The 141270-nt window shown below is 46.2% G+C and overlaps 4 protein-coding genes across 10 annotated transcripts; 2 read left to right on the forward strand and 2 right to left on the reverse strand.

Annotated features, from left to right (window-relative positions):
• The first annotated feature begins 12501 nt into the window (after positions 1-12501).
• Positions 12502-55753, forward strand: NHSL3 (NHS like 3). Of its 3 annotated transcripts, none has more exons than XM_020983484.2 (7): positions 12502-12963; positions 47354-47491; positions 48190-48245; positions 48565-48688; positions 48794-48910; positions 49256-52009; positions 53131-55753. In XM_020983484.2, exons 1-7 carry the CDS (start codon positions 12714-12716, stop codon positions 53151-53153), a joined length of 3462 nt encoding a protein of 1153 aa, XP_020839143.1. In that variant the 5' UTR covers positions 12502-12713; the 3' UTR covers positions 53154-55753. The 3 variants fall into 3 exon arrangements, with proteins under 3 accessions (XP_020839143.1, XP_020839144.1, XP_020839145.1); XM_020983485.2 differs by lacking the exon at positions 12502-12963 and adding an exon at positions 24401-24519; XM_020983486.2 differs by lacking the exon at positions 12502-12963 and adding an exon at positions 42990-43148.
• A 422-nt stretch (positions 55754-56175) lies between these two features.
• On the reverse strand, positions 56176-75798 carry YARS1 (tyrosyl-tRNA synthetase 1). Its single transcript, XM_020983479.2, has 13 exons — positions 75625-75798; positions 74760-74906; positions 74427-74602; positions 73764-73893; positions 66738-66818; positions 64085-64177; positions 63424-63559; positions 62687-62772; positions 60394-60529; positions 59694-59791; positions 58183-58376; positions 57603-57744; positions 56176-57017 (listed from the first exon to the last, which is right to left on the reverse strand). Exons 1-13 carry the CDS (start codon positions 75679-75681, stop codon positions 56907-56909), a joined length of 1587 nt encoding a protein of 528 aa, XP_020839138.1. The 5' UTR covers positions 75682-75798; the 3' UTR covers positions 56176-56906.
• Positions 75799-75883: 85 nt separating this feature from the next.
• On the forward strand, positions 75884-102290 carry S100PBP (S100P binding protein). 5 transcript variants are annotated; one of them, XM_020983481.2, is made up of 9 exons: positions 76103-76290; positions 78046-78127; positions 80279-80373; positions 81087-81210; positions 81406-82286; positions 82563-82651; positions 84178-84281; positions 97009-97108; positions 101504-102290. In XM_020983481.2, the coding sequence occupies exons 5-9, from the start codon at positions 81408-81410 to the stop codon at positions 101652-101654; spliced, it is 1323 nt and encodes a 440-aa protein (XP_020839140.1). In that variant the 5' UTR covers positions 76103-76290; positions 78046-78127; positions 80279-80373; positions 81087-81210; positions 81406-81407; the 3' UTR covers positions 101655-102290. The 5 variants fall into 5 exon arrangements, 4 of the variants coding, with proteins under 4 accessions (XP_020839141.1, XP_020839142.1, XP_020839140.1 ...); XM_020983482.2 differs by lacking the exons at positions 76103-76290; positions 78046-78127 and adding an exon at positions 75884-75971; XR_002323857.1 differs by lacking the exons at positions 78046-78127; positions 101504-102290 and adding an exon at positions 89738-90058 and having other exon boundaries at positions 76095-76290; positions 97009-97095.
• A 15420-nt stretch (positions 102291-117710) lies between these two features.
• On the reverse strand, positions 117711-126586 carry FNDC5 (fibronectin type III domain containing 5). The gene is made up of 7 exons (XM_020983477.2): positions 126506-126586; positions 126103-126401; positions 123151-123266; positions 122357-122555; positions 121423-121515; positions 120360-120490; positions 117711-119992 (listed from the first exon to the last, which is right to left on the reverse strand). The coding sequence occupies exons 2-7, from the start codon at positions 126197-126199 to the stop codon at positions 119987-119989; spliced, it is 642 nt and encodes a 213-aa protein (XP_020839136.1). The 5' UTR covers positions 126200-126401; positions 126506-126586; the 3' UTR covers positions 117711-119986.
• Positions 126587-141270: the final 14684 nt, after the last annotated feature.

The following is a 141270-nucleotide window of genomic DNA, read 5'->3' on the forward strand; positions in this document are numbered from 1 at the left end:
CTCCCAGAAGCCTTCTCTGATCTTCCTACTCTCTTTCTTTCTAATATCTTGGACTTACTTGTCTGTGTTCAGGTTGTATTCCCTTCCTTCCCTCCTCCCCCCCTCCGTCCCCTGCCCCCATCTACATAATATAAGCTCCTTGAGGGGCAGGGACTTATTTGGTTTTTATCCTTGTATTCCAAGCCCTGAGTACAGGGACTGGCACATAATAACCACAGACAGTACTTACTGTGTGCCAGGCACTGTGCTAAGTGCTTTACAAATATTATCTCATTTGATCCCCACAACAACCCTGGGAGGTGGGTGCTATCATTATCTCCATTTTTAATAGGTGAGGAAACTGAGGCAAACAGGAGTTAGGTGACCTACCCAGGGTCACACAGCTAGAAAGTGTCTGAGGCTGGTGTGTGTTTAGTCATATTCAACTCTTTGTGACCTTGTGGACCATATTGTCTGTCTCTCTCTTTTTGGGGGGGCAGGGGGCTGGGCAATAGGGTTAAGTGACTTGCCCAGGGTCACACAGCTAGCAAGTGTTATTTGTCTGAGGCCAGATTTGAACTCAGGTCTTCCTGAATCCAGGGCTGGTGCTCTATCCACTGCGCCACCTAGCTGCACCCCATTCCCCCTTCCCCCCACCCTGGACCATATTGTCAATGAGGTTTTCTTGGCAAAGATACTGGAGTGGTTTGCCATTTCCTTCTCTGGTGGATTAAGGCAAACTGAGGTTAAGTGACTTGCCCAGGATCACATAGCTAATAAGTATCTGAGGTCACATTTGAACTCAGGTCTTCATGATTACAGGCCCAGTGCTCCATCCACTGAACCACCCAGCTGTCTCCATCTGAGGCCAATACTCATCTTAATCAGGCAAGTCCCTTCCCCTTTTTGGGTCTTGGTCGTTTCGCCATTAAACTAGATGATCTCTAAGGCCAGTTAATCAACAAGCTTTTGTTAAGCATGTCTGCGTTCGGGATACAAAGACACACGACAAACAAGCCCTGTAGTCAGGAAGCTTGGGCTCCTAGGGCCCAATTGTCTCCTCTGGCTCAAACATTCCAGGATTCTTTGTGTGCGCTTGTGTATAAACAATCACTATAATAACAGTGATGGGGAGTCCTAGCTAGGTCCTAGCTGTGAGATCCTGGCCAAGTCAAGCTTCTCCCTCCAGGCAATTCTGAGATGGTCCACAACAGAACAAGTGCTGATCGGCATTGGTAAAAGGAACTTCTTCCCACAGCCCACCCTGAGCTTCCAAGCCCAGTGGAACTAAAAACTTACTTTTCCATAGCCCTTAGGGTTACAAAGTTCATCCCTCACAACTGTGCCTGTCAGTAGGAAGTGCAAGTGTTATTATCCCCATTTTACAGAGAAGGAAACTGAGGCTTATGAAGGTGAAGTGATTTGCCTTGAATTGCTTAAATAGGAGCAGATGTCGGCTTACACTGGGTCTTTTCTACTATACCACACCACATCTGTCTATGTCTCTTGTTCCTCTGCGGAACATCCTGCCTCCATAAATCATTCAGCTCCTGGGACTCCTGTGGGTGACCCTGAGCTTCATCCTTGGTTCTGTGTAGGACTTTCCTATGCTGAAGTCCCTCCATCTGAACTCTGACAGCCTTCTGGACGATGGAGGAAACAGCACCACTTGTGTGGGAGTTTTCCTTCCAACTTAGAACACTAGGCATTGGGCCAGCTACAGTGCCAAGGGCCAGTAAAGTGGGTGTTTGCAAACACTCAGTGCAGGGGACCAGCCCCACCCAACAACCTTGAGTACACAAGGCCCTCCCTGGTGGTATCATAGGCTAGAAGGTCACCCCAGCCAGCTCCTAACCCCAAGCGTACCCCAGGGGTCTTTCCAAGCCTTGAAGGACTTCAAAGTCTGAGGTCCCACAGGGACTTCCTGACCAGAAGTCTATTTGAATTAGGATTAGGACTTGGTCTCTGTCCACTTGATCTGAGGACATTAGATAGGCAAGGAAAATATCACTGCCTTCACATATCTCAAGGGCTGTCATGTGGAAAAGGGATTAGATTTGCTCTGCTTGGTCCCAGAAGGCAGAAAGAGTAGAAGTGAGGGAAAGTTAAAAGAGGCAGATTTAGGCTCATGTAAGAGAAGATGCTAGCAATTAGAATTATCCAAAGCTGAAATGGAATGCCTCAAGCAGTGTGAGCTACCCGTCATGGGAAGTTTTCAAGCAGAGGCTGGCTGGCCATTTGGCAAGGATTCCCGGTATAGTTAAATTAGACATCCTCTCAGATCCCTCCCAAGTCAGAGATTCTGTGATGATTCAATGATATGGGGAAGAGGGATTTGGTCCCAAAAGGCAAGGATGTCTGAGTGGTGAACTGTCTCCTGTCAGAGAGTAAGACTAGGCAACGGGCAAGAGTGGTGTCATCTGGACCCCTCCCCAGGCAGCTAGAAGCATCTTTGGGGCACTGTCCCCACAGGGAACTGGAGGCTGATGAAATCACACAGCTGTCTCCCTGTTCCCCCTTCTCCATGTGTCCAAGTACCCAACACACTGCACATACCCTACAGTCAGCCCAGGAGAGAGCCTTCAGCATAAGATCATAGACTTAGAGGTGGAATGAGGCATTAGAAGTTCTGTAGTCTGCCTCATTTTACAGATGAGGAAACTGAAGCACAGAGAAGTTAAATGACTTGCCCAGGGTCACACAGCTTTTAAGTGTCTGAGGCCAGACTTGAACTCAGGTCTTCCTGACTTCAGGCCCTACCCACCTAGCCCTCCACACTGCCTCTTCAGCAGTTCCAAGTTGTGGAATGAGCACTGCTCTTGAAGGTGACATCATAATGAGAATGGCAGTTCATTACCATCCCCACTTTCCAGATGAGGAGACTGAGTCTCAGAGAGGTAAGAATTGGCTTGCTGGAGTCATCACAGCTAGTAAGTGTTAGAGCTAAACCAAGCGTATTCTTTCTTTCTCATGTAATGGTAATAATACTACCAACCTTACAGGGTTGTTGTGAGGAAGCATAGGAGGATAGGGAATAGTTTGAGCCCTTTGGTTTCACTCTCTACCAAGGCAGGTCAACATCTGCCTAGAGCACTGAGAGGTTGAGACTCCCCCAGGATCACACTATCCATATATGTCTAAGAAGCAGAAGTTGATTCCAGGTATTCCTGTCTGAGACCAGGCTCTCTCTTCACTCTGAGAGGGGTGTGTGTATGTGTGTGTGTGTGTGTGTGTGTGTGTGTGTGTGTGTGTGTGTTTTGAGGCAATCAGGGTTAAGTGACTTGTCCAGGGTCACACAGCTAGTAAGCAGCTGAGGCCAGTTTTGAACTCAGATCCTCCTGACTCCAGGTTTGGTGCTCTATCCGTTGTGCCACATAGCTGCCCCTGCATTTCTGTTTTGAACTGTGTGTCTATTTTGTATTGACTTATTTTGTGAATCTTTAAATGTCTGCCCCTCTTTATTTTTCTCTTAGGCCAGGAACTCTCACATATTTCCCCCCTTTACCTACCTACTAATTAGCATATTTGTTTTTTAAAGTTAAGCGTTTTGTACATTTCTTTTCAAAAAGTGCCGTATTTGTCAGTATTGCACGTAAATAATTGTGTCGATTCTTTTACTGTAGCATAGACTTTATTTACAAAATGTTTATAAAGTTTTATGGATTTTTACAGTGAAGCGTTTACAGCTGTTTAATAAAGAACTGTATGTTTTATTTTTGCATTTCTGTTTTGAGAAAAGCACTTTGTAAACCTGAAAGTTCTAATGTAAACATGCATGATTATCTTCCTCCAGTGGGATCATTTTTATCTTCTTCCTCTTTCCTTTTCTGGAGAGAACTCTGACTTGAGACCCCCAAATCTGGATTATCCTTCCTACTGTAGCTCTACCATGTATATGCCGTGTAACCCAACAGGTCCCTTAATCTCAGTGTCCATGTCTGGTTTTTGTGGGGTTTTTTGCTAGGCAATGGGGTTAAGTGACTTGCCCAGGGTCACACAGCTAGTAAGTGTTATGTGTCTGAGGCCGCATGTGAACTCAGGTCCTCCTGAATCCAGGGCTGGTGCTCTATCCACTACGCCACCTAGCTGCCCCCTCAGTGTCCATGTCTGAAAAATGGAGCTAACCAACTGTTATGCCTACCTCTCAGGGCTGATGTGAGGACCAAACAGACAGTGGATGGAAGGGTCTTTCTACGTAGACCCAGCTGCTTTACAAAGACCAGGTACGAGCCATCTCCACCCTCTTCCCCAGTAACCCAGGTACCGAAGAAGGGGTTGGGGGGTGTGTACAAAGATGGAGACACATCAGACAGAAGCATCTCTCCATTTCTAACTCTGGTGTGCAGATTATGGGAACGATATTGGCTCCTATTTCCATCCAGTTTCTTCATAACAGTCCTGGGATGGAGGCAGTGAAGGGTTATCCCCATTTCAGTCAATGATTTGAGGAAGAAAAAATGAAACATACTTCCTTCCTCTCTATTGAGAGGCAGGGGATTATGGGAGCAGAATGCTGTCTAGGGGTGGGGAGCCTTCAGCCCCAAGGCCACAGGTTCCCCACCCCTACAGTACATGGTAACTGTATCAGTCTTTTTTGCTTAACTTTTTTTGTTACAAAGGAAGGTTAAGGGGCTGCTAGGTGGCTCAGTGGATAGAGTGCCGGCCCTGAAGTCAGGAGGACCTGAATTCAAATCTGACCTCAGACACATAACATTTACTAGCTGTGTGACTCTGGGCAAGTCACTTAACCCCAATTGCCTCATAGAAGAAAAAAAAAGAGGAAAAAAAATTAACAAAGGGGGTTAAATCTGAAGGTGATTGGGATAGCTAGGTGGCGCAATGGATAGAGAATAGGCCTGGGAATCAGGAGGACCTCTACTCAAATCTGGCCTCAGACACTTACTAGCTGTATGACTGGGCAAGTCACTTAACCCTGATTGTCTCCAAATTTCTTTCGAAGGGGATTAAAGAGCCATTTCCAAAAATTGCTGAGTTAACCCAAGGCATCAATAAAACTTATTTTAAAAATATGATTACCCAGCGGCAGCTAGGTGGCGCAGTGGATAGAGCATTAGCCCTGGATTCAAGAGGACCTGAGTTCAAATTTGGCCTCAGACACATAACACTAGCTGTGTGACCCTAGGCAAGTCACTTAACCCCATTGCCTAGCCAAAAAAAAAATATGATTACCCTAGTAGTGAATAGAACCTGGGTCCTGTCTCTGACTACATCCTTATATGACTCTGAGGAGGAAGTAGATAAGCATTTATTAAGCACCTACAATGTGTCTAGACAACTCTCTAAGACTTTAAATTGAAGAGGTGTGGACCTACATTGAAAAAATTCCTCATTGGCAATCTCTTGTATCAGTGAAATCACAAGTCTACTCAATATCCCTAACCCTAACTGAATTCCCATTTTATAGAAAAGGAAACTGAGGCCCAGAAAGGGAAGGGACTTGTGCAAGGTCTCACAGTTGGTAAGTGGCAAAACCAGGATTTGAACCTAGATCTTTTGGGTCTGACTTCAATACCATTTCTACTACAGCAGGTTGACTCTCATGGGGAGGATCTGAGTGTACCCCTACCTTCCAATGACAGATCCACCAGGACAAGGATTTCCTTTGCTCTGGGCCATCAAAGCACTGATTCCTGTAAGTTCTTTGGACAGAAGATCTTCTTTCCTCCCTACCTTCTCACCTTCCACCCCCCAAAATCAAGGAGCCCTAGATTTCAGTTGGATGTAGGAGCCCAGGACCCTAGAGGTCTTCTAAGCTGTATGACTTTTGGTCAATCTCTGGCCTTCTCTGGGGCCTGGATGTATAAAAATGGAGAGACAAGCCCAATTATGATCTGCTGGGTGGAGTTGGAGGAGCCTCAAGTTAGATCCTGGTGAAGATTCAGAAGACCAGAGATTTAGAGCTAGAAAGGACCTCTTAGTCCAACGCCCTCATTTCACAGATGAAGGAACTGAGGCCCACAGAAGTTAAGTCAGTTACCTAAGGTCCCACAGATGCCAACGACAGAGGTGAGATTTGAAGCCAGGTCTACTGACTCAAAAATCACACTTGGCCTACAACCTCCAAGTCATCAGGATATGGGAAAGGATCCCCAAGCCTCATTTCTTCTTCTTCTTCTTCTTCTTCTTCTTCTTCTTCTTCTTCTTCTTCTTCTTCTTCTTCTTCTTCTTCTTCTTCTTCTTCTTCTCTCTCTCTCTGTGACCCTGGTTAAGACATTTAACCCATCTGCCTCAGTTTTCTCAACCACAAAATGGGGTGGTGGTGGTAAAAAGTACTTATCTCCCAGGGTTGTTGGGAGGATAAGATATTTGTAAAGAGCTTAGAAATGTAGTAGGCACTTAATGAATCCTTCCTTTCTTCTTTCCTTCCACTGGGAAGGGATTGAGAGTGGGAGAGTAGCTTGGGAGAAAGGGCCCCCTAGACCTTGTATTCACAGGATTTCAAGCTGGAAAGGAATGTTAGAAATCATCTAAAGGGAAGAGACTTGTGTGAGGTCATATAGTTAATAAATGTCAAAGGGAGAATTTGAACCCAAGTTCAAGCAAACAATGTGTATAAATATACAGGAGAAATAAGAAATAATTAAAAGAGGGAAGGCACTAGAGTTGAGGGATTGGGAAAGCCTTCCTGTAGAAGATGGAATTTTAGCTGGGATCTAAAGGAAGCCAGTAGTTAAAGATGAGGAAGGAAAGCTTTCTAGAAATGGGGGCTAGCCAGAGAAAATGCTCAGAGCAGAGAGATGGGGAGTCTTGTTTGTGGAACAGCCAGAAGGCCAGTGTCTTCTGAAGAGTGCAGGTTGGGGAGCAAGGTGTAAGAAGCCTGGAAAGGTAGGAGGGGGCTAGGTTATGAAGGGCTTTGAATGCCAAACAGCATTTTGGGTCCCGCACTTTTTCTATCAACAAGTAGACAGCTTTGCATGTGTTCTCCTCTCAAATGGGAGAGTAAGTGGGGTTGATTCTCCACTTTTCTCCGTATCAAGGCTTCACAGAATACAAAAGACTGCCCTAATCCTTTATTTTATGGAACAGGAAACTGAGGCTTAGAGACTTGCTCAAAGGTCACACAACTAGTGAGCAACAGGGTAGAGTTTAGTTTCCCAGAAGCAGAGACATAGACCCTCTCTCTGAGGAGGGATGGGGTGTGCTTATGGAATTTGGCTGCTCGATGATTACCCTTCCCTCTTTCCAACTTCTCTTCCTCTTCCTTCTCCCTTGGCCAAGGGCCCCATTTAGACCCTCCTTTGCCCCTGCTAGCTTCCTGACAGCCACCTGGCTCTGCAACCTCCCTGAGTCATCAGGATATGGGAAAGGATCCCCAGGCCTCATTTCCTCTCTCTGTCGTTCTCTCTTTTTAGTGGAGGGGGTTGTGGGCCAAGAAAGGATGAGGCTCAAGAGGCTGAACCTCTGGTGTCTGTTGATTTTTCTCTCTAGTCAGGTCAGTTAGCTGCCTAAACCCCAGTTTGGACTTTGGGCTCCACTTCAGGGGAGGGAGAGAGGGAAGGGAGTTCCTGATCTTGCACTGGTGTTATTCCCTTCTCCAGCGGCACTGAAATGGATCTCAGTAATCATTAATCCCAGAAGGCTGGAGCCAGGCGCCCAACAGCCCATTCAGTCCATCCGGGGCCTCTCTGCCTGCCAAGGCTGCCAACTAGCCTCTCCTAGCTCCTGACTGGAGGGGACAGGCAAAGTCAGTGAGCTCACAGGAATGAACCCACTGGAAGCCTCTGGTCTGAGGGGGAGACACAGCCTTGTCCTTGGGGAGCCCCAATGTGAAGGGAGACAAGGGCATGCTCCCAAAGAAATCTTCCACCCCAGTTTTTGGGGAAAGCCCTGTCTGGGGCAGGGGGGGAGGGCGCTGGCTCCTGCTGCAATGAAAAAATATGGCTCTGCCTTCAGGGAGTCCCCCCAATGGGGGATGGGGAAGGAAACACAGCTGTGCCTTAGACAAAGGGTTTCCTGAAGCTGTGGTGAGGAATGCCTCATGCAAACCCAATATAAGGAAAATAACAGGTGCTCTATTTGTCAAAAAACCATTTATTAAACAGAGGCAGCGTGGCCAAAGAACTGACCTACAAGCCAGGGAGAGTAGGGTTCACATCTTACCCCTGACAAGTTGTATGACCTTGGGCAAGTCACTGAACCATTCAGTGTTCTAGAGAATGCTCTAATTCTGTAAATTACAGAGAAGATGCCAACTTGCTTTGGTAGATTGAGTTCCCTCACCTGAGATTCCACATGCCAAGGAAGGTATAGATCTAGTCCTTATAGTCATGTGTTGGAGGCACTCTGCTAATTGCTGGGACAACAAAGATCCCACAGGGCTCACCAATAATCCCTCCCCTCAAGGACCTTACATTCTATGGGGGTGGGGGGGCGAGAGGAAGGAAAGGTGTTAAAGACATACACAGTTAAGTCAGTAAGGAATAAACACCTAGTCAGTCCAAAACCCTTTCATTTGGTCCTTACTGGAGTCAAGCTGAGTAACTCCATTTCACACTGAATAAATACAGGTCTCTGTATTTGTATTCCATATGTGCAATGAGGCTAAGAATATCTCCACCTAGAACAATTTATACAATGTCCACAACAATGTAAAGGATGTCAAAATGTTAAGGCCTCAAAGATGCCCATTGAGCTGGGAATAGTTAAACACATTGTTGTACCTGGGCTAATGGAATATTACTGAGCCATAAGAAATGATGAATGTCACAAATACAGAGATGCCCAGGAAGACGTATATGAACTGATGCAAAAGGAAGTAAGTAGAACCAGGAAAACAGCATGCATGACTACAGTAATGTAAATGGAAGGGACAATTATGAAAACAAAACAATTGAAATTGAATGTACAATTCCTTGTCCTTAAAGAAGAGTTCTGTCACTCTCCTTTGCAGAAGTGCAGGATTGTGTGTGTGGAATGCTGTCTATATTTTGACTTTTTCCAGGCTTGGTTAGTTTTGATGAATTGTTATCTATCCTCTGCTCCCCCCACCAGACTTTTAAATTCTTTGTTAGAAATGATTATTCTCTGGAAGAGAGAAAAAGGCCGGAGTAGACTGGGAAATACAGATGATGTAAAAGCAAACGATACCAATAAACATTTATTTTCAAAAAAGACTTTTAAATTCTGATTAAAGTGGTCAATCATAACTCCAGAGGACTTGATGGTGAAATATGCCTCCATCTTCTTCTAGGAAGAAAGGTGGTTGGGCAACAGTTGTAGACGTAGGTGTATATTTCCAGACAGGGACAATGTAGGGATCTGGTTTGCTTGAGTGTATTTATTTGTCACAAGGGAAGGGTTCTGTGTTGGTCATTTCAAAGTGTTAGTGACATTAAGAAAAAGCATCAATAAAAAATTAAAAAGAGGCAGAAAAATATCTCCCCTCCTGAAGGGGGCCCAGGGAGTGATAGACATTAACCAGATATCGTGTACAGGTGCTTCAGAAAGGCTGATGGCTGTTTGATAACTTATCAAACTCGTTGGAGGAGGCAGAGAAAGTTGGAGGTGGTCAGGCAGGTGTCCAACCCCATCCTTACTTGCCCAAGCCTTTTGTGGCCAAAAGATTTGGGGGAGAGCATCAAGCAGACTATACAGGGATGGTGTGGTGCAGAAGAAAGAACACAGGATGGAGGCTAAGAAGCCTGGGACTAGCTGAGCAACCCAGGGCAAGTCACTTCTGTTTAGGTTTTGCTTTTCTCTTCTCAGAAATGGGGATAATAATCCCTGCAGAAGATCTGTGAGGAAAGTACAACAGCAATTCAAATTTGTTATTACATCATATTTCATTGAGACCAGAGATCCATGGAAGGCCGGAAGCATTAATGGAGCTCCTTTCCCCAACTGCAGAGTCAAACTGAGCCACACCCTCTCATCCTGTGCATCTTGTTTTCCATGTCCTGCCATAAACCTTTAGTAATGGATTCACTCCACGTACTTACTGGCTGCGCTCCTCTAGGACTTTTATTAGTGTAGTATTCTGCCAGTCCATTTGTCATCCCCTAATCTCCAAACATGACCTGCTCACCTCCTTTCCGGACATGGTTCAGTTCCCCTGGTAGAGTATCAGCTCACTGGTCATTAGACAAGAGCTCACACTAGAGTACCGACAGCTAAAAAAAAAACCTGTTTACAGATGTTGACAAACTCTGATTCTTGGTACCTTCTGCCATCTTGCTGGCCAACCACTGTCATGGCAGAATCAGAAGGGAGATGAACCAGATGGAATGCACACTATTTGGTATTTTGTTTCATCAATTGCCATAACCTAAGACTTCATTGCTTATTGGCCAGCCTACTGATATGGACAATAACGGGGTGCAAAATGCAAATGGGCCAAGTTAGGCTTGGTGTTGGGAACAACTTCCTAACAAATAGTCATTATCCAAAGGTGGAATGGCTGGCTGGGCAGATAGTAAGTGGCCCTTCACTGAAGGTCTCCAGGCAGAGAGGCTTGATGACCAACCACTTGTGGAATATACCTTAGCCAGGTATGGGTGGATTAGATGGGCCCTTAGGTTGCTTTTGATTCTGCAACTGTGATATACCTCTCTTCATTAGTATAGTCCTCAGTAAACTAAGTCTGTGAGAAAATCTGTAGTTGACATTACCATGATGATGATGATTATGATGACCATGACAGGACCTGTGATTTCACAGGTATGGGAAACTACATCAAAGGAAATGATTGTGTATAGGGAATTATTTAGGAAGGTCCCTCTGCCAATGCAGATCTGCTCATAATAATAATCATCCTAGAGACTTGTCTATTGTACTCAGAAGTTGAATGACTTACTCAAGGTCAAATAGCCAGTAAGTGTCTGAGTTGGGACTTGAAACCAGGTCTTTCAGACTCTCAGGCCAGTTTTCTATTTTACTATGACAGGCTGCCTCTCATCTTTACTATTAAAAATAAATAAGGGACTTACCCAACGTTATAAAACCAGGAAAAAGCAGAGGGAGAACTAGAACCCAGGCACCTGGCTCTCAGTATAAGTCTCTTTCTACTGGGCCATACTGTCTATCTGCCCAATTCCTATAATACTTGTACCCTAGGAAGGTAGAACTGTCTTCTGGAAAAGGATTTGGCTTGATCTGGCTTAATCTAGAAGTAGAGTGTATACAGAAGTAGAGTTTAGACATCCTGCCCCTTCTCCCAGCCTTGGGAAAGAACGCAAAGGAGGTCACATGCCTCAAATTGGCCGCTGGTATTTTGGGGATCTAGAAATGAAACTGTTTCTCCGTTTCCTTACTCCCAAGTCATTCTCTGAACCTTCTTCCCTCGAGGATCTCAAAGCACCTTGTAAGCTGTAATTAATTAGGCTAACAGTGGTGGTTAGCCAACAGTAGGGGCCACGTGGACTAGCTGAGGTGCCCTGGGGCTTCACAGTCCAACCAAAGAGAAACTGAGGTTTAGAAACTTAATTAGGGAAAGAATTCCAGGAATCCTGAGACCCAGTCCCATCCTGGGGTGGGGGGGGAGAGGGAGAGAGGCAAGATCACTCCGCTTGGAACAAAAATGGACAGTGGTAGGGTTGGGGGTATGTATGCACGTACGTGGAAGCAGGATGAACAGAAAATGTATGTGTGGGGAAATGGGACAAGGGACTATAAGGGAACCAAAGATCCCTTTATATCTTTACACTAAGACTAATAGAACATTTATCCTTCAGAGAGTCTTTCCTACCGAGGGTCTCTGTGGGATGTCGGGCTAGTCTCATCCATATGCTTAAACTACAAGGCAGACCCTGACAAATCCATTTTCTCATCCTGAGGCAGAACCTCAGAGTTTACCTCCCAGCCGAGGATCGATCCCGAAAATTCAGATTACTCCTCATCCCAGCTTCCTGTTTAGGACCCTGGAATACTCTCCTCCCCTTCCCGAAGAGAACCCTGAAACACCTCAACGCTTTTTCAGTGAATCAGCTAAAGTCCCGATCGTCCTTCCTCAGCGAGACCCTGATCCCCAAAATACTTCGTCTCCTCCGCGTAATACCCCTTTTCCGTCCCCGAAGAGAACCCGGACCACGCTGTTCCCCTTCTCCCGGCATCGAACTTTACTTGGCATACCCTGGCACAGTCTGAGATGCAACCTGGATACCTTGCTTCCTTTCCCTATGGGATACCAGAATACTTCCCCTTTCCTGAGATTCTAGCCTGAAATCCAAGGGCTCCGGGGGGCAGACCCTACATCCGAACTCGGGGCTAAGCACACCTCGCCTTTCCAGCAGGCGGTCTGTCCAAGAGTCCCACTTACCTGGCCTTCCTTACCCCCACCCCCAACGACCCTGTGGGGAGAAGCCGCGGAGCAGTGCGCTCCCCTCTGCGGGTCCGGAGGGCGGGGAGAGGGGCAGGGCTGGGACGAGCCGGGCCGGGCCGGGCGGGCAGAGGAGAGAGGAGGGGGGTGCGGGGAGCGGGGAGCGGGTTGGGAGACAGTGCGCTCCCTCCTGTTCCCCACCTCCCGGCCCGCCTCTCCCTTCTCTCTGTGCTTCTCTCCGCCCCAGCCTAGCCCAGCCCAGCCCAGCCCAGCCCCGCCGGCCCCTCCTGCCCCGCTCCGCTCGGCCCCAGGGAGCCGCTCAAACTTTTCCTCGGCTCCTTGTTCTCCCTTCGCGCGGCGGCGCCGGCTGCCCAGGGAGGGAACCCCGGCGTCCAGCCCCGCATGGGTGCCGCGCCGCCCCCGGGGGCCTGAGGCTGCCCGCCCGCCCCGCACGCGGCCCATGGCGGCCCGCGCTGCCTCCGCCGCACCTGCGGCCGAGGACCAGAGCTGCCAGGGCCAGGGTCAGGGCCAGGGCCAGGCCGGTGTACCCCGCAAGAAGAAGTCCCGGGGCGGTCTGCGCCGCGCCTTCAGCTGGCTTCGGGGCAAGCGGAGAAAGAAGAAGGGGCCGCCGGGTGGGGAGGGCGCCGAGCCGCCCCCCAAGGGCAAAAAGTCCGAGGAAAAGGCCAGGAAGGGCAGAGGCAAGGGCAGAGGTAAGGCAGGCTGGCGCTCCGCTCACCTGAGCTGGGCAGGGCTGGGCAGCGCTGGGCCGCCAGCGGCGGGGGGGGGGTAAAGTGATAGGGAGACGCCCCATTTCCTGAGCCGTCGGGCAGTGCCCAGGGAGCGGCGAGGGTGACCCAGGCCGCGGAGCGGGGGTTGTACTCAGAATGGTTGGTAGGAAAGGTGGGGCAGAGCCAAGGAGCCCCTCTCAGGACTTCCGGGGCACTGCCTCAGCAAAGGGGGGCGGTCCCCCCTATCCGACCCCACCCACTACTAGGCAGGGGATCTCCAGGTTTGCAGAGGCTATGTAGTCTGACTTTGGTGGGAAGGTCTGGGAGGGGGCAACTCTTGTCCTCCCCCAGACTTCCCTGGATGCAAGGGGCCAGATCCTCTGTTTTGCTCCCTTGGGGCACAGCAAGCAGGTTGTGGGGGCTTTGCTGGGTCAACTGCAGCTGTAGGCACTTTGCTGAGTCAGGGGGCCATAGGAGCCTGAGGCCCAGCTCCCCTGGGCAGCCCCAGGGTAGAGAGACTTGTTCAGGCTCTGTTCTGCTTTGCCCTGCCCTGCCCGAACTAGGGCAGTAAGGGATTGGCAACCAAGTTTGTCATGGATCCTGGATGGCTCCTCTAAAAGGGGGAGCTGAACACCTATCTCTCCTGCTTCCTGACTTGGCCCTGTCCAGGGTGCCTCTTACTATGGGTGGTGGGGAAGAGAAGGTTCAAGAGGGCCTTTTTTGCTTGCTTTCTCTGTTTTTTTTTCCTTTCTAGTTTTGTCTGTCTCACTCATCACCCACTCACTCACCCACAACAATAGAAATGTTACTAGTGTCACAGGTGAGGCCCCCCTCCCTATTTCAGTAACAATTCACTTTCATCTTCCTCAGTGCTGTTGAGTTGGGGGTAAGGAAGCATGAACAGAGAGGTAGTGAACTTCCCAGGGGATACACAGCAGGGCTAGGTAGGTATGCTTCTTTGTGGGGGAGGGGGTAGGAAGGGAATTTGGCTTTGGGGATTTTATTTGGCAGCCTTCTCCTGGCTCATGAGATAATAATACCAGCTCCAATTTCTATGGAGTTTTAAGGTTAACGGGTGGTTTCCTCATAACAGCCCTGTGAGACAGGGGGTTCAAGAACAATCCCTTTTAGAGATGAGGAAGAGATCACAGAGGTTAAATAACTTGTCCAAGGTCATAGCTAGTGTGTTTCAGTGTCAGAACTTGAACTCATGGCTTCTAACTCAAAGTCCAGCACTGTTTCCACAACAACGTATTGCCTATAACTCTGAAGTGTCTTTATACCCTGCCCTGGTCTTGGGTGGCCCTGCTTGGTTGATTCTCTACCCAGGGTATTAGATCCTTATCCCATTTCTGCCTGTGTCACCTGAGTTGGGCCTGTTCCCTCAGCTCCCTTGCCCCTCCTACTCTTTTGCTTCCAGACCTGGAGGAAAAGGTGGTGGTGGTGGTGGTGGTGGGGTGCATCTCTCAGCTTTTCTTCCAAGCCTGGGAGGAGGCGGGGACCTTTTTAGGCCCCAGGGGCTCCCTGTCCCTGAGCATCTAACCACTAGCCTTCCCACAGCAGCCGCCTGCCCATGCTTCAGGAAATGGTGGGTGCTGTGTTTACCCACTGGAGTGTCCTTTAATCAGCTCTGGGAGGGAAGGAGGGTGGAGAGAATTAGAAGGAAGAGATTTGGGGGACAGGAAGATGAGGGCAGGGAAAGGAGAGAAAAAGCTTCTTGTGTGATTGTATCCGGCCTGGCTGTGGTCTGTTTGGATCACTGCCTTGGTTCTGCCTAAGCCTGCCCGAAGACATTCAGCTACAGCAATGAGGGACAAGGGCTGGAAGAGAGATTGGTGTCAAAATATACTGAACAGTACAAGCCTGCCCCCCCCCTTCCCGTGCAGGGTCTGCCCCAGTCATCTGTTCAATGCCAGCCTATTTGTTGTCACCTCCCCACTCATCCAAAGGGAAATGGGGAGGAAATCACAAGAGGATGGACTATGACTAGATCCTGAGAACTGACCACCCAGAATGGCAGGTCTTTGGGTACAGTGGTGTTGCTAGGGCATTTGGAGCTCAAAGGGCCTTAGAAATTCTCTAATCCAACCCCTTTACAAAGCAGCAAACTGCTGTCCAGAGGATAAAGGACTTGTCCAAGGTCACACTCAGTGGGCTGTCCTGGCCTGGATATAGTCATGGAATGGACAAATCTGGGCAAAGAAGCCCTGAGGCTGGGTGATAGACTAGTTGACCCCATTAGGATCTCAGTCCTGGCCAGTGGTTTGGCCACCCCCACTCTCTGCACCTGTTCATGTGCCTGAGGTGTTTAGGGTTCCAGCATGCAGGTGAGGTAAGGGCCCTCACCCACGTGTGGGCCTGTCTGCCCCAAGGCTTTGGTAGTGCCTGGGCGGAGATGGGAGGGAAAGTCACCCTCTTTCCCTCCAGCCTGTCATTATTCGAATTGTTTCTTTCACTCTTGTCCAGCCCTACTTCTCCTCCTCTTCTCTTTCTGAAAAGAAACCAAGAAATTGATCTGATTGCTTTAATCCCTGTTGGCAATGGCCAATGGAGAGGGGACCGTGAGCCCTAGGGAAAGAGGGAGGGTTAATTCTTTTTGGGAGACTAACCTGACAGAGAGAGAGAGAGAGAGACAGAGAGAGAGAGAGAGAGAGAGAGAGAGAGAGAGAGAGAGAGAGAATGAGTATGAGTGTGTGTGTGTGTAGCAGGGGTTCTGTAGAAGATGGAGGGGGAGGGGGTCATATTCCAGTCTGACCTATGAGTCATAGAATCACAGGATAGGATTAGGGGCTGGATCTGTGATTTCGTTGGTTTAGATCCTAGAGAACTCCCAGGTAGTGAAAAACTTCTCTGAAACTTACAGCCTTGAGAGAGTTGCCTCAAGTATGGAGAAACTGAGTGACTTGGCCAAGGTCACACAGTCAATATGTGTCAGATCCAGGACCTGAACCCAGGTCTTTTTGGCTTCAAGGGCAGTTCCTACCTACTAACACTATGCTGCCTCTCAGAGTGGTGGATTTATAAAATTTTCGAGGTGGAGGGAAATTAGAGATCATTAAGTTTAACCCTTTCATTTTACAGATGGGGAAAGTGAGGCCCAGAGAGGGCAAAGTCACAGTAAGTGTCAGGAACTTCACTTTAAGCCTTCTGATTCTTAATCAGTCTTGGGCTTTTTCCTCCTCCATAGGATGATGGGTCCCAAAGAGAATAAAATTTGCCCTTAGAAAGGGCCTTCTCATTCAACACCCTCATTTTACAGATGGAAAAACTAAGGTTCAGAAAATGGCAGTGACCTTGGGCCGAGGTCACCCTATTGGTGAGTGGCAAAGCTGAATAGGACTTAAATTTAGGTTTCTTGACCCTCCCCCAGTCTAGGGCACTTAGAATTATGGGCGGTCACAGATGATCTTAAAGATCCTTGAGCCCAACTACTTTATTTTATGGAGGGGAAGCAATTTACCCTAGGTGTTGTCTCAGTTGGGAGGGTGCTAAGATTTTCTGGTCCTGAGTGGGAGGCCACAATATTCATTGTTTAAAGAGCCCCGGAGCTTAGAGGCAGAAGACTAAGAGAAATGTTGAGTAAAGTGCTGGAGTCTGGAAGACCTGGATTCAAATCTCACCACTGATACTTACAAATTGTATTGTTTTGGGGCACTTCATCTTTCTTAGCCTCAGTTTCTTTTTCTGGAAAATGGGGGTGATGATACTTTTAAGTGGTACTGAGACACAGTGGAAAGTATTTGGAGTAAGCCTGAATTAAAATCCTGGCTCTTCTAGTTACAACTTGTATGACCTTGGACAAGTGACTTTACTTCTTTATCTCATTTATTTCATCTGTAAAAATGAAGGGGCTTTGTTTAGGTCAGGTCCAATCAACAAATATTTAAGTGCCTACTAAGTGCCTGGCACTGCTGATACAAAGAAAGGCCAGACACAGCCCAGACAATCAAGGAGCTCACAGTCTGAGGGAGGGAGATAACATGGAAACGAAACAACTGGGTACAAACAAGATGTTGTTCAGTCTTGTCCAAATCTTCGAGACCCCATTTATTTAGTGTGTTCTTAGCAAAGATACTGGACTGGTTTGCCATTTCCTTTTCCAGCTCATTTTACAGATGAGGAAACTGAGGCAAATGGGGTCAAGTGACTTGCCCAGGGTCTCATAGCTAGTAAGTTTCTGAAGTCGATTCGAACTCAGGTCTTCCTAACTCCAAGTCTGGCACTCTATCCATTGCACCACCTGGCAAACAAGATGTAGAAGGATAAATTGCAGATAATATGGGGGGGCAGGGGAAGGCATTAATGGGGGACTAGAAAAGACTTCTTATAGGAGGTGGGATTCCAGTTGAGACTTGAAGGAAGCCAGGAAATACAGAGATGAGAAGGGAGAGAATTCCAGGCTTAGGGGCAGCCAAATGAAAATGCCTGGAGTTGGGAGATGGAGTGTCTTGTGTTAGGAGCAGTAAGGGGACCAGTGAAGCTGTGTTGTAGTGGATGTGAAGGAGAGTAAGGTGTAAGAAGGGAGGAGGGGGCCAGGTTATGAAGGGCTTTAAATAGCAAACAGAGGATTTCATATTTGATACTGGGGGTGATAGGGAGCCACTGCAGGTTATTGAATAGGGTGGAGTGACATGGTCAGACTTGCACTTCAGGAAGATCAGTTTGACAACTTAGTGCAGGATGGACTAGAATAGGGAGAGAACTGAGTCAAGGAAGGAAAGCAGATGCTTCCTAAATCTCTGGTCCTACCCATAGTATGTATTTCATAGGACTGTAGTGAGGATCAAATGAAGTGGTATATTTCAAAATGATTTTTTTGGGGAAACTTTTAAGTGCTATAGAAATGTCAGATATCAAGCCTTAGGCACTGTTCCACTAGGAAACAACAGTATGACCTTGGGAAAGTCACTGATAATCTCTGGGACTCAGTTTCTCTGTAAGTTAGACAAGACCTCTAGCTATTTCTTGATGAAGGTATTAGCAGAGAGAGTCTCATGCTGCTGTCCTCCTGCTCAGGAGGCCTTGGAATGTCTTCACACCCACAGAGGTTCCTTCCAACTATAAGATTGAATGGTTCTTTGCTAAGACAGAGATAGGGACTGGACTTAAGATTTCACTGGAATAGGGAACTCCTTCCATTAATGCCAATATATACTTTCTTTGCAATTTAGAATCCTAGAGAATTGAGGAGAGAGCACTGAGGTTAAGTGACTTGTCCAGGGTCATGCAGACGACATGTCAGAGAACAGAACTTGAACCCAGGTCTTTCTGGTTCTCTATCTACTGCACTATGGTGTTCTTTGCTTAGTGAAGCAATTGAAATGAAAAGAAAAAGAAAACAAACAAAGAACAAAACAAAACAAAAACCAGAAAGTAACATGCTGTAGAAATGTAAGAGAAATGTAAGAAGCTTTTCCCCATCCCTAAATCCCAGTACCTTCCCTCGAGGATTATCTCAAATTTATCCTGTCCTGATCTTGTTTTTACTCAGTTGTTTGCCTGTTGTGTCCCATTTTAGATGGTTCCCACCCCGCCCACCCCACCCACCCCACTCCACCTTATTTGTATCCTCTAGGCTCAGCATTGTGTCTGGCATATAATATGTCCTTAATGCTTGTGGCTTGACTTAACATGTAACAATAGCAGAATCAACAATAATAGCTGATCTTTACATAATACTTTAAGGTTTTCCAAACACATAACTAACATTATTTCATTTTATACTTACCTCTACCATGTGAGGTAGGTCCCCAACTCCTGGCACAATTGACTGGCACATAGTAGGTGCTTACTAAATGTTTATCGAATTGAATGAATTGAATGATGCAGATAAGGAACCTGCCTAGGGTCACTCAGCTAGCAAGTGTCAGAAGTGGGATTTGAACCTTGGTAAAGTTGACTCCATGCCTACTCCACCCCACTATACCATTTGAACGATCACAACAATTTAGGTTTTAGCTGGGTGTAATATAATAATCTGTTTCGGAGATAGAAATCTCCTATCTGGCATACCCCAGAATTAGGATTCATTATCATTATTAAACATTAGCATGGTCTAATGGAAGAACCCTAGCCTTAGGGTCAGGAGATAAGGGTTTGAGTCTTAGCTTTGCTACTTCTAGCTGGGTAGCCTTTGGCAAGTCACTGCCCTTTGGGCCTCAGTTTCCCAATCTGTAATTTCACTCATTCATTCACTCATTTATTTATTTATTGTTGTGGAGTGAGACCTGATGCCTGCCCTGCTTGTTTTTATATCCTGGGGTAATGATTGTGGTTTTGCTGTGTTCTTGTAAAAATACTGAAGAAATTCCATGTGTAGAGTTAGGACCTAGAGTTAGCACAAGTGGACTTTAGTCATGGCTGTGTGCTTACTTACTGCTTGTATGACTCTCCTGAGTCTCAATTTCCTAATCTATAAAATGAACAGCTTGTATGATTTTTAAAAGTTCCCTCTAATTCTAAATACCTGGAGGTCAGTTATCCTATGAGGGCATTGACTCTGTCGTTGGCATCCTGAGGGGTCTCCTAGCCTGATGCCATGCTCACCTAGTTTATGGGTATAAGACAGAGACAAAGAAAGCTACATATTGTGATGACTTCCAGTTCTGTATGGAATGGGGGTGGTTAGGATGAAAAACAAGGCTAGAATCAGATGGGATGAGTCTGAGGGATGCTTCCTAGAGCTGGTGAGACTTGTGTTTGGGGGAGGGGAGGAGCCTAACTGCCCTGAGAGGGAGCATTTCCTTTAGTGGTGGAGAGTGCTTGTCTGGGCTACTCATGACTGAGCCCATTCTAGAGGGTTCCCCATCCTGTGATGGAAGGAGGCCAGTGACTTTCCCCCCTGACCCTCTACTCCCCTTAACTCCTGACTGAAGATATTGTCAGCTCAACCTCTTGAGTTCAAGGGTCCAGTCCCTTGAACACTGGGATTTCTGGCCTCTTTTCTACTGGAATGAGAGATAGGCTTCAAGCTTAGTGGGCAGAGGGACCAGGAGGAATGTAGAGCAATGGGAAGAACCCTTGACTTGGAGTAGGGAAGCTTGGGTTTTTGTTGAAGTTATTCTGTTCTTTATGAGGTGAGTGGCTGTGCTCAAATCACTTAACTCCCTGGAGACTCAATTTCCTTCTCTGTAAAATGGGGATACTACTCCCATTCCCTGCCTCATTGGGGATATTTTGGGGAAAACCGAAATTCTTTGATTCAAGAGGTGGAAGAGACTCAGAGGTCCTCTGGTGCAACTCCCTCATTTTACAGATGAGGAAACTGAGGCTCAAGGAGTCCGAGTCTCATGTTCAAGGTCACATTAGAGATAGGGTTTGAAACCAGAACTTTGGATTCCAGATTTAGTGCTTTGTATATTGTACTACACTGCCTCCAACCTTTGTAATCCTTTTCATTCTAATAAAGTGGCTTATTAGTATTATAATTTCCTTTAGTCTTGAGTGTGGGGGAAGGGGGAGAGGGACACAGAGAAATGTGTTTGCTTTGTGGCCGAGCTCTGGACCCACAGCTTTGGAAGCCCTTCGACCATGCCCATTCAAACATTTGTTAAGCCCCTGGTATGTGCCAGAAGACAAAGGCTTAGCCTTTGCCCTCAGGGAGTACTCAGTCTAGTTGGGGACAGGAGGATCTCATAAACATAAATGAACAGAATGTATATATTAGAACTTGAAGAAGATATCGGAAGAATGTAAAGTGTTATGAGATCAGAACAGGGTGAGGTGGTTCCCCAAAACAGCTGGAAGGAATCCTGAGCCAGATGTGTGTGTATGTGTTTGTTCATGAGTGTGCGCTGCATGTTTGTGGAGGTTAGGGTGGGTTAGTCCAGCTGGAGAGATCTTGGTGGGCAGTTGTTGCCCTGAAATGAAGGAAGGTTAAAATTAAGTCACAGGTCTGGAAAATGAGGAAGGGGGTGATTATTGTTCACATTGGGGGAGATGAGGTGTAATGGAAAGAGCTTTTAGGAACATGTAGGTCTGTGTTCTTTTTTGGGGGACATGTAATTAGCTATGTGGCCTTTCTGTGCCTCAGTTTCCCTATCTGAAAATGAAGTGGTTGGACCAGAGGTTTCTTTTAGCTCTAACATTCTGTAAGTCACTGCTCTAGAACACTGGGGATTAGGACTTGAAGCTCTGGAATCTGGGGAAAGGAAGGACTCTGAAACATGGGGTAGAAGGCAGTTATGGTTAGTAGCCCGGAAGTAACAACTCCAGAATATGGGTAGGAGATATTGGGGATCTGCTCTAGAATAGAGACAGTAGGGGAAGGTAAGAAGATGGAGGGGAGAGGACAATTACTGCTCTGGAGTGTGGGGTGGAAGCCCTGAGGGTTGGGGGGAATGTGTGTGGAAAGTGACAAACTTGGGCATTTCTGTCTTCTCTGTTACTATAAAGATCTCATCAAGACAACAAGCATTTATGAAGTACTTATGTGCCAGACACTGTGCTAAGGTAGAAATAAAAGCAGAAAGAGATAGCTCCTGCCCTCAAGGAGATTGCATTCTAATTCGGGAAGACTTCACATCTGAAGGAGCTAACTCTTTATCTCTTAAGAAGATGCTGTAGTTAAGGAGGAGTAGAATAGGGGCCAGGGGACTGGGGCTGCACACCTCTGATTGGGGTAAAGGATGGTAGTGGGCATGAAGCTGATTATGGCAGGCAAATGAAGGCTGGAGTCTGCTACCTTGGGTCCCCAACTCTTCCCTCTCCTCTGGGCCTGGGATAATGGCCACTGGCCAAACCAGTGCCTTATAGGAGTGGCCACCTATTATCTGGGGGTGGGAGGGGTTACCCAGGCAGTATCAGACTTCCTGTGTATACCTGGACTAGGTCTAGGGAGAGAGCCTCCCTAGAGGGCCCCCCATCCCAGTGTAAAGCCATCTCAGCTGCTCTGGTCACATGCTGAGTAAACCTCATGTGAAAGAGCATTGTACCCCTTGGGGGTGGGGGGGTGGAGGTGGGAAAGGCTGTGACACCCACATGGTATCTTGGCTCCAGTGGTTGCTGGCCCGGGAAAGTGATCATAGAAGGATGAGAATCCAGTGCAGATTGTATGTCTCACTCTGTGAACACACAGAGAGACCCCACTTTATAGAACTGATGGCCTCCTGAAAAGTTTTTGAATCCCCACCTCAGAGGTCATCTAATCCAAAACCCACCTGAATTCCCATTATCCCATATCCCATTATTCCACAGTATCCTCAATCACCTAGTCTCTGCTTATGCACATTCAATTCAGTGCCATGACTTGAGAGTGCTGGACCTGGGTTCCAGTCCCCTGTCCTGTTCCTTGGGTGATCTTGGGCAAGGTTTCAGCTTCCTTATCTGTAAAATGGGGGTTTTGGGCTAGGTGAGCTCTAAGGTCTCTTCGGGTCAGCTCTGACCACTGTGATGACTGATTCTTTTGGAGGCCTGTTCCACTCTGGACAGTCCTTTGGTTTCCCCTTATTTTGTGTGTTAGCTTTATTTCTGTAGAGGGAAGAATTGAAAAATGAGCTGTTTGTCAATCAGTGGATTTGTGCTGAGTGCCTTCTTGGTGCCCAGCCCTGTCCTGGGGAAGAGGGGAAAGGGATTGAGACACTCACTGCCTCTGCCCCCAGTGAAGTTTTTCTATTCCAGGAATTTCTTCTAGCCCATCCTGACACATACCCGCAGAGGCAGTAAAAGGGAGGGCTGAAGATTGATGTTGGGGAGGAGAAAAGCATCTGTGTCATTGGGGTTTTCATGTAGTAGGTTTGCTTAAAAGTGGAGTCCGCTAACACCCAGAGTCAGTCAATAAGCATTTATTAAGTACCTGCTGAGTACCAGGCTCTGTACCATTTGCTGGGGATACAAAAGAGGGAGAAGATATTTCCTGCCCTTAAGGAACTTACATTCTAATGGAGTAAAGGGTCTTTAGGCAGCAGAGTGGTCCTCTTCCCTGGTGTCTTCCAGGTCCTCAGCCTGACTAGGTGGCACCCATCACCAACAACCCTTGACTCTTTCCACAGGGATCTCCAAGAACCTTAGACCATTCCTTTTTCTTTTCTTAATTTTCTTTTTTTATTTTTCTTTTTAGGCAATTGGGGTTAAGTGACTTGCCCAGGGTCACACAGCTGTAAGTGTCAAGTGTTTGATCCCAAGCCAAATTTTGAACTCAGGTCCTCCTGACTCCAGGGCCTGGTGCTCTATCCACTGCAACACCTAGCTGCCCCTATCCAGTCCTCTTTTCTTGAGATAGATTGACTTGAGTATCTTCTTCCTTTGAACTGTTAACACTTTCCTCCTCCCAACTGTATTTCCTAGTTCTCTAGCTCCCTGTTCACATACAGAAACTGAGGCAGCACTCCCTTTCAGGGCCCTCATTGAGGTGCCATAGGATCATAGGATTTACAGTTGGAAAGAATCTTTAAGATCATTTAGCCCATCTGCCACTTTACAGATGGGGAAACTGAGGCCCATAGAAGGGAAGGAACTTGCCCAAAGTCACAAGCATGAATTGTTAGAACCTAGGATTTCTGACTCCAGGTCTATTGGGGAGTGGAGGGAGGGTGCTGAGAGAAGCTTTGAAGGTAGCTGGGCTTGGAGACAGTCTGGGGGTAGAGAACCTGGCTTCTCAGAGTCAGTCAAATCAACATACTTAATGGAAACAATGCTAGTGTTAGTCAGAAGACCTGTAGTTGAATCCTAGCTCTTTTCTTTAACACCCATGTGGACTCAGTATTTCTCTCTGTAAAATGGGGGCAGATTTGCTTGGTGATCATAGAAACAGAGAATGTTAGAGCCATTAAGAGGTCTTAGAGATCATATAACTTGACCCCCTCACTTTATATATGGGGAAGGTCATCTAGGCAGTAATAACAACAATAGTTTTAGCTCCCATGTCTGTGTCACTTAATAGCTTATATGGTACCTTCTTCATTAACACCATGGTGCAATGGAAGGAAGGCTGGGATTTAAAGTCAGAGGACTTGGGTTCAAAGACCTTACCACCTGTAAGGTCTCTTCCAGAGCTAAATCTGATTTATGGATTCCTGTGAAGAAGAGAGTGCACGTTATCCCCGTTTGACAGATGAGAAAACCAAGGACGTGCATACTGTCTATGTCTCATTTCCCCAACCCGGTAGGAGGGTGCTAGTTCCTGGGCTCTGCCTAGCACGGATCATCGCCGCCTCCTCTTCCCAGGAGGCTCCAGGCTTGCCTAGCTTTGGGAGGAGGGCCAGAGGTAGGCGTCCCAGTGGGGGCGGGGGAGAGCCCGCATACAGGAGCGCGCCCCGCCCCTCGCCTCCCCTCGGAGGCCCCGCCCCTCCCGGGCGTGCCCATTGGCTGCAGGGACGGTGGCGGCCGGAGCTGCCGGAGCGCGCGGGGGCCTGAGCGCGCGCCAGTCCCACGCCATGTAGCGCGCGCCCCCTCCCCCGCCCACTCCCATCCCCATCCCCGCCCCCGCCCCCCCAGGGCCCCTGCACGCCATGGGGAACTCCCACCACAAGAGGAAGCCCCCCAGCAGCCGGACCCGCAGCTTCTGGCATTTCGGGCGCCGCCGGGGGAGGCAGGGAACAGGTAGGCGGGGGCGAGGGGAGGGGGATGGGAAGGGGCCAGGGGCTGCCCCGCGCGGCCCGAGCCCCGGGGGAATGGTGGGGCCGTGCGTCCGGTGCCTTGGGGTCCCTCTCTACCCCCTGGCCATGCACACGGGGACCCAGCTGCATGCTCACTCATGAACCTTCACACATGCACACGGCTACATGCAAAGGACACATATGAATGCGCGTGTACGGTACATCTTCACACAGTTACATAGCCTTTGAGAAAGTTACCCAAACAGGGCAGCGATACATGCTTACACATTAGTGTGTGCACATGGACACATAATTACACAATATGCCCATATATGCTGCCATGGATAGCCACACATGGCCACAGTTACAAAAACAACAGGACAGGGATACATATTTACCCGTGGCTATGTACACAATGACACATAGTTATAAATCACACTCAGTCACACATGAGTTCTCCATAGGGACCCAGTTACACAAACAGGACCGAGAACATGCTTATTTTGTATGTCTTGTATAATTGTGTCCATCTACATCTGGGCCCAGAATTATGGAAGATTTGGATCTATATTTACACACACAGGCACATAGTTACACACCATATATATGCATGCTTGCACATGGATATGTATGAATGGACACATAGTTATCCAGATGTCCGCAATCATTCTTGTTATGGTTATACAGATGCCCGCATAGATTTGCAGATGTGGATGCAGACACATACTTACCTAGGCATAGTTCCCATCAGCAAACATTAATCACCCACTGTGTGCAGAGCCCTGATTCATGATTACATGTACTCACAATTACAGCCAGACAGTTACACAGACTTACATTGTCATATACAGACATCGAGTGATATACAGACACAGTCTAACACTGTTTTACACAGTGGCTGACATACACTCACACTTGTTCTTCTGTGCCACCCTGCAGACCCCAGAGGGCAGAAAGTTGACTGGAGGGAGGGAGAAAGAGAGAAAAGGAGGGAGCTAGAGGCTCAGGGCTGGCTCCATCTGACCACGTAGGCCATCTGACTGGTTCTCTGGGGTGCCCTCCCCCCACTGCCAAGGGTCTACACTCCTCCCTCATCTATCCCCCCCTTTTCAATTCAGTCACCCAGCTGGAACAGCCTGGGCCCCAGTCTGTGCTGGGATCTGCCTGAAAGGTTGTATTTCAACCCCAGGGGTGGGGGAGGGTCCCCTGAGGCTGGGCAACGGGATTCCTGGCTTCCCCCTCTAGTTCCCTCAGTGCTGGGACAACTGTAACATGAACTGGGATTGATATGTGTGTGTGTGTGTGTGTGTGTGTGTGTGTGGGAGAGGACATCAGAGAGAGAGATAGGGGGAGGAGGTACAGCCTCACCCTCTCCTCACATCCCCTCCCACTGGGGAGCTGCCTGGTCAGGTGGAAATCTCTGGGTTATTTCCTAGGTAGAGAACCTTATGGGGAGGATTTTGGGTGAGGGGGGCAGGGGAAGCTGTTGCCCATTTCTCCTGGTCCTTTCAGTTCATAAACTATCTAAATTCATAGACTCTCTGAACTTGAAAGGCTCTTTGAGACTATCAGGTTCCAGCCCCCTCTGTTTACAGATATGGAAACTGAGGCCTACAGCTGGAAAGGAACTTACCCAAGATTGTCTGTTCCAGTCTGGGTACAGGAAATTTGGTTTGCTGTACTTTCCTTGGAGAGAGAATGGGTACCTCCTAGAGGTCAGGTATCTGATTGTGACCCGGGGCAAGTCCCTTTTCCTTTCTGAGCCTCAGTTTTGGCATCTGTAAAATGATGAGGGCATTGGACTAGCTGGTTTCTAAGGTAAAAACTAACATTTCTCTGAGGGATGTGTCCCCCAGGAGAGTTGAATGCCTTCCTACCCCGAACTTTACCCAGGGAATCCTTGGGAAAGAGAATCCTGTGATTCTGGTCACTTCCGTCCAATATCCCAACTATTTCCTATTCACCCTCCCAGGCAGGGAAGAGGAATATAGCATGGAGAAATGGCTCTCCCCCCTTGTATTTATAATCCTGCTGACCTGGATGGGATAAGTGCTTGGAGATCCTCACTGCTGATGAACTTTTGTGTTTTTCCTGGGAGTGACTGGAGGGTATCAGAAAAGAAAACATAGTCTTTATCTTCAAGTTACTGACAGGTTAGTTGAAGAGATAAGACAGACGTGGTTGGAGAGATCATGTTTCCAGACGACATATTAAGGTGATATGGAAAAGTATCCCTTTAGTGTTCAAGCCCTAGTTAGACATGTGTGAGAAGGAATTCAGAAAGGTTAATGAGGGAAGGCTTCACAGAGATGAGTCTTGAAGTGGGCACTGAAGGAAATACGGGCCTTTATCTGTCATAGAGCAGCATACATGTACTACTGCAAAGAGAATGGATTTGGAGCAAGATGGCTTGTGTTGGAACACTGCTTCCATTGCTCACCACCAGGCTTACCTCTGGCAATTTTGTCTTATTTGGAACATCAGTTTCCTTATCTGTTAAGTAAGGGGGTTGGAATACATATCTCCAAAGTACTTTGAGGACTGATTATCCTTTGGGAAAACCAGGGGAGAGCATTCTAGGTGAGAGGAGAAGGCCGAACAAAGGCACAGAGGTGGGAAAGAGCCTGGTGTAATGGGGGAGGGGAAGACAAGGAAATAAGCCTGGTTGGGGCTGAGGATGCTTTTAAAGGAGGAGGGGATTAAGTGGAGTCATTTGAGGAGATCTCAAGGGGTGACCAAAGATGCTGGTATCATCACAAGATTTAGAGTTAGAAGAAGGTCATCTAGTTCATCTCCAAGGGAAAGTCACATCCAACTGTGTCAGCCTCAGTTTCCTTATGGCACAGAGATATCACATGACTATATGCATGTCAAGGCTGTTTTCATAGTTTTCTAACAGGGATTGGGTTGAGGAGTTTGGCCCTGATTTGTGCAGGCAGTCGGGAGTCATGATAGGTTGGGTTTTTTTCCTGTTTGATTGTTTGTTTTGTTTTTAGGTAAGGCAATGTTGGATCTGAGCTGATTTTAAAAAGAAAGATCACTCGACCATGTGCATGATGGAAAGGGAGAGACTGGACACTGGGAGACCTGTTAGAAGACTTTGAAAGTAGCCTTGAGAGAGCAGCTAGATGGTGCAGTGGGTAGGGCACCGGCCCTGAAGTCAGGAAGACCTGAATTCAAATCTGGCCTCAGACCAAATTCTTGACACTTACTAGCTGTGTGACCCTGGGCAAGTCACTTAACCCCGAATGCCTCAAAAGTAAAAAAAAAAAGTAGCCTTGACATGTATAAAGTCATGTGATATCTCTCACAGTGAAACTGAGGCAGATGCAATTGGTTGTGACTTCCCCTTGGAGATGGACTGGATCACCTTCTAACTCTAAATCTTGTGATGATACCTGCATCTTTGGTCACCCCTTGTTCAGAACTAAGATTTAGAACTGGCAGAGCTATTATAATAGTTCAGATAAGAGATGGTTGGGACTTGGGCTAAGGTAGGGATGGACTATGGGATTGGAAAGGAGAGAGATCAGATCACAGGGGGAGAAATTAACCAGCGACAGTAAAAAGAGATCATGTGGTATGGTGGAAAAAATGAAGGATTTCCAGGCAGATCATCTAGATTTGAATCTAGGCTTTACCACTTGTGTGACCTTCGGTAAGACATTTAACCTCTCTTTGCCTCAATTTCCTTATCTGAAAATGGTGTTGGACTGCTGATGTTGGACTAGATGGCCCCTGTGTTCCTTTCCAGGCTCTAAATCTGTGATCTTATATTTAGATAATGGGAGTGAGGGAGAGGAGGAGTTGAGGTGACTCCAGGTCTCTTGGTGGATGGTAATACCATTGACAGAAATGCCAAAGTCAGAAGCAGGTTTTGGGGGTAAAGAAGAGTTTGGTGGTTTTAGAAGAGTTGAGTTTGTGGTCCTGGGAGCACACGTACAGGGAGATGTCCTGGACTTTGCTGGAGGCATGGTTTTAGAGCTGGGAGGTATCCATATACCAAAGAGGTGATAATTTCTTGGCTAAGGACTAGTTCATCCTGAGACAAGGTAGATGGAGAGAAGAGGGCCCCAGGCTCAGTGGTGAGTGGAGTTTGGTGATGGGGCAGAGGAGGACAAGGTGGGAGAGACCTTCTGGAAGGAGGGATGCTCAAGTGTCATGATCGGTTGTAAGTTCCTCTAGAGCAGGGACAGTACCTCTAACATAACTCCTTTCTGTAGGTTTTAAACAAGGGACAACCTTGTGAGGTTGATATTTGTTGCCTCACTTTATATGTTGAAAGATTGAGTGGCTTGATCCCAATCCTGTAGCTAGTGAAAAAGGAAGAATTGGAATCCAGGTCTCCTGACTCCAGATTCAGTGATCTCTTCCTATACCATGCTGCCTCTTTTAATAGACTCCACTAGATGGGTGATCTCATTGAAGTAATGCTTCTTTACATAATAAGTGCTTAACAAGAATATTCATTTGAATTGAATCTCTGAGCCTCAATCTTTCTATTAGTTTGGGGGGGGTCTGCTGGATTAATGCTATATAAAGTTTCTTACAGCAATAAATCATATGACTTGGGGTAATATCCCACTGCAGAAATGTGTAGCTATATTGATCCTGGGCAAGCCACTTAAATCAGTTTCCTCATTTGTAAAATGGCCTTTGAAATTGAAAAGTGTGGGGAGCCCAGTCTAGATTTAATCTGGAAGACTTCCCAGGAAGTTTTCTGGACCAGTTTGTTTCTTCCTCCTTGGGCAGCTGGGCCAGGAGTAAAGGTAGAAAGCCTTGAGCCTCCTCTGAGACAGAACCTGGGGGTGGAAGTAACTGCGTGGGGGGCCTGGGCAGGTGTCTCTGTGGGAGAGAGATGGGATGGGATCTCCTTATGTTTGTTCTCAGCTCCATGGAAACACTGCTCAAACTGTAGCCTAGGAATTTGCATTTGGGCAGGTCTGGGTGGGGACTAGAGGGAAGGGAAAGGCTGTGACATCTCCCTCCCCCATCAGTGTATGTGTGTGTCTGAGTGTGTTGGGGGTGGGGAGAGGGAGGCTATGCCAGGGTTTTGGGGAGGAAGTCAAAGGTCCAGCTCCTACTTGGGGAAGCACGGGTTGCTCTGAGCAGGCTGGGAATTTTGTCCCCAAGGAGCAGGTGGGGTGGGGAGCATTGTAAGAGGTAGTGTATGTTGTTGGTCAGGTGCCGGGAAGAGACTCCCTGCACTACCCCTGGGCTTTCCATTCAGTGGGGCCTGTTTTAGGTTGGCTAATATTCCTAGTACATCTTGAAGATCACACAGGTGTAAAGCCTCCCTAACACTTCCTGGCTCCTTTGGGTAGGAAAAATTTTGTCAAGTGTTTTCATCTTTCCCCCATGGGAGATGGAATGGGGAGGGGACACCTTAACAGCTTATATCTATAGCATAAAGAACTTTAAAAGTGTTTCACTGATGTACTTTTTGGTTTTTTTTGCAAGGCAGTTGGGCTTAAGTGACTTACCCAGGGTCACACAGCTAGTTAAGTATTAAGTGTCTGAATCTGGATTTGAACTCAGGTCCTCCTCAATCCAGGGCCAGTACTCTATCCATTGTGCCACCTACCTACCCTACTGTTTTTTCTTTCTCTCTTTCTTTCTTTTTTTTTTTAAAGGCAATTGGGGTTAAGTGACTTGCCCAGGGGTCACATAGCTGAGTGTCAAGTGTTTGGTCTGAGGCCTACTGGTGTTCTTTTAAAAAAAAAAAAGACTGTCACTTCCCAGTGATACCCTGTACACCTCCACCCCCTGTCCTGCTCCACTCTCCAAGAGAGCTCCATCTTGTAACAAAAGCACACGTAAGCAGAACAAATCACCACAATGACAGTGTGTGCCTCATTCTGTACTTGCAGTCTTTCCCCTCTCCTGCCTCATGGTAAAGCACCCCGTGTAAGGCAGGCATTGTGAATTCTGATGAAGTGACTTGCTCAAGGTCACACATCTGGTAAACTGTGGAGCTGGGGCTCAAGATCCTCATTTTGCTTTGGGAAGTAGTGGTGGCTGCTGCCTGCTTGCTGTACACTCCTGATTCCCCTTGTCTTCCCTCTTTGCCCCCTCCCGCTTACCCACCCTCTCCCCAGTCCTACGATTCCTCTTCTTCTGACTCTAAATCCAGTGTTATTACTTACCACAGTAAGTCATCAGGCCCGTCTTCCAGTCATTCTACTGGGTGGGTGAAACCCAGAGACAGAGACTTGTGTGAGATTGGGGATACGGTGGGTGCCAGGCCCAGAATATAAGGATCCTGGCTCACATAAGCCAAAGTAGGTTTGCCCAGGGTGGGGGGTGTGAAATGCCTGGCCCTGTGAATCTGCTTTGGCTTTGCGACTTTGGTGGGGAATGGCCTGTGGGGCTGCTGCCTGGTTAGTCTTGTTCATTCATTCTCCATCTCCCTTCCCCCTTGGATCCTCGAAGATTCCTTCTTTTCCTTATCTGAGCTCCTGAGATAAGGAAGGGCCCTACCCTTCCCTTTACTGTTAGGCCTTTGGGGAGGAGGAAGCTCCTTGATGATATTAAACAGCCCCCAGTAAAGACCCAGAGGGTCTTCCCAATCAAGCCTCTGTGTTCAAGCACCCAGTTTTTCCTGGCCCCTGGTCCAGTTGGCAAGCATTTATTAAGTGTAGATTATGTGCCAGGGCATTGCGAGAATCCCAGCCTCTTCCTCATTCTCAGTGTACCTGAAGGATAGATCATGGGATTAAGTATTGACCTTTTCTATGGGAAGTTAGGATGGGCTGGAGAAAGACTTAGAAGATCTTCCGATTTCGAGCTGGAAGGAACCCTGGAAATCATCAATCCAATGACCAAGAAGCACTATCAGTGCTTGCTACGTGGCAGGCACCATGCTAAGTGCTAGGGATATGAAGAAAGGCAGACATTCCTTGTCATCAAGAAGCTTACATTCTGAGAGGAGAGACAATCTGTCAATAAGTAGGTACATACAATATATATATATATATATATATATATATATATATATATATATACACACACATATATACAGACACACGGAGTAAAGGGAAGGGAGCAGCTGGGCATCTAGGTGGTTCAGTGGATATGGTTTGGGTCCTAAAATCAGGAAGACTCGTCTTCCTGAGTTCAAATCTGGCCTCAGACACTTTCTAGCTGTGTGACCCTGGGCAAGTCACTTAACCCTGTTTGCCTCTGTTTCCTTATTTGTAAAATGAGCTGCAGAAAGAAATGGCAAAACACTCCAATATCTCTGCCAAGAAAACCCCAAATGGCGTTACGAAGAGTCAGACATGACTGAAAATGAATGAAAAACAAAAATATGAGAGGGAAGGGCATTAGCAGCTGGGGTCTGGCAAAGGCCTCCAGTAGAAGGTGGGAGTTCTGTTTGAGTCTTGAAGGAAGCCAGGGAAGCTGGGAGGCAGAGGTGAGCAGAGAGAGAGCATTCTGGGCACCAGCCAGTGGAAAAGGCACAGGGATCAGATTGTTCAAGGTATAGCAAATAGGTCAGTGTAGCTAGATCAGGGAGTGTAGGAAGGGGCCAGGTTCGAAAGAGCTTTAAAGAATGCTAACCGGAGAACTTTCTTGTTGATCTTGGAGGTGATAAGGAGCTGATGGAACTAATTAAGCAAGGGTGGCCCGTGCCATAATCAGATCTGTGCTTTAGAAACGTGACTTTGGGAGCTGAGTGGAGGATGAGTTGTAATGGGCACAGAAGTCACTTAGAAGACAATGCAGGTGTGGTGATGGGGCCCAGAATTAGGGTTGGGGCTAGAGAGAAGGAGGTGGATTGGAGAGATTTTTTAAAGGTAGAAAAAGATCCATGGGTACCTACCTGGGTACGTGGATGTGGGGGAGTGGGGACTCTGACAGTGAGGAGTTGGGTTTGACACAAGCTGTGAGCCAGCGACTGGAGGATGGTGGGTCACAAACTGTAAGAGAGAAGAGGCTGTGCTTTAAGGGAGATCATGGCTTTTGTTTTGGAAATGTTGGCTCTTAGATGTCTACAGGTTTATCTAGTCCAGTGGTTCTCAAAGTCTGCTTGGGGGACCCTCCCCTTTCATGGGGCCTGCAAGGTCAAAACTATCTTCATAATAATCCTAAGGTGTTTTATTTTATAATATGATAGAGATATTGATAGAGATAATCCTTGTGAGCAGAAGCTCTTTAGGGGAGTCCTCACTAATTTTTAAGAGTGAGACCAAAAAGTTTGAGAACTGCTGATCTAGTCTGACTCCTCTGTTTTGTGGGGTCAGATCTGGATCTGTGGTTCCATTGGGATAGGGAAGTGGGTAGTGACTGGGGGAAAGACCTGGGCCCCAGCACCATCTCATGCACAACTGGCTGAGTGACCCTAGAGAGGTCCCTAAACCTCTCCCAGTGCCCCAGACACAGTTCTGAGACTAGAATTGAGGGGTGGGGAGGGGAAAAGAATAAGCATTTATATAGCAACTACTGGGTGCCAGACACTGCTAAGTGCTTTACAAATATGATCTCATTTGATCCTCATAACAACCCTGCGACGTAGGTGCTATTATCCTACATTTTATTACCCCCATTTTACATTTGAGGAAACTGAGGCAAATAGTTTGTGACTTTCCCAGGGTTACTCTGAGATTGAATGTGAACTGAGGTCTTCTTGACTCTATCCAATGGGCCCCTTGGTTACCTCTAGAATTAGGGCTTCCTTATAGCAATGAAGTTGGTCCTCTCCTCAACCTCTTCCCAGGAACTCCCAAAGTGGAAACTCCCTCTTTCTGGGCAGATCAGTTATGGCTTTGCAGTTTATGATTTGAAGAGAGTTGCCTGTAGCATTGACAGGTTATATGTTATGCCTCTTACTGTTTGTTAATGGCCCCCCAAGTCCACCAAGGAGCTTGTGTCAAACTCAACTCCTCATTGTCGTTTTCCCCCTCTCCCACATTCACACATCCACAAGGCTTTTTCAACCTTTACAATATTTCTCCACTCCACTCCCTGCCCTATTCACATAGGCTGGTGTGTATGGCTGAGGGCGCAGCTCTGAAGCCTGTTCTCAATCTGCTACATTTAGGTGGCCTCCCTTTTAATTGATGGGAAAACTGAGATCCTGCTGGGGGGTGGGACTCACCTAAGTTTGCCCCCATGCTGTGTGAGGAGAGGAGGCTGGAATTCAAATCCAGGTCCTCCCACCCCAGGCATTTGGCTCTTTATTCTGTGATGGTCAGTATATTGGTGGGGAAGACTTGGGAGTCTGCTGGGTGACGGTGCTCAGCCTTTATCTTGACTGTTTGTGGCTCCACTTGAATTTTGGAGAGCAAAGAAAGAGGGATGGAGAAAAGAAACTTTGGCCTCTTGTTGGGGAAATCTTGCAAGCCTGGTAAGCAGGCTAACCCTCTGCAACCTTGAGCAGGCCATTTCTTTTCTGTAGACCTCAGTTTCCCCTTCTGTAAGAAGCACCTTCCCAGCTGGTTTGAAAAGTCAAAAAAGTGTGATACCAATAAGGAATTCTTACTTTATTTTTGTAATTTGGATGACTAAACCAGAGGCTCAATTAGGACAATAATTGATTATTGCTCTTTGTACTCTATTCTACTTAGCCTGAGGGGTCCTTCAGCAGAAAGGTTACTCTCTTCCTCCTGGGCCCTCCTAGTTCTTCCTTCCCCCCTCCCCCTTCCCCCCAACTAATATTTACCTTAAAACCTGCTGGTCCGCTTGGCTGGGGGTAGGGGGAAGGGCTGCTGTTGTTTCAGTGGGGCAGGGCTGGAAACGCCCCTGGCTTTCACTACACCGAATGGGGTGTTTCCCCTCTCCTTGGCTGCAAACCTTCCCTTCAGTCCCTTGGCTCAGTTGTCCAAAGGCCAATACTCCTCCTCCTTTGTCTGAGAACAGAGGGGGCCTCCTTGAGTCTGGAGGTGGGGGGGGTGTCTTTCTGAAGCACGGCTAGTTCTTTCTCCAACCCCTCTTGGCCAGCCTGGGAGTGACAGGTGAGGGAGTTAGGGGGATGGGTGGGAGAGGCATTCCTTTGTTTGGGCTGGAATGTGGGTTCAGGGACTCCCCTCTCACTCCATTCTCATGGGGCTTTACAAGGTACAGACATCACTAATGCATGCCCTCCATCACTCTCCCTGCCCCTTCTAGCCTTCTTCCCCCTTCCTTAGGGCAACTGGGGCACATAGCTGGGCTTGGGATCCCCAGCCCCATCTACTCCCCAGCTCCCTACTTCTCTTTTCTTATTCCCCCTAAGTAGACCTCCAGTCCTGGTGTGTGGAGAAAACTGGGCCCTGAGGCACTGAGGAGGTAGGCTGGGGAGGAGCTGGGGGTTGAATCCCTCCCCTTCAGGATACCCCTCCCCCCCTCATTCCTCTGCTCTGAGTCAGGCGGGTGCTTTGGGTGCTCCGTCCTGCCCCGCCCCTGCCCCCTGTACAGGAATTGGGCAGGTTGAGACATCACCCTCGAGGATGTTTCCCACATCATAGAATAGCAGAACTGGAAGGAACTGTGAAAAAGACAACATTGGAACATCCCGCACTGAATAGAAGCCCTGGAAAGGACCTTGGAGCATGAAATGCTCAGCCTGGGAAATGACCTTGCGGTCACCAATGCCCTTGTTTTATAGATGGGGAAAACTTTAGACCTCGAAGAAGGAAGTGTCTTGTGCAAGTTTACACAGCTCTTTATTGAGTGTCAGGACTTTAAACTTATGTCTTTGGAACTCCTTGTTCTGGACTCCTTGGCCATCCAGGCAGGGGGGAATAATGTATGGTGTTGGACCTGAAGTCAGGAAAATCTGGGTTCAGATCTTGCCTCTGACAATGAATAGTTTTGTGACTAGGAAGCAGTCACTTAACCTCACTCAGCATCAGTTTTCTCATCTGAAAAATGGGGATAATATGTGACAAATAATAGATGTTTGTCACAGACTTTAATGCTGTATGGATTTCACAGGGTTGTTATGAGATGTTTGTAAAGTGAGCGCTATATACATGTCAGTTATTATTATTACTACACCTTCTATTACATCAAGCTGCCTGAGTACAAGGTTTGATTGGGGTATGCTTTTCTTCTTTCCCTTCCTCAGCTAGGTAGGGGAGGAGCCCCCTGGGCTGGGTGGTGGTAGTATTGGACAGCTTTCTTAGGATTGTATGCTATACTGGGGTATGGGGTGTGGACAGGGTCCAGCTTGTGAATGGTCTGTGAATAAACTTTCTCCAGGGGTAGTTCCCTATTCCTACCCTCCAATCTTCTCCCTGGACCTAGGTCATTTGTAGATCTGCTTCCACCGGGACATGCTTACATGGAGGTAACTAGGAGGTGGCTGACTGGAAGTCGAGGAGGCCCTTCAGCTTCAGGTCTCAAGACTACAGGTGGGGGAGGGAGGTTGTCAGGACAACCAGATGTTATCAAAGCCCAGGCTTGGGGACTTGGCTCCAGTGATATGCAGCTGTCAACTTGCAGCTGTTGCGCACCTGGGACCCTCATTCCTAGGGGTACCCGATCTGCAGCCTTCTCTCTCTAGCCTGCTTTGGACAGCCCCTTCCCACCTCCTGCCTGTTTCCGCTGGACCTGGTGGTTGGCTGATTCTTCTGGGTTGGGGCTGGGAAAGAGATGGAACTCTTTTCTGTTCTAAAGGGGGTGAGGATCTGCCCAACTTCCCCACCAGTGTTTGGGTCTGGGTTCCCAGGGCCTCCACTTCATAGCAGATTTCTTTCTCCCCCTCATCCAGTAGAATCCTATTGTCCCTGAGGTAACCAAATGAATTTGAGATTTTGGCCTGGGGCCCAAGTTTTTTCCCGTTTTGAGGGAGGAGGCAGCCTCTGGTCTAAGGGGGGAAGGAGAGGAGGGACACATAGCTCACCTGGCCCCCTCCTTCTCCCCCCCCCCGGGGAGACAGGGACTTACACTGGGGGGGAGAAGGGGGGGAAGGAAGCCAGTGAAAGAAAACCAACAGAAGAATCCCATAAAGAAATCTAGCAGCAATGGGCACAGTGTTATCTGGCAGATGAAATCCATAGAGCCAGATTTCTTTCCCACACAATGAAGCACACCTAACTCTACTTCGTATCTGCAGGGAAGTTGATTCTGTCCTCAGGCTTCCTGGCCCCAACTCTCCTGGGGGCTGTGGCAAGAGGGGACTGGTCATTGAAGGTGGGGCTAATGGAAGGAAGCCAGAGGCCACATTAGGAATTGGTAAATAGGGGAATGGGAGCCCAGGAGCTGGGTTCCTGCAGGAGGGAGTAGGGCCAGGAAAGGGAGAAATTGGAGTCCTGAAGAAGCCCAGAAAAGGCTGGATGTGGAAATGAATAATTATAATCCTAGCTATATGTCTTCTCTACAAATGGAAGCTCATTTGAGGAAGGAAGGAGGAGAATGACTCTAATTCCACCCCCACCCCACCCTGCCTTGGGCTCTCTGCCAGTGCCAGAGATGCCATGTGTCTGTGGGCGGTGTTATGGGGGGTGTGTGTGTGTGTATGTGTGTGTGTGGCGTGTGGAAGTGTGTGTGGGAGTGCAGGTGTGTTCATGGGAAGTGTGTGATGAGTTTCTATGCTCCCAGCAATTAACCACTGGGGGGGGGGGATGGTTTCAAGAGAACATATCAGAAATGGTTCTGGGTTCCCAGGGCCTCTACTCCTCCCCCTCCATCCAATAGAATCCCATTGTCCCTGAGGACCCTGGTTACAGTCTTGGGTCTGTGGGTCATTACCTGTATGGCCTCAGGCAAATCCTATCTGTCCAGGTGTGTTTCTTCATCAGTAAAATCTTGGGGTAGGATCAGCCCTCTAAGGTCCCTTCTACCCATATACCTTTGATCCTATATGTGTGTGAGGAGTGTGCCTGGGTAGGGGTGGGGGAGTGGTTGGGATGTAGTTCGTGTGTGTGTGTGTGTGTGTGTGTGTGTGTGTGTGTGTGTGTGTGTGAGAGAGAGAGAGAGAGAGAGAGAGAGAGAGAGAGAGAGAGAGAGAGAGAGAGAAGAGAAAGAGAGAGCAGATAGGAAGAATATGGTGTATGAATGTCTGTATGTGTGTATGTACATGCCTATATATGAGAATGATGTTTGGTACATTTATGTGGCTGGATGTGTGGTTTGTGTGTAGGTATATGCATGTGTGGAAAGAATGTGAACTATGTGTATGGTAGAACACATACATAATGTGGTATGTGTATACATGTATGTATGTGTGTATGTATGTGTGTATATGCAGTATGAGGGGTATATATGTACCATATAGGGAGGGAAATTCTGTATTGTGTATGTTGAGGTTTGTGGGAGTATGTGAGAAAATGACATTTTTGGGAAAAAGAACTTAATTTGAAATCAGGGGGCCTGAGTTAATAACTGTGTGACCCTGAGCAAGTCACTTAACCACTCAGTGTCTCAGTTTCTTTCCTTTTTTTTTTTTTAAGGCAATTGGGGTTAAGTGACTTGCCCAGAGTCATACAGCTAGGAAGTATTATGTGTCTGAGGCTGAATTTGAACTCAGGTCTTCCTGACTCCAATGCTGATGCTCTATCCACTTGGCCACCTAGCTGCTTCTCAGTTTCTTTATCTATAAAATGAGACAGTTGGATTCTATGGCCTCTTCAGATCCCTTCCAGTTTACCCAGAACATTCTTAACTGCCTTTAACATCAATTCATTGGTTCACGTGTGCATGTCTGCATTCATTTATTCAACATGCATTTATTAAGGGTCTAGTGTGTGCCAGGCACTGGGGTTACAAACACAACAATTAAAAACAGCCCTTTCCAGGGACAGGTAGGTGGCGCAGTAGATAGAGCACCGGCCCTGCATTCAGGAGGACCTGAGTTCAAATCTGGCCTCAGACACTTACTAGCTGTGTGAACCTGGGCAAGTCATTTTACCTCTCTTTGGTGTAGTTTTCCAAATCTGTAAAATGGAGATCATAATAATGCCTATCTTACAGGGTTATTGTGAGGTTCAAATTAAATAATATTTGTAGAGCACTTATGGTGCCTGGCACATAGTGTACTCTATATAAATGCTAACTATTGTTATTATTATTATTATTATTGTTAAAGTAAATACAGAATATATACAAAATAAATATCAGATGATATGGGGGAGGGGTGTCCTTGACAGCTGGAGATATTGGGAAGGCCTCATGGAGAAGGTGGGACTTGAATTAACTGTTGAAGGAAGAGGTAGAATTAAGGCATGAGAGATAGTCTGCAAAGGCACAGAGGTGGAAGATAGGCTGTTCCTTACAAGGAGGAAGCATGATCCTGTGGAATGAATGCTGAGTTTGGAACCTTCAGACCCAAGTTCAAATCCAGCCTCTGTCACTCACTCGCTACCTGTGTGACCTTGGGCCATTTATTTAATCTCTCTGGGCTGCAGCTTCATCTGTAAATTGTCAAGCTCTTCCAGCTCTAATCTGCGGCCCTACTTAGGCTACTCTGGCTGGAACTTCAGAGTGTGCAAAGGGGGAGTATCGTGCAGTAAGCGTGCTCTGAAGAGCTTTCGATGCCAAATCAAAGATTTCCTCTTTTCTTTTGGAGGCAGCACATAATGATCAAAGCAAAGAAGTGAAGTGGTCAGGTCTGGGGATATCTGTTGGGTAGTTGTGTGGAGGGTGGATCGGAGAAGAGAGAGGCTGAGGCCAGGGAGGCCCATGAGGGGGCTTTCAGTAGGCCAGGCGAGAGGGGCTGAGGGCCAGAACCAGCTAGGATGGGGATCCTCAGGGTGGGTATGAGGGCCAAAGGGTAAAAAGAACATAAATGTATGGCTGGAATGGAGAGGCTACAGCCCAGCTCCCTCAGACTGGATGAGATAATACAGGTTTGTCAACCTTAACACACTTTATAAATGTGCGCTGTAGCTATTAGGTTATTATTTACTGTTGTGATTATTTTTACTTTCTGTCTTTCCAGGCTGGAGAGCTCCCTGAGGGCAGATACTGGGCTGGATGGCTCTCTACTCTCCTTTTACCTGCAGCTCCAACTCAGCAGTAGACAGTAGTAATATCTTGATTGATTGCTGGCTTTCTTCAGCCCCTAAAACCTTCCTCTGTGCCCTGCTGTCCACAAATCCCTTTTATACAGGCTGGGCAACCCTGCCCTGGATCAGAGGTCATCTTTTGTAGTGTGCTCAATAGGGTAATAATAATAAATTCCACTTCATAATTGGGATATTCTCACAACAGCCCTATGAGGTTGATGAAGATCTTGTTCTCATTTAAGATGCGAGGAAGCCAAGGCTCCAGAGAGGGTGACTGGTGCAGAGTCCTTTTGTTCATTTCTAGGCATTTTAGGAAGGGCATCGTCAAGCTGAAATATGGTCAAAGGATGATGAGACCATACCCTAACAAGACAAGTTGAAGGAACTGGGAATTTTTAGCCTGGAGAAAAGAAGGCTTGGGGAGGGGGAAGGAGGGAGGATGTTAGCTCTTTAAATATTTGAAGGTCAGTCCTATGGCAGAGGGATCAGAATTTCTCTCCTTGGCTCTTGAGGGGCCTGGAACCAATAGATAGATAGACATCGTAGAGAGGCAGATTTTGGAGATTCCTAACCATTAGAGCTATCCCAGAATGGAATTAACTGCTTGGATTCAACAGTAAATCAAAGGCTTAGACCAGGGGTAGGGAGCCTGAGGCCTGGAGGCCACATGTGGCCTTCTAGGTCCTTGGGTGCGGCCTTTTGACTGAGTCCAAGTTTTACAGAACAAATCCTTGTATTAAGCGGCCATATGTGGCCTCGAGGATGCAGGTTCCCCACCTCTGGTTTAGACCCTGTAGGGATACCCTGTATTTATTGAACAAACATTTATTAAGCGCCTACTAGGTACAGATACTGTGCTGGGTGTACACAGAAAAGGATCTGGGATTTTACCAGCTCAGGTAATTCCAGGTGTGGGAATGCCTTCTACCAGCTGATAACAAGCCATTTATGGCTGCAGTGCGACTGAGGAATTGCCTGAGGCGTGTGGAGGCTGGAATGGCTTACCCAGGATGGCAAAGCTAGCCAGTCAAAAGAGGCAAAACTTGAACCTTCCTGAATCCAAGCTCAGTGCTCTTGTTTTTTGTAGCAGCTGCTTCTGCGTGCTGGGGATTCCAATGGACCTGGGCATCCCATGGGGAGGGGAGAGGAGGGATAGAACATGTAAGAACAGATGGGGTACAATACCAGGTAATAGGAGGAGGGAAAGAACAATAGTAACTGGGGAGATGGGGAAAGCTTCAGAGAAGAGGTGGCTCCTGAATTGAGCCTTGAGGGAAGATGAAAGAAATCCTGTGCCGGAGTTGAAGTGAGTGCATAGTAAGCATGGAAGATAGCAGCTACTCTAATTTGACTGTCAGTCAGTAAACATTTGTTAGGCACCTACTATGTGCCAGGCACTGTGCAAGTGCTGGGGATACAAATAACAAACATGAAAGACAGTCCCTGCTCTCTAGGAGCTTACAATCGAATGTGGGAAGTCTGCACACAAGAGAAAGCTGAAAAGTGGGCTGGGCTATCCTGGGCCCCCTCCTTAAATGAGTTAGTGGCTTTTAGATGAGATGGAGGGTGGGGGGAGAGTGATGTAAGATAGGACTGGGAAGGTCAACTGGAAGCAGAATGTGGAAGGCCTTAAATAGGAGGCTGAATTTGTAATTTGTCCTAGAAATAATAGGGAGCCATTCAATTTGGAACTATGCCCAAAGGGCTATAAAACTGTGTAGTCTTTGATCTAGCAATACTATTAGAGTCTGTATTCCAAAAAGATCATGAAAAAGGGAAAAGGACCCACATGTATAAAAATATTTATAGCAGCTCTTTCTGTGGTGGCAAAGAATTGGAAATTGAGGGCATGCCCACCATTGGGGAATGGCTGAACAAGTTGTGGTATGTGAATGTAATGGAATACTATTGTTCTATAAGAAATGATGAGCAGGTAGACTTCAGAAAACCCTGGACTTACATGAACTGATGCTGAGTGAAGTGAACAGAACCAGGAGAACAATGTACACAGTAACAGCAGCATTGTGTGATGGTCAACTATGATAGACTTAGCTCTCCTCAGCAATAAAATGATTTAAGACAACTCCAAAAGACTCATGATGGAAAATGCTATCCATATCCAGAGAAAGAACTATGGAGTCTGAGTGCAGATTGAAGCATACTGTTTTCACTTTTTTTGTTTTTTCTTTCTCATGGTTTTTCCCTTTTGTTCTGACTTTTCTTTCACAACATGACTAATGTGGGAATACATTTAACATGATTGTACATGTGTAACCTGTATCAGATTGCTTGCAGTCTTGGGGAGGGAGAAGGGAGAGATAAAGAAAAATTTAGAACTCAAAATCTTCTAAAAATGAATGCTGAAAACTATATTTACCTGTAATTGGAAAAAATTATAGGGAGCCATTGAAGATTTTTGAGGAAGGGAGGGATGTAGTTCAGATCTGTGTTATAGAAAGATTATTTTGGCAGGTGTATGGAGGGTAGATTGGAAAGGAGAGACACTGAGGTAGGGAGGCCAGTTGTAGGGAGGCTGTTTCGAAAAAGGAAATGATGAAGGCCCTTGAGTTACAGGGAATGAGGTACAAGATGGTTTTGAAGTGGAATTGACAGGATTTGGCCGATGATTGGTTAGGGGAGGTAGAGAATGGCGGGGCTCTTTGAGGTAATGAAGCTGCTTGATTTGGGGGGTGCTGGTGCTTACAGCTGAAATAAAGACATAATTTAAGGTAGAGGGTCAAAGATCTAGATGGGACATCAGAGGTCATATAATCCAACTCCCCATTTTACAGATGAGGAAACTGAGGCTCACAGGGAAGTGACTTGCCCGAGGTCACACAGGCTTTTATCAGTGGCAGAATTTGAACCCAGAGCCAGGGCTCTTTCTACTTTACTATACCTCCAGGTTTTGGGTTTGACTTTTCACCAGAAGGAGGGATGACCCCCTTCTGGGGATTCCTGTTCAGATATGAGTTGGGCTAGCACCAGGAGACCTCTGTGGGTCTACAACTTTCTAAACTAGTGACCTTTGGGTAAGCCCTTTCTTCTTTCTGGGCTTCACTGCCTTTTTTTGTAAAACAAACCAAAACAGAACCCAAAGGAATGGAGTAAATGAGTTCTAAGCTCCCTTCCAACTCGAATATCCTGGGATTCTCTGACCTGGTTTAAATTCCATCTCTGTCATTCACTAGCTGTATGACCTTGGACATGTCCTTTGCCCTTTCTGGGCCTCAGTTTCCTCTTTTGTAAAAATGAGAGTTACTGTAGAGGATCCTTCTAAGTCTAAGTCCCCTTTCTTGTAAAATACTAGGGTCCCCCCCCCTTTTTTGGCCATAGGGGTGAACTGAGGGTACTCCAATCTGTCTCCCCCTCTGCTTCTGGGCATCCACTCCTGGGGGCTGGGAGGTTGGTGTCTGGACTGGCCTGGAGCGCCGAAGGGGACGAGGGGGCGGGAACCGGTGGTGCAGTGGCGGCCAGCCCGCCCCTCCCCCCGCCCCAGAGTCGCCGCCCTCCCTCCCTTCGGAGCTGGCGCAGTTTCAGTCTCCAGTCCTCGCCAAAGCCTGGACGGAGGCGGAGCGGCTCCAACAGGCAAGGGCGGCCGGAGAGCCTAGGGGGACGGGGGGGCTCGGGATCCCCTCGGCCGCCGCCATGGTTGTGTTTATGGGCCGGCACCTCCCCTCGCTCCTCGGGCTCTTTAAGAAAAGGGGTGAGTGGGGAGCAGGCTGCGTGGGGTGGGGTGAGCACTGAGTGGACTGGGTCCTCTAGCATCCCTGCCCCGCCCTGGGGAGCTCCAAGCGCTTGTACGAGCTCCAAGTTGATGGATCTCTCTGGAATTCCTACCCTTCCCATAGAAAGTGTAGGATCCCCTGAGCATTTGAATGGGGGTGGGGCTGTACAAAGCAGACAGGGTCTTTTAGCATCCTTGTCCCTCTCAGTGAGCCTGGGGGTCTCCAAAGGGGAGGTGAGGTGCCCCTCTGATTGTAACCCCTGGGGCAGAATCTGGAAATAGTGGCCAGAAGGGCAGGAGAAGGTGACTTGATTAGATGACGAGGGGATGTGGGGCCCACTGGCTTTCTCCCCCACTCCCCATTTTCTATAGGTGAAAACAGGAGGGACAGAGTTTTTCCCCTTCCTCCTGCATCAAGCCAGGGAGGGTTTCCTTTGTCCGGACACCGCCCTGTTGGGGGGCGGGGTGGGTGTGGGTTTGCAGATTGAGCTGTATGGGATTGTATCTATCTGTGTGTGATTATGTATGGGAATATGTATGTGTGTGTGTATGTTCAGGCACATCTGGGCATGGAAGGAGAGGAGCTGGGGAGTAGGAAACAGACTAGTCACTCTACCCCTCCCCCCAAGAAATCTTCTAACCCTCTGCCCTGCCCACCTCAGTATCCCCAAGGCTTCCCTGTCTGATCTCTGCCTGTTGGCCGTCCAGGGTTTATCTCCAGTTGCCAGTCCATTTTCTACAGGGTACCTGTCTGCAGGCGGGGGTCTTGGGTTTGGGTTCTGGTTCTCCCCTGAATTGGTTTTCCTAGCTTTGAGCAACAAGCCTTTGCAGGGTCTGAAGCTCAGATTTTAGGCCTCTGGGAAAAGGGGAGGGCTAACTTTGGTTGAATTTGAGTTAGGGAGGCAGGTGAAGTCCCTGAATTCTCAAAAAGATGTTTGGGGAGCTGGTGCAAAGAAAGAGCCCTGACTATAGAGTCAGGATGCCTGGGTTCTAATCCTGCCACTAACTTCTTCCTGTATGACCTTGGGAAAGGCCTTTCCCCTCTTTGGGCCTCAGTTTCTTCCTTAACTGTCAGGGTGGATAGGATTTGGCTTGGGATTAGAAAGACCTGGGTTCAAATCCTGCTACTTGACATGGTTGAAAGGATTTGGTGTCAGAGGACCTGGGTTTGAATCTCAGCTCTTTAACTTACCTATGTGACCCTGGGCAAAATAATTCTCCTCTCTAGGCTTCAGGTTCATCTTTTGTAAGATGAGAAAATTGCGTTAATTGATCTGTACCATCCCATTTATAATGCTATGACCTTGTGACCCTGGGCAAGTAACTTACCCTCTCTCTGTGTTCCTTATTGTCGTAGATATCATCTGTGATAAAGTTGTTTGAGGGAAGGTTAGGGGGTGATAGAAGGGAGGGAGTACTCATGTTACTCACGTCTGGGTCTCAGGTACCATCTTACCTGGTGACTCAGTGAGAATTGTGGGAAGCAGAATGGAGAACCTAGAGCTCCCCCTTACAGTTAAGGTGAGGTGGGGTGTGTGATATGAGTAAACTTCAAAAAAGTCTTGGAGAGTCAGGGTGGGAGCAGAGAAGCTATGAATCTCTACCTTTCCTTTGGAGAGTGTGGGAGTCTCTGAGCATTTTGATGGGGGTAGGTAGGGTTGTCCTAAATAGACCAGTCCTTTAGTATCCTTGTCCCTCCCAGTGAGCTTGGGGATCTCCAAGCACTTCAAATAGAGGGGTGGTCATCAGTGTCCTGCTTAGTGACCAGGTCTTCTTCCACAGGTTCAGAGGGGATCAGGTTCTTACATGGTAGCAGGGAGAGGGTGGTGGGGGGAACTCTTCCTCTTTAAATAGTCCTTTGTAAGGTTTAGCTAAAGTCATATGACCCATCTGCCCCTTGCTGCTTATGTTGTATATTCTATTTAAAGGGGCAGAGGCCACTTCCCTTGACCAAGTGGATTGTGTCAGCATTCGGCAGGCCCCTCCACCCCTCTTAGAGGAGGAGTCTGTGATAGGATGCCTTGTAAGGGAGGTAGCCTCACATCTGAGGCTTCTTGAGCCCAGGAGAGAGTGACAGTCTGGGTTGGGGTAAAGGAAAGTGGGGTTCCCAGCCCCCTCCCCAATAGCCATCTCCTTTCCTGCCCTCCTTTGCCACATAGGTTAATGAAGGACTGAAAGGAAACATTTAACAAGCTCCTGCTGTGTGTAGGGCTCTTTATGGAGCACCGTACTCCCAGTACCATGGAGATCACAGTCTAGTGGTGGTTAGGGCACAAATGAATACAGTTAGTTTAACGATCCACAGTATTACATGACTAAGTGCATTAGAGAAAGACAGCATAGAGTAGTAGAGAGCCATTCTCACACTTAGAAAGACCTGGGTCCGAGTGTGATGTATTGGCTGTGGAGACTGGGCAGGTCACTGAACCTTCCAGCAGCTCAGGCAACTCTCTGAGATTCTAAATGGTAGAGAAGGTGCCCACCTGAATTGGGAGAGGACATTCCTCATCAGGACTCCCCTCTACTAATGAGGTCACAGGTGTTTTTTTCTTAATGGAACTAGAAAGATACAAAACAAAGTGCAGTATGACACCTGAGGGGCCAGGCATCTTGGAGGCATTGGCACTTGCATTGGGTTGTGGAAGGAAGGAAACAGGCATTTATTAAGCACTTAATGTGTACCAGGAACTGTGCTTGCTCATCTGATCTTCACAACGACCCTTTGAGGTGGATACTTTTATTATCCTCATTTTACAGTTGAGGAAACTGAGGCAGATGGGTTAAGTAACTTGTCCAGGGTCACACAGCTAGTGTCTTAGGCTGAATTTGAATTCAGGTTGTCTTGATATCTGACTCCAAGTCCAGAGCTCGATCCACTGGGTCGCCTAAAGATAGGGAAGAATTTACTACTCCCGTTAGAATGGAAGCTCCAGGGGCAGCTAGGTGGCGCAGTGGATAGAGCACCAGCCCTGAAGTCAGGAGGACCTGAGTTCAAATGCAGCCTCAGACCAAACACTTGACATTTACTAGCTGTGTGACCCTGGGCAAGTCACTTAACCTCAATTGCCTAAAAAAACCCAACTAATTTAGAATGTAAGCTCCATGACAGCAGGAATCATTTGTCCTTTTCTTTCCTAACTTTAGCCTTAGCCTAGTGCCTGGCATGTACTAAGTGCTTAATAAATGTTTCCTTCCTTCTTTCCTTCCTGACTTCCTTAATAACTTAATAAATGTTTGTTGCCTGACTACCTGTCCTTTGGGAGGGAGGATATTCTAGGCCTAGGGAATAACAGGAGCAAAGTAGGGTGACAGAGGTGGAGGACAGAATCACAGATGCTTGGCCGTCCAGCAGAAAGGGAGCTTGGGAGAGACCCTTGGCAGAGGCCAACATGCAGACTTAAGGTAGTCTTTTCAGTCCTCCCTAGGAAGCCCCTGTTCCCTCCCTCAATCCACATACATGTAGGTGCTCCTGGGTGAGGGCAGGGAAGGGGAGGAAGCTTCTTTGTCAAAGGAGAGCTATGGAGGGGAACACTGAGATGAGACTAGAAAGGTAGAGGGGTAGCAGGTGTGGAAGGAAGCTGGCGCTCTGCAGCTTCCCCTGGAGCAGCTCTCTGTTCTGCTCCTGGCTGGAGGGGAGGCCTGGATCTGCCTGGGGACCAGTCAGGCAGTTAGGCAGCATTTATTAAGGGCTGCCTATGTTTGAGGCACTGTGCTAATCAGATGGAGATGCAAAGAAAGGCAAAAGATAGTCCCTGCTCTTTGCACCCAGTGAGGAGGGGTGGGGGGAGTTGTGTGCCCTCATGACTCAGCTTTCCACTTTACCACCTGGAGTCTAAGGACCCTCGTTCAAATTCCTGCTTTGCTACTTCTTACCCACACATCCTTAGGTAAGTCACTTAACACTTCTCTGTGCCTCATTTTCCTTGCCTGTAAAAAAAAGAGAGAAAACGGAGATATTCTATTTTAGAAATTGACCAGCCAGTGAGAGGAAGCGTCATCACACACTGCAAAGAAGTGATTTCTAGCTAGAGGATCTGGGTCTGAGTCCAGCCTCTGCCACTTGTCCTCTCCTTGGGCTTCAGTTTCCTCATCTGCAAAATGAGGGGAGTTGTACTAGATGACCGCTGAGGTCTCTCGCAGTTCAAGACCTCTGATCCTATGACCTCCTCTCCCCTTGTCCCCAGGCTCAAGCAAAGCAGACAACAAGCAGCCATCGTCGGATGACCATCAGGACAACGTCTTCTTTCCCAGCAGCCGCCCTCCTCACCTGGAGGAGCTGCACTTTCAGGCTCAAGAAGGACTTCGATCCCTGCAGCACCAAGGTACCAGACCCCCCCCCGATTCTCCCTCTGGGCTCTGAACCCCCTGTGCTCTCATGGCCCCATGCAGCTGAGTCTTTTCTTCTATCACAACCCCCTGGGTCACCAATGTTTAGCCTAGAAGGGAAGGAGACACCAATTCAGTCTTATGTGATAAGTGCGTGAGAAAGCTACTAAAGAAAGTGTGATGGAAAATCTGAGGGAGAGGCTCCTGGGAGGAGGTGGCATTTGAGTTGGACTGCAGAGGATGGCTAGGGGATGTGGCAGGATGTGGCCCATGTCCAAGGCCAGTTCCTCTGGACCTGTAAAAATGGGCAAGTTGGGGGGCAGCTAGGTGGCGCAGTGGATAGAGTGCTAGCCCTGGATTCAGGAGGACCTGAGTTCAAATGCGGCCTCAGACACATAACACTTATTAGCTGTGTCACCCTGGGCAAGTCGCTTAACCCCATTGCCTAGCCAAAACAAAACAAAACAAAACAAAACAAATGAGCAAGTTGGATCTCTCCGGCCTCTTCCATTCTAAGTTCTGTGGTCCCCTGGCTTTTTTTTGGGGGGGGGGAGGGGGACATCCCGGGGCAGGAGGCCCTGATGGTAGGATGGGAGGATGTTAGGGCTGCTACATCCTTTTGTCCACCTCAGATCAAAAGGTCCCTGAATTAAAGGCTGGAGTTTTGGATAGTTCTTCTTTTCCTGTCTTTCAGAAAAACAGAAACAGAACAAGGACTGCTGGGACCATGGAGACAGTCAGAGCCTCAAGGTGAGGGGGGAGAGGGAAGGGGTAGCCAGCCTGGCCTGGATTCCCTCCGTTCTCCCCAAACCTCCGCAGGGTCGCTCAGGGGCCAGGCCTTAGGGAGGAGCGGCTGGTCAGAATCAGAGATCCTGCGCTCACATTTAAACTCTGCTGTGGATCACCTGGGTCACCTTGGGCGAGTTTCTTCCTCCCTCTGGTCCTCTTTCCTAATCTTCAGAATAAAGGAGTGGAACTAACTTAGGTTCATTCTGGCCGCAACTGCTGTGAATCCTGAAGAAGCAGCGAGCTGCGGTGGGTCCTGATTCTGTTCTCTCTGCCCCCACAGTCATCCCAGATGGGCACCGAGGATGACAACGTTTCCTTCTGCAGCCAAAGCACCGCGTCTACCATGGAGAGCACAGCCACTGAGGATGCCCTGTCCGTCCGTTCGGAGATGATCCAGCGCAAAGGTGCCTGTCTGGGGATGGGCATGGGTCCCACCATCTGCCCCCTGTCTGTGTGTGATGGCATTTTCATCAACCCTTTCATGCCTCCATTAATTCCCTCACTCGCAGGTTCCACCTTCCGACCGCATGACTCCTTCCCCTCAAAACCGGGGAAATCAGGCCGGCGAAGGCGTGAAAGGCGGAGCACCGTGCTGGGGCTCCCACAGCATGTCCAGAAGGAGCTGGGTGAGCCATTGCTGGGTGGGCTGGGGAGGGCTGGGGGATGATGGAGGCTAGGGGGAAAAGGAAAGTGTGGCTCTTCTCTTTAGAATCTTTTAGGGTTTACAGAGTGCTTATTACAGGAGCCTTATGAAAGAGTTCAGGCTGGCGTTAGCTTTTAGAGGTGAGAGGGGCTCAGAGAGCGTAAAGTGACTCGTTCGTTAGTCACACAGCTAAGTTGTACTGGGGATAGATCTTGAACCCCGGTCTTCTGACCCCAAGTCTAGTGCTATTTTTGTTGCCCTACGCTAAGTCTGCAGGAGGAAAAGATCCATATCTCACTGACTGGCTCCTCTTTTTGTCTATTTTCAGGTCTAAGGAATGGGCATGATGTACCTGGTGTGCCCAGACCTCCTGCTCACCTCACCAATGGGCATGGTGCAGCAGAGGGAGTGGTCCACATCCCCACAGTGGATGGTCAGCTGGCGGTCCCTGGGAGTGGCGTTCCTGGGGTCCGCGTGTCACTGGTCGCACTAGAAGCAGGGTCTAGGGACGAGGCTGCCTTACAACGCCACATCGATCGTGTCTACCGTGATGACAGCCTTGTTGGCCGAAGGACAGGGGCCCGGTCGTCCCCCCTGGTCCGACCCAAGTCGCTAGCTGTACCGGGAATGACCGGTGGGGCAGGATCCCCAGAGCCCCTGAGCCCAGCCATGTCCATCTCACCCCAGGCCACCTACCTCTCCAAGATCATCCCGAACGCGGTCTTGCCACCAACCGTGGATGTGGTAGCGCTAAGCCGCTGCAGCCTCCGCACCCTGAGCCGCTGCAGCCTCATGTCAGCCAGCCCAGCCTCTGTCCGCTCCTTGGGGCGCTTCTCCTCCTCCTCTTCCTACCGACCCCGAAGCCGTCATGCCTCCTCCTCCAGTGACAACTGGAGCCACTCGCAGTCCACAGAAACAATTGTGTCCGACGGATCGACGCTGTCGTCACAAGGGGGCTCGGAAGACCGAGTCGATGGGCTACCGGCACGCGAGGAGGGGTGTGCCACCGGCCGAGAGAGTCCCCGCAGTACAGCAGGTAGTGGGGTTTCGACGGCCACAGGCAGTGGGCAGGCTTCACCCAGTGTAGCCAGCAGCAGGGCTGATGGGTCAGACACTGCCAGCATTCGGAGTGGACACTCGTCAGCCAGGAGCGTGTCTCTGCGGAAGCTTAAACGGGCACCAGCACCTCCCCGCCGGACCTACTCCCTTCACCAGCGGGGCTCAGCTGATGGTGCCCCCGGGCTGCCCCCCAAGCCAGAGCGAAAGCAGCCACAGCTCCCTGCTGCCAGAGAGCCTGAGGAGACGGCCCCTGGAGCCCAGGTCCCAGCTCCGTCTCCTAGCACCTCCCAGCGCCTAGTGGGCTCCCCTGAGCGTACCCTCTCACCCTCTAGTGGCTATTCCAGCCAAAGTGGCACCCCTACACTGCCTCCCAAGGGGCTGATGGTGCCCCCTGCCTCCCCAGGCAAGCCGTCACCGAGGCCTCTAAAGCCCGAGCGAGTATGCTCCCTGAGGTCCCCTGGGGCCTCCGTGTCTTCCTCACTCACCTCCCTCTGTTCCTCCGTTTCATCCTGTGACCCAGCTCTTGTAGATAAGGCTGTCCCTGTGCAGCCTCTGGATGCTACCTTGCCCCCAACCAATCCAGCTGACAGGTTTGTCATTCCCCCTCACCCTAAAGTTCCAGCCCCTTTCTCTCCACCACCCTCAAAACCTAAGACCCCAACTCCAACTGTACCTGTACCTGTACCTGCACCTACACCTACATCTACACCTACACCTACATCTACCCCTACACCTACTCCTAGCCCTGTTTCTAATTCTGCTCCTTCTCCTATCCAGGGGTCAGTGACCCCAGTGGAATCTAATCGGGAATCTTCTACACCACCCAAGGGGGGATCTCCTCCCCCTTCACCTCCCCCATCTTACCACCCACCCCCACCTCCTGCTAAGAAAGTGGAGGCAGTTGCCCAGGCCCCAGCCTCAGCACCCCTGAATTCTGATGGGGAGGCCCCCCAGGATCCCAGCTGGCCCCCTCCCCCTCCCCCTGCCCCAGAGGAACAAGACCTGTCTATGGCTGATTTCCCTCCACCAGATGAGGCCTTCTTCTCATCTGCTAGGCCAGAGTCCCCAGCTCCATCCCCCACCCCCGCTGAGCCTCTTGCTCCAGTCCAGGCCCCTCCTGTTCCTCTAGAATCTCCTCCTCAGTCTGTGGCCAAGCCTGAGGCTCAGACCACGAGCTCCTTCTTGGCCACCGTCTCCTCACGAAGCCAACCCCAGTCTGAGCCCCTGCCTGCACCTGGGTCCCCGCCGATCCCTCCACCCTTGCCAGCCCCAGGCCTTCAGTCTAGTTCTGGGAAGCCAGCAGAGCCATTCAGGGAGCCTTTGGGGCGCAGTAAGAGCATCCCTGTGCCCAAGGAAGATGCCAGTCTCCCTATCGTCACGCCCTCCTTGTTGCAGACGGTGCGGCTACGCTCTGTTGCTTCCCCAACTCTGCCGGCCTCCCAGATCCCAGCTTCCCCTGCCCCTGCCCCTGCCCCACAGAAACCACTGCGGAAGGCACTCTCCGTGCGAAGTGGCCAGGCACCCTGGCCTTCCACTGGGCTTCATGCTGCCATGCGCCTCAAGGTCTCCAGCCTGGCCTCCATCGAAGGCCCCCTTGGTCCTCGACCCAATGGCCCACCTGAGCCAGAGGCCACGTTACCACGGCCACAGTCCCCTGCCTCCACCGCCAGCTTCATCTTCTCCAAGGGTGCCAAGAAGCTGCAGCTGGAGCGGCCTGTCTCTCCTGAGGCCCAGGCTGACCTGCAGCGGAACCTGGTGGCAGAGCTTCGGACCTTCTCTGGGCAGCGGGGGCCACAGGCCCAGAGGAAGCCCAGCAAGTCTGCCCCGCCGGTGGCCCGGAAGCCTTCAGTGGGGGTCCCTCCATCTGGTTCTCCTGGCATCAAGCAGGCTGAGAGCCGCTCGGCCTCCCCTGCCAATGGGCATTCCCACTTTGAGGACAGGACTAAGCGAGAGCTAGCGGAGAATGGAGGCACTGTGCAGCTGGCGGGCCTGGAGCTGCAGCCTCTGAGTCCTGCTGCCTCAGGTACCTGGGGCGGGGGTGGGGGTGGGGTGTGGGGAAGTGGGCCTGGGGGCTGTGTCAAGAGCTCCCTCCCTGCTGACCCAGTACAACCTTATGCCCTAGTAACTGCAGTGCCTCTTTCATCCTGTAAGCACTTTGAGGATTAGCAGCGCCTTCTTCCCAACCGTCCAGCGAGGCCCGTAGTGCAGAGGGGGTCATCACTCATTTCCAGATGAGGACCTTGAGGCTCTGTTGTTAGCCGTTCGCCCCCAGTCGTCCAGCGCTTGTTGAACTCGGGTCTTGGGGAGTCCAGTGTTCTTTGCATTCAGTCAGGCCCTGGGCTTCCCTTGATGTTTTCAGGAGAGCCGGGGTCATGACAGAACTGACTTACACACCAAATGAACCCTTGAAGGGTCTGAGTTTTACTCCCAACTCCTCATGGTTCCAGAATGGGATAGAGGTGATGTGGAGCAGAGGATACATCATAGGCATCTTGGGGAGGGGGAAGGATAAAGATTGATGGCAGCTTGGAGCTAAGAAGGGACCCCAGAGGTCCTCTAGGCCTGAGCCAAATGTTCCTCCACAACATCTCTGACAATGCCATCTCTGACAAAGCCCTGGTGGTACCATTGGCAGCTGGGTGGGTCATGTAGATAAGAGTGCTAGGCCTAGAGTCAGAAAGACTCGTGTTCAAATGAGACCTCAGGCGTGTACTAGCACTGTGATCTGGGTGTAAGTCACTTAACTTATATCTGCCTCAGTTTTATCATCTGTAAAATGAGGATAATAACAGCACCTACTTCCCAGGTTGTGAGGGTCAAAGGAGATAATAGTTGTAAAGTGCTTAGCACAGTTCCTGGCACACAGCAGATACTTAATAAATTCCTGTTTCCTCCCTTCCTCCACTTGAAGACATTCAGGGGTGAGACCTCTCCACCTCTCAGAGTAGCCAGCCCCTTCCACCTGAGGGGGCCACTGAGTGTTAGCAATGGGCAATGGGGATGGGACAGTAGTGGGGGGGGGTCCTCCATAAATACAGGCCAGGGCCTTTCTTAACCATCCTCATTGTCTTGTGCATATAGCTGGGCTCTTCAGATCCTTGGACCTCCCCTCATCTAACAGGTCACTCCCTCTCCTTTTCACAGAAAAACAGAATGAGCTGGTCTGACCTGAGGGAACAGCGCTCTGGTACTACTGACCCATCCTAAGAACACAATCTCTCAGGGACCTGGGCAGGTCGAAGCATGAGAACATGGGGAGAACTGGAGAGACGCTTAACTTAATACAAAGGAAGAATTCAGCCTTAGCCTCCACGGCCTTTGATATTTATGCAAACCTGGTGAGGGCACCTTTCCTCACCAAGTTAGGCAGTTTTCTTTTGCCTTTTTACAGAAAAATGGACACTCCCACAGTCACCACATCTCCATCTCCAACCTTATCCTGGCTTAGCTGAGGAAGGACAGATGATGGGAAGGGGGAGTGAAGTTTGCTGGTCCCAAAGCCCTGGCCCTAAAGAGGCTAGAGCCTGGTCCAGAGCTCCCTGGGATTTTTGTTTTTGTTCTTTTCTGTTGAAAAAATTTTCTCTTCTTTCTCCTGTACCTTACCCTCCCACCCCATCCAATTTCTGGGATAATTAGTCCTGTAATCAAGCACATAATAATAGTTTCAAATCAAAGCACTTTTCAAAGACAGCTGCCCGTCCATCTTCCAGGGCAGGTGGCTGGCCTTCCATCCTGCCAGTCACCACCTCACCAGTGGACCTGCCCCTCGTGGCCTGCCTCCTTTCCACAAGGCTCCTGTTTACATGGCAGTGGTTCTCACTCTCTGGGTCTTTGGCTAGCCTTCTCACACTGGCATGGGGGTCTGGTGTGCCCCATTCTTTTGGGTCTTGAGGTTTCAGAAGGGGAACAGGTGGGCAGGGTAGTAGTCCCTGGCCTTTGGAGGCATGGACAAAGCACAAATGGGGAGGAGAGGGATGAACTCCTGTGCCCATCCTTTTCACAAGCCTCCCTATTATTTCCCAACTTGGCTGCTCCCAGCAGGTGCTTCCATCAATAGTGGGGGATAGTGCCAATGGGACCCTAGGCCAGGACGAAGGGACTTCTCCCCACTCCCTTTCAGGGCATCAGAAATTGACCGCCAGAATGAGTAGGACAAAAGTTGTACTTGGTAGTGGCTCTGGCTTTTCCAGATGCTGCTCTTCTCGGCTCCTTGAGGCCAAGATTCCTCGCCGCTCTCTGAGCTGATGGGCTTTTCTTTCCTTTGCTGGGGAAGGAGATTTAAGCTAGACACAGGGACTGGTTTTTTGTCTTCACCCCTTTCAGTTCACCCACTCACTACCTAGAGGCTGTGGAGGGCATAGAGGAGGGATGTCTTTTGCCACTGTACTTAGCCCTTATATGTACTCTCTTCTTTTCCACTTCCTCCTTCCCCCCATTCTGTGGGATTTCACCCTTTGGATCCACCTTGGCACCATTTATGCTCATTCAGGCAATGGCAGAGGCTGATTGGGAGGTCAGTCACACATGCCAGAAACATCCTTGGACTATTCTAAAAATACGAATACCTCTCTGGGCTTTCCCTTGGTCCAACTGGCCTGGGATTCACTTTTTTTTTTTTTGGGCAGCCACAATAGTGGGAGAATATGGGAATGATCTATGATTGCAGCCTCCAAAAGTTAGGAATGCCCTTCAGCAACCTTAGATTTCTCTTAAATAACCTGGTCTAAATCTCACTGACCACAGATTTGATCAAAACCCTCTTGAACCTGTTTTCAGGTTAGTAAATCTTTCAGAGTAACCTGCTATTTAGATAGATTTGAAACCATTTCAGAAGTGGCTGGGGATATGGCGAGGTAGAGCTGATTGCACTTTGGACAGGGAGTGGGAAGGGCTTTTCTCTACTGGAGGGATGGTCCCTGCGACTCTGCCTCACAGAGGCCTTGCTACTACCACCAGACACTAGGTAGCCATTGGCCACCTCTTTCCTCTCTTCTCCCCCGCCCCCCCCCACCCAGGGCTGTTATCATTTGGTCCTGGGTAGTGTTTGCTGAACTTGGCTAGGCTGGGGCCCAAGCCTCTTAAAGGGACGACTGGGGAGCCTGACTCCGTACCAATGCCCTTCTCTTCCTGTGGGTCATCTGACACCCAATCTCACTACTGGCCGTCACAAAGAATAAAGAGAGAAATCGATAACCACTGGACATACTGTGCCGAACTGTGCCCACATCCTTGATAGAATCGGATGTGAAAGTAAGCTTGAGGGGCCGTGTCCGAACCACTGAGGTTAGGGAGAGCTTCCTTTTGCCCGTTTGAAACTCACACGCTTGACCCTCCGTGCTTAGTTACTGGAGTCCTGTCCCTTCTTGTGAGGGCGCTTCTGAGAATGCTCAGCTCTCACCCACCCTGTCCTGGTTGGACAGAGAGCAGGGCAGTGGGGACCAAGAAGGGGGGGAAAGGAAGGGAAGGGGCAAGTCCCTGCCTTATCCCCTTGGGGAACCAAGCTGGACCTAGCACTGAGACCAAAAGCCTCTGATTTTTATTGTTCTATAGAAATGTTAGATATAGAGAAATATATATATTTCTTTAAACATTGACCTCACTTTGATTGTTGAAAAAGCCAAAAAAAAAAAAAAGAGAAAAAAAAACACAAACCCACCCCAATACCCCAGAAGACCTCAGCCCTCAACCTTGAAAAGTCTAAGTGAGATACAATGAAAAACTCTGTCTGTTTTGGTTAAAATATGTTAATTATATGATTAAAGCTGAATTGTTGTTGCTGCCTCTTCTTCCTTGATGGGGGCTAGATGACTTGGATCAGCTGAGGGGCCCTAGCTCCTGCTGCCCCCTTTAGAAGTTCGGGGAGAGTTGTCAGGGTATGGACTCCAATCTCAGCAGAAGCTGGCCTCTATGCCATCCCCTTCCGAGGCCAGTGTGCTGCCAACCTCAGTGGCTGTATCAACAGACTCGGTCCGCTCCCCCCCCCCCACCTTCCCTTTAGTCTCTGCTGGAGTTGGAAGCCATTAGCACGGCAGGAGGTGGCTCAGACACACCCGCCTGGGTAGGGTTCATGTCACTGGGGCTGGGGCTAGGCCATGCTAGGGAAGGGCTGCAGAACCTGGGGTAGGCAGATGGTGGCTCCCTGTAGCAACTATATTGCTTCCATCCCCCCAAAACACCACACTTGGGCGCTTTCAGTCAGACGCTTTATTTTGATTTACGATGATGATTCAGATTATGAAGTTACTTCCCACCCTCCTTAAAAAGGACCCCCCTCCCCCCATGGTGTGATGCTAATAATATACACACCTGGTTTAGGGTGTGGGGAGAGCTGGGCAGGATGAAGAGTTTCCCTGGCATCACTCAGGGAGTCTTGGTAGAAGACTGCAAAAGGGCCAGGCAGATAGGACAAAACCAGGTTCTTTGCTTCCGTCCTTTGGGGAGCCCTAACATTGAACGATATTTGCTTTCCCAAACCCCACAACTCCCTGAGAAGCTGTAATTAGCCCGTTCCTGGCACTGGGCTCCAGCCAGAGGCTCAGCCCCTGGAGCACAGCTGCCGGATCCACACTGGAAAGCTGAGGAACAGATCGTTTTCCAATCTGAACCATTACAGCATACTTCCCCCCTCCCCCAATTACACTGAAACTGGATTTTTTGGGAAAAGAGTTCCTAAGTCAGTCGCCACAGAGGAAGCCGGAGTTGTCGCCTCCTTCAGCCCCCCTCACTCAGTGTTCCTGCATCCTCAGCAGACATTGGGAGGCAGCCTCTCACAGCCTCCACATCTGCTCAGGGGCACATACTTAGCATTAGTCTGTTGGAGACAACCTTGGATGACCTGGTGGCCTGGAGATAGGCAGGCTCACCAAGACCGGGAGCAGCTTGGGAGAGGGGTGGGAGGGCGGAGGAGGACAACCCTGCAGTTAGCCGATGCTTCCTCCCTTCAGTGTTTTACAAGAGATGCAGCCCAGCTTGGTCATGAAGTTGGTCTGCTTCCATTGCGCAACGCACTCCGACGAGATTTTAAAGTCAGCCTGGGGACAATGCGAAACACCAGGATGATCCTACCAAGCAATGACTAACGAGTGTTTAGTGACTGGGTAAGGTGCTCGCAGTAGCTCTAATATCGATGGTTAGCTAGCATTTTGTGGCGCTTTACATGTTACTTCAAATCACAAGTCATTTGTTCCTCACAATGACTCAAGAGAATGAAGCAGACAGATGAGAGGTTAAGTGTCTTTCCCGGGGTCACACAGCTAGCGCATATCTGAGGCGAGGCTGGAAATGGGGTCTTCCTGACTCCAAGTTGCTGCCACTAGACTTGGCCTCAAGGAGCTTAGGCTCTCACTGGGGAGCCAAGGTATAAATAAATAGAAAGTGATGGTGAGATAATCAGCGAACAGGGAGCCTGGCTTTGCCTGTCTATGCCATCACTGACAAATGAAGGATGCCCAACGGAGAGAGATAAAGACGTGCCCTTACTACCCCAGGGCTTCCAGAAATGCTTCAGAGAGAGGTGGCCAGGAGCAGCAGGCCAGCCCTGGCCTCTGAGCTGGCCTGGGTCTATACAATGCAGGGACTGGATTGGCAGGTGGGGCAGGGGGCTCAGCTCTTCTTACCTGTAGCTTCTCAAAGACTTTCTTCTTGGGTTTGAGCTCCTCATCAGGCTGGCCCTTCTCATAGCCCTCCACAAACACTCGCTCCCCAGGGGCAGAGCCGGAAGGAGGGTCCAGGAGCTCCACCTGGCGCTTTGCCCCATCCCTGAAAAGACATACAACAGCACAAAGGATGAGGAGGCTCTACAGCCGCCCCAAGGCTCCCCCAGGAAAGTCTCATCAGTTGTGGGCGGCTACTTGGACTCAAATGGGGCTAGAGTCCTGCAGAGACTCGGGCCACTCATCATGCTCTGCTGCCATCAGGCTAGAAGTGGGAGAGGACAAGCTCACCCAAAGGGTCCATGCTACCTCAGAATGGCTCCACTTTGGAGGAGGGATGCAATTCATTACCAAGTCTAACTTTCAACCTCATGTGCCCCGAGTCTTCCAAATGTAGGTTTCACCATGCCTTGCCAACTAGTGCCCCATCTTCTGCTTGACTCACAATGTAATAAATCCATACAGGAAGAATGCATGCTCCTCATTCCCTGCCTCTACTCTTCTTGAGGGCATGGCCTTTGTCTTCCCAGGAACCCTCACTTACATGGACGCACAGAGAAGCATCCCTTGTGACTCCACTCCTCTCATTTTTTGGGGTTTCAAGTTGCACAGGACCACCACAAGTCTGTCCTGTAGTTCCTCCTTGGGAACAAACTGAACCAGGCCGCTCACCACTGTCCGCAGCTCCGGCTCCCCAACATCAATCTTCTCCAGGTACAGACTGTCTGCGTCCGGGTGCTAGGGAGGCAGAAGTTCAAGTGAATGAAGGCTCACAAGGGGTCCTTCTGGGGGTCTGACCCATCTCCAGGGTGGCCCAAGAAGAGCAAAGCGACACATTCACTAACTCTCAGCCCCCAAATTGTCCAAGGCTAGTCTAACCTCCAAGTCTCACCCTTTAGAAACAAGGCTGGAGTGTTTTTTTTTTTTGATAAGGCAATCAGGGTTAAGTGACTTGCCCAGGGTCACACAGTTAGTTAAGTGTCAAGTGTCTGGTCTGAGACCAGATTTGAACTCGGGTCCTCCTGACTCCAAGGCTGGAGCTCTATCCACTGCACCACCTAGCTGCCCCAAGGCTAGAGTTTGCATCCAGGCCTGGGTCCGAATCCCAGCTCTGCCCCTGTCCTGACCTCCCTGAACACCCACTGGGTCTCTCTGAATACCCAAGGGGAGACCCCAGTCTCTGCACTATGCTGCCTGCCTCCCGGAGTTGCAGGGCAGCCCCTAGCCACAGGCACTGTGATCATCATGGCCTGTTTTAAAAAGGAGACCTCGAGGAGGTGAAGGGTAGAAGTGCCAGAAGTCAGACTGGTGCCCTGCTCCAGCCCCACTGGTCATGGGAAGATCATTCTTTAGAGAATGATCTCTGGGCACACCCCCCCTCAAATATGATGAGGGCTGCTGGGGGAGATGAGCCCAGTGAAAGGGATGAGCTCAAGCCTCTTGGCCTAAAAGCTGCCTGAACCAAAGGCACCCAGATGCCCAGCTTGTCTAGGTTTGTGACTGTGGTTTTAAAAACCACGAGAGAGAGGCTCCACATAAAGTCCACTGGAGGGATACTGATCAATGCCAACTATGAATATGGACACTTGAGAACCAATGTGCCCTGCAGGAAACTGCTGGCTGTGGAGAAAAAACCCCAGAAACCAAAAGGCCCTAATTCCTCAGTTGTGCAATCCTCTCGATCTCCCTGGGAAATACGGTTTTCTCTCTTTTACCTCCCTTCTGTGGGCTGCCCTCCCCAGGCAAGCGCAAAATGACAGTGCCAGATAAGGCCCTTAGCCAGTCGAGGCATGCTATGTAAGTCCGGATGAAGCCCAGAGAACTGGATTCAGTAGGTAAACAAGCCTCCTCCCTGCTTCCCTGGCTGGCTCTGGCGGTAAAGTAGAGAGGCAGGTCTGACGGATACAGCCTGGCCCGGGAACCAAGTCCCTGAATTCTGACTCACCCTATGGCTACCAAGGAGGCCTTTCCTCTCTCGGCACCATTTCCTCCAGATGGAAATAAGGCCACTCTGACCCTGGCTGGCCTCACCTGGATAAAATGAAAAATACATACCTTCTCTACAGTGATCACCTTCCCCACACGGATGTCCAGCCGGGACGGGATGACCTCCTCCGGCTCTGAGTTCTTGGCACAGCCTTTGGCTGCTGGCTCTGGGGAGGACGACGGGATAAAGATGTGAAGCCAATCAAGAGTGTGGCTGTGACCTCACAAGGACCCCAAGGGCTACCCTCGGCTTAAAATCAGGGCGACATTTTCCTGATTTCACAGTTCTGTCATCTCACACAGAGCCAGTATCATGGAGCAGAAAAGAGCATTAGATCTGGAGTCATCAGACTTGGGTTCCAAAGCTAGCTGTGCCACAGTAAATGGTAACCTGGGTGCTTTTAAATAACTCACTTCTTCTCAATGTGCAGGCCAGGCCCCCAGACGATCCTAAAGGGCCCTTCTGGCTTGAAATTCTCAGATCCTATGATCTACCACCCGAAGGCTGCCAATCCCTGGCCTAAAGGCAGTGAGCACCCCTTTCCATGAAGAAATGGGTGTAACACATCTAATGCCTGTGTGACCAGAGAGCTCCTGAGCTGGTTTTACTGTGGTCTAGATGATCTCATCAGCATCAACTCCATAAAAATGAAAGCTGACTCTTCAGTCCCCACCTAAGTAATGGGGGCATTCTTTGGATTGCTTGGGATCCCAGGGAGGGAAGCCCCTTCCTGGCCTCCTCTTCATCACTCAGTCTAGTTGGCCTTACTCTGCTTTGTTGGGTCAGGGTAAGCTGCACTGGACAGTTTCTTCAATGCAGGGGCATTAAACCTTTCTCGAATGGGGTCCAGTAATTTGTTCAAGGCCACTTCAACTGAATTCTTCAGATCTCCAGGATGTACCACCTGTCACAGGAGAAGAGAACCACTGAGACAACAAAAAGCAGACAGGGAACAGTGGGGAAACCGAAATCTATTTAACTATCAACAGCACACGTTAATTAAATCCAATTCTGAATCTTGCGACATCGACACCTTCCCCCTTTTCATCCATGATCCACATCTGTTTGTATTTTATTTTTAAAAGACTGAATATTTTTTAGAGACTACGTTTATTTGTCTTAATATCTACACTCTCAACCAATCAACAAGCATTTATTAAGCACCTACTATTACATGTCTGGGGATACAAAGACAAAAAACAAAAATCCCCAGTCCTCACGGAGCTTACATGTCAATGTAAAGACATGTGGGCGCACCCATGACACATACATACAAAGGAAACAGAAGGTGATTTTGGGGGAGGGGGCTGCAGTAGCTGGGCAAGATCAGGAGAGGCCTCCTATAGGAAATGTCCTCATTCAGTCTAAAGAGACTCCATTCTCTACTGTGCCCAGTGATTTGGTGACAGTGGAGCAGATACAAAGAGGAAGCTTAAGAGAAAGGCAAATCTGGGGAGGGCGGGGGGAGGAGACGGACATTTCATGGTGCTGCTGACTCAATTTGATTTTGCACCTCAGGTCCGTGGCTCTCAAAAGACTGCTGGTCCAGGTCTTAGTGTCTATGACATGGCAGGCACTGTCCTGACCTGAATTAACACTCCTACACCCACCAACAACCCTGGCAAAGCCGCTGAGGTGGTGATTCAAAGCAGACCCTTCCTACTGATCCTACTGAAGGGTTTCTCCAGTGCTGAGTCATCTGGAGATGGAAACATCTCACGAGCAAAGATTAACTGTTCAGGACCAGGTTCCCATAGGCCCTCCTATTTAATTCAAATCAAGAAACACTTACTAAGCATTTCCTGTGTCTCTGGTACTGTGCTTGACACAGAGGAGACAGACAGCAATGGAAACAATGCCTGCCCTCAAAAAGCTTTTGTTCAACTAGGGTATACAGCATGCTAAGGCAGGGAGAAAAGGTGGCAGGGGAAAGATCAGACAAAAGGGGTTTTAAGAAAAATGAGGAGGGCATGCCTGGAGTCACCAAGCATGTGGGCTGAACCCTGAAGGAAGGTCAGGATTCTCCAAGTGAGAGTTGCAAGACGACACTCTAGGTGGGCAGAACGCCTGTGTGATGCACAGAGGCAGGGAGGGGATGCTAAGTTTGGGGCCCAGCATGCTGGAAGGGCAGCCTGGAGCAAAATCATGAAGGACTTTAAAGGACAAGCTAAGGAGAGTCTGTATTTTATCCCAGCAGAAGTGGAGAACCACCACGCAGGGAGTCTGATGGGATTAGTACAGGCTACAGTCAGTCAATAAGCATTCATTAAGTGCCAGGCACTGTGCTAAGTGCTGGGGATACAAAGAGAGGCAAAAGACTGCCCACTCTCAAGGAGCTCATGTATGACCTAATGAGGGAAACAGCTGGGGGGGGGGGAGAGAGTGTGTGTGTGTGCTGAGTAGGGGGTGACATGCTCTGGCCTGTACTTTAGGAAGATCATTTTGACTGCTGAGAATAGGATGCCTGAGGCAGGCAGACCCACCAGCAGCTATCTCAATGTTCCAGTCGAGAGATGACAGGGTTCTGCACCAGACTGATGCCAATGTCCGAGGAGAGAATGGGGCATATTTGAGAGATGCTGAGAACAGAACAAATGACAAGATATGACAAAAGACTGGCTCTGGGGGAGAGGTGGGGGTGAGAGTGAGAAGCTTAGGGTGACACCTCGAGTACAAAGTCTTGGTGACTGGGGGGATGGTAGTGCTCTCACCAGTAATGGGGAAGTTAGGATGAGGAGGAGGTTTGGTGGGAAAGAGAATGGACTCGTTTTAGAGGCTGAGTTTAAGATGTCTATGGGACATTCAGTGCGAGATACAGTTGGACTCAGGCAGCAGAGACATTAGGGTGGTAGAACTGATGGGCACTGCTGAGATCCACCAAGTGAAACAGAAGAAGGAGGGAAGAGGACCCAGGACCGAGCCTTGGGAGACCCGCAGGGTTAGACGAAGTGGCCAGGATGAGGATCCAGCAGAGACAGAAAAGGATGGCCAGAGGGAAGGAGGCGAGACAAGTGTGGAGAGGGCGGAGAAGGTCTCGGGTGGGCTCCACTGTGGGTATTACCTGGTCTGCAAAGTCCTTTTCCAGCTCTGAGTAAGCTGTGTAGGTTTTATTGCCACCCCACTTCTCGTCTCGAAGGATCACAAACTCTACAAAACAGAGAAGAGGCTCACAGACAGTTGCTGACCCCCAGCTTGGAGCCAAATAACTGCACAGTTAATTACTCAGTCTTACAGGAGTTGCATCTCAGGCATCTGTGTCTACCCCACCACGTGGTGCCTAATTCAGAGACAGGGACACAGCAGGGAGGCAGGAGAGACTATGTCTAAGTCATAGCCCTGAGCACCCCCAAGGGCAGGACGTAGCAGAAAGGGGACCAGGGGTCTGGAGGCCTCATTCTAGCTCGTATGACCTTGGGCAGGCACTTCACTGTGGGGAACCTCAGTCTCCACTGTTGTAAAATGGGGGTTCTCCTGAGGCGGCTGTGTGGCCCAAGCATGGACACCAACAAGCTGCATGCTGCTGCAGTGCACGACCCCAGTGGGAGGCAGTTCAATCAGTGAGGTAACCTTCTACCTGGAGCAGGGGAGAACCACGTCCCAGGAACCTCGTTTTACATGTGGCAGAAGCAAGTCCCACCCAGAGAAGGTAAGGGGGCTGTCTGAGGTCTCACACAGTCCCTCCTGGACCTGGAGCCTGACCTCAGGGCTCCCTCCAGGCCTGCTCACCCCACTTCACTGGGGGACTGCGCCAGAGGACTGCTTTCATTCAACAGAAATGGCAATGGCTGAGCCTCTCACCTGATTTGAGGGGGAAAAGCACGTGTCTGATGAAGGCCAAGACTCCGTTGTTTTCCACATTCCCTGGCTCACAGAAGGCTTTTTTCAGTTTCTTTTTCACATCCTCCTTCCGATCAAGAAGATCAATCTTGGACTCCTATAACCCATGGGGCAGAGAGAACCTTTTGATGGGTTGAAAAATGAGAACATTCCAGCTGATTCTCAAACGAGATCTGCTTGCCCCATAGGGCAGGTCCCCCACCCCCCCACCTTTCCATGACCTTGGGGACTTGCCATGGAGATGGACATGGAGAGAGAACCTTCTCTCTCTAGCACCCTTTTTAGTGATAAGATATGGTAAATGCCACCAAACAGGACAGGTGGGTTGAGAGCAACAGGCTAGCACATGAAACATTGCAACACTAGAGAAAAAAAGCATTAAGATTGCGTGCTAGTCACTTACCAAAAAATGTGTGTGCGTATGGATGAGAAACAGTCACATGTATTTCCCAACCTCTAATCAGATACTGAACAGGGGGGCTGGACTAAATGACGTCAAAGGTCCTTTTTATCTTTAAAGGCATTCATGGTTGCCAAATTTATTTTCTTTTAACACCTCCTAGTCCCTCTCATTTTCTGCCCCAGAACGATAGCCACCATTGAGGCACAGATGAACACCCACCTCTTCTGAAGAGCTCATTTTACTGCCTGTCAATCCTGGGACCATAGGATTCATCAAGTGGATCCTCTTTGAGTAGCCCAGGGTTGGGAGGTACTAGAAGCAGGAAGAAAACACAGTGAAAAAGAAGCAATCACCAATCCAGCAGCCGGCTCAGTATCCTAGATGCAATTATTAAGCAGCTTTTAGGAGCAAGGCACTCAGGATACAAAGACAAAAGGGAAACTTCTACCCTCAAGAAGCTTCCATTCTATCATCTCTAAGTATGTATAGGAGCAGAGTCTGGAAGGCAGGGAATCAACAAGATGGAGATAAGGAGGGAGAAGAGCAGAAACAGGAGATGGAACGCCACTGCCAGGACCAGAGGACATGACAGTCTGGTGTAGAGTAAATTATGATGAGACTGGAAGGATAGGTTGGGGCTCAGGTTTTGACGAGCTTTAAATGGCCAACAGAGTTGTTATTTTATCCTAGAGGCAATAGAAAGTTACTGGAGAAAACACAAGGAGAGGGAGGGAGAGGAAGAGAGAGAAAGAGCTGTGGGAAGGAGGGGAAGAGAGGAACTGAGGGAGGAAAGGAGGGGAAGAAGGTGGGAAGGAAAGAGACAGAAAGGGAGAAGGGGGGAGGGAGAGAGGGAAGGGAGAGACAGACAGAGATGACATCAAGGGCACCTGTAAAAGTAGCAAAGTGAAGGGTGGCCTCATTGATACCGACTGAAGTAAAGAGAGTGTGGGGGATGATGCTGAGGGGTTTGGAGATGAAGGTAACTAGGTGGCATGTCGGATAGAATATCAGTCTTGTACTCAGGAAGACTTGAGTTCAAATCTTTTCTTAGACACTAGCTGTGTGACAACAGGCAAGCCACTTAAACCTCTCTGTGCCTCATTTTTCTCATCTGTAAAACAGGGATGATAACAATAGCACCTACTTTGCAAGTTTGTTGTGAGAGAATGAGACTGTGTTTAAGTTTGTAAAGCTCAATGTAATTATCGTTATTAAAAGAGGAAAAGGGAAAACTCATGAAGATTAGCCTCTATTCTCTCAATAAGGAGGGGAGGTCCTCAGCTGAGAAACGGAGGAAGATTTAGGGAGAAAAAGTTTGAAATAGCCTCTGGGGAGGAGTGGAATAGAAAGTCAATTAGAGATGAATAAAAGATGTGTTTTGCCACAGTAAGGGCCCAGTTGAGATTAGCTATCCTACATCTGCAATGGACCTAACCTAGCCAGCAGGATTAGGGAACTTCTTCCAGCTCCATTCAGAAGAAGCAGAGAAGGCAGATGGCAGGAATCATCGGAGGTGGCATCTGGCAAGGCACAGGCATGGAGAGGACGCCTGGTCAAGAGATCGGCCCTGACTATACCAGTCACTTTTCAACATTCCCTTTTTATCTATTACATGGAAGACCCCCAGAGAAAAGCATCACATGAGCCCCCAGCTGGAGTTATTCTGCTGATTTTAAATTATGCTACTTTGTCCTTATATGGGCACTCCCTTCTTCAGTCTGGATCAGCACAGACTGCGGCCCAGGCTCAGGACCATTTGCGTTAGAGATTTGCTCGGAGCATGAGGGTTTAATCAGGGATGGGGCACCTTCCATGGGGCCTTAGTTTAGGTGACCTGCCCTGGGCTACTCAGCCAGTATGGTCAGAGGTGGGGCTTCCCTGGCTCCCTGGGCAGCTCTCCATCCACCATGACAGGCTGCTCTTTCATGTCATTACCATTCTTTCTGCCTGACCCTGATTTCTGTATGGCTTACTCTAAATTCTACAAGGCTACAAGACTGTTGTTTTTTTTTTCTTTTTCCCATTTACCCAAAACAATCAGTTTTCCAAGGAACAAGGAACTTCATAGCTTTATAATGACTTCCCCTTTTTTCCCTTCCCATTCAAACAATAATCCCTTGTATTTGAACAATCATTTATAGTTTGAAAAGTGCTTTCAGATCCATTTCTCATTTGATTTAATAGATTTAATTGAACAAACATTTGCCAAGTACCTATTATACTCAAGGCAACTCTCAAAGCAACCTAGGAAGTAGGCAAAATAGGTATTAGCCTCCTTTGACAGATAACAATGATAGGGGCATTTCTATAGGGCAAAACTTTTGCAAAATGCTTTATGAACATTATTTCACTTGAATCTCACAATAACTACGTGAAAGCATGGGTACTATGAAGTTAAGGCCACTTTGGAGATAAAGAAGTTAAGAGATGTGACTTGCCCAGGGTCATACAGCTAGTGTCAGAGGGAGGATTTGAACTGAGGTCTTTCTGCCTCTGAAGTCCAGGCTCTTTCCATGCTGCTGACTCCAAGTGCTTTGAAGCACCATAACTTGGAGAAGTTACAGTACTTGCTAAAGGTCAGACAGAAATTAGGCAGCTGAGAGTCAGACCTAAAGTTCAGTTCTTCTGAATTCTAGTGCAATACTCTTTCTAATACATTGAGCTGTCTTTAATAAGGTGGACAAACTATTTCCACCTCACTGAAATATCATCAGGCCCAGATGCAGGGCAGGGGGGATTCATTCTTCTGGGAAATAAAAATAAGAACTATACCTCATAGGATGGCCAAGGCCCTGTTGGTGGTGGGTCTGTAGCAATGCATAGAGGAAAATAAATATTCCACTGAAACCTAAGGCCCCAAACTGGAACTCACCTTTTCTGCAAAGGTAAAAATCTTCCTCTGATCAACTCCTCCAAACTGGGCATCTACTTTCAGATATTCCTCATCTAGGGCCTGTGGAGAGAAGAAAGGAGAGCACAGTTTTCTTTCTGAGAGAACAGAAGCCTACCAGAGGTCAAGAAATAGACAACATGACAATATTCAGTTGCCCTGATGTACTAATCAACAAACATTCACAGAACGGAAGGAAGACAAGGTAGTTAGTAGTCGATTCCTGGAGCCGATGCTTGCCTCCCCCACCCCCCAATTCCAGGTGGAGGCATTTAGATCAGCTGGGTAAGCTTGGCCCACCACTCTCTTGTACTACCACTTCTCATTCACTTCAATATAACCCAATTAATTTCAGCAGAAAATGCTCAAGATCTGTTCAAGGTTTGGAAGCCTTATGGCTTCCTACTGCCTAGAGGATAAAATACAAACTTCTAAGCATGTTATTTAAGACTTTCCATAGTCATCTGGCTTCCCAGGGGATGCATTTACAACAGCTGAGTTAATCTCAAATAGAAAAGGATCCCTGCAAGTCATATACTAACTTTGAAAACCACAGATTAACAATATTTAGGCTGAATTATATTTTTACATGTAACTGGTAAAATTACTCCGGATGGACTTCCAAGTTTGATACCTCTGGTCGACAACATGACAAAAGAACTACCCATTTATGATATCAAACCAGATGGTGATTCACATGGACAGAGATGACACTAGTAGGAGGATCTAGAAAGCATTGTTAAAGATATCAAGCACTGGCCAAGAAATGGAAGCCCTTAAGTGCTGGCCACATGGCATCTTCAATCCTTCCTCATTCAAAGCAAGAGTTTTCAAAAGGAAAGGCAGTTTTGAGAGGTGAGGAGCTGCCTAAGAAGATGGTATCTGAAAACAGGATTTGAATTTCTGAATCACAGCTCCAAAGAGCACGCTTTTGGTCAGAGATGAATGCATCTAACAAGGGCCAGTAAGAACATTTTTGCCTGACTTTTCAGAAGAAATCAAAGCTATCTATAGTCATATGAAAAGAATCTCTAAATCACTATTGATCAGAGAAATGCAAATTAAAACAACCCTGAGGTTTTATCACTTCTATCAGAAATGATGAATGCTAGAAGGGATGAGGGAAAATAGGTACACTAATGCATTATTTGTGGAGTTGTGAACTGGTCCAACCATTCTGGAGAACAATTTGGAACTATGCCCAGAGGGCTATAAAACTTTGATCCAGCAATACCACTACTAGGTCTATATCCCAAAGAGATCACAAAAATGGGAAAAGGATCTATCTGCATAAAAATATTTATAGCAGCTCTTTTTGTGGTGGCAAGAATTGGAAATTGAGGGGATGCCCATTAATTGGGGAATGGCTTAAGTTGTGATACAGGATTGTGATGGAATACTATTGAGTTATATGAAATGATGAGGGAGGGGCAGCTGGGTGGTACAGTGGATAGAGCTCCAGCCTTGGAGTCAGGAGGAGTTGAGTTCAAATCTGGTCTCAGACACATGACACTCGATAGCTGTGTGACCCTAGGCAAGTCTCTTAACCCTGATTGACTCACCCCCCAAAAAAAAGGGAAAAAAAAAAAGAAAAAAATTATGAGGGGGGATGATTCCAGAAAAACCTGGGAAGACCTATACAAACTTTTCAGAACCAAGAGACCATTGTATACAGTAATAATAATATTGTAATGCTGATCCACTGTGAAAAACTTAGCTACTCTGATCAAGGCAATGATCCAGGCAATTTGGAAGGACTGATGATGATGCTATCCCACCTCCAGAGATAGAACTGATTAACTCTAAGTGCAAACTGAAGTATCATTTTCTCACTTTTTTTGGGGGGGTGACTTAGCTAGTATGGAAATGTTTTTCATGATTTTATCTGTATAATGGGTATCATATTGTTTACCTTCTTAGCGGTTGGGGGAGAGGCTGAAGGGAGAGAATTTCAAACTCAAATTTCTTTAAAAAAGGCTAAAAATAAATTTAAAACTAAAAAATATATATATTTGTCTGGAGTCTTGCAAATCTAATTAACTGCCTAAACACATTCACCAAGGTCTCTTAGAGGTGCCCTGAGAGCAGCTACAAAACAGAAAGATTAGCCGTAGAGTCACAAAATCCAAAAAAGGAGATAATAATAAGACTCATGATATATGTGTATATATAAATGAACAAAAAACATTTAGTAATCCTTACTAGGTACCACGTATTGTGTTAAGTATGACGGATGAAGACACAAAAGACAGTCTCTCCCTTCAAAGAGCTTACATTCTGGTAGAGGGAGATAATACATAGAAGGCAGTTGTGGCATCTGGTAAATCACAGGGATGGTGGATGGCAAGACATCTAGGAGTAAACAGATTGGATGGGATGTGAAGCTTGGTTTAAAGCAACTATATATAGTGGCCCACGTGTGCCTATGCTGGCTCCCTAATACACAAACTATGGCCAATAAACAAGGTAAACAAGAGATCTGAAGTCAAAGGGTCAAATTTGCCCATGTAGGCATCACTGAGACTTAGCAGCATGAAATTTGTGACTATAACTTGGCTCTGGGAAGGTACACCATATTAAAAAACAGGATGGTTTTTTAAAAAGGCATGGGTAATAGATTAGCCTTGCCTATTTAAAACATAAATACTTAAGTGAGGAAATCAGGAAACAAGAGTCAAAGGGGAAGCATACTGGGAGGAGCATTTGGTTGAAAGATCAATGGGGTGGACGCAGAAGCAATATTGTAATCAGAATTTACTATAAATCATATGGTTTGAAAGAAAAACTAGATGAAAAGTTTGGGAAACAAGACTGGCTTAGAGGCACAATGGAGGAGTGATGGGGAAACTCAACCTGGCCAACTGCTGAAGCTCTCTTTGACTAGAGCAGATTAATTAATAATCTGAGTTGTCTTGATGATAATCTCATCCTTAGAAAGGTGGAGAAGGCAATAAGAGGAACTGGGTAGAAGAGTCTTATTAACAAGGAAGTAGTTGCTGGGATGGAAGAGATGGGAAATGACTATTGTATCTTTGAATTTCTGATAAGAGTAGAGATGGCGGGCAGCTAGGTGGTGAAGTGGATAGAGCACAGGCCCTGAAATCAGGAGGACCTGAGTTCAAATCCGGACTCAGACCAAACACTTGACACTTACTAGCTGTGTGACCCTGGGCAAGTCACTTAACCCCAACTGCCTTAAAAAAAAAAAGGGTAGAGATGGGTAGGGTATGACTTCCAGCACAGGTTTTAGGAGAACAGATTTCAAAAGGTATAAGAAAAAATAATGGATAAGACTAAAATTTTACAGGGGAAGTTGGCCTAAAAGGGATGGAAAGCTGACATGAGCACAAATCAGAAGACATGAAGAGAAATTATTCTGACAAGAGCGAAATGGGAGTTTTCTCAAGAGACTGATATAGATACACAGGAACTTGTAGAGACAAAGACATGAAAAAGAAGCAAGAGTTAGCAACAAATAAACACAAAAGCATAACAGTCCTCTGAGAAGAGTGTCAGCAGTGTTCAGATTCAGAATGAACTGGGCTGTGGAGGAATGCTAAGACCAATCAAAAGATTTTTAAAGCCACAGCGGGGAAAAGAACGATGGAAGAACTGCGCGGGGTGGACAAGCTCATCTACTGCTTCCAGCCCTTAAATGCTCTCTCTCCTCCCCTCAGCTCAGTGCTAGCTCCCACAGGGAGTCTTTTTTGATTCCTGATCTCGTCGAAACATCACTTGTATACAGAACACTTTACATATTTTATTCCCCTTCAGCCCCTGGTAAAAGGCAGGCAGAGGTTGTTTCATAGGTGGTCTTTATCTCGCCAGAGCCCAGGCTGGCCTAGCACACAAAATGCACTTAATAAACGTTTGTGGGACTGGACTGGAGAAGAGAGGACCGGCAGGAACAGGCAGAGTAGCTGCGTTTTCACTCGGTCAAGTAGAATGATCTTTGCATTGGAAAAGACAGAACTAAAATGACTAATACGGAACTGATACCCCAGATAAACAGACGGATAGTAAGAGAACACCTAATTGCTGTTGATGAGTTCAAGTCATCAGAGCCACGTGGACTACATCCTTGGGTGAGAATCTGCAGGTGTAATTGCTGAGCCAGTCAGTGATCTACTTTGAAAATCAAGGTGAACAGGAGAGAGACTGCAGGATTGGAGAAGCACAAATGTCCTGATTTTTCAAAAAAGGCAAGAGGATAGAATTCACTAATGATAAGCCAGAAAGTCTGACTTCAATTCCTGGCAAGACTCTGAGATGTATTATTAAAGGATTAGGAAACAGCTAGAAAAAGAAACAATGGACCAGAGATCCAGGTCATACAAGATTACCCTAATTTCCTTTTCTGACAGGGCCCTCTTCAGTCGTCCTGATCTATAAACGGCCACTGGACCCAGATGGCTCTGGAGGAGAAAGGTGAGGCTGGTGACCTTGCACAGCCCTGCCTCACTTAAATCCAATTCACTTGCATGTCATGGCATCACTCCCTGATGCCATGTCTTCTTCGAGAACGAAGAACAAACCACCACCACAGCAACAATCTAGACAATGAGGCAAAGGCTGTAGTTAAGCATTGACAAAGGCCTGTGGAAAAGATGCAGGGAAATGGGCCAGAGAGATAATATACAATCAGGGGATTCTGGGAACTGTCAAAGTTTAGTTGATGTCACCTTGTAAGGAGGTCTAGTGGGGTGCCCCAAGGTTCTGCACTTGGCCCTGTGTATTTTACAATGTTAGTGACAACTTTAAGGGAGAGATGGCACGCTCATCCAATTTGCTAGAAGAGGCAGCTAAAACACTGGATGAATGAAGTCCGTATTCGAACAAATCTCAACAGGCTACAAAAATGGGCAGAACTAAATAAGATAGAGACATGGCTAAACAGTGGTTCATTTGTGGGTTGTTGTTGTTGTTGTTATTTTAGGCAATGGGGTCAAGTGACTTGCCCAGGGTCACACAGCTAGTAAGTGTGATGTGTCTGAGGCCGGATTTGAACTCAGGTCCTCCTGAATCCAGGGCCAGTGCTCTATCCACAACAGTGGTTCATTTGAAAAAGATTTCATGGGATTATAGATTTAAAGTTGGAAGGGGCTTAAAAGGTAATGAAATATTACCAAATGAGACACCAAATGAGACAATATTTGTAAAAGTGCTTAGCAGAGGGCCTGGCACTTAGGAGGTACTCTATATAAATGCATATTCCAGGGGTGTCGAACCTGAAGCCTTAAGGCCCCATCTGGCCTTCTAGGTCCAGTTTTATAGAAGAAATCCTTTTACTAAGGGGATCTGTTCTGTCAAGTTTGGATTCAGTCAAAGGGCTGCCCTTTAGGACCTAGAGGGCTACATGTTCCCCATCCCTGGTCTCAATCCCTTCCCCTTCACCAGTTCCAACACCCTCATTTTACCATTTAGGATGTCAAGGCCCAGGGAGGGGCACTGATTTGCCAAGGACTGGGTCCAGGGCCTCTGGGTCCAAATCCAGTGCCCCTTCTACTGTGTCACTTTCGGCAGTTTTTAGTTGCCTACTAAGTTCAAATGAATAAACCACGTGACATGACAGCCAAAAAGGGCACATGCTGTCCTATGTTGCATTAAGAAAGGCAGATAACATCCAGGACGAATACAGTAGTAGCTTTACTATAGTCTACCCTGGGTCAGTATAATAAAACTCAGTCCTAGAGGCCACATTTTGGGAAGTACATCAATAAGGGGAGGGTTTTTGGTGGAGGGTACTTGGGATGGTAAAAGGCCTCTCAAGATCATGACCTATGAGGACCATATGAAGTGACTGGGGTGAATCAGGATGGCTGCTTCAGATCTCTTACCAGTTGTTGTATGGAAGAGAGACTGGACTCTTTCTGGCCTCTAGAGGGCAGACTTGGGGCCAATGGCTGGACATTACAAAGTGGCAAATTTATTCGGCCTTGAAGGGAAACCTTTGTGATAATTAAATCTACTATTCAAAAGCAGTGTTCTGTTGTGGGAGGAAGTGGGCCTGTATGACCACAGAAGAGTCTTTCAGCTCTGAGTTTCTGATTCCAGCCCTCCTTTCCAAATTTATTTCTCATCACTTGCCTTTATATACTTTTTCATATTTCCACACCTCAATCAATAAGCATTTACTAAGCACCTGCTACATGCCAAATGCTGAACTAAGGACTGGGAGCAGAAACACAAACCAAATCAAACTGAAAAGTCCTTACCCTCAAGCCCTACTGGGAGAGACAGCATGAGACAGAGAGAGAGTAGGAGTATACATATCTAATCTCAGTATATACAAAATAAAGAGGAGATAATTTTTTGGGGTGGGGGGAGAGGAAGGGAAGAGAACAGCAGCTCAGGGGATAGAACAGGCTTTGAGAAGGAGGCAGCGCCAGAACTGAGTTGTAAAAGAAAAGGCAGATTCTAAGAGTCCTAAGTGAGGACAGAGTGAATCACAGGGAAGCTGGGGGCAGAGGAAAGGTAGACACTTAGAATATTACGTGTAAGAATTAGGTAAGATGGCCAATCTGGTCAGACTGTAGAGTGGGGGAAGGTGCAGAACGGATAATAAGGTTAGAAAGAAAGGTTAGGGCCAACTTCTAACAGTAACACTAGAAGAAATGGAATTTAAGAATACCTTAAAAGACCAAGCTGTGTCAAACAACACAGTGCATTTTTTAAATCATAAAGCAAAGAAAATATGAGATGAACATTTTTTATTTCCAAGTAAAATTATAATAACATTTTTGCATCAGTTGGTGTGCTTGGCCCTTCTAGTGTGAAATACCTTGCTCAAATGGCATGAACAAAGGTGGGTAAGCACTAGACTTGTTGAGAAGTAATGGGAGATAAAGCCTGAAAGGTAACCTGGGGCCAGACTCTAGAGGACTGTGAAATCTTGGACTAAGCGGAATGGGCTTCATCTTGTAGGCAGTGACTCACCACTGAAGGTTTTTCACCAAGAAAGCAGTGTTTTAAGGAAATAATCTGCCCCCCCTCTATTCCTCCAAGTACCTGTAGTCCTGGGTACAGCAGACCACTCAATAAAGGGTGTTCCACCTGTTTCACTACTTCAGCCCCAGCTTTCTTTGCATCATGTTGGGTGACCATCGAGGACAGTCTGTAAACATCCAGTGAGTACTCCCTGAAAAGGAAAAAAGACATGAAGATCAATAAATAGACAAATCCCATCCTTGACCTCCTCCTTCAACCCACGACATAACTAGGCCTCGAAAAACCCACTGATAAATAATCTCCTTTCCTTCACCCCAGAAAATGATCATATGATCTAGGACCTTTAATAGGATCAGAGACCCAAGGCCTGCCATATTATGAGCTGCTATGAGATCTGCTGCCTTGTTAAATCAGCTTTACATGTTCCTTAACCACAGCCTGAAAAGAGACCAAGTCTTAAACAAATCAAGGCTCAGGCATAAAAGAGCTGTAAAAAAACAAATATACAACTACAGCCATATGGGAACTATTGGGTAGGTGAAGGAAGGGCTGACAGACTTTAAAAAATCCAACAATAAAGTACCTTCCAACCCTATACTTACAGAGCATCTAGGCTCCATAGCCCCCTAATTAGACAAAGATATCACTGCAATGAAGAAGCAAGTAGCAGAAAGGTGGCTAGGTGGGGTGAGGATTAAAGGTTGGGAAGGCACCAACACTCACTTGCTGAGTTGGTAATCAGTGCCTTTGACAAATTTTAGCTTCTCCAGAGAAACCCCAATACTCTCCAGCATGGCCTTGATCACATTTTCATAGTAGGAGGTCCGTAGTTCCAGAAGCTCCCACGGAGCCTTCATATTGTCCAGGTATGCATGAAGATCTGCAAAGAGGATTGTCACCTGGAGAGAAAGAAACAAAGAAGAAGTGTGGCTGAGATGTTCCCCCATGTCAGACATTCTGTAGTTTACTGCCTATCACAACAACATTGAGAAGGCTATCTCATATCTCTTGGCCATTCCCTAAGCCCAAAGCCTTGGTCGGGGTGACTGCTCTCACCTCACATCCTGCTTTCAGGAAGTCAGCGATCTTTGACATCGGTACAAAGTAGGCCACGTGTGGCTTGCCTGTGGTTGCAGTCCCCCAGTAAACTTTCAGTTCCCTCTCCTTCAGGATCTCTTTCAGTTTTTCTTCACCAAGGACCTCCTGTTGCAGAACAAGAAATTGGTGAGGACCAGTTTCTTCATGGGGGGTGGGGAGGGCATTAAACTCTACCAGTTCAGGAGGATGTGCATGGTGGGAGATGGCGGAGAGTGACGGATGTAGGTAGGGTACAAAAGAAGTCCACTGAGGGTGAAAGGTGGACACCACAACGAGGAGGGACCCTGTGGGTGCCGAGATGGGCACAGAACCCTCATTTGATGGGAGGGGGAAGAAGTTGGAATCTGGCCTCTACCACTTACTACTACCTGTGTGACTTTAGCCAAGTCATTCAACCTTTCTAGGCCCCAGAGTCCTCATCTGTAAAATGAGACTGGAATTGATGACTTCTGAAACTACTTTCAGTTCTGGATCTATCATCCCATGAGGGGAAGGACCCCATGCAGTAGGATGGAAAGGACTCGAGGGGAGAGTATGAGAAAAGTATCCAGTGGAAGAGATGGAAAGGGACTCCCACCGCCCCTCCAAGGGAAAAGATGAGCAAAATCTCTAAAAAGTGAAAAAAGGGGCAAAAGATGGGTACTCTTCATTGGGGAGGGGGCCAAGCAGGGTCTCCTATGAAAAGGAATATGGATTTTATATTGCCTTACTATATACCAGGCACTGTGCTAAGAACTGGCAAGGTCTCGGGTGGGGGAGGGGGCCGGGCAAGGTCTCCCACGGGGGAGGGTCTGCGTGCCCGGAAGTCGTGGGGGGAAGCTACCTGCAGGTTGCGAGTGATGAGATGTAGTTTCTCCTCCGGGGTCGGCGCGTCCCCCATTGTGGACTACGCTGAGGGCTGGGAGAACGAAGAAGACCCCAGTCAGCGCGCCCCGCCTCCTGCCTCCTGCCCGCGCTTGCGCCCCTTCCCCAACCGAAGCAGGCGCCGGCACCGTGAGCACCCGGAACAATCACGTGGAGCCCTCGCCGGGTTGCATCATCTGGGCTCCCGGACCTTCTCGCGTTGCTTGGGACCATTCTTCCGGCTTTGGCCCGAGGCAGGCCGGAGCAGCCGAAACGGAGCACGTCGATAATCCTTTTCTCGTCCTTCGTCGCCAGCCTAGAGAGGAGGTAGGGCTGGGGAGGAGAGGGATTGAGGAGGCGGAGGCTGGCGGCGCTGGGGAAAGGTGGGGAGGGAAGCAGCCTCTGAGTCTGCGCACGGCCCAGGCGGTCTCTCTAGGAGGCGGGGCGGCTTCCTGCCAATCACCTGGGGCCCGCCCCTTCCCCTAGTCGCAGCTCGCCTTCCCTGCCCTTGGCCCCTACATCCCCACCCCCTCGCCGGCGTTGGCCCTGGGGCTACCTCGCGGGTGGGCGAGGCCGGGGCTCGGGCGAGCGGTAAGATGGCGCTGCGGCCTATGTGAACCGAGCTTGCCCGCCCCGGCTTCGTGAGGTGAAGAGCGGCGAGGGGGTGCTGACCCCCGGGGTCGGGGGGAGGAGGCAGCGCCCGGCAGTCCGGGGGCCTCAGTGGAGTCTGGCGGGGGCGGGAGCGGGAGGCCCAGACCCCGGGAGGCGGGGGATAGAGAGCAACCGGTGGCCGGTTTCAGCCCCTCGGGGAGAGGGCGCTGATGTCACCCAGCGTTCTTTACCCCCCAGAGATAGACGGCTGATGTCCCAGGCTCCTTCCTGCCTCCTAGCGCTGGGGGGCTGTTGCCTCTGCCCCCCCAGTCCCCAGAGATGAGGGGGCTAATGCCCCTGTCCGCCTCCGCTCTCCAAGGCTGGGGGGACTGGTGCCCCTGCCCTTTTTACCCCGCAGAGATAGGTGGCTGATGTCTCAGGCTCCGTCCTGCCTCCTAGAGGTGGAGAGCTGATGCCCGTACCCACCCCAGCCCCCAGAGATGAGGGGGCTGATGCCCCTGTCTGCTTCCGCCCTCTAAAGCTGGCGGGGCTGATGCCCCTGCCTCTCCCCAGAGCTGCGGGAACTGATGTTCTAGGCTCCTCTCAGCGGTGGGAGGCTGATGCCTCAGCCTGCTTTACCCTCCAGAGATGGGGGGCTGATATGTCAGGCTCTTCCAGCTTCCCAGAGGTGGGGGCCTAATGCCCCTGCCTGCCTTCACCCCTAGAGCTGCAGGCAAATGTCCTAGGCCCCTGCCTGATGTCTCCTGCCTCTGTCTGCCCCTCGGGTTGGAGAGGCTCTTGTCCCTTCTGCCCCCAGAATTGAGAGGTTGATGCCAAGAAACCCCATTCCACCCCCAGAAAGGAGTGGCTGATTCTGTTGGCCCTAGCATACCTCTCAAGATGGGGTGCATGTGTGGATCTTTGGTGCCTTCCTTTCCAACCATATATGAATATGAATATATGAATTATTAGGGTACTGTGGAAAGATCATTGGCTCTGGAGTCTGGATGACCTGGATTCAAATCCTGCCTCTGACGTTTAGTTCCTATGTGATCTTGGACAAGTCACTTAACCTGGGGTTTTGAATATTAGTTTCCTTATCTGTAAAATGATTGGGATGGACTAGAAGAATCAGGATGGGGAACCTTCGGCCTCAAGGGCACATGTGGCCTTCTAGGTCCTTGGATTCAGCCTTTTGACTGAGTCTAAGTTTTACAGAACAAATCCTTTTATTAAAGGTATTTCTTCTGTGAAGTTTGAAGTCAAAGGGCTGCACTTGACCTAGAGAGCCACCTGTGGCCTTGAGGCTGTAGGCTCCCTACCCCTGGTATAGTCTCTGAGGGCCTTTCTAGCTCTAACTTCCTGATTAAGCCACGTAGAGAGGTGGGCTGGGGCCCTTCTTTGGGCTGTGGCTGCTTTGGGGGAAGTGGTTCATGCCCTCTTTGTCTATCCATGGTTAGGTTAGTCTTTACTTCAGTGCCTAGAAGAGTAATGATGGCCTCTGCTGTAGGGAGAGTTTTGAGCAGGAGGATACCTTCCCTTGACATCAGGGAGTGAAAGAAGCGCTGAACTTGATCTTCTGGTCTGTAATTTATTAGTCGTGGTACCCTGGGCCAGTGACTTGTCTTAGGGCCACCTTTAAGTGGATCTCTTCCCACCTCTTAAGTGTATAATCTGAAATTAAGACTAGTTGTGTGCCCTTGGGTAAGTCATTTCTCAGGTTTCTTTTCTATAAAATAGTGTAATGATGCTTAAGAATGTAGGATTTTAGTGCCAGAAGGGATCTTAGTCCAATTTTTTCATTTTACAGGTGAGGAAAATGAGGCCCAACTATGTTAAGTGGATTGCCCAACATCATGCAGGCGATAACTATAACCTGCCCCAAAAGAATTGTAAGCATTAGATGAGTTGGTATTTGTAAAGTGCTTTACAGTATAAAGCATTCATTTCTTTAAAAAATATTTTTATTCCTTGATTCTGTTTTGATGCAACAGACAGCCTCTTTGCCTCCCTGTTCCCCCAACAATTAAACAAAAGTCTGATGGTGATTGTGATTGATGGTATATAGATCACTTTTCACTTTTGTAGTTTATTGCTGATAACAGAAGGAAAGGTGTGTTCTTTAACTGTATTAATTTGGTACCAATATTATCTATGAATTTAGCCTGAATTTTGTTGCTTTTTAGTAATGATCTTACATTGCTGTAGTCATTGTGCGTTTTCTTAATTGGCTCTTGAAAGCATTAATTTCTTTTAAAAGTTTTAATAATTCCTTTTGCTCTTTTACAGCTGTCATTTCATCATGTAAATTTCATCTGTAAAATAAGTTTAGATAAATAGCCCCAAAGGTCCCTTCCAGCTTTAACTCTATGGTGCCTTCCCCCTCACTGAGCGCTCCTTTGTAACAACAAAAAAGTTAAGCAAAACTGACAAAATGACCATGTTTTGAAGCATTCCATTTCAAGTACATGCTGTGGGACAATTTTTTGGTTTATTTGTTTTTGATGAAAATGGGAGGTGTCTCAGAAATCAAACATGATGAATGCATTATCAAGTTGAAGAGGTTAGAAATTTGTGCTGTAACTTTATGTAGTCCAATCTGGAAGTCATGCAATATGGGAGAATGATGTCCTCTTTTGTTTCTGTTTCTGTTTCTCCCTTGGCTGCTCCTGGCAGTTCAATGGCTTAACTTTTGCCAGCAAGCTGATAGCCCTTACAATAAGCGTGGGGTTTTGGTGTGTCAGGTGCTACATTGTTTTGGTTCCCTGGATAAAAACCATCTTTGTGCTCTACAGCAGTGGGTTTTCTGAAGTAGGATAAAAATAGAAAAGGAACCTGTTTCTGAGGTTCCATTTGGGAGGCTGTGGAACAGAGAGTGGGGGTGGCATATTGAAGTGTTAAGATGGGGGTGGACAGGTGGCAAGTGAAGGGACAGAATAGGGTCACAGAAGTGATTGGAAGCAGTGTAAACTGAAAGGCAGGATTCTGGGAATGGGAGGATTCCTTTCGTCTTATGAGAAAGATTTATAAACGAGCCTTTCCCCGTTTTCAGATGAAGGCTATTTACTTACTATTAAAAGCAGTTAATGGTTATAATGTCCCTGCCTCTAGAGACTTCACAGAAAGGCAGGGAGGGAAGTACTGCACTTGGCTTATACTTCATCCCTTTACTTTTATTTGTGGGCCTTTTGCTTGAATTTAATAGCTTGCATTTGTGTAGGGCATCACAACTTACAAGGTGTTTGTAACATTCATTATCTTATTTGCTTCCAGCAATAATCCGGTGAGGTATGGAGGATGGTTTTCCTATTTCATAAACAAGCTGGAAATTGGGGTTTACTTAGAGTTATGACTAATGAATAATAGAAGTAGGACAGGGACCTAAGTCTTCTACTATGCAACTTTGTCTCAATGACTTTGTAGCTCAAAGATTGGGGTTATAGATAATACTGAACTAGGGTACAAGCGCCCCACTGTTGTGAAGCTGGTGATTGTCCATTGGCAAAACTTGTCCACTGGGACCCCCTCTTCCTTTGGAAACAGTAATCAAATCAATGCCATTGCCACTGGAAAGAGGAGTGTCACTTAGCTCTTGGGTACCTTCCCTCACCCCTGTGACATACAAGGGCAGGGATTCTCACACTCTTGTACTTGAGTTCCCACTGCCTAGTATGTAGTAAGTGCTTAATAAATGCTTTAAATCATTCCCCAAACAGGTAAAGGAAAAAGTATTATATTTGCATTTCCTTTTTTTTTTAAAGGCAATTGGGGTTAAGTGACTTGCCCAGGGTCACACATCTAGTAAGTGTCAAGTGTTTGGTCTGAGGCCGAATTTGAACTCAGGTCCTCCTGATTTCAGGGCCAGTGCTCTATCCACTATGCCACCTAGCTGCCCCTCATTTTCCTTTTCTATAGTTTCCTAAGGCTGTTGGAAGTAGGCAAAAGAGAGAAGGGATTTTAGAACTCAGAATGGAATCCTTAGGTTGTTGTATAAGGCCTCTTGAAAGCTTTCTAGAAAAACAACTCTGTTCTCCTTGTTACAGCATTTTCTCAGGAATTCTGGCTGAAGCAGGAAGATAGTAGATGTGCCATCCTATCCCTTTGAAATAGAAGAATTGAGTTGCAGAGGTAGTGAAAGGTATGAGTCCTTTTAATATCTCTTATGAAATTTGTCTACCAGTATATTTTAAGTAATTTCTCCCAGTTGTGTTTTTATGAGCTTGGGGCGGGGGGGGTAGTTCATGCTATTCTTCTCAGAGTTGGGGCCAAGGGAAGAGTACTAGGAAGAGAGAGAGAGAGAGAGAGAGAGAGAAGCTGGTGCCCTAATTATTTTGGCCAAAGGGCAAGTGATTATGTTTTCTAGTAACTACATCTGATTGGCTATCTTAATATAGTCCTTCCACTTGTCCTTCCCCTGTTTCAGAGCTTTTATTTACATTAATATTCAAAGGACTTGAATCGGGATCTCTTCACCATCAGGCCCATGTTCCTTCCACTGTTGCTGTCCCACTGTAGCTCCTTAAGAAGCAATGAAATGCAGTCAGTGGGCCACTTTGTTTTGCTTAAGTAGTTTGAAAAAAGGTTCTGTTGGGGAGGGTAAGGGTTTTTCAGGACAGTGAGAAGAATTTTTTAAAGATCAATAAAACACTTTTGATAAAGCAGTTGTATAGTCTAGAGCCATAGTTATGTAACTCTTTCCTCAGAGGCCTTTCTTGTTTTCTTGACCCCCAAATCCAACTTTTTGATGTTCTCTATCAAGATCAAAATGAATAAAGCACAGCATTATTGCCTATTATAATTAACTGAGATGAAAGTGATGGGAAGATCCTTTAATTTTCTTTGTGTCTGCAGGAAAGTGGGAGTCAGTCATTTTGACACCTCCTGAAAGGAACATCCAGCAGGCGCTGAAACCTGCTTCCAATTGGTCTCGTGGCAGAGGCGGAGAGATTGTTGGTTGCTTCAGCAGTTCCACACAGTATGGGAGACAGTCCTTTATATTCTTCTGCTCTTAACTTAGTGCATGGTCTTAAAGTTACATTTAATGATAAAGTCCCTGGGGTAAAAGGGCTTGAGATGTGTCAGAGAAGATGCTGTTTCTGCATAAACAGTGTCTGAATCGACATAATAGGGTTCCCTCACTTGTCTAAAATGCTGCCTCTTGCTTCCCCAGGTATGACCTGCTCTCTCGAGTCCTCTGGTGGTTTTGATGGCTCAGGGTCTGAGCAGACTAAAATCACCTCTCTCCTACCGAAAGACAGTGCTCCAGCCTCATCCTGGGGTAGATTTGCACAGGATGAAGATGGACTAGATGACTCCTTACTGGAGCTCTCTGAGGGAGAAGAGGATGACGGTCACTTCAGTTACACAGAAGAAGAGATTCAGGAGCTCTTGAAGGATGATGACTCACTGAATGAACGGTCTCTGGGAGGATTGCAAAAAAATGCAGGTGGTGAAACTGAGAAGTTGGGGAGCTATGGTTGTGCTTCATTTGATTCTCCCCAAGATATAAATGTACTCTGCAGTTTGAGACCCAGGGCTGGGCCAGCTAGCGTCTATAAACTACCTCAGATAAATACCCCAGCTAGTCATGCACCCACTCTGACCCAATCACCTAGCAGACACTTTGTATCAGAAAAAAATCTCTTGAAAATAACTGTTGTCCCACCCTTTAATACAACGGTTTGTGATGATGTGCTTGGTCCAAAGAAGACTGAGTTTTCTTCCAAAGATGGATCCACTAATGCAAACTGTTTGGGAACTCCCTCCTTCTTGGAGGAGGACGTGACTAAAGAAGACCCTGGCCAGGACGATGGCAGACTTTGCACTAAAGAAACCAGTTCCACTTGTTCTGTCTGGAATGGGCCCCAGCCTTGTAAAGCTGGCCCTGGGCAGGGGGCTGCTAGAGCAGGTGATCCTCATTGTGAGGAGCCTGTACCCCTGGTTTCTCCGACCATGGAACAGCCTCGTAGACCAGAGGTGGCACTGTCTTCAGGGAATGGAGGACACAGGTTAGGTGACACATCTAGGTTTCCAGCTGTTCAGTCGACCAAAGTAAGCACAGTCTTGGGTTTCTTTGCACTTGGGGAAATTGATCCCTGCGTTTGGGCTTTTAGCTTGTCTTGACCTTGTTCTCCATATTAGGCCTGATTTGGGAATGAATTACAAATCCTCATGGACATAGATTAATAACAGTGCTTCTTTAGCCCTTGCCAGTATCTAGGACATTATCACCAAAGGCTTTTGTTGTTATTGCTATCGTTTGATTTTGCTTTTACTAAGATCTAATTTGACATTTTCCTCCTTTCTGTATTTTTATTTTAATGAAAGCCGGTCAGACTAGACATGGATTCTGAGAAGAAGGAAGGGTGTGAGAGAAGATTAGGCAAAGTCATTCCACGTCTACAGGCCAAAGCAAGGTAATGTAACAAAGTCTAATCTGTTGTCTGTGATGCCTAGAAAACCCTTCTTCTATCTCTGGCACCTTGCCCTGCCCTGCTTTCTACTGTTTCTTGTTCCCCTTACAGTTTAAGGGAAAATCTGGTCACAGTAGAAGGTTTGAATATAATATATAGTATATAGTATACATATATATATATAAAGTATATGGAATATAAAAGAAGTGATAAGCAGGTTGGGAGAGTGGAATGTAAAAAAAAAAAATTCACTTTCCTCACATAGAAATGTGCAGAAGCCAGTCTAACTCTATTAGAACTGGATGAGGCTTTGGAAAACGTCCTAGTAGTGGAAAAGACACTGGACTGGGAGTCAGAAGACCAGAGTACAGATTTTGCCTTGCTCTTTGTGTGATGCAGGGCAAGTCACTTTATCTTCTCTAGACCCCCATTTCCTCACAGTCATAGTAGCTGACATTTGAATGCTTTAGGGTTTGCAAAACACTTTACCTATGTTACCCCATTTGATCCTCCCAACTCTGAGGAAAGGGCTATTATCATCCTCATTTTATAGATGAGAAAATTGAGTCTCAGAAATGTGAAATTGACTTTGCCAGTCACCCAACTGGTAAGTGTCAGAGGCTGAATTTGAGCCCTGGTCTCTCCTGACTCTAAATTTGGCATTCCTTCTACCTTACCATATTGCCACTTCTACTTTAAAATAGTTAGGTTGGAAAATCTTTAAGGTGCCTTTTATCTGTAAAGCCTTAGAGATGTAGGGATCATTTCTAGTCCATATCCTCCTTTTCCAGGAGATGGCAGTATTAGCACAATTATTTTCAGGACCCGATAGGTGTTGGGATATACTGTCATCTTGACTTCTAACTATAAAGGCTCAAAGCAATTTCTTTGTGTGTTAGTCTTTTCAGTGTTGGTATAAGCTTGTGATTTGGTTCTGTCAGCATAGCAAGATCATGTGCCAAGCAATCACTTTGAGAGTTTGAACATTTTTTTAGGGAAGAGGTCAAAAGCTTTTGGATTGGTTGGTTTTTTGGTCAGGAGGAAGGGGTTAGCAATAATTACATTGTTCTGCCTTACCTAGTTTAAAAGTCATTTGATAACCTATCACTTTATATGCATGAGGAGATGTTTTTCTTATAGCTCAACCATTCATATTCCCGGGGAACTTGGGTTCTTTTCCAACTTTAAATCTCATTTTGCTGAAGTCCCTTGAGGTTTCTAAACTATCATGGGTTCATTCAGTGGATGTGAAACTCTTTTTCTAGAACTTGAACGTTCTTCCTTTCTTTGTTAGTCCTGGTGAAAAGAGACCAAATCATTCAAATGCCTCTGTTTTATTTTAAATTCCAACCTCAAGAAATTCATAGGGTGTGTCTAAAATCAATACTGTCTTCTGTTACAAGATCCTAAAGAGAATATTGCTTTTGGGTGTTAGTTGTACTAGCCAATTACTAGCTTGCTTGGCTTCTTCTTTATGTTAAGATGAAACTCAAGAACTGTTTTTTTTTCTTGGTATGCTTTGTTTTAAGGAATAAGATTCAGACATTTTCGAAAACTGAACTGGAAGAGAAGAAGCAAATTTATCTTAAGAATGTCATTGCTCACTTAAAAAACCCTCTGGAATCTAACCAAGGTAAACAGGAATGGGGTGGGGAAGGTGCTGGGTTCTTTTTATTCATTCCAGTGTAGCTCAGGCTAGTGGGTCTGATTAATTTTAAATTGCCAAAGCTTGTCAGCACATCTAACCATATCTTTACCCACAGGCTAGAACTTTAAAAAAATACTTCACCCAAGATTGTCTTAAATGTAGCTTTGTTGATGGCATAGGAGTGAAAACAGTGCTTTCAGTGCCAGTAAATGGAGATTGCTATTTTGTGGTTATTAACCAATGCAGATTTAGCATTCAGTAAAGTTGGTGATAAGGGGAATTATCATGTAATAGTTATATAACACTTTACAGTTTCCAAAGTAACTTTTGTTGATATTATCTCATTTCATCCCAACAGCAGCTCTGTGAGATAAACAAGGTAGGTAATGCTAACCATATTTTACAGATGAGGAAACAAGCTTAGAGAAGGAAAGAGATTGGCTTAAAATCAGATGGTTAGTAAATGTCTGAGCTAAGATTAGAGCCCAGGCCTTGTGGTCCTCTCTCCACAGCCTCTAAGCACAGTGCTGTAGTCATATGGTTTTATGGATAGAGTTCCTGCTAGGAGTAGATGACTAGGTGCTGTTTAACATAGTGTTTTGTGGGCTTCATGGTACTTAATGAACTTCTTTTTCTTTTCTGGTTTGCCTGCTTTGCAAATGCCATCTACCTTGTGGTCATCAAAGATAAATAAAGCTCGTGGAGGAACCAGAAGCAGTGGGGAAGGGACAGGCTTTGGCTTGATACAAGGGCAAACCTCTTAACATTTATAGATGTCCTGAAGAGAGAGCTGCCTAGAGAAGAAGGGGGCTCTGCATGACTAGAGCTTGTCAAGCAAGGAACTCCTCCTCTTTTGTGTACACTTGGGGTTTGATACTCTTGAAGAGCCTTTCTACCTCAGAGCCTGCAATTAGGCGAAAGGCTGTGAATAATTTTGCAGGTCCTTTAAACTGAGCTCTTCCCACTCTTGTTCATTAGGAGATGTTGCAAACTCACAGGGCTCCAGGCCAAAAGAGGCAGTGCTCCCAGTGCTATTCATTCTTAAGTATTGTCTGATGGAAATTTCTAAAGGGGATGGGGGGATGGGGGCCCTGGGGGCTAAACTGAAGGACCATGTGTTAAAAAGCTGCTGGTTAGATACATTGTCATAAAGAGGAAACTGTATTTTTCTTTCTAAATTAAGTTTTATTGATGCTCCTTTTTTACTTCATTGTCATTTCCTAAGAATTTCCTTCCTAACCCCAATAGAAGAAAATGTACAGTTAAGTGAAACCAGTCAACACATTGGTAGTCTAAGTGTGTGCCACATTCATTTTCCATCAGCCTTGCAGCTATTACAATAAAAGAGTTTAGGGAGGGAGGGTGATAGTTGAGCTGCCTGTCACTCAGAAGCTGTACTCCATACCAACAACTGTATATTCATGGGCAGCTTTCTGCTTTACAAATGTAGCATAAACAATACTAGGGAGTTCTGCTTGTTGTAAAGTAATCTCTGATCTTTTCTTCCTTCCTCTTAAATTACGAATACAAAATGTTGGCTGTTTAATGCATCATTCAGTTCCCTTTGATGTACTAGCCCTAAGGATGAAAAGCAAGCTTTCTGAGGGAAGAGAAGAAAATACATAATAAACAGACTTAATTGTCATCTTTTATGTAACATCAACAAATATTTGAGAATCTGCCATGTGTTAGACCTTGTGCTAGGTACTATGGGTAAAAAGAGGTATGAGAGAAAGCCCTTACAGTCTAGTTGAGGTGGGACATAAAGATATATGGCGTCTTTGTACATTAGATGTATGAAAAGAAATAATATAAGATTGCTTTGTTATATAAACAGTGCTGAAGTTAGTAGTGCAGATGAGTGCTGTGAATATCAGAAAAGGGAGAGATCACTTTGGGCCAGGGATCAAGATCCCCATGTATTGCCGCGCCGAATAATTCACCTAGTGGTTATTCTACTTGTGATTCTTTGTACTTAGCTGAACCTTAAGGTCCTTTGACAGTAAACACTGTTCTGACACACTGGAGTTAGTAGAGTCAGCTTCATTGTTCACCCAAAGGCAACAAGAAACATCACTTCATGGGACACTTGACCATCAGATCTTGCAGTGCTATAATGAACATGAACAGAAAGACTATGGGGAAGACGATTGCAGCTTATGTACTCTCTGTTGCAGATGATGAAGTAAAGAAATTCTGTCAAGAACTTGTCAAGAATCTCCATATCTTTAATATAGACCTAAATATTCAATGGCTTCAGTGTTAAACTAAGTGCAGGGGGGAAGATGGTAGAAAAATATATTGGGAAATATCATCTAGGTTTAAGAAATAAACCAAAGTTTATAGATTCATGAGAAGCCTTATGTCTGAATGTCAAGAAGATATTGGGAAGCCACTGGATTTGGCCCATGCCAACCATCACAAAAATTTAAGTTCATTATATCTTAACAGGAAATAACTGGTTCCTGATGACAGTTATTTTTGAGTCAGTTGTATACATTCAAACTATTGACTAGTTGAACCAAAGATCAGAATCAACACCAAATGAGAAGAAAGCATGAAGATAAGAAAGATGTTATGTAGTCCTGGCAGTGCTAACCTGAGCTCTTTAGTGGTTTCCACTGATGTTGAAAAATGACAAATGGATAAAAGTGAAGACATTGATGTAGATTTTCACCATTTCTTACAGAGGTTTAACAAAAGGCATAAAAACACAGTAGTCACACTGAGGAGATCAAAATGGTTTAGGAGGTACCCCTGCTAGCATGTACTAGCTCTTTGTGCCCGATGAAGAGTCACAGCAGCCCAGGATAATACCTGTTTAGAATACAGATTCACTTGTAAAATATGACTCTGGAGAACAGTGGAAGGTGATGAGCAACAGAACCTTTCACAATAGCGAAGTGGTGTGGAGAAGACAAATATGTGGGAGGCTTGGCATGAAACCCAAGTAAATGATACGATCCCAAGAACACTTACTTGTGAATGAAATGGAAAGACTACAAATCGATGAAAATTGAAATGTCTTGTCATTGGTGATTGTGGGGCCCCTCCCTGCCCTTAACACTTCAGTACCTGATGTGAAGAATTGGAAATGCCTCTGAAGTCAGGAAGAGTGGCACTCCAGGCCAGATACACACAGAAGATAACGTTGCAGAAGGTGATGTGATTGTAGAGGCATTGAGGGAGAAATTTTCAAGGTATCTAAAAAGAAGGAGATATTAAATGGTGGGAGGGGGATAATTGCAGATAGTATTTTACTATGGAGAGCTGATCAAGAGGACATCAGCAACTACCAACTCCCTATGCCTACTTATCTCTTTAAAATCTTTATGAGAGGGACAGCTAAGTGGCACAGTGGATTGAGCACTTGCCCTGGAGTCAGGAGGACTTGATTTCAAATCCGGCCTGAGACACTTATTGTCTGTGACCCTGGGCAAGTCACTTAACCCTGATTGCCTCCAAAAAAAAATTCTTTATGACAATGATCTACACGTGTTTCAAGGATATCCTGGGTGAAAATGAGAAGATAACAAACTGGCTTTTATAGCTCACATCAATCATCTGTGATCATGTAGATGTCAGCTTTCTGGATAGTACAAAGGCCTGCAGTTTCAAATTAGCTAGTGTGTGTAGAGAGAAGGTACCAGTACCCACGTTATCTTCATCTTCAAGTGTTAGCACTTCCAGACTAGTGAGGAGGAAGATGGTAGCTCCCCCCAAGATGGCTCACAAGCATTCTCTTTTTATACCAAAAAAAAAATAGGTCCCATCTCTGATACATACTAGAGATGTTTCAGTTCTCTAATTCTCAGAGATTTTGGGGCAGTAAGGTCAGGATCAGAAGACTCATCCTTCTAATCTCCTCTTAGGATGCAAAACTTACGTTCTATAAAAATCTTTGACTTGAGCTGAACTTAGCTTTATCACACTTTTAGGAACCTATCTTCCCAGGAGTTTAAGGGTGTAGGGCAAAAGAACGACATTGTAAATAAATTGTCTAGGTAAGCAGAAAAGAAGCAAAGTATCCTAAGGAGTTTTTCTCTGACAAGCTTTTCTATTGCCAAGGGGACTGGCCTTGAAGTTTATTCATTGGTGATGAATAATAGGGCCTTTGCTTTACCTCTCACTTGATTTGTTTCTAGCAAACAATGTCAGTTTGCTTGCTAGGATAGCATTTGCAGTTTAAAAAATTCTTTAATAATAGGCGTATCCTTTCATGTACGTTTTGGAAAGTGGTATAGGATTACAGAGTCTGTACATTATAGATTTCCTTGTAGTAGTTACTGTTTTGTTGGTCCTGCCACAATCTTGGATTGGCACTCTACTAAAACCCCTCATTTTTTTTCCCCACACAAACTCGTCAAGCCATGTCTCTTCCATGTTGTACTAGTGAGGTGGATTTTTTTTAAACCAATGTTTTTATTAATACTTTTTCTTTTTTATGTCAGTGTTGCTTCCCAGTGATCGTTCTTCAGTCCTCTTTTGTTATGAGGAAGTACAGTTAAGCCAGGCTGCAATTTGGACCATACTCAATAGTGTCTCCCTCATTTTGCAACTGTAGTCTGTCTCCTCTCGCCTGAGAAGAGGGAGGCGTGCTGCGTTTGTACTGTCAGTGCCCTGAGGTCGGGCCCCGCCATGGCACAGACTAGAGTTCTGGTGGTGTTTTTTACCGCTATTTTCCTTTTTTTTTTTTTGTGGTCATTGTCTAGATTATACTTAGGTTCTGCTTATTTTCCTCTGCTTCAGTTCATATAATTTGAAAATGATTTTTTTGAACCCAAGTATAAGACTTTACATTTATTTATATGAAATTTCATCTTCCTATGTGCGTCCTTCTAACCTGTCAGGATCTTTTTGGATGCTTAGCTTGTCATCCATTATGTCAGTGATCCCTCCCAACTTTGTTTCATCTGTGCGTCTGATAAGCTCGTCATCTGTATGTTCATCCAAGTCCTTGTTAAAAGTGTTAGACGACCTAGGGTCAAAGACAGGTCCCTGAGCTGCTCCATTGAGACATTAACTTCCAGTTTGACATGGAGCTACTAATGACTAGTTTTGGGATCTGGCCATTCATTCAGATGGTGAGGCTTCATGGGTAACTGTGTTGATTACATCAAACCACAAGACTTTCTCAGTGAAATCCACAGCCACTCAAAAGATGGGCTGACAGTCTCCACTGGAGAAACCAAATGGATTGTGTATTGCCAGACTATCCTCTGCTTCTGGTTTGGGTGCTCAGTGAGACAGTCCATATATATATATAATATATATATATATATATATCCTATATATCCTGGACAGGCACTGTAGATTGAAATGGGCTGGGCCTAAAATTAAATAGGATGAAAAGAGCTGGCTAGATTGCATTTGAGAGATTATGCAGTGCTTTCCACAATACCAAAATGTTCTTTGACACACAAATATGTCCTTTTTAATAGCAATAGTCTTTCAGTAATGTGTGACTGGGAATCATGGAATATCACAGACTCCGAAGAATCAGAATTGTGGTTGACCCAGAGATAAATGGTGGGAATAAGAAGGCTGCAGCCTGTTACCAGTGATGACTTCGTTTAACTGGTGTGAGGGATGTGATTCAGTAAAGAGGTTGAATGCTTGTATAACAGAAGCAAGAGAAAAACAGATGGACAGTCCAAGTGTTGCACTGATATCCATGGAATACCAGTAGACCCAGAGGGAAAGTCTCAAGTGTGGTTGATCTTCTCTGGAGGACATGGACAAGAATTGCATTGGATGAGAAGGTATGAGTGGGTTGTGGCTTGTGCTGTGAGGGAGAATACCCACTGAAATTAGGTGATAGATGTATTTAGGTCAAGCTTAGTTTTATAAAATTGCCTCAGATTCATAAGACTCCACATAGATATAGTTTTGCTGGCTTTCTTTGGGTGTACTGTATTGCTGGCTAAGAACCCATCATCCCTATATTCCATGCAGAGGGAAATGACCCAAGCAAAGACTTAGGGATGGGAATTCGTTTCGTGTATTGAGTAGAAGAACTTAATTGGAACAATATACTTGGAGCAGAGGGTTCTGTAAGGAGCTAGTGGGGAGGTAAGGAGTCATTTGGACATGGATTTTGGAGGACTTTGAGTGCCAGGCAAAAGAGCTTAGACTTTTGTTATGTAGGCAGTAGAGAGTGAAAGATTTAAAAATAATATTGTTTACATCACCTCCATTTCTGAATATATCTCTCCTTCCCTGCCTCCCCCTACCAACTGAGCCTCACTAGTAGATTTTGAACCAGAGGATTGATATTTAACTGCTATTAGTCTATTTTATAGGAGAATATTCTTAGTTTTCAGTTTTCAGAGTACTATGAATGCTTTTTTTAGAAATGTATTTTGTTTCTATATCATTTATTTCCAAATATGTCCCTCTCTTTTCCCTTCAGTGAGCCTTTCTTTGTAATAAAAGATTAAAAGATAGAGGAGGAAGAAGCATTTCAGTAAAACCTACCCGTATATTGACTGCAAGTGGCTGTTTATTACATATGCATAATATGCCACCTCTGTAGTGAAGGGAAGGAGGTGCATCTTCTCAGCTCTTCTTTGAGGTCAGGCTTGGTCATTAAGATCATACAACCTTCATTTTCATTCATTGTGGTCGTTATAGTTTTGTTTTACTTCTCCTTACTTCAGCTTACATGTTTTCCCGTGTGTCTTTGAATTTTTCATATTCATAGTGTCTCACAGATATAGTACATAATATTCTGTTACATTCACATACTACGATTTGTTTAGCTACTTCCCAATCAGTGGGCACCAACTTTGTTTGCATTTCTTTACTACCACAAAAAGTGTTACTGAGAATATTTTTGGTGCATAGAAGACCTTTCTCTCTTTGACTGTCTTTGGGTATATGCCTAGCAATGGTCTCTCTGGGGCCAAAACCTTAATATTTTTTTTGTCATCTTTGGCTAAGGGTCGAAAAAATTCCTATCTGATGACCTGTTTAATTTTAACCTCCCTGATTCTAGTTCTGATCAATAGTTAAGCAGAACCTTCCCTTGAAGGTGACTATCTCTTCTATTATTCATTATATAACATCTAAAAGAAATAATTGCCTCTTTCTCAACTAATTCTAAAGTCCCTTGCAAAGTGGCTTTACTTCCCACCACTACTAGAATTGTTCTCTCCAAAGTTTAAAAAAAATTTGACCATATTATAGTGACCTTTCTCAGTTTTTATCCTAGTTGACCTTTCTCTAGCATTTGTTGTTATTGACCATTCTCCCTTGTTATTTTTTTCTTCCTCTTGCTTTTGTGACACTGTACTCTCATAATTTTTCTATCCTTCTGACAATTCCATCTGTCTCTTTCAGAGGCTCTTCCCACATCCTAAATGTGAGCCTCCCCCGAAGAACTCTTCTTGGCTTTTTTCAATTTCCATAGTGTGTCTTGGCAGTCTTAAATAATTTTATGCCTTCAATCATCTATTCTATTTGGTTGACTTAAAGATCACTATACTCAGCCTCAGTCTCTTCCCTAAACTTTAGCACTGTATCTTTAACTACCTGCAGGACATTGCTGCCTGTTTGTCCTACTAACACCTCAAGCTCAGCATGTTGAAGTCATCCCTTTTCCTGTCCCCACAAAAAGAAGCCAACTTTCTTTTAACTTGTTGATGGATATTACTATCGTATATGGAGTCATTCAGGTTCCAAATCTGAGTCATCTTTTACTGCCTCCCCCCTTTTTTCTTTTCCTTTCCCCATATCATCAGTTGACAAATTCTAATAATTCTTCCTTAAAATCTCTTGGAATCCCTTACTGCTTCCATTTCCACTGCCGCTACTCCAGTTCAGACTATCCACACCTCTTGCCTGGATTATTATGATAGCTTTCTGATTAATCTTTCAGTTTTCACCTCTTCAGTCTAGTTCATCCTTCATACCACCAATCAGTAACTTTCCTGATGCATGGTTCTGATCACTCCACTTCCCTACTTAAAAACCACGAGTACCTGAACAGTGGCTACCAAATGAAGACCAGACACTGTATCCTGGCATCCAGGGCTATCCCCAACCTACTTTTCAAGCCTCATCTCACATTACTCCAGTTATTTAAGAGAAATAGAATTCTTCTCTTATTCCTGATCTCATCCTGTCCTTTGTTTACGTTGTCTTCTGTACTTGGCATGGACTGTTTTACCCTTCACAGTCTCTGTCTGCTTTAATTTTCAGGGTCGGGCTTGGTTATGAGCTTATCCCATGAAGCCTTCCTGCAACTCCTAGTTGTGAGGGGACCACTGCCCCTAAATCTCCTGTGGCATTTTGGAACTTTCCTTTGCACTTTTCTCACTCAGATTTTTATTATAATTTTTCATGAATCTCTCCTCTATATTAGACTGTAAAGTCTTTGAGGGCAAGGACTGTGTCTTATTTTACCTTTGTGTCATTGTAGCCTACCACAGGATTTGGCATGTAGGTGTTTAGTACATGTTTGAATTGTTTTTGAGGTGGCTTATAGGATATCCAGCAGTTACCTGGTCATTCTCAAGCCCAGTGTGAAAATTCCAATTATAATAAATCAAACCTGTATAAAATTACAGAGTTTCAGGGCAAAAAAAGTTCTGAGGCCATCTAGTCCTACCTGTACCTGAATCAGGATCTCCTTACAAATCCATGGCAAGTGGTTATCCAGACGGCTTGCAAACCTTAAGTAAGAGAGAACATCCCTGCCTCATGAGGGCACTCATTCCACTTACAGAGAGCGCTAAGTGTTAGGAAGGATGTCCGTACATTAAGCCTGAATCTTCTCTTCTGTCACTTTCCCCCAGTGGTCCTAGTTGTGCCCCCTGGGGCCAAGCAAAACAAACCTAATTCCTCTCCTTATTATGGTCTTAGCTATCCCTGAGCCTTCCTTTTCTCCTTGCTAAATTCAACAGCAACAAAAAGCATTTATTAATTACTTCCTTTGTACTAGGCACTGGGCTTATTAAGACAACAATATCTCTTCCTTCAAGGTACTTACATTTCTCCTGGAACTGATGGATATACAAAATAATGTAAGATAAAATGAGGAAGGAAAGAAGACCAGCAACTTGGTGAGGAGTGGGAGAAGAATCTGCTAACTAAGGCTTCAGTCGCCAAGCACTGAAATTACTTTGTGTCATTTGTGTATGGGCTGTATTCTCCCAAGAGAATTTCAGCAGGGATTGTTTATTTCGGGGGCTAGTCTTCCTTGTTTTTGCCTTCGTATTAACCCAGGGCTCATCATATAGGACGCACTTGATGCACGTTGTTGAATTGAGTTGAATGCTTGGAGGTGGTGACTTCTGAGCGAAGTGATAAAGGAAGACAAGGATTCTGAAAGGCAGAGATAAAGGAGGCATGCCATTTGGGCATGGAGTCTTGTACAAAGGGTGGAGGCAGGAGATGATGTGTTGAGTTTAGTAAAGGGTCAGTAGTCTAGTTGGACTGGGTATGAGGTCTGTGAATGGGTCTGGTATGAGAGCAAGGTGGAAGGTGGTGGGTAGTCAAGTTGTGGAGGACCTGAAAGGACAGTCTGTAACATTTATATTGAAGCCAGTGGGGAGCTCTGTGATTCTGCAAACCACTGAAGCCTTCTGAACAGTGAGGGTGCACAGTTAGACGTGTTCCTGGGTAAGATTGTTTTGGAAGATGGATCGGAGAGGGGAGAGTCTGAAACTGGGGAGACCAGTTAGGAGGCCATTATAATAGTCCAGGTGAAAGGTAATAATGGCCTGAACTAGGAGAGCCGCCATATGAACAAAGAGAAGGGGATGGATGAAAGAGATTAGTGGAGACAGACTCAAAACATGATCACTGACTGAAGACAGGGTGATACATACAGCCTTTTTTACCTTTGCCTCTAAGACTCCAACTTTCTTCCAGCATTAGTCCACATGCCAAACCTTTCCTGATTCTCCTAGTTGTTGGTGCTCTCTTCCTCAAATTATCATGCATACACTTAACTGTTTACATGTTTTATCCCTTCTCTAGGAAAGTGTAAGCTCTCCAGAGGAGAGAGAGGGGTTTTTGGTTTGTTTTGCTTTATCTCTATCTCCATTGCCTAGCACTGTGCCTCTGACTTAGTAGACCTTAATAAAGTATTCTCGGATTGGATTAGTATTCAGAAGGGAGAAAGGAGTAACTGGAATTAGTTGAGTAGGAGGTGTGAATTTGTTAGCCATGGGACTGAGAGAGTACCACTTGATCAGGGCTGCCGTCTTCCAAGGTCCTGTGATGATACTGGATGGCATCATTTTCCAGGGTTTGTTCTCTGAACGCTGAAGAGCAAAGGTAGAGGAGGGGAGGAATGGAGTTTATGTGTAGGAAGTCCTATGGAATGGGCTGCCTGAGGAGATGGGTGGTGTGTTCTTTCTCATTAAAAGTTTTCAAACAAATGCTAGGTGACCACTTGCTGGATGTCATAGTGAGGATTCCATTCATTTATGGCTGCTTAAGGCCCCTCCGACTCTCAGATTCTGTGAATCCATGAGTCAGCAAACTCTTTTGTTTGCATACCAGCTACATGCCAGGTACTGTACTAAGTGCTGAGTATACAGATCTGAAAAAAGAAAGATAGTCTCTGCTCTCAGTGAGCTTACAATCTAATGGGGGAAGACAGTACACAAAAGGGAGCTGAAAAGGAGGAGGGGAGGAGAAGGTCCCAGCTATCTAAGCTCTCTCCTTAAGTGAAAGTTTGGAAAACGGAAAATGAGTCAACTCTCTCTTCCATGTGACAGTCCTTTAAATACATGAAGGAAGCTATTATGTGCACCCTGAGTCGTCTTTTCTTCAGACTAAACATCCCCCATTCTCTCAACCAAATTTGGAAAAATGGCCCTACTCTCCAATCAGAGAGGCAGGAGGTAGTGATGAAGTAGAGTGTCAGGACTGATGAGATCTTAACAGGATGATGAGGGTATCCTAATAATTCCTGGGGTTTCCTGGGGCCTGGTGGAAAAGTTGGAGAAGTCCTGTGAGCCTGTTCTGTTACTGATGTTAGTGGGTAGAATACAAAGGCATTTTTGTAGGGAATGAGTAAGTTCAATTTTTGACACAGTCAACGCTTGATTTTGTATGACCAATTTGAAAAAACCCTGCACAATTATGTCTGCTTCTCTTATTATATGAGGGTTATCTGTCTCCAGAAAAGGTCCAGGCCTTTGTAGAACTTTGACATAGTCAGTCAAATATAGATAGAGGACAAATTCTTTGTTTTATAGATTATCCTTTTTGACTGTAAACTCATCAATCTGGTTGTATAGACTCCAGCTACCATACTTCTGTCTTACTTTTATGGGAAGGAAAGGTCTCAAGGAGTCCCAGTTTAGGTAGAATGAACTGAATTATACTCTAGCTGCTGGATGGTTCAGGTATCTTAGAATCCAGTGTGTTAGGTCTGCCGACCTTTCTTCCTTCTTTATTTTGAGATGAATAAACTTCAACGTGAGAGGTTTTCAGTGTATCCTTAGTCTCTGCGCTGGGGTAATAAGGCTGAAGTACCAGGTGGTGAGAGATGAGTGGGCTAAGGGACATGTACTACAGAGACAGTCTTGGAGCTGTCAGTGGTTCCATTTTGAGACCTGGACACCAGGATGTGCGTACTTTGCCAAACCTCCCTTGGTGAAGTCTTGGCAGGATCACTGCAATGTGAAACCTTGGAAGAGTTGATAGTTTTCTGAAAGGGCTATTTCTGCACAATTGGGAAGGCACAATTTGTAACCACATGCTTGAGAACAGATTCATTGCAGAATCTAAGTTGGAAAGGACCTCAGAGTCCATCTAGCCCAATGTGTGCCTGAATAAAAGGCCTCCCTTCAACGTACCAAACAAATCATTCCACTTGTTCTGAAAGCGAGGGAGTGTGTACAAATGTCCAAGGCAGATTTTTGATCACTCTGATTATTGAGAAGTTTCCCCTTACATTAGGTCTACATTTCTCTCTTTTCAGCCTCTGCTCTTTGCTCCTAGTTCTGCACTCTGAGGCCACACAGAACAAGTCACCTCTTTCTTCCATGTGACAGTCCTTTAAATCCATGAAGGGAGCTATCCTGTGCCCCCTGAGTCTTCTTTTCTTCAAGCTAAACGTCCCCTGTTTTCTCAACCGACCATTACAAATTTGAGGCCCTTCACCATCCTGGTTATCTTCTTTTGGATGCCATCCAGTTATGAATGGCCTTCCCAAATTGTGGTGCCTCGAACTGAATACAATATTCTGGCTGTGTCCTGGCTTAGAAGACAGCAGAGCTGTTAACTCTTTATTCCTCTTAATGAAACCCAAAATAGTATTGACTTTCTTGATGGCCTTGTCATGTTGTGGACTCATATTTAGCCTACATATTGACTGATTCTTTCATTTAACTGTTGGTTTTTTTCCCCCTGAAAATTAGAAAGTGATGTGTGTTTGGAAGAATTCTTAGACATTGTTATAGGCCTCAAAGAAATATCTAATGCATTAATGCCAAGGTATTGTTGATATTCTAATGTATATTATGAACGTTTCATAATTCGGGGAAGTCACTACCAGACTGTCACTAAAAACTTTATCCTCTCTTGGCTTATGATTTTCTTGGTTGCCTGTGTCTGCATAAGCCTTATGATAATCCTGTAAGTTGACTGCCCTTGGATGCAATACCTGGTTCCCACATACCTGCCTCCTGAATACCAGCCCAGATGATGTACCAAATAGGTACCCCCAAATATTGACTTTTGTGCATTGTAGGTACCTTAGCTGAGTTATATGCCTTGATGGACCAAGTTGCTAATGTGGAATATCAAATGCAGAACCAGCGGTGGCAGCACCCGTCAGACCTCACCATGAGGTAAGTAAGTGATTTGGAGGAAGAGAAAAATGGGACTTAGCTGCAAGCAGAGAATAGTGTGTCTTTTCAGACCTATTAATTAATCTAATCCAAGTATTGAAAGATAGAGGAGACAGGAGTATAGATAGTCTGGTGGTCAAAGAATAGTCACTGTCATATTCTGTCATTTTGGTACTTGCCTATGGCTGTGATAGTGTGGCTGGGACATCTCTCACCATATATCAAGATAAACTCAAATTGGGTATGTGATTTAGATATAAGGGGGTGATAAAAACAAATTAGGGGAGCATAGACAAAATCACCTGTCACATTTATGGATAAGGGAAGATGAAACAAGATAGAGAGGATCATGGGAAATAAAATGGATAATGGTTAAATTAAAAAGATTTTACACAGTCCAGCCAAAATTAGAAAGAAAGTAGGAAATTGGGGAAAAAAGTTTTTATAGCAAATTTCTCTAATAAAAGTCTCATTTCTCAGGAAACTGAGCCAAATTTCTAAAAAAGGAGCCATTCCCCAACTGACATATGGTCAGAGGATGTGAACAGGCATTTTTCAGAAATCAGAGCTTCAATAATCATGGGCTCTAAATCACTATTGAATAGAGAAATGCCCATTTAAACAACTCTGATATACCATCTCGCATCCATCAGAGAAAAAAAACAAAAACCAAAACCAAAAAACAAAAAACAGCACCACAAGTCAGGAGATGTGGGTGCTCTGGTTCCTGGGTAACATTGTAGCTAGTCACTTAACCCGTCTTATGTGTCTCTCAGCAGTATTCTGTGGTAGATAGAGCACTCCACTGGGCGTCAGGAGAACCTGGCTTCTAGCTACCCCTGGCTCGCTTAATCTCTGGCCTCGTATTTCTTATCTATAAAACAAGGGGATTGGACTGGACCCCTGCTAGCTGTAAAATTCTGTGATTCTAAGAGAGGTAACAGTGGTCCAGCAAGATTTCTTAGGTGCTTACTGTGTGCTTACCACAGGCAGAAAGATTAAGGTTAAATAAAGTGGGGTTCCTGTCCTCATGTAGTCCAGTCTTGTCTGTGTCTCTTGAATGCCTACCCCAGTTTTTGCCTCTTGTACTCAGCTGCATTCTTTAAGATTCTCTGTTTTCTCATTGAATTAGGGCAATATGATAATGAAAATGTTGATAGAATTGTCTTGGCATTTCATCATAGTCAAATCTTAGAGCAAGCCTTGGATTTGAAAAAGACCTCAGAGACTGTCTAGTTCGTTTCTCTTCTGCGCCATCCCAATAGTCATCCAGCTTACTCTTGGAGATCTGTAGGAATAGGAAATTTATCATACCCTATTTTAATTCTGGTTAGCTCTAATTGTTAGGAAATTCTGCTAATAGCATTTATTGTGATACTTTATGATTTACAAAGCAATTGTATTACAACAATATTATGAAATAGGCAATGTAAATATTAATAACCTCATTTTCTAGATGAGGTAACTGAGTCACAGAGTTGTAGAGTGACTTTCCCAGGGTTATAAAGTTTGGTTTTTCTGTCATTCCTTAGATCCTAGTTTTTCCTTCTAGGGCTAAACAAGTATAATTCTTTTCCCCAATGACGTCCCTTCATTAAATTTGAATAAAATTATCATTCCCCTTTCCCTTCTTCTGTGTAAATTATCTCTTCCAACTTAAATGTCGCCAGTTCTTGTGTCTGATTGTGGTGATAGACTAACATAGTTCTCAGTCCCCTCACTATCCTGGTTGCTCCCTTTTAGACAGGATCTAGATTGTCAATGTCTCTCCTTAAATGTGGTGCTCAAAATGAAAGCCCACCTGTGGTCTGATCTTAGCAAATGAAGGTGGGATGGTCACTTCTCTTCCTCTGGACGCTTAAGTTGACTGAGCTTCTGGTGCATGAAAACTCCAGATTCTTTATCATGTAAGCTGTTGTCTGGCCATATTTACCCCAGGTTGATTTTTTTAAAAAATCCAACTTTGTATTTAGCCATATTAAATTTCATCTTGAGGGGAAGTGCATAGAGGCTGGCCTCAGAGTGAGGAAAATCATTCTGCCACATCCTGGCTTTGTGACCCTAGACAAGTGCCTTCAGTCTCAGGGCTCCAGGGAACTCTTTTAGATTAACTGGAAGAGCTCTTGGTAGTCTGTAGTAGTTGAGTTGGCTTCTCCGTCAGGAGGTCCTTACACATCTGGGCTCACAGACTCTGTCTCCCAAAAGGTAATAATTGCATTTTGCTAGATGAGGCCTAGTGCTCCAGTCTGTTGATATCTAAGCAGGAAGGGACCTTAGAGCTCATGTCATCCAGCAGACCAAGAGGCCATGTACTGGGTGATAATTAATGGCGAAGCTGGGACTGGAGCCCAGGTCTCTTGATCTCTGTTCCTTGTTCTTTTGATGACACCAGCCTTTGTCTGACATGAAAAGATGCCCCATGAGTAACATAGAAGTAGCAATATTTGGATGGAGAAAAGGACCTTGGGAAGTTTTCAAGTTATTCAGGTATGCTTGATGTAGTAGACTTTTAGAATTGAGAAGTTACGGTGATCATCTAATTTAGCTTCCTGTCTGATGGGCCAGCGTAGGCTATGTGGTCATTCTTCTTTTCCTTTTTCCTCATTCATTAATTGAGTAGACTTGAATTTCTTGTTTTGTTTTTTTCAGGTCCTCTGGGCTTCCCACTGTGCCTAGATAAAGAGGTATCCATTCAGCTAACCAATTCTGGGTGCTTGTTGCTCCTCATTAAATTGTACAGGCACAGCCCCATCATGCTTTATGCTAATAATGATTGCTGGGCTTTTAGAGCATGAATGTAGCCACTCACATAGTATCTTTTTTGCTGAGTTTTATTATTTTGAATGAAACTTAATTTTAAAGACCTTGACCTAAGCCATTTCCTGATTTGTATTTGTGCTCAACACCTCCTGCCCCCGAGCTTTTAGAAATATGAACAAATGCTCCAAAGCCGTTTCTTGGGCCGGAATTGGTAGGTTTCTTTTTGATGAGCTGAATATCATTGTGAATCTGGTGTTCATGTGTATGTAAGATGGATCAGAGAAGGAGAGCTTAGATTTGGGTGGTTGTTGTGGTAGTAAAAAGGAAAAAACGGGAGAAGTCTAAGAAGGAAGAATTGATTGGATGTAGTTGAGTAAGGAAGAGGCTGTAGGAGCAATCCCATTGATTTGGAATGAGAGACCTGGGTTTGAATGTGAGCTATGCTGCTTGTTAGCTTCATCTCTAGGTCTTAGCTCCCTTATACATAAAGTGCGAATGTTTGGACTGAATCTCGAAAGTCTGTTTCAGCTTTAAAATCCTGTAAACCCAGGGTAAAGATTTTGGATGCTATTTGTTTTAAAGAATGTTATACTGAGGTTAGAGTTTTACTTTTAAATAGTAGTTATTCACCTTCCTTTAGTACTATATCATGTACAAAGCACTTTGCTTACAATAGCACTAAGGAGTAGTAGTATAAGTATGGATTATTACTACAGTTTATAGATGAAGACGCAGAAACTCACATAAACTACTTGCCTGTTGTCATGCATTAGCAAGTTAGAATTTAATTTGTTAGAACACTAATTTGAATGCAGGTCTCTTGATTCCCAGCCCAATATTTTTTCCTTGATGTCACATATAATAGCTCACATTTATGTTACATTTTAAGATTTTCTAAAACTCTTTCCATGTACCATCCCCAGTTCAAGTGCTGTGGTTGTTAAGGTAAGGCTTAGCTTAAATGACTTGGCTAAGGTCACATAGCTAGTAGATGGCTGATTAGGAACTTGGATCTAGGCTTCTGCCCCTTAAGTCAGAAGTGTTCTTTCTACTCTTTCTCTTGTCGCAGAAGGACAATATGGAGCTTCTTTGCTTCAATCCAGTGAATTGGCCAATCCTTAAACCTGCATTGTAATGCTCACATGATGACTTACTTTCTCTGGGAAATTCTAATTTTAACTGTTATGTCCTATGCAACCTTCAGCTGTGTCAAGACAGCAAGATCCTTTTGGAGTTATAGGGTTGATGTGAGGAATGAAATAGATAATTGCTATAAATGTCCTTATGCTTTCTCTCTCTGTGTATTGGTTTTCCACTATACGTGGTAAGTAAAAAAGTAAAAGCATCTGTGTGTTTCTGTAGCACCTATCACCATAATGCCTAGGTGCTAATTAATGGTTCTGAGGAGAGAGAAAAGAGCTATTGTATTTACTATACAAGTACAAAAAACAATAGCAAAAAATGGTGTTGGAGAGGGAAGTATTGTCTAATTGCAATGATTAAAATGTCGTTTTCAGAAATTTTCCCGAACTACTGAGGTCACTGAAATGACTGCTGGCCTTCTCTGAATACAAAGTTCTATATCAACACATAGCAAGCTCACTGTTTTTCTTTTCTGTTTTTCCTTCTTGGCAGAAACTACCCCCGATTCAGACAGAAGCCCCTACAGAGGTACAGCCTGACTCAGTGGGTGGACAGGAACCTGAGAAGCCATCGTCGGTTCCAAGGCCTTGCTGATCAGTTCCAGCACAAGCACACGTCACTTGTCTCATCCCCCCACCTATGAAGGAGTTGCCCTAAGCCATCCACCCCATCAGTACTCAGAGCAATTTTTGTTCCTTTCTGTTTGCTTTGGAGATTTCTGAATAATTTTATTTTAATGAGACTTTTTTTTTAAAGGCCTTGTCACCTTTTGTAAGTGCCCATTCATAGACTTCATCTATTTTATATGAGGTCCTTTTTAATTTCTTTAGCCATAGTAAGGTGGTGTGTTATTGTGTATTTTTAAGAATTCATTTTGGATCAAAGCCAGCTGTCTCTGAAGATCTTGTGTCTGACCAAAACACTCAACCTAAAGCAGAGTTACCTCTTGCCCTGCAGAGTAGAGATCCACTTGTGTCTAGAAAAGGTCTTCTTAGATCTTTTAAAGGTGGCAGTACCAGCCCACAAAGAAGGGTATATTAGCTTTAGTTACTCTGCAACTAACAGACTGGATCAGTTTTTAATTTTTGAACTCAGAATACCTATCAGTATTTTGTAAGTGAGTAAACCCAGGGCATTTGAATCGAATAAAGTAAGGCAGAAGTTCAATGGAAAGGACATGATAGAGTGAATGTATGAGCTCCACACCCCTTCCCCCTCTTTCTGTACTATTGTCTTATGGCTCTTCATTCCTCATTAAACAATTTCATTTTGCTTGCCAGTGTTTGCAGACTTCCTGCACCTACATCCTGTGACTAACTCTGGAATAATGCCTGATCAATATCTTTGGACCCTGGTTGCATCTCCTTTCTTAAGGAATTTTTCCTTTTTTTGCCTTATGCAGTAGCTACCACCTAGGGCTTCTGCCTGGAGTGTTCCTACAGCTTCCCTGTTGTCTTGTGGAAGGGACTACCTTGGAACCTTGACTGTATAAAACAGAATAGAAATGCAGATGGAAGGAAAGTTGTCAGTAGGTTTTTACCCTTCTCAGCTTTAAATACAAGCTGTTATGCTGTTTTACCTAGTGTCAGTTACTAATCCAGGGCCTGGTATGTCTGTCTGCCCTAGAGGGGAACTAGAAGTCCTACACAGCAGATCGCACTTCACTGTCCACACAGACTCACTTTGGTGTTTACGAAAAAGTTGGAGCCTTCCCTTGTCTGTCCATTTATTAAGCATCTATTTTGTGTAAGACATACAAAAGACAAAATAAAAAGTTCCTTCCCTGTAAACATGTATTCATGATAATTTGGGGAAAGGGATGTGAGCACAAACAACTGGTTAAAAAAGGTTCAGCCAAACTGACTAACACACTGACCCCGTCTGATAGCATAGCAACATTCTCCCTGTGATTCTCCTCTCTCCCTAAAGGAGACAGATACTCCACATAGATTTCCAAAACGGTTAATATGGTAAAAATCAAATCAGAAGCAGTGTTCTAGTTGACGTAGATATGATTTGGACAAGTGTCTTAATGAATAACAAGTCTGTTGTCTTTTAATAATGGCTTATTTTTATGTGGTGCCATCACATTTCCAAAGTGCATTATTTTATGTATATATACATATATATTGCTGTCAGAATTTCATGATAACAGTGGAAGTAGGTATTGCAGGTATTATTTCCATTTTTTGGGTGAAGAAACAGGCTAAGGGTTATAATAATTTGGCCTAAGGTCACGGTAAGTGTCAGAACCGAGACTTGAACCCTGATCTTCTGAATTCTAAGTCTGGTAGCGTTCTGGATAATGCACAGAGAATCACAGAATGCTCCAGTTGGCATAATCGTTTGGTCAACAAGTTTTAAATGCTTACTGTATGACACGAGGCACTGTGCTAGGTGCTGGTGACATACGTACAGAGTAAGAAGGACGAAGAATGAAACAATCCCCGCTCTCAATAAACTTACATTCTAATGGGGGAGACATAAGGATTAGAGAGCAGTGGATTTAGAACTTACAACTTAGAGGTCATATGGTCCAAAGCTTTCATTTTACAATTGGAGATAGGAGACCTACAGATGTCAGTGACTTACCTAAGGCCATGTCCATAGTAAGTGGTAAATGCAGGATTGGGCTCTTTGCATTGTGCCATCCTGCCTCTTATGTGTTCCAGCCTCCTCCTTTTACGAGTGAGGAAACTGAGGTTCAGAGAGACTGAGGGACTTAACCTTGCTCATGTAGTTCCTAAGTGACAGAGCCTAAAACTTTAGTCCAGATCTTCTGACTCTTGTACTGAGCCACCTTCCCCAAAGTGGCACTGACAAGTTTGGTCCTTCCTAGGCTTAGAAATATCGCCCATTGTCAGTGCTGTGCTGAATGTTTCCATAGAGGTTATACCCATCTTACGTGGATGGTGGCATTCTTTTTTTTTTTTAATTTATTTTGATTTATGAACAATCACTTCCATATGCTTTTGAATTTAAAATTCTTCTCCCCCTTCCTCCCCACCACTTTCCCCAAGACAGCGCACAATCTGATATAGGCCATATATTTACATTTCTATTAAACATATTTTCACATTAGTGATGTTGTAAGTAAAAATTGAAACCAATAGGAGGAACCATCAGAAAGAGAAAACAAAACTCAATAGAAGAGAAAAAAAAAGATAGTGATTCAACTTCCATAGTTCCTTCTTTGGATGTGGATAGCATTTTCCATCATGAGGCCTCTGGAGATGTCTTAGATCCTTGTATTGCTGGGAAGGGTTAGGTTTATCAATATTAGTCATCACACAACGTGGCTGCTATTGTGTACAACGTTCTCCTGGTTCTGCTCACTTCACTCAGCATCAGTCCATACAAGTCTTTCCGGGTTTTTCTGAAGTCAGCCTGTTCATCATTTCTTATAGCACAATGGTATTCCATTCCATTCATATACCACAACTTGCTCAGCCATTCCCCAATGGATGGGCATCCTCTCAATTTCCAGTTCTTTGCCAGGGTGGTGGCATTCTTGGGGCTTGTGTTTTTGCTTTTAGACCAGGCTTTGTCCCGTTTTTGGCTTTTCTTTGACCTGTTGGGGTGTGTGTGTGTGTGTGTGTGTGTGTGTGTGTGTGTGTGTGTGCGTGTGTGTGTTTAATCTGTGGGGGCTGAATTCCTCTCCCAGTTTAGAGAAAAGTTACTCAGGCATACTAATCTTGTAAGCCACAGAGTAGATTTGAAGGAACAAGCCTAGAAAGTATTTTTTCATTTTCCCAGGTGGGACTTCATTCTTTCCTTAATTAGTTCAGATTCTGTAACTTAGAAAACAAAAGACGAGTTGGCCTACAAAAGGGATCAAAATCAGTTTATGGGACTGACAGTTTGTGCATTGATTTACTTCATAAGATGGCCCTGGAAATAGACTGATAGTGCGTGAGACATTTATAACTGCCTTGGGACCACAGAGAAGTTAAAATAAATACAGTTGAAAGAGCAGGCCTGGCAGCTGTTTCAGGAGTCTGTTTTCTGAACTGAATGCACCCTGCCTCCGGAAAGGTGAAGGGGCAGTTCTTGGCTTAAGTTTAAAAGCATCCCATTCCATGCTCAGCTGTAGGGTTTTTTATGGCAGGCTGACCGTAATGGGAGAGCTTGCCGTACTTAGGCAGATCAGATGAATGAGGGGATAGCCAGAGAATGTGACAGTCACATGGCTTTTCTATTTAAATAATCCTGTTTTGCCGAAGCTTTGGCACTTAACCCACTTGGATTGGAAGAGAAGACTGTTTCCTAATGATTAACATGATATTCCATGAAGCAAAAACAATACCAAGGAAAGTTCTTTGACATGGAATGTTCTATTATGAGGTTAGTGATAGGGCATAAGTGTTATAGGTGTAGATATCTGTATTTTCAAAGTTTGGTATTTGTGTGCATTTGGAGTTGACTTTTGTGAGTTAAGGAATTATAGAAAAGAGTTTGGGAATACCTGGTATTCTAGTCCAGTTATATTTCATATGAGAAAAAAAGGCTCAGACTGTGGTTTCACCAGGGTCCCACGGTCTATGGCAGTAATAATAATAACAATAATAATAATGATGATGATGATAATGATAATGATAATAATAATAATAATGAAAATTTGCATTTAAATAGCACTTAAAGGTTTGCAGAACACTTTACAAATATCTCATTTGATCCTCACGACAACCCTTGGAGGTAGGTACTATTATTATCTCCATGTTACAGATGAGGAAACTGAGGCTGACAGATTAAGTGATTTGACTAGGGTCACATAGCTTATAAATGTTTGAGTTAGGATTCAAACTCAGGTCTTCCTGAATCCAGACACATCCCTCTCTATACTGTGCTCCTAGCTGCTTCATTCATTCAGTATATAGTACACCTAGGCCCCCTCTGCCTCTCATCACAGAGCAGTGATTATGACATTACACTACTTCTGTAGAAAGATTATTTTATGAGTCTGTTGTTGCTGCTTTTATTTGTACAAGAGGCAAGGAATGACTCATATATGAGGAGAAGCATGAGAGATGTCATCCAGGACATGTATGACCAGAAAAGTAGGCGTCTTGAGAGTGAAGAATTAGAGGTGGCCTGAGTATACCACCTTAGCTACTCATGAAACATTTAAAGAACCAGAGAAAGGCCTCCAACAAGTTGAATGAACCCTAATGCTCCTTCCTCTTTGTTTGTATTCATTAATGGGAGAGAAAGGTCACGCTATAGAATCACAGAACTGGTAGAGATGATGGGGACCTTTTGATTTAACCCTACATCCTAGCCAGACTGGTCTAGGAGCTGTTCTCCAAAGTAGATGTTCAGTCTCCTGCCTCAGACTTTATCGACGTGGTCATTCTGCTTCTGTTTTGAAGAGGCCTAGAGAGGAAGAGGAGCTGACTACTTTCTGAAGCAGTCCATTCCACTTTAGGATAGCTCTAATTTATTAGGGAGTTTTGCTTGTATTCAGCCTAAATATACTTGTGCAAGTAGTACCCATTATTCATATTTCTGCCCCTCGAAGCCAAGTAGAACAATTTCTTTTTCATGTGAAGGCCCTTCAGATACTTTGAAGACCCTTCCCCCCAACTTTTCCAGGCTAAATAGCCCCACTTCTTTTGAACTTCACCATCCTGGTTGCCCTGTCTCCCTAGACACTCTCAATTTTGCTAAAATGTGGTGTCTGTCTCTGAACACTACATTCCAGATGTGGTCTAACCAAGGCAGAGTGTGATGGGGCTATCCCTTACCTAGACTTAGTCATCTTGCCTCTCAATACAGCCTATGATTGCATTAGTTTTTATAGCTGCCGTATTATGTTGACTCAGTGAACTTTGCAGTCCACTAAGTGCCTATTATGTCTGAAACGCTGTGCTAAGCCCTTTATAAATACTTTATTTGGTATTCACAACAAGCCTGGGAGGTAGGTGCTATAAAAAGATGCTATCCTTGTTTTACAGTTAAGGAAATTGAGGCAGAAGGAGGCCAAGTGACTTGCCTAGGGTCACCCAGGAAGTATCTGAGGCAGCATCTGAACTCTCCTTCCTGTCTCCAGGTCCAGCGCTCTATCCACTGACCCATATAGCTGTCTCACCTCCTCCGCCCCACCCAGCTGCCAGTGAAACTCTCAGATTTTTTCAAATGAAATGCCAACCATCTATTGCTCCCCTTTACAGACAAGAACAAGAGGGCATGGAGGGATTATATTCTGGAGCTCCTGCACCAGTAAAAAGTAAGACATGGAAATCACTCCACTTTAACATCACTCACAAAGAAGCTCTCGCCATTGGGCTTGACAAAGCAAAAAAAAAAAATGTGTTGACTGAGTTTTTCAGTTTAGAACCTGATTCAAATTTCAGCTTGCCATCCAGTGTAAGCCCCAAAGAACACTATGACTGAAAGACTGAAATTACTTTAATTACTTTGAAAGCTACCTATTTGAGCACATTCTTTTTTTTCATAGAAATTGAGTTAATTGCCATCAAACATCTAGCGGCACATTCCTGGCCAGTGCTGTGTGTAGTGTGGCTAGTTAGGGACAGAGGACGTGCCATGGCGCCACACAGCATGGGTAGTCAGCTGGTGGGGTCGTTGCTGAGGAGGGGGTGGCAGCTTTCTTGTAGTACATCTATCTATAATGATGTTGCCAGGGATGTGGGAGTGGCTGCTCCTGATTCTCTGATGGTAAATTATAGTGTTGAGAAAGGCATTGCTACATTTGAAGAAATGTTTCAATCTGATGAGGATTTGAACCTCCGTATGGGACACATCAAGAACTCGACAGGATGGATCACGTTCCTGCTGCTGCTGCAGCTGGTTGAGGTGGGAGGAAAGGTCAGATTGCTGCCCATACCAGAACCTCGTTGTTCCTGTCTGAAATGGGGTGGGGGCGGGTGAGGTCTTGAAAGAGGAACTCACCATGCCGCAGCGCCACGAACAAGAAAGAAGCCCACATTTCAACGCATTGGTTCTTTAGGGCGATGAATAATTCTTGTCCAGAAGGGAAGGGGAAGAGAGCAAGCAGTTATTAAAGCATTTTCTATGTGCTAGTCACTGAGCTGGTGCTTTACAAATATGTTTGATCCTGTTGTGCAGGAGGTACTGGAAGAGATATGAAGTTTAGTTAAAATGTAATCCTTATCCTCATGGAGCTCACAATCCAGTGGAAGTCTTCTAACACACTCCTTGACACGGAGCCTTTTAGTGCCCTGTTGCGTAAGAGAGAGAACCCTGGAGCTGAAGCTCTTATTAGGTCTTTACCGAAGCAGGAAAAGGTTCAAGTAAAGACATAGAGACGAACTCTTTTTGTCTGAGGCTCCCCCACCAGAGACTTGCCAGCGCTGGGGACTTTTCCACTGTGCAACCCAAGTCTAGAAGGGAATTGTGGTCTAACTTGGTGAAGGGAGCATTGGCATTGATGAAATTGCAGGTCCTCAAAGGGGCAGAAATAAAGTGTGTGGCCAGCAGAGGAGCAGGGAAGGCTTCTTGGGGAAGGTGTCACTGGAGCTGAGTCTTAAAAATGTGTAGAAATACACTAGGCCAAGAGGTGGAAGGACATTCCAGGCGTATGAAAACAGAGCGAGCAAAGACAGAAGAGTGGAAAAATGCAGGGAACTTTCAGGGAGTAGGTTAATCTGGTTTGTGTGGAGAGGAGCAATATGAGAATGCTAACATGGTAGATGGATTACTGCCAGATTATGGGAGGATCTGTCCTAGTTTATTATTAGTGAGAATAGAGAAAAAGAGATGGAATAGAAGAGGTTTCAGGAGTGAAACTATGAAGACTAGCTGATCTGATAGGGAGGAGACAATCAAAAGATGTCCCTAAAGATTTGAACCTGGGAGATAAGATGATGGGTGGTGCTGCTGACAGAAATGGAGAAGTCAGAAGGAGAAACAAATTGGGCAAAGCCATGACCATATACTGGGCACCACTGAGATTACTGAACATGTGATTGTTTTTTATATTTTATTTTTAGGATGTTTTTTGTTTTTACATCACATTCTTGTTGTTTAGTCATTGTCCAACTCTTTGTGACCCCTTTTGGGGTTTTCTTTGCCATTTCCTTCTCCCGCTCATTTTGCAGATGAGGAAACTGAGGCAAACAGGGTTTAAGTGATTTGCCCAGGGTCAATCAGTATCTGAGGTTGGATTTGAACTCAGGATGATGAGTCTTCCTGACTCCAGGCCCAGGGCTCTATCCACTGTGCTACCTAGCTGCCCCTTTACCCATTAATTTCTAAGTAGATCCCTTCTTCCTCCCCTTCTCTCTTTTATAACCCACCCAGCCATTATAACAAAGATTTAAAAAGAAAGGAAAAGAAAGCAGTTCAGCAAAACTAACAAATCAAGGCTGGTAGTGTATGCAGCATTCCACACCCCTAGCCCTCTGCTTCTGCAGTGAAGGGAGGAAAGTGCATTTTCCCTTCTGTCAGATGGGGGGCCAAGCTGGATGAGCAGTTGCAATGCAGAGGCCATTTATTAAGTGCTTTCATTGTGTGAAGCCCTTTCTCTGGGGTAGCCTATCCCAGGTGGATGGGGGTGGATAGAAGAGAGAGCCTGAGTTCCTTATCTAATGCCTGTTGTTTTGTGTGCCCAGGCTCCTTCCAGGTGTCCCTGGGGTAAGGGCTTCAGAAAGCAACAATAGCTGTCATTCCTTAGCTGGTATTTAAGAGCTCTGCTTCATGCAGAGAAAATAAAATGGCAACAAGTGGGAGCAGCCTTTCCTCTGCTACCATATGTTTTGACTGTATGGATTCTAGCATTCCTGAGAGTTTCCTAGGTGTTCTGCTCTTTGGTGTGAGTGAGTGTGTGCGCCCTTGATGTCGTGTGTATTATATGCATTGCAGTTTCCTCTTTTTGGGAGGGTCAGTGAGCAGCGAGGCATAGAGGAAAGAGTCTGTAGAGTCTGAAAACCAGGGTCAGATGTCCTCTTTGCCACTCACTCCCTGGGTGACCTCATCATCTCCCTTCCCTAATTGGCTGAACAAAGGTGGTGGGCTAGATGATTCCAAAAGTCCTTTCTCACTCTAAATCCTATTGCACTGGATAATCCTAAGGTACTCACTGCTTCGAAAGCCCATCTTTTTAACACCAGCCTGTTCTCTTTGTAAGGCTGCGTGACTGCCCTTCGTGGAAGCCCAAGATCTCAGGGAATCAAAATGGTGGGGGGATGGGGTGGTGAGGTGAAGTGAGGGGAATAAACATATAGTGCCTGCTCTACGCCAGATACTGTCCTCAGAGCTTTACAAATATTATCTCATTTGATCCTCACAACAACCCTTCGAGGTAGATGCAGCTATTTTCTCCCATTTTGTAGATGAAAAAACAGAGTAAAACAGGATTAAATGACTTGTCCAGGGTCACACAGCTAGTATGTGTCTGAGGCTGGATTCTTGAACTCAAGTCTTCCTGACTCCAGCCTCAGTGTTCTATCTACTGTGCCTTGAGGGTCCCAAGGGGCAATGAAAAGACTCGTAGTTGGTATGAGCAGGCCTCTGAGAAGATATTATCAAAGATACGTGTGACTAGAAAAGGAGGTGGGCCATTCACAGTGAAAGATAGCGGCTGTATAACCCAAGTGCTACGTTGGTATCACTAAACACCAGAGGATCCAGAAGATGACCGAGGCAGGAGCTGCACAGGATGGGGAGACAGTGAAGAGACTGTGACCTGCCTGAGCTGTTGCAGGGAGCATCCACCTTGATGAGCTCATGGATCCATCCACAGTAGCATGGAACCTGGGGTCCACAAGGTACCAGCACATCGTGCAAAGCTTTAGGGGTCAACCAGGTCTAGCTTCAGAGGCCTTAGAAAGTCCATCGCTCCTCTCTACAATGCTAAGAGCATTGTGCTGGGGTAGGGAGTATCCATTTCAGTAGCGGTGGGGGTGGGGGCGATTTACCCTCTCCCAGCAGAATGAGCTAATCCTTTATAACTGGGGGTGTAATTACACAGCACAGCATCTTCACCCAAGGAAGAGCCACACCCTATCCCCACAAACCTAGCAGGGGGCAAAATTTTCTTCCCCACTTTTGAGACAAAAGGGGGGTAATTACTGAGCCAGCTTTAGAGAAAGCTTACTGCCTTTGTAGGCCAGAGCACCTGTCGGGAGAGAGATTTCCTCTTGTCACAGCTGGTCACTAGTGGAATTTTTTAGCAAACTGCTGTCTTATCATTTCACTGCCTACATTCTCCCCACCCACCCCAAGTGACAATTGGAACTTGATTCCAGGAGGAGACTATAATTCTTCAATTCTCTCCCTCTAGCACCTGTTGAAGGATATTTCCTTTGCTTAAGTCTCCATAATTCAAGGATCTATGACTTCATCCTTATGGAGACTGCCCTTTTTCCCACTTGACATAGATCATGGACTCTCCGTACCTTTAGAACAGGTGCCCATATATGATGTAGACATCTTGTCTACATTTGGGTCCCCAAACCATGCCCAACTTCCCCCAATGAGGAAAACAGGACAGTGTAGAACAGGTTCTTAAGCTGGGGTCCACAAAGGGGTCAGTAGATAGACTTCAGGGAATTCTTGAAGTTGAATATGAAATAATTTCCATCTTTATTTTAATTAACCCTTGGTTTTTATTTGTAATCCTTTGTATTTTATGCATTTAAAACATTCTTAGAGGGATGCCTGTCAATTGGGGAATGGCAGAACAAATTATGGTATGTAAAAGTGATAGAATACTATTGTGCTATAGAAATGACAAAGGGGGTGGTTTCAGAAAAACCTGAAAGTCTTATGTGAACTGATGCAAAATGAAGTGAGCAGAACCAGGAGAGCAATCTACCCAGTAACAGCAATATTGTAAAGATAATCAACAGTGAAAGACGTAGGAACTCTGATCAGCATACTGCTCCACCATAATTTCAAAGGACTCGTTATGTAAAATGCTATCTACTGCCAGATAGAGAACTGATAGACTCAGAGTGCAGAGTGAAGTATTTTTTCTCTTTATTTTTCTTCCTTTTTCTTTTTCTGGAGCATGGCTACTGTGGAAATGTTCTGCATGACTCCATATGTATAATGGATATTGTATTTCTTGCCTTAATGAGGAGGGGACGGGCTGCTGGAGAGAGGGAAAGAATTTGGAATAGAAAAAAAGAAAATGAAAAAAACATTCTGAGAAGGGGGTCTGTAAACTTCCCCACAAAAAAGGTCAAGAACCCCTACTTTAGTGGGCCTCCTGAGTTGCTGTACTTCCCTAACCTCCCCCTTCACCACCCCAATTTTCCCACCTAGTGGTCAACCTCCTGGTACTAAGCCTTTCTGAACTTGTCCAGGGGGGTCCTCAGGCAACAGGTACAAAGGCCAGGTCTGCACTTGAAGTCTTTCCAGGCTGGAAATGCAGTAATAACCCAATTCACAATTTTAAGATTGACAGAGTGCCTTCCTCACAGAGCACCATTTTGCAAACCTTATCATTCCCATTTTATAAATGAGGAAGATGAAGTCTAGAGAGATTAAGTGACTTGCCCTAGGATACAGTTCAATTCAATTCAACAGGCATTCAAGTTCCTGCTATGTGCCAGGTTCTAGAGATACCAGGTTAAAGAAAATGAAACTATTTTAGATATAGGATTGATTGAAGCTCGGAAAGGTTGTGACTTGTTCTAGGGAACCCAACTGGTAACTATCACAACCCAGACTAGAACCCAGATTTCCTGGCTCCTGATCCAGAGTTCTTTCCATTATACTGCACTGCCTTTTGATAGGCACCCAGAGCTTGTACTCACCTGGTATTTGAGAGCTTATGCTCTATGCTGAGGAAGCATCTGAGAAGTTCTTGACTTTGGAAAATGAGAGTAGACAAAATGATTCCAAAGATACTTGGGGGGGAAGGGGGAGGAGTGTTCTTTATTGGGAAGTGGCTGATTGATGTGTCCAAGCAAACTGTATCAATGAAAATTTTTTTAAAAATGTTCTCCTAAGATTAGAAAGGGTTAACTTAGTAGATTGACCCCTGAAGTTCCAAGATCCTGATCCAGTGGAGCCTGAAGGAAGCCCAAATTTAAAGAGGGGATAGACTGCCCTGCCCCTGCTTAGTGCTTGAACAGCTGGCAAACAGATCAGTTCTGCCAGCTGCCGTCCAATGCAGGCTTAGCTCAGGGCTGCTAATCTCATGTCACCACCCAGTTGTCAGACCTGAACAAATATGGTGTCACTTGTTAGATCCGACATTGATGGAACTCTGAAAAGGGCTGGATTAGGTCTGTCTCAGATCTTTTGTTCCTTCTTCCTTTAGTCTTTGGAAAAAACTTCTGACCGAAGCCTGATCATCTCATACGAGACATGAGGAACCAAGGGTGCAGACAGAGAGACAGGACTAATGTAGGAGCTAGCAATTGAGTGGTCTGCGGTGCTCAGACGTGAGGAGTGGGCCTTTAGGCATTTAAGGAAGAAAGTGGTGAAAACATAATATTTTCATTTTTGTCCAAAGAAAAGATGATTCTGAAGTCCTCCTGTTTTAAGATTTAGTTGAGAGGAATAGAGTTGTTTGTTGGCCTCCATGAAAGGAAGGAAAAGAGATCTTGGCTTTTCATTTCACTCTAAATGACAAGCCTTATTCTAGTCTCTAGAATATCTTACACCCTTGCTTCCTGCTTACATCCAATCTCCTTTCTCTCTTTGCCATGTCTTCACTTCTCACCATGAGTTACAGACCTCAATGAGGTGAGGCCAAGTCTAGTCTGGAGGTCAAAGGATAAGAGGCTTTAGAACTAGAAGGGACCTTAGAGATCGTTCAGTCCAACCCCCTCATTTGACCTGTGAGGAAGCATTTTCAGTGATTTGCCCAAAGTCACACAGCTAGTAAATAAGAGAGCCAGGATTTGAACTCAAGTATAACAAGGATGATCTGATTTCCTGGATGGGGATACCTTTTGTACTCCTTGCTACAGGACTCTGGAAACCAGCAACTCCTGGTTGCTTCTTATGACTGGGAGCTATATGTGCGTCACTTCCCACAGAGCAAAAGTGCACATGCGTAACTCTATGGGAGAGGTGCCAGTCCAGCAGATCAGGGGGCTCTCCAGATTATCCCTATTAGGTATTCTGATGCCAAATCCAGCACCTTTTAAGTAGGGGCAACATATGCCCTGTTTGGCCCTTGAGTTCCAGTGTGAGCCCTGGGGTCAAGACAAGATAGAATAGACCAAGTTCCAACAGCAGGTGATTTCTTCCCTAATGCAGCTGAGCTATGGGAGCACAGCCAGATGATAGCAATGTCTTTAAACTCACAGAGTGCTAGGAGCCATGCTCTCCCTGCTTATGAGTTTGAACTGAGCACTACTGCCCTTGGCTGTAAGAAGAAATGCGAGATTGGATTATTTTAAGGATCATAGGGGTTTGAAAGAAAATTCAGTGAACCTCACTTAGGACAGCTGGGTGGCACAGTGGATAGAGCCTCAAAACACTAGCTGGGTGACCTGGGGCAAATCACTTAACCCCTGTCTGCCTCAGTTTCCTCAAGTGTAAAATGGAGATAAAAACACCACCTAAATCTCAGGGTTGTTGTGAAGATCAAATGAGATAGTAATTGTAAAGTGCTTAGCACAGTGCGTGGTACATAGTAAGGGCTATAGAAATGCAGCTTCTTCTTCTTCCTCTTCCTCTTCCTCTCCTCCTTCTCCTTCTCCTCCTCCTTCTCCATCTTCTTCTTCTTCTTCTTCTTCTTCTTCTTCTTCTTCTTCTTCTTCTTCTTCTTCTCCTCCTCTCCTCCTCCTCCTCCTCTTCCTCCTCCTCCTTCTCTTCCTTCTCCATCATCTTTTTCTTCTTCTTCTTCTTCTTCTCTTCTTCTTCTTCTTCTTCTTCTTCTCTTCTTCTTCTTCTTCTCCTCCTCCTCCTCCTTCTCCTCTCCTCCTCCTCCTCCTCCTCCTCCTCCTCCTCCTCCTCCTCCTCTCCTCCTCCTCCTCCTTCTTCTTCTTCTTCTTCTTCTTCTCCTCCTCCTCCTCCTCCTCCTCTTCCTCCTCCTCCTCCTCCTTCTCCATCTTCTTCTTCTTCCTCTTCCTCTCCTCCTCTTCCTCCTCCTCCTCCTCCTTCTTCTTCTTCTCCTTCTTCTTCTTTGTTCTTATGGTTAAACATATCCTTCCCATTCCTTCATCCTACAAATCATCAGACCCCATTTGGCATGTTGTATTCAGTTTTGGGCAGCATCATTTAAAGGACATTGCTAAATTAGAGAGTAGTCATAGAAGGGCAATGAGGATGGCAAAGGACCTTGAGTCCGTGCCTTGTGAGTATGGGTTGAAGGTAATGGGAATGCTTAGCCTGCAGAAGAGTAGACTCAGAGAGGATATAATAGCCATGTATCTGAAGGGTTGTCATTCTGTCATCTGAAGGGCAGGAGGGATTAAATTTAATCTTTTTGGCCCCAGAGGGGAGAACAAGGAACAATGAACAGAAATTACTGGAGCAAATTAAGGCTTGATGTCAAGGGAAATCTTCCCAGCAAGGAGAGCTGTCCATCTGTGCAATGGGCTGCCTCAAAAAACATCCTCCTTGGATGTTTTAAGTAGAGACTAGACAACCACTTATTGAGTATGTTATAATGGGGGTTCCTTTTGTGACTCAGTTTGACTACATGGCCTTCCAATTTTCAGATTCTATGATTATAGCTTCTAGTCCTCTCTCCATTCCACTTGTCCTCTGGGCTTGTTCCAGTTTGTCAATGTCCTGCCTAAAAGGCGGTCCCAGAACTGATCACAATGGTATAGATGGATTCTGGCTAGGGCAGAGGAGAACGGGACTGTTGCTGTCCTTGTTCTGGACACGTGCTCTTTTCAGGGCTAAGCTGAGGGGCCACTTCCTCCATGAAGCCTTCACTGAGTTCTTCCTGGTTGTTAATGTCCTCCCACCTTTCAAATGTGCTTATATTTACTCTCTGTAGAATAGGGACTCCTTGAAGGTAGGGAGGGTGTTTCCTCAGATACATTTTAGATGCTTGATAAGCATTTATTGAAGGGATGACTTATTGGATAAGGTAGAGAGAAATGAAGGAGTAGTCAGGAAGAGAAATAAAAGTGATTTAAAAAGAAGTTCTCAACACATTTGTTTAAAAAAATTAAATAAATGAATCCATGTAGCCTGAGATCATAATGAGCATTTTTTTGGCTGCTAAGTTATACTGTTGATTCATCAATCTTGCAATCCAGTAAGAACCCCAAATCTTTTCCCTAGTTCCTCCTTTTAGACCTTGTATTCATGTGTTTGATTTTGTTGAACTCACATGTAGGACTTTGCGTAATGACTAGAGTGCTGGATTTGTAGTAAGGCAGAGGGCTCGGATCTTGCTTCTGACACTAGCTCTGTGACCTAGGGCAAGTCACTTAATCTCTTTGCCTCAGTTTCTTCATCTATAAAATGGGGCTGATAATGCCAGCAATAGTCACTGCATTGGGTTGTTGTGAAGCTCAATCCAAACCAATCCAATAAGGCATAATTAAGCATTTACTAAGTACCAGGGACTGGGGGGATAAAAAAAACAGTCCCTGCCCTCAAACTGCTTACATTTCATTTCAAATACTATATTTATATGAGGATATAAGATCTCAAACAAGATAATATATGTAAGTACTTTGCAAACTTTGTATTACTATATAAACATGAGATTTGTTGAGCAGAATGGAGACAACAGCTACAGGTTCCCAAGAACCAGTCCTCTTAGTCTCCTTTGCTAAATAGAAACACTGAGTCTGAGCTGCTGGTATTCCTTACCTTACTTCCCTGAAGCACGAGGTAGTCTTCTGAGAGCTTTTTTGTTTGTTTTTGGGTAGGCAATAGGGTTAAGAGACTTGCCCAGGGTCACACAGCTAGTAAGTGTCAAGTGTCTAAGGTTAGATTTGAACTCAGGTCCTCCTGACTCCAGGGCTCGTGCTCTATCCGTTGTGCTACCTTGCTGCCCCTTTCTGAGAGCTTTTGAAAGCACCATTCCCTTCTCCTCCTCAGCTTCCCAGTGGACTGCCTCATCCCCCCACCTTGATGAGCCTCAGAAGGATTCTGCCCCCTCCCTCTTACTCCAGTATCTCCCAGAAGGGGGAGATCCCTTAGGACAGACTGATGTGGTTTTTCAGTTCCATCCTGGCTTCAGTTTAGGGCAGGGCCATGAGAACCCTGGTATTTTCCTCACCTAATAAGAGTTATTATCAAACCTTTCAGCCTTCCATCAGGGGACATCATAATGTTCTTTTTATAGCCTAAAACACCCCACTGGGAAGTCTGAACCAGAGAAAGCAGTTGCCCAGGAGAGACGGGAGAATTGTTTTTACCCAGGCCAAAGGAAGCACTGACCTACATCCCAAAAAAGAAGCACTTTGTGTTTCCCATCCAGCTTCTATGTTTTCTCTGAAGGCAGCAGAAGAACCTCATCCAGCAGCCCTAAGCTGGGTGTTTTTTGCAGCCAGGCTACTGGGTTTGAATTTGGGTGGGGGTGGGGGAGCCCTGGAAGATGATAACAGAGTAGCTCTTTTCTCTTCCTGCGTGGCACCCCCATCTGTTCAAAATTTCTCTTCCAGCATGGGCTAGGCTACCAGGTGTCTGTCTCTCAAAAAGCTTCAGGCCAAGAGGGAGTGAGGGAAGCCATTCCTTCCCATCTTCCCCCTCCTCCCCAGCAGCTTCCCCACATCCTCCTTGACACATCCTGGCTTACCACCAGCCACTGACAGTCGAGGGCAGTGACCAGATGACAACAAACTGCCTTTTCATTTTCCTTTTTATTTTACATTAAAAATTGCTTATTGCTCTAACAGTACCGGAGGTAAAGACCTCTTCCCTAAGGAGCCTTGGCTGCAAGCCCCGTTCAGCAAGGATGGAAGTCACAAGATGAGGGAGATGGAGAGGCTCTTCTCTTGGTGGGTGGGGAAGCCCTTGATGTGGAGGGGCTCAGCCTTTCACTCCATTTCCACCTCCCCTGGTCACCCGTTTGAAAGTGAATGGGAAAATGAGGTGGTGGCTGATCTCAGCTAGTGGGAGCCTGCGGATGGGGGGTGGGGATGGCAGGGTGGCACTGTCACTGCTTGCAGCAGCTAGAGGTGCTATGGCCTGGGTGCTGGTGTTCTTTCTTGGATCTCAGGGTCCCATATTCATTCTCTGGTAGCAGGTGTGGGGACCAGTCTTTCTTCATGTCATGATTCTTCATGAGTTGGGAAGATGAGGCTTTTTATACCACCTTCTAATTCTCCCTCTGTCACTAGTCTCTTCTTAAGCATCCCTCCTCGCTAGAAAGAGGCAGTAGGGAGATCTTTCCTAGCCGAACTCTCCTAAGGACCCAGAGCAGCATATAAGGTCTCCATTGGCTTTCATAGAGTCCTGAATGAGATGGTGAATTGATGAAATGCCCAGAAGAGAGAAAGTGGCCAGGCCTTCCCTGCCCTACCTGTCTTGGTGCTCAATCAGCTGGAGAATTTATCAGTTCTGCCAACCCTCTTTGAGCAGGATCAGCTCAATGTCAGGATTCTCCCATAACCACCCAGGTGTAAGATGTGAACAGATAATGGTGACACTTGTTAGATCCATCATTGATAAAACTCTATCAGAGATAGGGTCAGGTTCCCCTTTCCCTTCACTGCTTAAGGTCTTCTGAAAATGATTCTGACCTCACTCTCATCATCTCATACTAGACACAAGGAGCCAAGTTGATGCAGGGCATAGGAAGACAGATAGGAGAATGAGTGATGAGAGGTGGACCAGGTCCCATGGGGGCATTCTCAGACTCACTGGAACAGAGTCTAAGTGTCATACACATCATCTTGGAAATTGTGCATCACACTCAAACCAACCAGAGTTGATAATGGCTGGATGAGAAGAAGCAGGGAGGCAGCTGCGTCACTGCCAGCTTGTAAGCCCTACCCTTCCCTGTCAAGTTATTTGAGGAACATGGCTTATCTAGGTTCTTGGTGCTTTCAGTCCAGCGGGCATGGATGCAGAAAGACTGAAAACATTGTGCATTTACCAAAAGGGGAAAGTGGTCTGGGAAAGAGAAGGCAAAACCAAGATTGGCTTGTATGGGCACTGTGTCAGAGGTGCTATGGTTCTGTTTAGAAGATGCTAATAGCTGGTGATTGGGCTTGTTTTTTTAAATCAGGATTTTGAATTTTTTTAAAGTTCAGTTGCCTTTTCCATTGTAGGACAAGGAGGTGGAAGGCAGGAATGGAGGTGGAAGGCAGGAGTGGAGCATGCAGCCAGCTAAGTACTTTCCCAAACCATGGAACAGTCCTACCTCTCTCTGCTCCCAGGGCTTTTTGGAGTGGGGTACAGGGAGGTAGAGGGAAAAGGAAAGAGAAATGTTGGTTGTCTCCCTGCAGAAAGCCAGTCACACTTCAGTGATGGTCATAAAGAGCTTAGATTTGGGAGGTGGGGAGAGAGAAATGGGAGAAATTGCCAAGCCTAGTTAGTAGGCTTGGAGCTGGTGAGAAGTCAGAGGTGGAGTACCTATGGGGGTGATGCGAACAGGCTGCCCTTGTTGAAGCCTGGACCTATGGGCCTGGAAAGCTGGGAACCAGCTGGAGTCTCCTGATTGTTCCCCAGCCTCCTGTTTGGCCTGTAACCTCCCCCAGTTTCTTGGGTGCCCAGGGACAATGAACATCACCCCTCACTACAATCTTTCCAACTGGTCCTTGGTGTCTTGGAGCTTCAGCGTACCTATGACAACTAGATCCATTGAGAGGATTTTTGGAGCTGGTGAGTATGGAGATAGATAGAGAAAGAGAGGGAGAGAGAGACACACACACACACACACACACACACACAGAGATGCTGCTTCTCAGGGAAAGCACACTGGAGAAATAAATGCTGGAAGCAGGGACTGAGAAGAGGAAACCCAACTCTGGGGGTAGGGAGGTGAGAAGGCTGATAGTGTAGAGAGAAGAAGAGATAGAGAGGACCAGGAGCTGAATGACCATCATCAGAACAACGATCCTCTAGTTCTGTTCTTCCCAGGTGCTCAAAGCCCATTGAGTAGGTAAGAGGTTTTCATATCTGTTTTATAGAGGGAATAAAAGCCCAAGCATGGTAAGTGACTTGCCCAAGGTCATGCAGTCAGGCAGAAGCTTTCCCAAACTGGTACCTCGTCCAACCAAAAATTCTTTTCTCCTTCCCTTCTCCTCTTCCTCTTCCTCCTCCCCCCCTCCCTTCAATAGCACTGGCCTTTGGCACCCCGAGAAAGGAGAGGATCCAAAATTAATTGGGAGATTCCCCTGGGACATGGGCTACAGCCAAGCTGGTCTCTGTCCAGCTGTAGCAGCGCCAGGCTCCGAGATGACCCTGGGGACATCCCCACGAAGGTGAACGGGGCCAGCTGAGGCCCACTTTTTCCCCCCCCATCAGGCCCCAAGGGCACCCTCACCTTGCTCCGCAGGAGGCCCCCGCCCTGGCGCTCTGGGGTGCTGTTCTCCGAGGCGCTCTTGGCTTTCTCCTTGCTGTTGGGTTCGTTGTCCTTAATGATGTCATACTGGCGACAGAAGAGGGCGATGACACCTGGAGAGGTGCGGGCTGAGGTTAGAGCCAGGGTCTCAGCTGTCAGCCCGAGGGACACTCTGTGTGTGTGTGTGTGTGTGTGTGTGTGTGTGTGTGTGTGATGGAGTGTTTTCTTGTTACTCCTTCTCTTCCTCCCCCCAGTTAAGAGACCCTGCTTGAGCAGTCTCAGGACACTTGGATGGTGACTTCTGGAGAGTGGTCTGCTTTTGGGGATAGGGGAAGGAGAAGCCTAGGGCCAAAAGGGAGAGAAAGCTGGAGGCAATAGGGCCAAAACCCTTGCAAGTGTGCATCTCCTAGCCCAGATGTAGTAGCAGCCAAAGACCCATGGCTTTGGAGTCAAAGGAAAGATTAGACAAAGGATCAGGGGCCCGGGCCCCCCCAGGGGTGTCCTGGGAAGAACTTCACACAGCATTCTGGTGCCCTCTCTCAGAGATCGCCACTAGCATCACCACAAACTCAGCCTTTCTATGCTTTCTGGTATATTAACTCTTTCTTTATGAATATAAACTCCTTGCTAGCAGAGACTGTTTCTTTTTTTGTCTTATATCTCCAGAACCTAACACATGAATAAATGCTCACTGAATTTAATTGAATGGAATTGATAACTCTATGAGGTGGGTAGTACAAGTGTCCTTATTCTCATTTTACAGAAGAAGAGACTGAAGCAGAGGAGAGTGAAGTGACTTACCCAAGGTCATCTAACTAGCAAGTCTAAGAGCCAGGTTTTGAGCTCAGGTCTCCTGACTGAGCCAAGGCTCTTTTCAGGATAACACACTCCCCTCGCATCCCTAGTCTCAGGCTCCTTCCTTTCCAAAGCAGAGGGGCCCTAGAGTGAGAGGTTTAGAGGGGGATCCTGAATGACCATAATGTAGCCAAAGGGAAGAGGGGGTCCAGCCTTCCAGGCTCCCCCTGCCTGGGACCAGAAGGCTCACCCGCCCACATGAACAGGACCACCACGATGATGAGCACCTCGCCTGTCCGAAGCTGCTGGCTCTTCATTCCCATCTCCTTCATGGTCACCTCATCTGTAGGGGAGAGGGAGGAACGCTGAACCCCAGTCGTCACCCCACATGTCAACATGCCTTCCTGCCTGTGGGGGCAAATCCCCTGCCAAAAGGCCCGGCTCTCTGGAAACCACCTCTTCACAGGAAGTCACCAATGGCAACTTGAGAGATTTGTTTCAGAAAGCCCCTTGGAGAACAGGGCTGTCAGTATCAGATGGGGAGAGGGGACATGCCTTGCCCAAAGTCAAACAGGAAACAGCAACTGAATTCAAACTCAGCCCTCCTCTGTCTCTAAGCTCAGTGCTCTTTCAGCTTTCGGACTTAGTGGTCTCCTTATACTTCACAGGAGTAAGAATGACTGGCCTCCAGAGTCTGTTATCCCAGAGGTACCTGGTGGTGCAGTGGATAGAGCACTGGGTCTGAGGTCAGGGAGACGTGGGTTCAAATTCAACCTCAAAAATTTACTAGCTATGTGACCCTGGGCAAATCACTTCATTCTCTCAGCCTCAGTTTCCTGAACTGTAAAATGGGGATAATAACAGCATCTACCTCCCTGGGTTGTTGTGAGGATCAAATGAGAGGATATTTTGCAAAGCACTTAGCACTGTGCTTGCCACATAGTAGGCTCTTATACAAATGCTTGTTTTTTCCCTTCCAGCCCCATCCCTCACATTGTAACAGAGCTGGAGCCCTATCTGCAAGTTTCTCAAACCTTGGTCCCCACTGACTAGAGTGCCTCCCAGAGGGCCTTTAAGGGAATTCAAGGCTGAAGAACACGAGGCCACATTCTGAGTAAACTAGTCACTCCTCCAGCCCCCTCCCTCAGCTTCTCTTTCCCTAACCCTGGCCCTTGAGCTCCTGCCTTTGTTTTTGGAGGCCAACTTCTCTGCCTCTCGAGGGGTCTTGAAGGTGACAGGCTCACTGGCAGGGCTCTGGCCCTGGATGGAGATGGCCTGCACATGAACGATGTACTCTGTGTCCTCCTCCAGGTCCCACAGGGCACATGAACGGGTAGAAGTGTTTACCTCCTGGATAAATCGCAGCATCCGCACATCTTTCTTCTGCAATAGCAAAGGCCAGAACCCCTGTACAGACCCTCTCCACTCTATTTCCTCCTTCTCTCTACAAGCTGCCTCCAATCCTGCTGTCCAGTCCATGCTGCCCCTGCTTCCTCTGACCCCTCTCTGCTCTGTCTGCCCACCTCCTCTAGGCCCTGTCCATGCAGCCCCACACTGCCTCTGGCCCCCTGTCCTCCCACTCCATGAAGTCCCCTACTCATACTGCTCTCCACTGCTTCCTCATTTTCTACATTGCCACCCCCTTGCCCAGTATTCCACTGCCTCCAGTTTCTGTCCATTCCTTTCATCTCACTGCAACCAGCTTCTCTCCATGCAACCCCACTTCCTTTCATTGTTTCCAACCCCTTATCTATACCCCAACAGCAGCCCCACCCTCACACATACCCAGTCACTTCCTCATGACAACTGCCCAGTTCTTACCATGCATTCTTCCCTCCCCACAACATGCCACCTGCAGTCCCAGTCTCTGTGACTGAAAGAAGTCCATTGATGCAACCCCATGCAACACACTTCCCCTTCCTCCTTCACACCTTCTTCACACCTTCCTCGCCCCGCCTTACCCCAGGTTTGATATTACCTGCTGAGAAATTGCAAACCCAATGACCACCTCGTCGTCCAGCACATCCCAGCTCACCATCGCTGAGTTGGCCGTCAGTTGTCTGACCGTGACATTGACTGGGGCAGAGGGGCTGTCTGCAGGGGGAGGCAGGATTTGAGACCAGAATGAACTCTGAAGCCCAAGGTGCCTGATAAGCAGGTGTGGGCAGAAGGAGAAGTTGAGCTTCCCCTCCCCCCAGATCCTGGGTCTCTGAGGTCCCTCCCCTGCTGGCCTGGGTCTAGCTGAATGGTGGCTGGAATCAGGACTAATGAAAGCCAAGGTGCGGAGCACATAGTCCTCTCCCTAACCTCCTTCAGGACCTCTCTCTGGGGAGCTTATTGACTCATTATTGCCCTCTCACCCAGCAATGAACCAAGACTCATGTACACATACAAAGAAAGAAACTGAAGAGCAGGGTGCATCAACAACATGTAATTATATTTATTTATTTATTTAAGGCAATTGAGGTCAAGTGACTTGCCCAGGGTCACACAGCTAGTGAGTGTTATGTGTCTGGGGTCAGATTTGAACTCAAGTCCTTCTGACTCCAGGGCCAGTGCTCTATCTACTGCACCACCTAGCTGACTCTGACAACATATAATTATTATATGGATACAGGGCAGAGAAGACCAGGTCCTAGCTCCCAGGTTGGCAGATAGTGGTAGCCATTGGCCTGAGTTGGGAAAGGTGAAAGCTATTTGTCAGTAGTGGTGGTCTCAGTTTAGTTTTGTTGAAAATCACAACCAACTCAGCCTATCTGAAGAGTCACCTTCCACTCTGTTTCTAGCTCTAGCATAAAGAAGAGGAGGGGTCCCGTGTTTTTCAAGTTTCCTTCCTCCACCCTTTAGTCAAGGGTGAGAACCAGAGTCTACTAGTGGGGAAAATAGATCTGAACCCGCTTCATCATTGATGGATTTTCTCTAGGGTTGGATGGAGGCTAAGTTTCCTGACCTTGATAGGAAGACAGTAGGACCCAAGAGCAACTAAGTCCTACTTTCCTCCCCTGGCACTTTTGGATGGACAACAGGGCAAGAGTTTCTGGACAGGACAGAGGTCAACTGTACATTAGGGCTGGGGACACCCTTCCCTGAGACGATGAAAGTGAGAGGCTCACTTTAGTGAGAGACTCAGTTCCACCACCCTATAAAGCTGTTCTCAGGGTAGGAGTCCAGAAGAATGGGGAGAGAAAAGCCTATTAAGTCTGGGGGAACACAATACTAGGAAGAACCTTTAGGTCTGCCACCAGTAGATTCTTCTTTCCCAAATTTGACATATTGAGAGCTGAGGTAGGGCAAGAAGAGGAATAGCAGGAATAGAATTGAGATACTGAATATTGGAAGGTCCCTGATTGGAGCCCATCCCTCAGACTTGATCCTTAATGGGGCACAGAATAAGTGAAGGACTGGATAGGTCAATGTTAAGGTGTAGGTCAAGAAGATCCTTCTGAGAGGAGAAAAGCAGGGATAAAGATGGAGAGAGAGAAAGAATCGGGGAAGATTAAGAAAAAGGAAAAGAGAAGGGAGAGGTAAATGTTAAGGGGGGAAAGAATAGTATGTAAAGGTAAGGGAGAAGACAAAGGTGGGAGTAAGAGATTGGTGAGGGGCAAGTAAAAGAGGGAAGACATGTCCCCTATACTCTTTTGTTCTCCCTTTGCCTCCTAAATACCCCCTTAATACTCATCATTTATTGTGGGTTAAGTGTTAGAGGGTAAAGGTAATGGGGAGGGAGGTTTGGTAGGGTTAGGGCACAGTGATTAGAGGAATCCAAACTGGGGGAGTTCTCACCCTGCCCCAACCTCCTCCCAGACAGAAGGAATGGAGACATCAGGGATGGAGAGACAGAAAGATGGACTAGGAAACATGAAGACAAAGCACCAGAAACAGAGATGGAGAAAGAAAAACAGATACTGAGAAATAGGATTAGATAAATGCTGGAGAGATAGGTATAGAGGTTGAAAGTCAGAAAAACGGAAGCATAGAGTCAGGAGACAGGGGGAGAGACAGAGGCAGGGAGAGAAAGGGAGACAGATGGGAGAGAATCATCAAAGCCGGGGGACAGACAGTCTTGCATGTGTGTGTGACATTTTCCTTGATATAATCACTGGGTGAAATATTTCTTCTTTCCAAACTACAGGTACCAACTCATCTCGAGCATCTCTGCCTAACACACATACCCTCAACCCTTTGCCCTGTTCCAGGCTCTCAGTCCTGAAGAATTCACTTGAAGGCGTGTTTCTGTGTTGTGCTGTGCTCTGTATGTGTGTTTGAATACTTTGCAAGTGGGGGGAGGGTTGGGGAATGTAGATTGAGTTTATACCTTAGGGCTGGGGGGAGGGGAGAAGAAAGGGCACAGATGGGGCACCAAAGACTAGTCCTATGTTCTCTGCTACCACTCCGGTTGCTCCCTCGTGGGCTAGAGAGAGGGCCTTGGGCAGCCTGGGGAGACCAGTGTCCAGACAAGAGGGGCTCAACGGGAATGTAAGATGGTAATCAGCGGACTGAAAGATTTGGAGGGCAGTGGTGAAACATAACAGATCTGGAGTTAGGGGCACAAAGGTAGGGAAGGGGACCGACAGGGCCTGGGAAATGAGGGGTTGGAGAGGTGAGGGACAACGGTTAAGTGTGTTGAGGGACAAATTGGGAAGGGAAAGATTGGGCCTGGGGGACAGAGACCTGGAAGTGAGGGTATTGGAAGACGGGGAGTTAGGGGTGGAGGACGTCGGGCTGAGAAATGGACAAGATGGTGAGGGGGATTGAGGGGCAGTCTGCAAAGAGAACCCCCTACCCGTCTTTTCTTCCTCTCTCTGATTCCCCGGCTCTTCACCCCCAAGGGCAAAGCTTGGCTCTTCCTCCCAGTAGAATCCTCCCGGGAGTTAACCCTATCGCTTCCACAGCCCTCCCGCCCCCGGTCCCGACCCTGAGGCCCCCTTACCCGCCTCCACCAAGCACAGGCTGGCGGAGCTGAGGCAGAGCAGAAGCGTGGCGGGGATGTAGAGCAGGGAGGCGTCCGCTGGCCGGGCCGCCCGCATGGCGGCTCCTCCCTCCGTCCTCCCCGCCGCCTGCTCTGGGACTCAGGGCCGATGGCGCGCCGCCGCCTTCATTTCAGAACCGCGGACAGCGGCTGCGGCCCCTGCTAGCCCCAGAGGGCTGGCGCTGCTCCTTTCGCTGCGCTGACGGCTCGGGCTCGGGCTCTAGCTTCGGCTCCGGGGACGGGAGGGGCGGGCGCCCCCGCTGGAAGGAGGGAGACACAGAGTAGGGGCTGGGCTGGGCCGGGACAGCGAGGGTCCCCCGCTGTTCGGTCCGGCGCCCCCTCGGTGGCCGGACAGCGTGGTTACCTGCGCCGTGAGCCTGGACGGGCACAGTAGCTGCCTGAGGAGTGGCAGAGGAAGCCAAAGGCTCGGTGGCTGTCCCGGCGGGGCCAGAGCCGAAAGGGGGTGGAAGAGCACTGTGCACCCCGCCCCCGGCCCCGCCCCTCACCTCCCTCCTCCCCTGCAGCCCCTGCTTTCCTCCCCAGTCCAATTAACCAGTACTCTCCTTCCGAGACGTAGAAGAGCCTCCTGACCTCTCCTTGAGACCCTCAGTTCTCATCATCTCCCTCATAACCTCAGTTCCACGATCAGTCCCTGAGTTCCACCTTCAGGACTTCAGTGCCCCTCAGCCCATTAGTCACCTGAATACCTCAGCTTAGCTTCCTCAGTAGCTTCAGTTCTTCAGCCCTTCAGGCCCTCAGTATTTTCATGACCTCAGCCCCTCTAGTCCCTTTGGTCCCCTCCACCTCATTCCACTTCCCACCATTCGCTCAAACTCCTCAGTCCTTGAACCCCTCATTCCCCTCCCTTACTTAGTCCCTTCAAACTTCTACTACCTTACCCTTCCCAGTTCCTCAGAACCTTCAGCCTCTTTGTTCCCCTCTCCTGCCTCCTCTTAGCTCCTTACCCACAAAATTCAGTGTCCTTGGAGCAATGACTTTGCCCTCTCCCCTTACTCATCTGTGTTTTTTCCAGAGTGAGAGGGAGAAAATGGTGCCAATGGTGGGGGGAATGACTTCTTGGTTTAGTACCCTCTAAAGCTCCCTTGGCTCCTTTTAACATACCTCCCCCCACCCAGGCCCATGCATTCAAAAACGACTGTTTTTGATACAGGTGAAACCCACACTCCACAAACAACCATGAACCCCCCTGCTCCTTAATCCCCCCCACATATACCAGATGCTTGGCCTCTGAGTGTGGTCAGAAAGAGGCAAATGGAGGTGGTGCTGAGAGGGGAGACAGTGTTCTGGGGCCCCTGGTTTCTGAGGGGCTACAGTCCTCCAGAAAGATACTATGATGCAATAGGAAAAGAATGAGATTTGGAATCAGAAGTCCTGGGTTAAAATTCTAAATCTGCTATCTAATTACCAGAGTGACCTTGGGTAAGTTGCTTCCCCTCTCTAGACCTCAGTTTTCCTCTCTGTAAAATGAGGAGGTTGGTCTAGATAAAGTTTAAAGCCCTTTCCAACTCTAAATCCTCTGAACTATGAACAGTTTCACCTTAAAAGGGCTAGGTGGCATAGCAGATAAAATGCTGGGCCTGGAGTCAGGAAGATGAGTTCAAATCATATCTCAGACACTGTGCAGTCCTGGTTCTTTGTCTCATTTTTTTTCCACGGTTAAAATAGGGATAACAAAAACATCTACTTCCCAGGGTTGTTGTGAAGATCAAATGAGATAATATTTGTAAAGTGCTGAGCTCAGCACCTGGCATATAGTAGGCACTTAATAAATGCTTGTTCTTTCCCCTTCTCTCCCTGAAAGTTGGAGCCAAGTAGCTCCTGGTTCCCCCCACCCCAGCTGTCCCATATCTAGCCAAAATACAGGATAAGATTCCCCCAAGTCTCCCAAAGGCCTCTGTTTTTAGGGCCATCCCCCTCCTCTCTCAGTGGCTGTTTCCACATATGCTGAAAACAGCAAGGAGCTTCCCCACTTACTCCTACCTCTGCCTTTGATTTTGTTTGAATCTCTAGGCTTTGTAGGGTCTGGAGGCTAAGGATGCCTGGTATCTCCTCTGGAGAAGAGGGCAGCTCTTCCCAAATCCCTAAAGCACAAAGAAGCTCATGGATGAGGATGAGTTTGCTATCACCAGCATGGTTTGATCTAAGGAATGGTCATTCCTTCCTCCTGCCTCCCCAATATTACAGCACCTGATATTTCACCATTAGCTATTCATTTCTTTGGGTTATGAAAGCTTGCTGGTTTTCCAGGGTCTGCACACCTTAGACTTATAGGCCATGTGATCTAGAAGACAACTTAGAAATAATCTTATGAAATTCCTTCATTTGATAGAGTTGGATAAGAGCCTGAGACAAGAAGGGGCAGTTTTCTTATCTGAAGTCAGGGGTGAGAGTATTTATACTCCTGGCTTCAATGGAAGAAAAAGCACTTTGAGAACTTCAGAGTGCCTTGAAAATGGGAGTTATTAACACTGATATTAATTATAGTCATGTTATCATTATACCCCAAGGCCACATCCCAAGTCTAGGAGAGAGCTAGGAATAGAGCTCAGGTTGGAGTACAGTATTTTTTTTTTCCAGAGGAAGGGAGATATGCATCCCATTATCAGAAAGTGGAGGGGTATGGGTCAGGAGCTAGGATGAATTATTTAGGAAGGAGCGGTGCTCAGGGATGGCGAAGAACTCACTGAGAGAGGCAATGTTTTGTTTAGGGTCAGGGCCCTGGGAGTTGGGTGGGGGTGGCGGGAGAAGAGAAGGGAAGGAGGAGAGCAATGGCGGATAGTAGGCGCCTACACTGAGAACGTTATCTAGGCCCAACCCCACGTTCCCACCACACACCTTTTTCCTGGTGGGACGTCTAACCTGGTCTTCTGTTCCCCAAGTCCGGAGCTGGGCTCTGGGTTCCAGGCTCTAAACTCCAGGGTCTGAGCTCAGTCTGACTGTCTCTCTCCTCAGTCTCTCTCTTGTCCTGCAGCTGTCGCCTCATCCTCCTCTGACACCCCCTTCTACTCAGCCCCGCCTGCTGTACCCCCTGCCAGCAGGAACCCTGAAGGGGGGCTGACAAGAAGGGGAAGTTTGGAAGGGGGTGGGTAGGGGACTGGGACAGCTGAATCAGGCCCAGGCTTCAACCTGAAGAGCTGGGCAAACAGGGTCAGCAAGAGGTCAGTGCTTTTGTCTCAGCCTCCTGTTCCAGCCTGGGGAAGGGATCAGAGTGGAAGCAGATGTCCAGTACTGCCCTGGGGAGGCACGGTGCTCAGCTGCCACCTACTGGCCTCTCAGAACTACGGTCATACACACTGCTGCAGGAGTCAAACACATTTCAGAGTTGGGGGGCCCTTAGAGATCATCCAGCCCAATCCCCTCCTCTTACCAGCAATATGAATATGACTACTTACGATGCTAATTAAGCTAGCATTTATGTAGTTTAAGGTCTGCAAAGCACTTTACGTGTGCTATTTGTTTTGATCCTCAAGAACAACCCTGTAAGGTAGGTGCTATTATTATGCCCATTTTACAGATGAGGAAACTAAGTCTGGAAGTGGTTAAGTGACTTGCTCAGCATTACATAGCTAGTAAGTGTCTCAGATCTTCCTGACTCCAAGCCTAACACTCTGTCCATTGCTCCACGTAGCTGTCTAATCCACTAGTGACATTTCTATTTCTATATAACACAATAAGATCTACAAAGTCTTTTTCTTTATTAAAACTATGTTGGGCAATGCTGGCATTATTATCCCCATTTTACTGACAAAGAAATTGAGGCTCAGGAAAGTGAAACAACTTGTCCATGGTCACATAGTCATTCAGTGGCAGAGCTGGAAACAAAAACCCTAGTTTCCTGATCCTAAGTCTAGTTGTCTTTCTACTACATCATTTTACTGGTGCTCTAGAAGCCAAGTCTTCCAACTTCTGATCCTGTGTTCTTTTCTCCGTAATGCGTGGATGGCTCTCAGATTTAGAATGGTGGAGTTCAGAGGAAAGTCTATAGCAGAATGGATTTGATCTGCTCCCCAACCTCAGCCAGATTAGGATGCTTCCATGCCTCTCCAGATCTGATTTCCATTTTAGACTTCCTCCCTCTCTCCCTCCCTCCCTTCTGTCTTTCCTCCCTCCCTCTCTTTCTCTTTCTTTCTTTCTTTCTTTCTTTCTTTCTTTCTTTCTTTCTTTCTTTCTTTCTTTCTTTCTTTCTTTCTTTCTTTCTTTCTTTCTTTCTTTCTTTCTTTCTTTCTTTCTTTCTTTCTTTCTTTCTCTTTCCCAGAGTAAAAATACCTGCTCTGTTTTTCTGAACTGACTCAGTTCACTCCATATTAGGCAGCCAGGGGATGACTACTTTTGGTTCAAGGTACCCTGTCTATCTGAACTCCTAAAAATCAGACCTCCTGAGCCTTCACAGATGTGTTTACCTTTAATAGTCACATTAGCTCAAGGCAAAGGCATTTACTGAAATGGGATAGTATGGATAAGAGCAGTATAATATCTCCTCCTCCCCTTCCCCATCAACCTGGTGTACACTCTCCCACAGACACACAAAACATAAGCAGGGAAAATGAGCATATACTGAGGTCATGAGTACCTAGGCACATATGGTCAAGACATGTTTAAGGAGAGAACATTTATGCCATCCAACACAGCAGGGCTGCTAATGTACTTACAATGCTTCTGGTTTCAGTCTCTACTCTACTATGGATGTTAGTTTTCACTGTCTTCAGCTAATGGCTCCCCTGAAATACCGGCTTGTGCTACTGCTATGTACTTTTAGAAAGAACTGGAAACTATACTCTAAGATAAGAGTTCTTAAAATTTTTTGTGTCTTTGATGAAATTTGGTGAAGCTTATGTATCCCTTCTCAGAAGAACCTGCAAGTCACTTAATCCTGTCTGCCTCAGTTTCCTCATCTATAAAATGAGCTGGAGAAGGAAAAGGCAAACCACTCCAACATCTTGGCCAAGAAAACTCCAAATGGGGTCACGAAGAGTCAGGCACAACTGAAGTGACTGAACAACCATCACCACAAAATAGCACTTCAGCAATTGTGTCCTCCCTAACTCTTTTTTTCTCCAGGCTCGTCCCTCCCCCAGTTTCTTCAGCTATGCCAAGGTTCCCAGTCCCCCCACCAATCTGGTCATCCTCCTCTTTTTTTTTTTAAGGCAATTGGGGTTAAGTGACTTGCCCAGGGTCACACGACTAGTAAGTATCAAATGTCTGGTCTGAGACAGGATTTGAACTCAGGTCCTCCTGACTCCAGGCCTGATGCCCTATCCACTGTGCCACCTAGCTGTGATATACTCTTTGGTCTTGATACACTCGTTGGTCAATGTTTCTTCTCAAACATAGACCCTAGAACTGAGCATAATACTTCAGATATGGTGTGGCAAGGCTATTATCTGGAAGCTCTGCAGCCTAGAAATGTATTAGCTTTTTGGGAAGGAGGCTATGTCGTACTGTGAGCTCATGTAAAGGAGGAAGTCCTCTTGCCCAGCTCAGGTAATGTAACCACTGAAGACCTAGCATGTAGCCACAAAAGTGGTGTTATACTACAATGTGTGAATAAGTTCCTCAATCAACTTGAGAGATTTATAAGATCTTGGGTCTGGGATGAAGGCAACTGATGCTTCATAGGAAATATCTTGTCATTGTCAGAAAGAATCCATCATACCCTTTCCGGCTATCTCTCCAACAATGGGGAATCCAGACTCATGAACATTTTTTGGGGGGGAGGGACTTTTTTCCTCCCCCCTTCCCCTGAAACAGTCAATCATTTCATCAGAGCTACTAGACCAGTAGAAGACAATGAAAGCAGATGCTGGGAGCAGAGACACACCTGAGAGGTAAAATACAATACAACAAACATTTATCAAGCATCTACTATGTGTCAGGCATTATGCTAAGCATTGGGGATACAAATAAGAAAAAGAAAGACAGTCTTTGACCTCAAGGAGCTCACAGTCTAATGGAGAAAGATAGTACACAAAAGGAAGCTGAAAAGTGGGTGGGCTGGGGGGGAGGAGTACCCTGAGCAACAGGAGGATGTTCTGTGGAATCCAAAGCAAGCAGCACTGCTGATGGAAAGTGGGGAATGACTTAGAAATTTCAGGTCCCAGCCCTTAGCCCTCCACCTTCCAGCCCTCCAAGAAGAGAGGAGAGGTGCTGCACTGAAGGGGAGCTCTGGGAGGATTCTATGAAGCGAGAAGACTTAACAGCCTGCAGTGTCATCAATTGTGAGTTTTCCTTTGTCACACATATGTCATGCATGCCCTATGCATGTATCTCACCACCACTGTTTTCCAAGTTTATGCTCACTCTCCATACAAGTGAAGTTTATGTGAGGAATGTTTAATTGCTACTATTATGTTTAATCAAATTCTTTAATATTATTATGTTCAATACCTGCTATTTTTACTATGTCATGTTAGTAAATGACAAAAGCTAAATAAGTCTTCTGCGTAATTATTCACGGGAAGCACACCAGTGGGGTTCAGGAGCTTTACTGGTAGGAGTGGCGACCTGCAGGGTTACAATCAGGAGCAGAGGTAGCAGCTGCCTTCTGGGGACCCAGCCTTTGAGGGAGTGTAAGTTAGATCAGTATCTTAAAAGAGGTGCTATACTCATATCGATCTTTCAGTCAATTAGAGACCCCAGGGCTCTATTTTACTGTGTCCCAGAGCCATAGGCACAAAATATACTATGTGTCTGTTCAGAGTGGGTCATAGCAGAGGACTTGGTATAGTGTGATGCTGTGGCTGGGTTGGCTATTATGGGTGAAGGGAAAGTAAGGCAGGCCTGGCCAGGGAGGGGTGCTGTCACTGGTAGGGGGTGGGAGAGAGGACTAGAGGAAGCCACCATCTTGTAGCTTCCTGTTTTTCTAATTATTCTTGCTAAATAGTCACTAAGCCCAGTTGTTTCCATGCCGCTGGAGAAATAAAAGTACTGTCAAGATCCCTCTAATTTTCCTCACCCTGGGGCAAAGGCCTGCCCCAGTTACAGCTGTTAACCTTTCCCCCAACCCCAAATCTTTCTCAAAAGAACTCTTGTCTAACTGATGATGAAACATGTTTCCCACCTCTTGGCAAAGAAGAGATGGAGTAGAGATGCACCAGGAGGGATGCATTTTTAGACAAGGCCAATGGATTGATTTGTCTTGCTTGGGTATACTTTTTGTTAAAAAGGAAGGTTTATGTTTGGGGGAGGGGAAAGAAGTTGGTGGGTGGTAATAGTGATGTAGGAAAAGAAGAAAGAGCATCGATGGAACATCCCATCCATACTTCACCCACTCTATACTTGTGCTATTGATTTTTTGAACCCAAATTCAGGACATTGGAAGACTGGAAACAGATGGTGACACCTGTGATATCATTGACATAGGGAATTCCTACCTGAGAAAACTTCCTCACCTAATGTAAGCCAGCACCTCCTTTGCCCTTTTGGTCTAGGGCAGAGAAGGCTTAAATGACTTGGCCAGTATTGATAGGGGAGGGGGAGTGGAGATGCAGGGAAGATGGAAAGGGAATTTAACCCAGATCTTCTTGTCTCACAGGCTGGCTCTGGAAACACTGTGCCACACTGACTCTCACCCTAAGCATTAACCCCTTTTAAATTTGGCCTTCACTTTGGCCCATCATTCCAACTGTTGAGATCTTTCTGGATTCCAGTTGTCATTTGACCTATCAGCTCTCCCTCCTTACCATCTGCAGGTTTGATAAGCACGCAACCTATGCCTTCATCTAAGTCACTAGTAAAAATGATGAATCAGAAATTTAGCAGAAAGTGAGACAGAAAGAAACCTCAGGCAAGCAAGAAAATAATAAGAGAATGTTCAGCTGTCCGTGATGATCTGAACTCACCAGGCTTTGCCTTTCTAAGATATCTTGAAGCATGTTGGGAATTTGGCATTAGTGATGTGATTTGCCCCAAATTATCCTGGAGCATGGGAGAGATGCTGTAGTTTCTCTGTTCTCTAGGATACCAGGGGGAATGAAGTGTTCCTTGAAAGATTAGAATCAAGGCTAAGAAGTGCTTAAAAGGGCAAAGAGGGGAATTTGAAGAGGAAGAGGGAAACCTGATCAGGGTGTTAACAACAGTAGTCAGCATTTCTGTTGGTGTTGTTTCCACGTTTCAGTCATGTCCGACTCTTTGTGACCTCATTTGGGGTTTTCTTGGCAAAGATGGAAGGAAGTTTTAGAGATTATCTAGCCCGATCCCCTTTATTTGGCAGGTGAGGAAAATGAAGCCCCAGAGAAACAGAGTTAATTGTCCAGCATCCCCAGTAACTGATAGGAGGTCTCTCCTTCACATCCCTGCAACTAGCCTTTATATGTCTGCTTTAGAGGTCCCTAAGGATCCTTTCCAGCTCCAGAGCCCATCAGCCCCTATCTTTTCCTGCCTTCCACTCCAGCTTATTTATTTTCTGCCTATATACAACTTGAGAAGAATTTTTGTTGCTGCTGTTACTGTGTTATTTCAGTCCTTTCTGACTCTTTGTGACCCCATTTGGGGTTATCTTGGCAAAGCCATTTGCCATTTCCTGCCCCAGTTCATTCTACAGATGAGGAAACTGAGGCAAACAGGTATAAGTGACTTGCCCAGGGTCACACAGCTAGTAAGTGTCTGAAGCCAGATTTGAGCTCAGGAAGATGTCTTCCTGATTCCAAGCTTATTGATTTATCCACTGTGCCACCTAACTGCCCAGTGAGCATTTATGTAACACTTTAAAATTTGCAAAACACTTCAATATGTTAATTCATTTGATTCTCACAACAACCGTGTGAGATATCCCTATTTTACAGATGAGGAAACTGAGGTAGGGAGAGGTTAAGTAAATTGCCCAGGGTAACATAGCTCATAAATTATTGTTAATGTTAACTGTAGTTTAATGTTAGAAGGTGGAGGAATTTGAGATGGAAAAGGAGGGAAGATTAACCATAGAACTGAGGGTGCTTTCTTAGGTGGGTGTGAGTGTGGAGTGTGTTCTGCAAATATTTGAAAGGTTGTCAATAATAATAATAATAGCCAGCATTTATATAATGCTTTAGGGTTTGAAAAGTACTTTATAAATATAACATTTCACTGTAACTGTAGGAGGTAGGTGCTATTGTTATTCCCATTTTATATCTGAGGAAACTGAGGCAGATAGCAAATTGCCCAGGGTCACATGGTTGGTAAGTATCTGAGACCAAATTTGAACTCAGGTCTTCCTGACTCCTGGTTCAGTGATCTGTCTTATAGGGAAGAAGGATCAAATTGGGGGTGCTTGACCACCCCCCAAAGGGGGCAGATTTCAGATTAGGGCTTAATATCAAGAAAAACTTTGAAACTATCTAAAAGTAGGCTGCCTTAGGAGGGAGGAAGCTGGAAGCCTGGAAGCCTGGAAAGAGAGATTGAATGATGACTTACCAGTGATGTTAAGGAAGGGATTCCTGCCTGGGAACAGGCGGAATCAGAAGGGACAGAGGTCCCATCAGCTCTGAGGTCCTGTGATCCCATGAATGAAAACTGGCAAAATGTTACCCTAAATTCAAAAACGGGAGAGAAGTTGTTTCATTACACTGTGTGCCAGTGAGCTTGGCAGTCATTTCCTGGCCAAATTCTAGCCTGGATTATTAAAGGGATGGTTTGTAAGCACTTGGAAAGGAAGGCAGCGATCATTGTCGGCCACTGTGGATTCATTGAAAATATTATGCCAAAGTAACCTCGTTTGCTTGATTTTTAAAATAATGAGTATAACAAACAAAACAACATTTTAATATACAAAGAATAAAAAGGAGATTGTATCTGAAACTGTAAACTTCTGTTAAATGGTTTTAAATTGTGTATTAAATTCAGCATAACTTCCTTCTGCTCTCTCCTGTGTATTTTAAAAAAAGTTTTATTGCTGCCTTCTTCTTTTTTTTTTCATTACTCTACTAGCCCCCAATTCCCTCCCTGAGAATTCCTGCCTCCCCAAATAGAAGCCTTCCCTTGTTACAGGTAAGTGTGGTTTTTGTTGCAGTTCAGTTGTATCTGACTCTTTGTAACCCCGTGTACCACAGCATGCCAGTACTGTCCACGGGGTTTTCTTGGCAAAGATAGTGGAGTGATTTGCCATTTCCTTCTTCAATGGATTAAAGCAAACAGAGTTTAAGTAACTTGTACAGGGTCATACAGCTTGTTAGTGTGTGGAATGCAGAATGGTTTCATTCTGCAAATATTTGAAAGGTTGTCAATAATAATAATAATAATAATAATAATAATAATAATAATAATAGCTAGCATTTATATAGTGCTTTAGGGTTTGTAAAGTACTTTATAAATATGACATTTGATTTGAACTCAGGTCTTCCTGACTCTAAGTCCAGTGCTCTATCTACTGAACCAACTAGCTGCCTCCTAGCAGGTGAGTCTAGTCAAGCAAAACAAATCACATTTTCCATGTCTGAAAATGTACGTCTCTTTCTGTACCTTTGGTTCACTACCTCTCTCTCAAGAATTACGTAGGATGTCTGTTTCATCATCAGTCTTTGAGAATCATGATTGGTCATTACATCGATGAGTTTTTAAGTCTTTCAGTGGTTGCTTTCCTTTACAATACCCTTAGTTATTGTGTGGATAGTATATAAATTGTTCTTCTGGTTCTGTTATTTCTCTCTGCAATTGATAGACGCTTCCCAGGTCTCCCTGAATCTGTCTTATTGTCATTTCTTCTGTCATGATAACATAGCATTTCATTCACGGATCATCATTTTTTCCTGTCATTCTCCAACTGATGGGCACCCACTTTGTTTCTAGTCCTTTGCCACAACAAAAAAAATTCTGCCTTTAATATTTTATACATGAATCCATTCCTTTTATCTTTGACCTCTTTAGGGGGTAAATGCTCCTTCATCTTTCAGACAGGCTTGCTAGATGAATATTGAAGCTATATTATACCTGGATTTCAGAAAGTCTTTCCCCATGGTGCAGTGGAGGACCTGAATTCAGGTACTTACTATCTGCATGACTTTAGGCAACTTCTTTGTATATCATATTCTTCATCTGTAAAAAAAAATTTTTTTGCTTATAAAATAAATTGGACCAGATGATCTCCAAGGCTGTGATACTATAATATTTTCATGGGCAAGAAGGAGAGACATAGATTGGATGATACTGTAAGGAGGGGATAATCAGGACAATCTTTGTGGGTTGTGGGTTGCGGAGGCTGTGAGCCTTTGGAGGCCTATGGGGGCACCTCTCAGTGAAGAATGTGAGCATTCCCATTAGCTCCTTGTTCAGAGGATATAGGGAACTACTGATTCATTTTCAGTGACTGAGGCTGTAGGATCTGCCCCTTTGTGTCAAACTAAAAAGGAGGGCAGCAACTCATTCTCAAACTTTGCCCATTTTGATTTTTCTCAGTTCAAAAGGCAATCTGCTTTACAACAGAGCAGTCCCTTGGAAGAGGGAAGCCTGTTCTTCTATGTGGTCTTTTCCCCAGGAACTGGAAATGAGTATCTTGGGGCAGGAGCCAATGGGACATGGCACGTATTTACACTTGGCCTGAAAAGAGAGTGGCTGAGAGAGGTTCTTCCCGGGCCAAGAGAAAGCAGCAACCAAGATACAGGTACAAATCCTGCAGACATGCATGGCAAAGTAGACATGTGTTTGTCCATATGGCCTTATGGACGAGATTCCTGAGCCCCCAACCTTCTGCACAGAAGGTGGAGGATTTTAAAATTCTTAAGCATCATGATACCAGAATCTAGCCTTCTCATATGAGAAGGAAGATTTCCTGGGCAGAGCCAGCCTTGGAGGTTACCTCTTGGGTAACCCCAAGTTTGAAAGACTCCCGATACAAGAGTTCAGGATTTGAACTGTCCCTAGACAGAAGTAGATTTCCTAATGCATCATTCTTCTTAGAGAAAGAAGATCGCCCACATGACCTGCATGGTAAGAACAATGAATGGAGTCTTTGACTTGAGGAAGTAAGATTCTCAGTCTGGCTATAGACCCTGCTATTCTTGTGAGTGCTTTGGTTTGATGTGTTAGGGGTTGTTTGTTCAGCAGGCTTCAAGGTTATCTTAATTTTCTTGAGGGGGGGGATTTTAAACTGTAGGGTGTTGCTTCAAGTCTTAGAGGGAGAACCCTAAGGGCCCTTTGGAAAAGTGAGAAATGATAGAATATCAAAGGATTGCCATTGGGACAACCCCAAGTTTCATTCCCTTCCAAGGGAAGTTTACTGACTATTTGAGAACTTCATGTATTTTCTGTATCTATTTATGGGTGTCTGTGAGTTCTTTGTTATCATCTACATTTTCTGTGGAATGAATTAAAGCTTCTCTTGTTCAATATACATTTAATACCCTGAGTAATTGTATTGGACTTGGGGGACTCTTTTTCCCCACATTTGGATGTATTGGGAGATTTTCCATGAACACTACAGTCACTGGACTGTTGTTCCTTGAACATGACCCTCCATCTCCCAGCTCCAGGTATTTTCATTGGCTCATATACATTCTTGGAATCCCCCCTCCTCATTTCCATCTCCTGTGTTCCTTGGCTTCCTTCAAATTTTAATGAAAATTCCATCTTCTGTAAGAAGGCTTTCCTATACTCCTTAATGTGAGTACCTTCCTTCTGAGATTATCTTCAATTTATCCTGTGCATATCTTATTTGTACATAATTGTTTGCATTATGCTCCCTCTCTTCCTTCTTGCCTCATTAGATTATGAACTCCTTGAGGGCAGAAATTCCTGTTTTTTCTTTTTGCCTTTATTTGTATCCCCAGTGCTAAGCACAGTACCTAGCATATAGTAGGTATTTAATAAATGTTTGTTTACTTGATTTGCACTGGTGACTCATTGCTTTGTTCTTTATTTCTATGGAAAGCCCTAAAGTTCAAATGAATTGATCAAACTCTAATATAATAAACCGTTTTACTCATGAGTCCACATATGGGAGGCAGGAGAAGAAAGAACAATTGGAGAGGCCAGAGGAGGCATATGTTGTCACAACAGGTAACATAGGACAGCTAAACTGTGGTAACAGGATGGCAGATAGCCCTAATGAGGGCACCAACTTCTCTGTCAGCACCCAAGCAGCAGATAAAAGCAAAAAGGGGCCAGTTCTCTGAGCTGGTGTTCCTAAACTGGCCCTCATGAGGTGCTGTGGGGTGACAGTATTGACAGATGAGATTGCAGAAGAAGCAGATGAGACCTTGGTGAGACACAGTAATGTGGTTCTAGGCTTCCTTGGGTGGCTTTCTTGGGATGTCTGTGTTTATCACCCTGGGGTGTGTGCCTTTGTGGGGAAAGACACTTATCCTCTCTGGGCTTCAATTTCCTTTCCTATAAATTGAAGGTCATCAATGCCCCTTCTACCTCTAAATCCCACGAACTTAAGTGTCGTAAGTTATATGCACAGCCCCACTTGGGCTGTTAAATACGATGAATACCAAAAAGTTGAGGAGTGATACTTCTGGGTCATGAAGATTTATTGAGCCTTCCTTTCTCTATTCTCCCCTGTCTTCCTGTCAGATGTCACTAATTACAAGAGGAAAACTGGGAGAAAACAGTGGCCAGAGGCCAAGGGAGAAGAAAGTGTGAAGAAAGACATGGCATTCTACAGCCTCAAATGTGGAGGACAGGTTAGGGAAGATGAGAACCAGAAAAGGTCTCTGGGTTTGGCAAGGTCATTAGTGATCTGGGAGCTATGGTTTCAGAAGAGTGGTGGAGGCAGAAGCCAGGCTGTAGGGGAGTGGTAGAATAAGGAAGGGAAAAGAAGCTGTTTAGTGTAGGGGTTTAGTAGTGAAGGGGAGGTAATACAGGATGATGGCATCTTTTGAGGGGCAATGTGAAGTAGAAGGTCAGGTGCTGGATCTGCAATCAGGAGATCTGAGTTCAAATCCTGCCTCAGCGACTTCCTGGCTGTGTGACCATGAATAATATCCTTCAACCTCTCAGAACCTCAGTTTCTTCTCTTGTAAAATGGGCATAAGGATACTTGTACTGTCTGCCTACATAGCTCACAGTGTGCTATTCTGGGACAACTCTTTGCAAACCTTAAAGGACTGTGTAAATGAGAGTGACTATGATAGAGTGGGGGAGGGGGGCAAACCAGGGCATGCTATAATACAGAACCAATGGAGGGAATGAAGAAGAGGATTAGAGGGGATGTGGAGAAATAATGGGTGGTTTCTTTCCTCACAGCAGAGAGGTGGGGGACTACTATGGCAGGATGTTGTATACATTTTAGTTGGCTTTTACCGATTTGGGTGTTTTGCTTAATTGCTTTTCTTGTTACTAGAGAATATTAAACTTGGAAAGTGGGGAAAGAGGGCAATTCCCACAGATGACAGAAATGCAAAAACAAAAGGCCCCAATAAAACTTTTGATATGACTTATTTTTATATCAGCTTCATTTCTGAATTTATACCTCTCCATTCCCTACTCAATGAACTATCCCTTGTAACAAAGAAGAAAGAGGGAAAAAAAAGATCATTAAAAACATCTAACATATCAACCATGTCTGACGGTATATGTAGAATTCTGCACCCATTGTCCCTTACCTCTGAGAAGGAGGCAGGGGCTCTTCCTTGAACATTGAAATTATGTAGCATTAAATTTTAAAAGACTTTTTTCGGTCTTATCTTTTGCCTAGGCCCCAATTTCCAGCTCCTTCTTTTTTGGTGAGGCAGTTGGGGTTAAGTGACTTGCCTAGGGTCGCACAGCTAGTGAGCGTTATATGTCTGAGGTCAAATTTGAATTCAGGTTGTCCTGACTCCAGGGCCAGCACTCTATCTACTGCACCACCTAGCTGCCCCAAGACTTTTTCTAATGGATAGATTGAGGGAATAGGTTCTCTCCCATTCTTAACTCTACTCTCCAGCTCTTCCCATAGGGGCCCTCTATCATTCCCAGCTTCCTCTTCCATCCTTCCATCAGCTTGGCCAAAGAGCAGTGGTCCTGCAGTGCTAGGGAGGGGCCAGAAGAGGGTGCGGACAGCCCACAGCCATTATCTGCTAGGATCATGTTGGAAGAAGGATGGATGTCATCCCTGAATGACATTTAAGTCCATCTGTGAGGATAGAGCCCTAGAAATCTGATGTGTGATTTAATCTGAAGCATCAGCAAAGGAATCAATGACATTGGTTGCACCTCCAG

Source organism: Phascolarctos cinereus, unplaced genomic scaffold (genome assembly GCF_003287225.1).
Source record: "Phascolarctos cinereus isolate Bilbo 61053 unplaced genomic scaffold, phaCin_HiC Scaffold_726;HRSCAF=1367, whole genome shotgun sequence".
NCBI lineage: Eukaryota > Metazoa > Chordata > Mammalia > Diprotodontia > Phascolarctidae > Phascolarctos > Phascolarctos cinereus.

Excerpts from the sequence above, each read along its gene's own strand:
- S100PBP (XM_020983482.2), top strand. The coding sequence starts at position 81,408 with ATGACCTGCTCTCTCGAGTCCTCTGGTGGTTTTGATGGCTCAGGGTCT. Across the intron at positions 82,287-82,562 it reads CAGCTGTTCAGTCGACCAAA|CCGGTCAGACTAGACATGGA; the intron begins GTAAGCACAGTC and ends TTTTAATGAAAG. Across the intron at positions 97,109-101,503 it reads CCGTCAGACCTCACCATGAG|AAACTACCCCCGATTCAGAC; the intron begins GTAAGTAAGTGA and ends CCTTCTTGGCAG.
- YARS1 (XM_020983479.2), bottom strand. The coding sequence starts at position 75,681 with ATGGGGGACGCGCCGACCCCGGAGGAGAAACTACATCTCATCACTCGC. Across the intron at positions 74,907-75,624 it reads TCATCACTCGCAACCTGCAG|GAGGTCCTTGGTGAAGAAAA; the intron begins GTAGCTTCCCCC and ends GTTCTGCAACAG. Across the intron at positions 58,377-59,693 it reads AGGTGATCACTGTAGAGAAG|CACCCGGACGCAGACAGTCT; the intron begins GTATGTATTTTT and ends CTGCCTCCCTAG.
- NHSL3 (XM_020983484.2), top strand. The coding sequence starts at position 12,714 with ATGGCGGCCCGCGCTGCCTCCGCCGCACCTGCGGCCGAGGACCAGAGC. Across the intron at positions 12,964-47,353 it reads GGGCAGAGGCAAGGGCAGAG|GCTCAAGCAAAGCAGACAAC; the intron begins GTAAGGCAGGCT and ends CCTTGTCCCCAG. Across the intron at positions 52,010-53,130 it reads TCTGAGTCCTGCTGCCTCAG|AAAAACAGAATGAGCTGGTC; the intron begins GTACCTGGGGCG and ends TCCTTTTCACAG.
- FNDC5 (XM_020983477.2), bottom strand. The coding sequence starts at position 126,199 with ATGCGGGCGGCCCGGCCAGCGGACGCCTCCCTGCTCTACATCCCCGCC. Across the intron at positions 122,556-123,150 it reads GGTTTGCAATTTCTCAGCAG|AAGAAAGATGTGCGGATGCT; the intron begins GTAATATCAAAC and ends TTGCTATTGCAG. Across the intron at positions 120,491-121,422 it reads GGTCCTGTTCATGTGGGCGG|GTGTCATCGCCCTCTTCTGT; the intron begins GTGAGCCTTCTG and ends GCACCTCTCCAG.